This window comes from Pezoporus wallicus, unplaced genomic scaffold (assembly GCF_028554395.1).
Source record: "Pezoporus wallicus isolate ANWC-B61680 ecotype Strahan unplaced genomic scaffold, APGP_CSIRO_Pwel_v1 scaffold_2146, whole genome shotgun sequence".
In the NCBI taxonomy this organism is placed as follows: Eukaryota; Metazoa; Chordata; class Aves; order Psittaciformes; family Psittacidae; genus Pezoporus; species Pezoporus wallicus.
This window is the reverse complement of record NW_026639769.1, coordinates 3,456,937-3,601,115: the sequence shown is the minus strand read 5'-3', so window position 1 is coordinate 3,601,115 and position 144,179 is coordinate 3,456,937.

The window sequence follows — 144,179 nt, the reverse complement described above, 5'->3', positions numbered from 1 at the left end:
TGCATGATGTTATCATTTATTTTTATGTAGGAGCACCAACCTAAAGCTCAGTGCCTTTTCTCTTAAAGAGAAAAGGCATCCTGTAGACATGCAATTAGCATGTCTGTCCTTATTATTGCCTTTGAATATGGGCATTTATACTTTCACACTGATAAAAGGATCAAATACCTTTTATCAAAATATAAATATTTTAATATTATAAACATTTTATATTTATATATTACATAAATACTATAATATTTAAATGTTTAAATTATATATTCATATATTATATAAATATTTTAATTATCTATATTCAGGGTGCAATATAATTCTATTAGAAGAAAAGTAGTCTGCAAATAACTGGGGTCCTCCCTGTCACCTCAACTTACACAAGCCTGCAGCTGAAAATGTCACCGTGGCACAGAAGACAAAACTCAGAACTTCTCTCTCTGGACACTCTGGTGAATGGAAACCCAGGTGATTCATGAACTCTAGTATGGACCATGGTCATGGGAGCCATTCTAACATGTTGTTTCCCATTGTATAGCTGGAAATCAGATTATGACAGGCCATTCAGGCCATTTCTGCGTCATCCTGCAGATAAGCAGTGGTACTACACCAGTACCTGCAGTCAAAGAGTCAGCTCAGTGGGTACCCTTTGCAGATTTTCCTCTAAATGTAAATTTGTCCGCTGAGCACTCCCTCACATTTTAGCTATTGCACATCTGTTGTGGGATGTGCAGAGCAGAAACTCCATGTGCTGCTTTGGCACACAAGGTCTGCCATGGTCACGTGTGCACCAGTATGCAGCTGGGGAAGCACCGGCAGTGGTGGCAGCAAGGCTGGAGATGTGCACCATGAATCCCAGCAGCTCAGTGAGCAAGGCCCCTTTGATGTTGGGGCTCTCTTCCTGGGAATAGGATTTCACGTGCAGGAAGGGACGGCCCTGTCCCTCTTCCCTGCCTGCTAAACCACAACAGAGAAGTTGACCATTAATTTAAAAGCTTAAAATCAGACCCTTCCTTTAAAACAGATGTATCCCCCTAAAATTTCACAACTACAGTCATCTCAGAGCTTCTGAAGTTCAAAGCACTGCCGACACTGGTGGGAGGACTGGTTTCTCTGGCCTCAGTGCTGTGCTCTGCTGGGACACAGCTGGCTTCACACCACCCTGGAAACTTCCTCATCTATGCCAGTTAATGGGATAGCTTAGGAACAGTGAGGAAGCGTATCCAGTTGCTCATGCCTGTAAATGAGAAATCATGGGCACTGAATTACATTGGCCACAGCCCCTCTGCCCAGCCCTGAAAATCAGGAATGATGCGCTTGAATACAGCATGTGGTATGGTCAGAAAATTCTGACAGCAAGGGTGATTCTCCATGGTGAACTGGAGTTAGTTCCCAGGCTGGCTTTTCCCACCTTTTTTAATGGATAATGATGTTTTCTTTGTAAAAAATAAGGCAGAATTTGGCACAAGGACAGTAAAAAGAAAGAGATTTGACCAAGAATGGTGGGTAAAATTGAAATGTGCTGCTTTGTCCTCATGACATATGTCTGACAAGGCCTTCTCATGAAGATTTTGACAGAATCTAGAATGGATTTTTCTGTTGTTGCTAGATGGAGGGAGGCCTAAATAAGGAAACTGTCTCAATTCCATTTTCCAAAAAGCATTTGCAAGGACCATTTTCTACTCCTCCACAGACCAAAAAATAATTAGAAAATGTCTGAAGCTGCCCCATAAGCATATCCTAACACCTGCCCTTCTTTATTGTTTTGGTTCTGTGTTTTAATTTGCAAGAGCAAAGTATATGCATTAAGGCTGGAGTCAGTGATACTTGCCTCACATCCAGCCTCCCCACCAGCAGCCTAACTGCAGCACCAGCTCCAGCCGCCTTTGCAAGGAGTGAAGTGTCCACACAGAAGCACAGGCAACATAAAATAGGGAAGAGGAATCAGAGCTGAACCATCCTGCAGGTGGAGGAGTGGCAGTGAGGAGAAAGGCTACTTATCTATGTGAAATTCCTGGGCATCTTCCAGCAACTGAAGTTCAAAGAAAACTACATCATTTGAGAATCAATTGAAAGTTACAAAATATTGCTACTCAAATTCCAGGGCCTTTTCCCTCTTAATTGAAATGCTAAACAAGTTTCTGCCTGCCCTGGGTTTTCCACCATTTTACCTGTTAGCACAAAAACATTATCCTCCATGGAATAAACTTCAAGAAATCCACAGCCAAAGAAGAGTTCAAACTTCATGACTTATTTCATAAATATTAATGTTTACATACCTGATAGGTTCCCTCTTTCCTTTATATTCAGAACATTCCTTTATGTTCTGAAAACAGAAACATTCTGGGGTAGAAAATCTCTGCTGCTTTCTTTCCATATAATTTTGATACTGGATTTCACTGTGCACTGTGTTTTCAATGGGACTCCCACTGAAAGCTCCCAACTCCCACCAAATTCAGTTGAAACTACAGTTGCTTCTAAAAAAAGTTATAAATCAGCCAATAGGGTGGGTGCTTATTGGGGTGGGCTGGTACAGAGGAGTGTGAGGGCTGCAGCGTAATGGCTAGAAACATGCTCCCCTTCAAGATGCTGAAATGAAAGGGTCTCCTATGAAAATGCCTGTCACTCTCAGCACACCTCCTCCCCACCTGCTGTGCATCAGAGGATGAGGTTTAAGCTCTTTTGAAATGTTGTGTAGAAGGTGCTCTTGTTTTACCCATCCAGTGTTTGGGTAGCTGAATATTCACTGTGTAATAACTGGTTCATTGCTGAAGGGCAGTGCATTTCAGGGAGCATCAGAGGCCAGGGGATGCAGGGTCAGGTGTGTTCAGCTGTTCTGCAGTGGGTGCTGGCTCTCACCTGGCTGAGGGTGGGAAGAAGGTTCCTCCTGATGCCGCTGCAGCACATCTGGATGGGAGTAGTAGGATGCTGTGCTAAAGCAGATGGAGCCAGGAAAAAGGTGGGTATTTTCACTTCTCTTGCAAAATACATGTCTCTCACTGCTGGCTTCCCAGGTGTAGCCCAGGACAATGCAGAGGAAGAACAGAAACTGCAGAGTCACAAGTGTGTGCTTACAGCAAGGACCCTTTGAGAGGTTTTCTATTGGTGTTTATCCCTGCTCTCAACTGTCTCTTTAAGTAAGGTAGGATGATGTCCACAACTGCCTAATGTCCATGTCTGTTGCCCCCCAGCTTCTGTTCTTGATGGTCCCTCTGATCATAAGCTAGATTTTAAGCACAGGCTCAAATCCCAGTGAGCATAAGCCACAAGCAAGCCCGGGCTCAGCTGTGCTGCTCGGGAGCTTCACTGAAGAAGAATCTGCAGTAGGTTTCCTTGAGGAAAAGAAACTGTGCCATAATGTCTCATCTCATCTCAAGGGAAATGCAAAGCAATCAAGCCATTTAAGAATATATTTCAAGCTTTTCATAGCAGGTGTTAGACACTATTCTCCAGCTGCTGACAGGAAATGTGTGTGCAATTCTCTTAGGTACCACACTCAGAATATACTTCTTAAGGGCTTGCTGCTGAAAAAATTCTGCAAAATGTAAATGGCTCTCATAAAATCAGGTAGTAAATTGTCTTATCTGTTTGGCCTTGAAAGAGCTCAGCCAGATGGGTCTTTCCTGCAGATCAGAGCCAGCCAGCCAACACTTCACAGGCTATATTGAAACACTGGGAGAACAGGCAATTCCAGGCTAGGAGCTCATCTTAGGACAACTTTCTAAAGAGAAAGCTGAGTTCAAAGTCTTTTCAGCTAAGAAAAAAAAATTAAAAGATGAAATCAGCACTTCTATATAGGCTGTGTAGAAGCATTTCTCACACCTTCCCTTGCTATCCTGGTGATGGGACTGAGCAATCAACACAACATAAACCACCAGGCTGTGATGTATTCTCATGAGGGGCAAAAGCCTTTCCTCCACCTTGACACTGAAGCACTGCCTTCTGCTACTCATCACAGGGCAAAAAAAAATATGAAAAGAAACCCCAGCTAGAGTTAAAGAGAATTTTAGAGCCTCTTTTCCCCCCGTTCCCAAAATAAATCTAATTGCTTAACAAAAGGCTCTGCAAAGGAATGACAAGGAACGTGTGCAGGATCACAGCAGGAGGTGGGGTTTTGACTCTACACACTATCCAGTCCAGCCCTGTGCACACACCCCCTTGTCCAAAAGCTGCTGTGGTGATTGCGCCCCTTGCTGAGGACATCCCCATGAATGGGGGCTGTCAGTGCCAGTGATGGAGGCAGCACAAGCGCAAGGCGGGAGGGAGGGGTTCACTCTACAGGAGCATCTGTTGAGGCCCCGGACATATGGAGTCTTTATTCCTCCTTGTGGAGGCACGAGCGCTTTCCTCACCTTCTGCCATCCTCCTATTGTGTGAGGGGGCTGCTACCGGCTCTGAGGACAGATGCTGCCTCTAAGCTGCCTCCTTCTTTGGGGGGACCCTGTCCTTGTCCTCTAACTGAATCACCTCCTTCATCAGTCAGGAGGGTGCAGTGTGTCAGGAGGGATGATGAATACCTGGGGTCTGGTTTCTAGGGGACAGGCAAGTTGAAGCCTTTTTTTCTTTTATTTTACTATTACAAAAAAGCTAAGGAAAATATGAGGGGCTGTACATTCTGTGAAAGAGAGAACCACCTTCCCTTTGAATTTCTGTGAATTTGAAATACGGATATTTAAAGATGTGGAGGAAAAAAGTAGTCATCCAAAGCTAATTATACAGCTGTTAAAAAGCCTAGTAAATATGTTACTCAGGGATATATAATACCTTTGATGTAGTTGTAATCCGACTGAAGTTATTATAGGTTTTCACAGCTGCAAAGCAATCCAGCTTAGGAAGGCTTTTTTTTTTTTCTTTTTGTAATTTACAGAAGCAGAAAAGCAATTCTGCTGCCAAAGCAAAATGAAGATCCTCATAAACACAGTAACACAGCCTAAGAAAAATTATACTGATGAGGAGGAATATTAACCTGTCCCAAAGCTTGAAAGAGTTTACTGGGTAATAAATATCAGTGACTCCAAAAGAGCTAGATTTCGGAAAGGCTCTTCTTAAAGACAATTGAAGCTTTAAATAAAAGTGTGAATTTGCAGTTGGGAATTCTCTGTTTCCTTGAAACCAACAAGAAGTGTAAGCTGTAAATGCTCTCAAAAAATATGTACTGAGACATGAAATACAAGGAAGGCTACTAGTAAACCTCCAACATGTTCATTTAGATTGATCATGGAAGCAATAATATCAAGGGGCTTTGAAAATGGATGGGTTAAAAGCTGGAATTTTATTGCTGTTTTCATTCCCCAGGGCCCTGTGGTAAAACAAGTCTCCAAGCAAGATCTCTAGGCACTAAATTAATTATTCACTCAGTTATAGGTCATTAAATGAGGCTGAATGAGTGCCGATGTCCATTATTACATTGTGGTGTATGAAAAAACACTTATTTTGTGAAGGTTGGCATGGGCATACTCTCAGGATGCCTGGTCATTTCTGCCACAGCTGCTTCTGAACTCCTCTGGCAGAGCAGGAAGGTTGCAAAGCAGCAGTGTAACTGCACAAAATAGGATAAAAGAGGTTTGAGGTTAAAACCACAGGTAGAAGGGAGGAAACATTAAGCATGTTCAGATGCTGATTGCAGAGTTGTCTGTGCTGGTTTTTAGCTGTTATTGTCCTGCAGCTGCTTTTTTGTCACCTTTCTGCGTCTCCCACGGCACTGGGCTAGTATGTCCTCTCCAAGTCACCTGTGATTGCTGACTGCTTTCACTGCGCCTGCGTAACCCATAGTTGGGCATCATTAGTTATATCTTAGATAAATCTGTTCACAGTTTTAGTAACTTTTAGTAATCTTTTGGTGATTTCTAAACCAGAATTACTAAAATACTAAATTAAAAAGACTAAAACTTTTTCTGAGAATGAAATTTTCCCATACATCATGTCACCCTCTGTTAATAAAACTGAGGTAGCCTCTCTGCTGTGTCCAGAAGTGCTGAAATACAGTTTTACCCTTAGTCTCACTTTCTCCTTGAAAAATAAAGCTTTTTTCTAAGGTCAGGAAAAGAGTGAAGTCGCTGTTATCCAAGTAGTCCATGTTTCTGGTGAGAGACAGGATCATGGTGAGGACATGCCTTTCTCTGGGTCTGGAAAGCCAGCACATCCCATAATCTAGCACTATCTTGTATGATCAGAAGCAGATATATAAACATGTCCCTGTTTGAACACAGTCTCTAAGGGAATGATTTAGCCAAACTTTTAATTTAGAACAAGGCAAAAAAAAAAAATCAGTTAAAAATTCTGGGGCTTTTATAATAAATAAATAAATAAATAAATAAAAGCTGGATTTTTGTTGACCTAAATGTTTTGGTAGTTATCTTGATATATTCATGTTTGTTTAGTTGAGAAAAGCCCCCGACATTTTTAATTGACATTTTCTAAATGAAATATAGTGGCTTTTCTGTTGAAATGACCTTCTGCTTAGAAATTCATAAGGAAAGCATTTCACCAGTCCTCAAAAACAAACCAAAAAGGTGGTGAGTCCTAACTGCTATCCTCCCACTCTTTCAGAGATGTCAGAAAAGCAACAGGGAAGAAAACAGGGGGAAAGGATAAAAGAAAATGTTATTATCATGGCCACGTTTCTTGCTGCTTACTCAAGCAATATTCCCAGTAGCTCAAATCCCAAGGCCCCATTTCAGTTTTCAGTCAGACAAAGAGACATCCACTGAAGTTAATGAAAAAGCATCCAAGGTATGAGTGAAAGCAGAGAAAGGACTTCAGGACTTGTCTTAATGACTTAAAAAGACTGTACCCTGAGTAAGAATGTATTTGTAATGAAATGTAAGCCTGAGATGCAGCAAATGCAATTTAGCCAGCTATATTGCTTTTCTTAGTATTACTCTTTTTTTAATGTTATTTTTGAGCTCCACATACACAACCAGTCTCAAGGGGTGGGAAAAGAATAGCTGTTTTCTCATACAGTCTTTCATTTCTAAGCCCTCAGTTCAAGCCCTTCAGGACACTAATTATCCAAAGTTGTTATCTGACAGCTGTCAATGGCCCCTGCAAAATGAGCTGGTGGTGGCAGCCATGCTCCCAGTGGGCATGTGTCAGCATTGTACAAATACTACTACAGTTTGCTTGGTATTTTTGTTGTCAGCCTAAGCAATAACAGAAACAAACTTGTCTTCTCACTCCTAGCAGGAACTGCAGCTCTTCACTTCTAAAAGAAAGGGGCGGTCACTGAAGAACACGTCCCTCCAGTGATAGACCACTGAAGAGCATGTTCCTCTAGTGTTAATGCTGCATGACATCGCTAGTGAATTTCAGGGTCCAGAGGTGTCATCTGAATATGCTTCAGAGATGCTGACTCTAGGGAGGAAGATTAGTTCAGTAGTTAACACACTAACAGGCAATGGGCAGCTCTTGGTCACAGACCCATTAATGGACATGTCCACACTCCCCTGGGCCCCCGTGTAGGACTTCAAACCATTTAACCTTTTGTGAACCAATTAGCACATGGTCAGGTACACATCTCTGCTCAACCAGCAGGCAATGGACTTGTGCTTCTTCTCTACTCTGTCCTACCACTAAAACAAAGCATCTTTGTTCTGCAATGGATTGAGGGACCGCGGCCCTACAGAGACACCAGCTTCAGAAAGCATGGAGTTGTAAGCAACAGTGCTTCTTAGCCTCATTGCCAACATTTCTCTACATACAATTTGTCATACTTCACAGTTAGCAGGAACAGATTCAGGAGATTACTACATCATATCTGGACCGCTCTGCCTGTATACATATGAATGTAGATGGCTTCTGCTCTGGCTCAGCAGCAGCACAGGAACAGATAGAGCCATTCAACCTGTTCAGTGCCTAACACTCACAGGGCACTTGGCTGTCCTCTACCGGCAAACAGGCTGGTAGGTACCAGAGGCTTGTTCATCTCCCCTTCAATCACTGGGCAACTCTCGAACCATTTGACACCTTCAAGCAGGTGTATTGAGACTAAATCCTACAGGCAGCAGCCCAAAAGAGAACAGTAATAAACTGGTTTTGGAGGAGTAGAACTAACAAGACCCAATTTGCCTTGGGTTTGTGTCCTCTGCCTTCTAGCTTACACAGTGACATAAACTCATAAACTGCCTAAGAAGCAGCAATTCTAAGCTGCTGCATACTCTCTAGCCATAAGGCAGCTGCTCCCCTCCTGGTGCATGCTAGGAACTGGTACTTCCTTTCTCTATGTGGGGTTGTAATTCAGAATTCTCCTCTCCAATAGCTGTCAATTTTCACTCAACTTCTAATGTTATCTTTGATATTCCAGGTAAAAGCATGCCTTTTCCTGAATCACTGTCCCCATGTGACAATGTGAGAATGAGAGACTTACTAAAAGCAAGAGAGGACTGGCATGTAAGGTTAGTCCTGCGGCCTGATTCTTACAACATTCAGCCAGACAGGTGGGTCTTATTTCTGTTTTCTGCCATGGGCAGATACCATTTCTGGTATCAAACACTAGAGATGCATCACTCACAGGAGGTGCCCCAGCAGGCATAGTGGTGTTTAACCCCCTTTCCATAACTATGCCTATATGAAATAGCAGGAAATCAGAGTTGGGATGAACTAACGTGGTTAAAATCCTTTTCCTAATGGCCCCATCATCAGGACATGAGCCTCCCTCAGAAAGGAAGTTGTGAGGGTGAGGATGAGGATCAGTTAATGGAACATCCAGGTACTACAACAGTGCAGAGCACATAAATAACAGAAAATCAAGAAGGTTAAAATGAGTAATAATAAGTTACTGCCTCCTCTTTCTGTAACGCTTCTCCCACTTCATTAAATAGAATTTACTCCTCCGAATATGACAACTGGGCCAAAAAATCCTGGCATAACTCAGTCATCCCACTAGCTGTGATGACTAACTGAAGGAACTGTAATTTGCTTCTTTTCTAAAACTTTCACTGGAGGAGTAAATTCAAGAAAAGGGGCAAGAAAAAAAATATTGTGTAACATACCATGATTTACGTACGTCTTAGGCAGATAATTCAGGCTGAATGATGCTTAAAAGGCTATTATAGACTTGCTTCCAGCAATGAAATAGCCTCTATTACTATAAAATGTCTGCCTAGGGCACTTCAGTGAGTTTGGGATTCCCTTTCTAGATTAGCCAGGGGAAATAGCTGAAGTCTCTGGTAATGCAACCTAGTCTTTTTGATGGTGTTGGAACTGCTCTGTGTTGTTAGTATGAGGCTGTTGGAGATGACTGAAACATGTATTTTTAAACATGCAATTGTTTTAAAAGTATTAGCTCTTCTCCACGCTGAAGTATTGGTAGATCTTCCATTAGGGCAATTGGTTACCACGTACTTCTTAAACCCAGACTGCAATGGATGAAGTCTGCCTCCCAGGAACTGTTGATCTGTTCATTTATAAGGAGTAGAAACAATTTCTTCTTTCTGGCCAGAAGATGCTGATTCAAGAGAGCAAACTCTCCTAGGGGACCTATAGGGATTCTGGAGAGGGACTCTTCATTAGAGACTGTAGTGATACGACAAGGGGTAACGGGTTAAAACTTAAACAGGGGAAGTTTAGATTGGATATAAGGAGGAAATTCTTTCCTGTTAGGGTGGTGAGGCACTGGAATGGGTTGCCCAGGGAGGCTGTGAATGCTCCATCCCTGGCAGTGTTCAAGACCAGGTTGGACGAGGCCTTGGGTGATACGATTTAGCGTAAGGTGTCCCTGCCCATGGCAGGGAGGTTGGAACTAGATGATCTTAAGGTCCTTTCCAACCCTAATTATTCTATGATTCTATTTTATGATTCTAACTGTTTTGGGAAGGAATTACTGCTTGTGAGAGAGCTGTTGGGAAACCCTCTGAGATGCAGGAAAGCCACTGCTCTTGCACAGAGACCCAGAAAAAGAGGTGGGCTCATGGACAGGCACCTGCTGCTGCTGCTACAGCATCTGCCTGGCCATAGCACGCAGCAGTCACCCGTTGGAGAAGGCATTTTTCGCTTCATTTTGACCAGCTAATTCTGTGTGAAAGAGCGGACTTCACCAAAGACCAAAATTATGTTGCAGCACACCATAATTGTGTTACAAACCCAGCATGCATTTTATTTCTGCATAGGAGGAGAAAATAATGAAGACTCTCTAAGTCCCATGGCATGGGAACATCATTTTCCACTTAGGTCAGATAAAGGGTTTTTAAAAGCCAGCACTATCCTTGTCAGACATAGGCACTGAAACAAGGATAAGTTGTTCATTATTAACACCCTGAAGTCTAAAAACTCCAGAGACATGGCAGACGGGTTCTTGTCAGATATAAAAAACAGAAGAGCATGCAGTCATAGCCAAAGGAAACATCATAAATAGAAACACTGGCACATAAAATGTGTAATGCAGGTGTTATTTAGAGACACCATTTTTAAGGGCCCTGTAAAAGCTCTGGCACCAATTTTTTTACACCCAAAAGGTGGCATATCCAATTTTTTTCCTTCCAGTTTTATTACTTGGATTTTGTGTAGATAACGTTAGAATAAATAAAACTGGAAGAGAAACTGCAAGCTTGCCTTATAAAGTCCAAGGTGTGGAAGAAGACATACATAGAATTTAGCCATTTTTCCATTTTCCTGATTGATCCCACACCTTGAAAAAGAAATAACTGGAGGTTGGGGGGGAGGGGGCAGCAAGGCAAAGGGACACCTGTGTTTAACTGTTGGATTCAGTCTGCAGCTCGATTTCCTTGCACACTTTTAAAAGGGATATCTGGAATATCTGTATTGAGTCTAATGGAAAGCATCTGTCTGAAGGTGCTCACTGCTCCTATGAAAAGCATTTCCACAGACAGTGCTCAGCCCCATCTGGCTGGGTTACTCATGATGTCATTTCACATAGCATTGACCAAAGCACTGTTAAGCAGACTTTTAGTAGCTCACCCTTCACTTCAGGGAAATGCAAACTAGGAAATAGCAAACACCTGCCCTGTGCTGCGCTTGCTGTGCTACAGACAAGGGTTTGTAGATTGTAGATTTGTTTGTTTGGAAGTTTTTTTGCCCTGACCTGGGAAACTGCCATCTGTAGGTAGGTTCAGTGAGGAGTAACGACCCACAGGTCAAATACATTCAGCTTTTTTAAAGAAATTTATGGACAGATTATGTTGGGCAGAAGACTGAATTTGCACAGGCTGGTATGGGTCAAGGAAGAGGGAATAGTAAACAGCAGCAGGAAGAAGCAGGAAGATAGGACTGTAAAGATTTTAAGGGTGCTGTCAAACAGTGAGTTTTCTCATTCTGTGTCACCAATAAATAAAAAAGGTCTGTAGTCCCCTTGGTCACTTATTGCTTGGGTTCTGCCTCAGTAAGTAACTTGTAGCATAGTTGCCTTTTATGCCTCTTTCTTTCATTGCCTCTCAGAAGGCATGGGCTGCTGATAGCTGTCCAGTGCCAGCTGCATGCTGTTGCTTTCACAACGTAGTTTCCCACACTTGGCCCTTCATTTTGAAATGTGGGAGCTCCCAAGCTGACTGGAGCTGCCAGTTCCCCCCAATTGGACTAGAGCTCTGGGTACCTTGGCACAGATCAGGGACTGGATAGTGCAATATGCAGCCCTTCTTTCCCAGACTGGGTATCTAATGGCAAGTGATGGACAGTGGGCATGTCACACAATGGCTGCCCTGCAAAAGCCCTTCTTTACAAAAGTCTTATAATGCCTGCCCTAAACTTAACGTTAAGGGGACCATGGCCTGGTGCTGTTTCTTGGCACAGCACTTCCCATCACCTTGTTGTCATGCAGAATGTGGAATCAGCAAAAGCAAGTGGACGACTATCCCCAGGGAATAAGGGCAACTTAATCAAACCTAAAAAAAAAATGTGCAAAAAACTCTATATTACTGCTTGGCTCTTGAATTTCGTTCACTGGGGTGCCCAATCTGGCCAAAAGGCTTGTACAAAAGGTCATCCACAAAGTCCACCACCCATGCTGAGCCTGGATGCACTGTGCCAACCAAGCTGTGCTGAGCAAGACTGCAGGATGGAAAATGGGATGTGTATCTATCTTGAAAGGTTAACCCTTTAAGGACATTTCAAAGTAAACAGTCATGGCTCTCAAAGGCTTTCTGCCTGCTCTGGAAAAGCACATGGCAAAAGAGCCCAGGCAGGTACTGCACAGGGCAGCAAGGCCTGGCAACAACATGACAAAATGATCACAAAGCAATGCGGGCAGCCATAGGAACAGGCATGCACTGCATGGACCTATGGACAAAACAGCCCTGGTGTAAAAGGATCTTCTAGATCCTAGTAAGGCTCAAATTCTGCAAAACCATCCACAACCAAGCAATACCTCTGTGAAGGGTAATTTTTTCCCTAAGTTAATGGCCATTTTCCCCTGTAAATACCACAGTGGTATTAGTAAATTCTGCATTGGTGAAAAGATTCACCAGATTTTCAAAAAAAAAATAAAATAGGAGTTCAGTACTAGACAAGTCCACCTGAGGCTGGACATTTTGAGATTATCCTCCTACACAGATTATCACCAACCTTCTATCTTTCCTGAGTGCTGTTTGAGCTTACTTCAAGTACATTTTATACTGTCTGCTCCATTTTCTCACTGTATGTACTCTATTTTCTATCCTTTTAATGTTAAAAAAAAGTATTGTTATGAAAGGTTGTTTCAAAGACACCCTCAACTGTTTTTATAAAACATGTTAATCTCTCTACCTACCAAGTTACCTTGTTTTTAATGGAGAAATCGTTCTCCATTAATATTACATTAAAAACATGGTTTCACTACATCAAGGGCCAAACTCTGCTCTCAGAAGTGCACACATGATGCTGCTGAAAGGAATGGCTGTTCCAACAGCAACATCTGGCCCCAGATGTTTTATTTATTTGTAATTTAACGTTGCGCTATACAATATTCATAATTCTGCTGCTTTCCATTTCAATGCATTTATTTGTATGACTTTAAGAGGCTGCCTGGATGCATTTTTAGTGCTCAAATGAGGAGAAACGAGTACAACGCAGCAAATCTGCACGTATTTCTGAAGGTTCAGAAATTTTGCTGATGAACTACACTCATCTCAGCAGTGAGACATGCTGAACCACCATAATTCCAGAGGAAACCAACTGTGAAAACACCTAGAGCCTATATAAGAGCAGAGTTTCAAAACCCAAGGCAGCTCACAGTCAAAGACATGTCCATATCTTTTAGCAGAGACAACTGGTCAGAGAGCACACAGCAACCTTGTGGCACAGAGAGATGAGAGGCCAGGTCCCAGTGCAGCATCTCTTCCCACGTATTAGTCTATGTGCCTTTTAGCCCTATCACAGAGACCAGCCTAAAGATAAATGCACAGAAGTCTGATGTGGGAGCTGCGAATGATTTAGCCTTTCAGAATTGTGAGAGTTTATAAAATCATGGAAAAACCAAGTAAAGTTGCCTTCGTTACCTTATTTTGCTAATTTATTATGTTTAAGACTTTTCTTCCCCCATGTTCAGCTAAACTGAACCCCTCATACCTGTAAAGTTAATCCTTCCCATAAAGCAGAAATCATTGTTAATATTTGCAAATCTTACCACTGGAATGGAAATGGTGACCTGTGGGACTGTCCCGCTTTTCAAGCAATTGAAGGATTAAGACATAATTTATGCACTTGAGAAGAAATTTCCATATCACAAAGATTGCTTCATTCCCTGTTACGACTTATGAACAGTGTTACTAGTAAATGAATTCAGAGATCAGTATTACATAAGAACTTGTTTTGACATGTATAGTGCATCTTATCTATGGTGGTAGTTCAAATGTACTGATTTAATGCAACTGAACATTATTCCAAGGTTGTGCAGACCAAAAAATTGTTCCAATGACTTACTGTTACCAATAACTACAGCTAGTTAAGTCTTGCTGTGTATATCTGTAAAACAACACTAAGCAAAACCAGAAAAGCATGGATTCCTCTCAAATCCTCTCTTGAACATGGTATGTGCTTTGAAACCTTATCTGGCATTTACTGCAAGAGCTCTGGTTAGAATTATTACACACATACTTGCCTTTGGTACGTTTGATCCAAGTTCGTCCACAGGCAAGAGGTTCCACCACCAAACTATACACTATAGACTCGTGAGAAGGCTTACTTAATTAGAGTCCATAATATATTCCACAAAGATAGTCATAAAAATACCAGCTGGTGATCCTCTGCTTAGCCACTTTTCCTATGAATCAAAAATAAATTATTCTTTTTCTCCTTTGTGGAAGAGTGTTGCTGGAAACAAACTACTAAATTTTGCTTTTAGGGCTCTCAAAAGACTAAGCAAGATATATTAGCTGTCTGAGGACAGAGAACTTTCTATTCCTGGTGGAATTCTTGTTGGTTTAATTGGGCTTTGTAGAAAAAATAATGTTATTTTAAAGGAGCACAGATAGAGTGTGGGTGTATTTTTATACACTTAATTGCTGGCGTATTAGAAGTCTGTTGTAGAGTTAACCTTACACACTCTCATTATTTTCTGTGAAGTGTATTTGAGTATTTTAAAAATATACATGAATATTACTGCTACATGGATGTAACAATCCAGCCAGAATACCAGCATTTGCTCTGGCTGACGGAGATTACAATCTGGGCAGCTGCAGGGAAATTTTTAACCACTCCACAGCAAACTGGGCTTCAACCAAGGGCTTGACAGTTCTCTCACATTCCTGCTTCCACAGGTCTTGCTGGTTTTTACCATTCCAGGCTCCAAGCTGCAGGAAACACTAGTGACCCTGTGACTCACTGTCATGTAAACATACACACAAGAGTTTTCTGCTTGCATTGCCCCTACAAGTGTGGCATAAAGTTGGGCAGTGGCAGTTTCCACTGCCTATGGGACAGTATGAATTAAAAAATACATTCTGCTTCTGTGATTTCCAAAATATAGGGTTCTGAGGTTCTCTTGGTAAGCAGCAAGCTGGAATTTCAGTCCATATGCTTTACAACCACTGACACTGAGAATCTAGCTTGGATTTCATCCACATACACAGGATAAACACAAGGGCTTTCAAAGCAAGAGGAGCAGACTGATTCCCATTCCTCCATAACAAAATCAGTGATGCAGAATTGGAAGTGTTGACGAACTGGAATTTACAGTTCCATTCATACATACAGTGCTTTCTTTCCAATCTACTCCATGGAGTCAAGAAGGAGCTACACCATCATTAAAACTCTGTCACTTTCAAGTCCATAACTTGCCATGTGCTTTACTATAGTCTTTTCCTAAACAGCATAAACTATCTTCCACTTCATACTGAGTCAAAACCCCGTTGCTAGCAGGAACTGATCAACATAAGGTAATTAAAGGAAGCTGTTGTGAGAAAGACATTGTAAATTATACCTTTTATTCTGGCCTAATAAAACTTTCAACGGGTGTCGCAATGAGCAATGTCAGGCTCTTTTTCTGGGAGCTTGAATTAACATTCTCCAAGCCCTGCTAGTCCTGCCTTTCTCCAGAGAAAGCCTCCTCAGCTCTGGCAGGTTGTATTTTTCAAGTCACCATGTTGCTTCTGGATGGCTGTTTCGCTCATTTTAAAGGCAGATGAAAGAAAAGAACAGTCACATAGAGTTAAGAAAAGCAACCTGGCAAAGAGCTGCTGTGCCTTGTGTAACGCCTAACTGTTGTCAGCAGGCTACGGTTGAACCTGCCCAAGGAAATCAGAGCTCTGAGTCAGATTCCTTTGTCAGCATAAGCTTTTCATTCACACCTTAGTACAGCTCTTGACAGCTGTGGCTTCCTTGTCAGATTAAATGTATCAGGACTCTGTTTTCAAACTAAATAAGTAAATAAAGCTTATTAGAAAACATGCCAGTTGCAGGAAGATCAGAATAGTTGTATTGATTGTACTGTCCTAACTACATCTCATTAACCCTGAGAGCAAAGGTAGGTAGGTGGAAAATTGTGAACACAAACTGAAACAAGCAATCCTATGCACTAGAAATACAACACGTGTAGCTAATAGTTATTACTTATTTGTGGTGGTATCTAATACAACCCAAACACCCAGAGATCTTTTGCTCTGCAAGAAATGCAGACCCAAAGGGGATGAATTACATGACTGTGGGAGGATGCTAAAGACATGAGCACTCTCCTTCATAGCCTGTCATAAACTAAGGATAGCCAGGCCAGCATAGGCAGGCAATGAAATCTCTCCCAGCTTTGCCTTTCTGGCAGTGGGGCTGACTCAGAACTGTGTGGCAGAGAATCCTCTGGCTGCTCAGTATCCTGAAGGCCAACAGGCTGCCAGTCCCCCATGAGGGATACCTGCAGTTTGGCTGTTACAAGTAGTCTCTCTCCTGGTGACAGCCAAATGTCAAGGTTAAAAGTAAAGGCAGTTGCTATAATGGAGGATTTGCAGGTGTGCAGAAATAGTATCTTTAGCTACTGATGTTTCCTCTCTTTTGATCTACCTAAAAAGCTGACAGGACATTGCGCAACTCCTGTGACTGGAAACCAATCCTGAAAATCACCTGAGAGTGTCCTTAAGTATACATTTCCTCCATATTCAGACCTTCCCCCAATGTGAACTAAATGATTCACCCACTCAGTGCTTGCTGAAAATACAAGTTGTAACATAGCTTGCTGCCTCCATCTGGCAGACAGGACACGAATGTCATATAGGGCAAATAAAAATTCTTCTTCCTTGTATCTAACCTGAACTTGGATGGCACCTAAAGATCATCCAATTCCAACTTCTCTGCCACAGGCAGAGACACCTTCCACTAAATGAAGTTGCTGAAAGCCCCATCCAACCTGGCATTGAACACTGCCAGGGATGAAGCATTTCCCACTTCTTTGGGCAACCTGTTCCATTGTCTCACCATCCTCACAGTAACAAACTTCTTCCCAATATCTAATCTAAATCTACCCTCTTTTAGTTTGAATCTGGCATCCAGGAATGACAAGACTTGTCCATAGCAGAAATAACTTTCACAGCCACATTAAAAATACAGAAGACTTTCCTGCGTTGAATTCCAGTTAAGTGAGCAATGTGTGGAGGGTCTCACTGTCATGCTGCTCCTGTGCAAGGGCAGGTACAGAGCTCTGCAGAAGAGAAGGCCAGATCTTTTTTGAAGGGTAGGAGGAAGCCTAAGAGAAACTAAACCTTCAGCAGTGAAAGTTTCTGTAAAAGAAGCTCAGAGCAAGCCTGCTGACAAGAAGAGGATCAAATATTTTCATCCCTCGATAAAGAAGTTTCAAAATCTCATGAAATATTATCTGTCACAGCCTATAGACTGCTCTTACTAGTGGTATTTCTGGCAAGGACTGCTCTCAGTGATCTCTCACTTGAGAAATACATACAGCCTGTATTATCCTGTTAATTTCTCTCTGACTCAGAGCAGGATGCAGGTGGAATCCATAATGATTTCATTGCAGCCATTCTGTCTTGGACTCTAATCTCAGTATATCCGAGAGATAAGCAAAAACAAGGCAAAACCCTAACCAAAAATTCTCCAAGGAAAACCCAAAGGTTAAAGAGAGAATCAGGATGACTCAAGACTCTTTCCCAGGGGCTGTTTCTGAATCTGTTCTTTTAAGGAGGTTGCAGAGGGCACTGAAAAGTAGAATATAGTTTCAGATCAAGCAAGTTTCAGATCTAGCCATTTATAATCATTAACAAGATTGTATTGCAGGACAGGACCTATGAGTTACTGTCATGGCTAAAGGATGTTGAATTAGGCACTGAACAAACTCAGAACCGAAGACAATCTGTGGGTCAAAAAAGGTTACAGATGATATTCTGAAGAAAAAAAAAGGAGCATCAGGAAAATCCATCTCCTTCACAGTCCCTTCTCTTACATCCAAACAGGTCCATTTTTTTGTCCCAATTGGAGCCTGTTTAATGGCATCATTTTTTCAACCGCGAGGCCACTTTGCCTCTGCTTGCAAAGAAATGGTTTTTGGCAAATGAATGGCAAACCTTACTTTTGGATCTCTGGCTGGAGAGCACTTCATAAAAATATTAGCATAATCTGGTGCTGTCATTTCTAAAGCATCTTTTTAATGAGGGGAGTTGTTTACCGGTGACTGAGGCAGGCATTGCTATCTCAGAGATCATTTATATTTCACAACACTGTCAAATCCTGACAAGCAGCAGATTGTAACAGGATGGCTTCTGCTTTTTGATGCAATGTTTAGTACTCTCTGCTCACATGTGAACGGGCTTTCTGTTTGTACCTTGTCAAACGAGGGGAGAGCAGCTCTGGGGAGGGGGTAGGTGTTTCAACTCAGCCTGACACATTCAATTTATATCAGTTATGCTTGCAATGGGATAAACATTTTCTAACAGAGGGTGTTGGTAATAGCAGTGGTTGTCTCAGAACCTTATTGATATTCTTTTGCCGTTCTCATCAGATGGGGACATGTGTGCTCCCCCACCAGCCAGTAGTCGCTCACATCAGACAGCAGGGCATATTTTGCTGACGGCATGCCCTCTTCTTAGTGACCACTACCGCCAGAGAGAACACTTCTCTCTGTCCCTAATGGAGGCAGTACTTCACAGCATAAGAGCCCTAAGGCAGGTGCTTTACGGAAGCTAAAACTGCACCAGCCAGACTGTCCCTGTTTAGGCAACCTGGAGGATTCAAGTAACCACTTGAGAACTCTGAAGCAGCCCAACTTCTCAGGGTTGACAGGCTATAGAGCTCTGCTGAAGGCAGTGGAGAGACACTGACCAAAACTAGCTGGCATTTTGGCCCTTTAGGCCATATTCTCAGATTTGCTATGAGCAAATGGGCTCATTTGAAAGAAGTTTTCATGAAGACCAGTGCGAAAATGCTCACCTCTGGGCTACCACCTGCAGAGTCTGGTATGTATGAGTCATGTATGCTCAGCTCCATGAGCTGAGAGGCAAGCTCATAGCAAATGAGCTATCTCCCAAACAAGCAGGTTTTAAAACTGAACTGAAGAGAAGGTAAAATAGAGTTTGCAGAACGAAATGGCCCAGCTGCAGAAATAGCTGGAGAGACTATTTCAATGTATTAATCATACCTCCCTCCTGACCCACCCTCCTCATTCTCATCAGGACGGCTGTGCTGGGCAAGCAGATTTTCTGCTCTCCTACTGACACGGACTTTGTGAAGCTCCAGCCTGGCTCAACAGCACTCCAGCAATGCAAAGGCAGCTGAGGTAATCGAGGAGTACAGATTTTACAGTATTGTCTGCAGTTCAGCAGTTAGATGGTACATAAAGGCTCTGCTTTCATTTGTAGCCAGTGCTGGCAGAAGGCCTGTATTATGCCCTTTCATTTAAGACAAAGGCTCTCACACTGCAGTCTCCGGTGTGGAGAAATCTTTTGTACAGGCAGAGCCAGTGGGAGAAGGAGCCTTCTGGTTTCTGTGCTCCTTTTGCGAGGAGATTATAAAGAAAACCTCTTCCTTCTGCACATGGGCCAGATGAAGAACTGAAGCAATAATGCCTTTTCATCACACTAATTACAGTGCCCATTGTTTTAATGACAGCGTTGTTGGGAAACAGGAATAGACTGCAGTCATAAGGAGCTGTTCCAGAGTACACAAATAAACGATTTATTATATTGTTGTCAGATTAGATGGACCACTCAGCCTTACTTATACTACCATTTTCCCCCACAATTCTTTGTGAGTGTGTGTATTCATTTTTTTAACCAGATTATGCGAACTACCCAGTCTGGGAGGAGACAAAAGGCCAGTTTCTCTGGAGAATTTTGTTCAGGGCAGGCTGAGATGGGTAAGGGAAAACTCGTCCAACCACAGCAAGGCTTGCTTAGTATAGTTATTTACAGGGGAACAATACCCTGTTCATAGAAAATGTGTTGGGAATCACTATTTTCTGTTATTTCTTAAAACAGACATCTCCAGAACACTCAAAACCACTTCCGTCTAGGTGCCTGTGGGTGTGCTACCAGACAGAAACCTATACAGAAGACTCTAAAGGATGAGAAGCCCTGGGTTTAAGCAAAACAGGTTTATAAAAGAAATACAGACATAAAGAAAAGTGGTGAGGAAGCAAAATCTAACTTTAGATGAACTAAAATCAGTGCTGGAAGCTGTTAACTATCTGTGGCTAGTGCTACACATAGCTTGCAAGACATGGTAAGTCATGTAAGAATGTATCTGAGAAAGAAATCTCCACAAAAGGGTTGCGATCCAGTGACTCAGTCACAGGGTGGGAATCACAAATCCCCTGGGTGCAGCCCACAGGATGCAGAGCACAGGGCCAAGGCATAACCTACCTCTCACACATAAAAAACTCAACAAGCAACCACATACTCTGAGTCAACTGGACTTTTTTCTTTCATCAGAAGGGACAGATAGGCATCTGCAAAGGCCTCTGCTCCCCTCGGATGGCAGGAACCACCTCTGGCAATGTTTCCTGCTCTCCACTGACTTTGGAGAGAGCCTGTCTGACAAGCTTTGGCTAGATGTTAGCTTTCAGATAGCTGAAACTAATCATAGAGACCCCATGTGAAGTGGTTTATATGTGAAGACTTAATTTCCCCAAACTTGTCTACAAGCCAAGGTAATGCAAATCACAGCTTTCAAATAAAATCTGAGGAGCAACTTTCTGAGCCACTGACCTCAATTTACAACAGTTCCCGGAAAATTAGAGAAGTCACAAAGCCTGGGAGATGCTGTTGTATGAGGCTAAAAAGAGGCCAGTGATAAAACCTTGCATAACTATCAGTTGGTTCATCTGGAATTGACTGCATGCAAAATCTGATATGGGGAGAAAATCAGGAAATAACTAACAGCAGCATAATTAATGCAATCAAGATGAGCTTATGGAAAATAAGTCTGGTCATGAAGAAAGTGGATGCTGTCTTCCTCTAGGACATGTATGTTTGACAAAGTTAATTTTGTCAGTATCAAACACATCTCTGCATAGTCCAGTTTTCTATGAGCAGTTTGACATCTGCACTGCAAAAGGAACAAGAGGAAGTTCAAGAAGGCTTGGTCACAGTGAGAGATGGATTTGTCTCTTCCTGTCGAGGAGAAGATTTATATGATCAGGAGCACACACAGTACCCTGATCCAAATATGGAACTGAAACTAAAGATCTGGTCAGAGGAAGAGGATGTACTTGTAAAATGGCAGGTAGCTATGTATGAGAGCACTTTGGCCATGTGTGTGATAATTTATCTATCTTGTAGAAAAGTATTTCAAAAGTTTCAAAAGCTCTGAGGTCATTTGTCTTTAGCTAGGCCCCAGATGCACTCATCTCCCTATACTCCTTCGGAAGCCACAGCCATGAGTTACAGCTCCACAGTGCTGACAGGATCAAGGGAAAGCTGGTTTTCCATACCCCTCTAAACCTGGGTATCACTGGGCAGAGCTCATCTTCTGATCAAATCCATCAGTGCTCGAAAGATGTGACCCTGATTTACAAAAAAACCCCACCAGTATTGCACTTGTGCTGCTTTCACCACAGGTCCTCGGCTCCTTAATTGCTTTTGACCTTACCCACAAATGTAAAGGGTAGAAGCCTTCAGGTAGTAATGGAGAGTAATTGATATCACTCCAAGCTCACAATAATTTCTGTCCCTGGGATCAAATATTTGCTAATTTCAGGGGAATTCAGTTCACAGATTGTTGAGAGGGATATTAGTTTTGTTATGGTTTGTCCGTTTTTTTTAATTGCCACCCTAAAAATAATAATCACAAAGTGATTTGGGCCAACCTGTCTTATGAAATTTTTAGACTAAGCACAAGGAACTGTGTTTCTTTTGCCATTTTCAGAGGCTAGTGATGGTAACACACAGAAAAGCCACAGTTTTTCCTGTGTAACATTCACAAATTTTAAAAGCACAAATCCTTTAGCCTTCCAAAGTTTCATTTTTGTTCATTCCAGAACAAACACTTCAGGAACTCTACATGACTCCATCCAGTAGAAACTTTAAAAAGGTGATAGTTGAAAAGTATTTACAGCTGGATTTTTCTGTGTTTAAACACTCCCACTTATTTTTAATTTGAAGTAGCTTACCATGAACTCACAGGCACCAGATATTCCTTCTCAGGAGGCTTTCTTAGCATTAAGGAGTAAGAATCCCAAAAAACAAATTTTTGCAAAGTTAAAAAAATCACCAAGACAGCAAATCATCATCCATAACTTTGAAGAAGATGTTCTGTTGTACAGTAATAAATCTTAAATGGCTAATGGTCAAGGGACCAATCAACCCAACTCAGCATGGAAACATGACATTCAGTGTTTTAGAAGGAGCTCAGCAACATTGCTTGTGCTTTCGGCATACAGCTTGCAGGCAACTGACAGAACAAGGTGCCTACCTTGATTTGCAAGTGGCTGGTTTCAGTAATTGGTGCTGAGCTTTCCCTCAGATAACCATACAAACAGTCAATTAATGTCAGAATGGTTTTTTAATAAAAGAAGGATGGCTGTCAAGTGCAGACTAAGGTGTTTCGTCTCTCGGAGCACCTCTACCAGCTCTCAGCAATACAGACCTTTGCTTGCAGTTACAGAGAGGAAAACACATTTGGTTAAAGAAATAAGAGCAAGTCCAACTAACCAAAGCGTTGTGACTCCTATTGCAGCCAAGAAACCCCTATTGCTGCCTAAGGAGAGCTGGCCAAGGTGGTAAGGAATGAGCCCAATACACACACACATCCCCTCAACCCCCTAGACAACAGTCAAGCTCCATACAGTGCTGCACCCTGCCAGCAATGTGCTAATAAAGGCTGTCCTTACCTGGTATGTCTCCTTGCAGGAGACAGGAAAAATATGTCTTCCCCTGTATGCTAAGGGAGAATTAAATAAAATGGTTAAACAGAAAATTAGGTATTCCAAATTAGAATACAAAGTTTGGGGGTTGTTTTGTTGGTTTTTTTTAAATAAACCTACAACCCTCCTTCTGTTGCACCCTTCTGGATCATGTAGGAAAATAGTGTGACAAGATGAAAACCATCCTTTAAAGCACCTCCCCCATGCACTTGCCAAGGCAGGAAAGAGTTACTCTTGATGGATCTGATTTTAATTTAACAGTACTCTTCACCTTCACAGCAAATAATTTCACATTCATGCTCTAACTAGTGATGGGGAAACCTCAGCAGGTTTTGAGTCTGGCTTTAGTTTAAAAAAAAATCAAAAACTGGGATGTTTTATCTAAACCTCATGATGATAAAAACATAGTAAATTGGAAATCAAGAGATGTCTTCTTATGAAGACATAAGAGCAAGGTTTCTTGTAAGACTGTTTGCTTGTTGCAGTTTTAGTCTGAGATGGAAAACAGAAATGACAGATCTTCCCTGGACATTTCTGAGCCATTATACAGAGACAGTTTTAAAAGAGAGTCCTTAAAATAGAACTGAATACAGATTTTGATTACTTTTAATTTTCCCTGATTCCTGGCCTAGACAAACCTCTTCTTGACCTTATGTATTTAAAATACTGCTGCAGAAATTATTTTCTTGACTTCACGTTTACCACTAGGACCACAAACTTTTCCATGAGGATGGCGCTCTATGCAAAAAATATTCTTATGGAAGAAAACTAAAATCTCTGATGAAGAAAATCACTGTTGTAGATAATTCCTATTTTCTGTTTGGGAAAAATACCCCAAAAACAAAACAAAAGAACCCCCCCAAACTTTCAAGGAAGTTGACTGTGAGAATGAAGACCTTAGGCCCACTGTAGGAGACAATCTGGTTTGAGACCATCTTAAGAACTTGAACACGCACAAGTCCATGGGACCTGATGAAATCCATTTGCGGGTGCTGAAGGAGCTGGCGAATGAAGTTGCTAAGCCACTGCCGATCATATTTGAAAAATCATGGCAGTCAGGTGTTCCCTATGACTGGAAAAAGGTTGGGCAGAGAAGAGATTCAGAGCAGCCCTGCAGAGAAGGACTTAGGGGTGTTGGTCAATGAGAAATTTAACATGAGCCGGCTGCAGCGTGCGCTTGCAGCCCAGAAAGCCAACCGTATCCTGGGCTGCATCAAAAGGAGGGTGATCAGCAGGTCCAAGGATGTGATCCTGCCCTTCTACTCTGCTCTCGGGAGACCTCACTTGGAGTATTGTGTGCACTTCTGGTGTCCTCAACATAAAAAGGACATGGAACTGTTGGAACAAGTCCAGAGGAGGGCCACGAGGATGATCAGGGGACTGGAGCACCTCTCGTGTGAAAATAGGCTGAGGAAGTTGGGGCTGTTCAGCCTGGAGAAGAGAAGGCTGCGTGGAGACCTCACAGCAGCCTTCCAGTATCTGAAGGGGGCCTATAGGGATGCTGGGGAGGGACTCTTCATTAGGGACTGTAGTGATACGACAAGGGGTAACGGGTTAAAGCTTAAACAGGGGAAGTTTAGATTAGATATAAGGAGGGAGTTCTTTACTGTAAGGGTGGTGGGGCACTGGAATGGGTTGCCCAGGGAAGTTGTGAATGCTCCCTCCCTGACATTGTTCAAAGCCAGGTTGGACAAGGTCTTGGGTGACATGGTTCAGTGTAAGGTATCCCTGCCCATGGCGGCGTGGTGGGAAATCGATGATCTTAAGGTCCTTTCCAACCCTAACTATTCTATGATTCTATAAATTTCGATATTGTTCTCTAGCAGGAGGGAAGATAGCAGAGAATGGAAGGCTTTGCAGCCAAGTTCAGGATACAGTTCAGAAGAAATTTTGCACAACAGCACAGATCTCTGCAAATCTTAAGGTCCTTTCCAACCCTAACTATTCTATGATTCTATGATTCTAAATCCTGGTTTCAGGGAAGCAGTGGTAGATATCTGGATCTCAGGAAGTGAAGATGGGGAAGAAAGAGGATGGACACTGGTGCTCGCATAACTCCATGCCTTTTGCCAACAGGGTTGGATAGGAAAGGATGCTGCCAGGGTATCTTACTTCCTGCTGGCAGGATGTAAAATTAACATGAACAACCCATTATCACCAGCTTCCTCCCCTCCATAAAGCTCCTCGGCCTGTCTAACACCACATGGCTGGAACTAACCATGGGGTTCAGGCCAGTCTTCCCATCCCTTCCTGCTCCTTTGTGCTGGTGGTGTCCAAACACTCTGCCTGTTGCCTCCTGCCCAGACTCAAAGCACTCAGGGAAGAGTAAACCTCATTTTTACTACCTTTTACACTTACTGTGGTGAAATCCCGATTTCTGGCTGGGGCCAGTAGGTGCTGCTATGTTCAAACAATAAATAATAACTATTCCTAACCACAGTCATTTAAAAATAATCATGTTTTGAGTCCTGAAAAACTCAGTTGCTTTTACATGTGGATGCTCTCAATGTAACCCATGTAGGTTTTGCAGCAGCATTTGTTGTTTTGACTGGTTAAAAACATTTCTTCTGAGCAGGGGGATGCCAATCAATGCAGCTACACCACTAAATAAATGACTCCCTGCTCTGATCCATATTCTGAAGAGTTATTTCTGTATCCACTTACAGAGGAAAGTTGTTTTAAAGAAATATCACAAATAGCAAACACAGGAGTCTTTTCCAATGTTATAGTTTTCACACATGGATAAGTTTGGGTGATCGTTCTTGGGCCATGACACTGGAACAAAACACTCAGCAAGTGAATTTATGTAGCATTTTCCCTTTATTACATTGGTACATGGAAAGTGTGATCATCCACACAGCCATATCCTTATCACAGACTTTGCTCTCTGGCTTCCCTTCACAGTTTATCCATGCTGCTAACCAAGGAGAAGGTAGTGAGGAAGCTCCTTAGAAACAAAAACAGGTGAAAAACTCCATCGGTTTGAAGAGGGAATTGAGGGACAGCTCTATCTTGTGACCTCTGTATGTCCTGAGGCCATGAGGGGCTGCTGGTTTTAGCTCCAGGTCTGCTAGGGTTCTACCTTGAGACTCAAAGCAGGGGTCCATATGTCTGTCACCACCTCTGTTTTCTTGCTTTTGTCTGTTTAGGTGGGAGAAGAGGCACAGGCACCTTCAGCCCCATTGCTTCATATAGCTTATCATCACCATGACATTTTTCAGCTCCTTCTAGATCAACCTCTACTGTACTTTGATGGCCAGATAGCCAAAAGTGCTTCAATAGCTCTTTAGCCACCATGAAAGAGAGCTTCCCCATCTCAGATGTGCACTATGGTACTGGGAGAAGAGATACATCCCTACAAGTTACACAGCACAGGTCTCTGGACCCCTGCACACCAGGGACTGGCCCCTGCTGGCACCAGCCCCAGGGAGTTGGCAGGACAGGCACTTTTTTCAAAGCACCTCAGAAAACACTCAACTGCATAACTGTGCTTTTTGCCTTGGAAAGAATGGAAAGCAGAGGTCTCAGATTTCACCGCAAGCCTTGTGTTATTAAATGCTCTAACCACACCACTCCACTTGCTAATTGAGGATTAGGTGGCTGATTTTCTCTCATACCAAAAATGTTTAAGAGATGATAGCATCCTTCCCTTTGAAATGGTATCATTTCATCAAGCGGCTAGTCCAAGGTGGAGCTGAGAGAGGTGCAGAAATTGTGCTGTCAGTCAGACATGGCAGGACTTGGATCTACCTCCCATACCATCAGAAAACTGAGTCATCCTCCTGCTAAAATGGAGCATTTATATTATTTAGTAAAATTATAACAAGGTCTTCTCTTCCAATGACTTCCTGAAGAAACCTTCTCTCTCTGCTGCTTATCTTGGGGAGCTTTGGACAATCACACATGCAACTCAGATGCTGATATTTTGGTGCTGGGGTGGATTGCCCACGGAAAACAGGAAAACATTGGACCCTGTCTAGGGGAGCTGGTTAGGATGGGCATGTCCCAAATCCTACTCCCAGCTCAAAATTACAGAGAAGTAGCCTAGCCAGCAGGTTTTGACTTATCTTAAGTGTGGGTGTGCACTGAAAACCTTAGCATCTTTCACGCGCCGAAGTAGTTTTCTGATCCAGCCCAATTTCTAACCTTTGACATTGCAGGGAAAAAAAATCCCTGAATACAATTGCCAAGTGTCATCTCAAAACTCAGAGAACAGAAGTCAAATGACCCTGACAATTTACTTTGTCATAACTTCCAAGACAACCACAGGATTTTATGTAACCCATCTGAGTTTTGGGGCACAGCAGTACTGAGAAAGTGATCTGTGACAGCCACATGGGTGACAGGGGAGAGGGTGCCTTTGGGCTTGACTTCAGTATTTAGCAGATGCAACTTTGCTCCTAATAGAGTCAATAACTGCGTCATCCCAGGGGCTCTATCTGCTTTTGGTAGCTCACCAACTGATGCATCCCACATCTAAGTCACTAATAAACGTTCATAGGCATTAGTGGGATGAGTCAGACTAAACTAAATAAAGAATAACTGGTGAAGAAGAAAAAGAAGATAGATCTAATGTAAGTGGAAATACTGTACTCTCCTTCTCCTTTCCACAGGGAACTGAGAGGCTGGTAGGGTACAGGCAGACCTGGCTTCTTTCATCAGCCACCATGGTGGGCGTCGGTTGTTCACATCTGCCTAAGGAGCCCTGCTGCGAGCAGGCACTGATTCCACAGAAAAACTATGCTGTTATTTTAATTAAACTGCTTCATGCCAACAGCAACAAGTTATACTAATGAGAGCAGATGTATCCAGTAAACAGTGGCATGTTTTTAGTTTAATCTACTGAAACCTGGATATAGACTAATTCCCCAGTAAATGCCTTAGTGGCCAGCAAAATGAGAAACAGATGATAAAAGAAGTTTGCTTGTGACGCTTGAGACATGGGCATAATGTGTGGCTTGGCATCATTAATCTTATGGTCAGAAGAGTAGAGCTTCAGCATGTTTAATGTAAGAGCGAGCAGCGCACAGCAAAGTTTCCTCTCTACAGTGCCCTGTGCAAACAGTAATTTCCACATTTTTCTTTCTTCCCTGTAATTAGCTTCCCTTTGGCCTGACACACTCTGAAGGCATTGCCAGCTGAAGAGACCCATCCATCTCCTCTCTTGAATAAAAGCATGAGCTAATTGAGTGGAAGGTATTTAAGCACAGTGAACTGCATAAGGTATGGCATGTCTCAAGATAACGGATTCTTACAGAACAACACCTTAAATAAATCCTTTTGAAATGCTCTCTCATGCTGATGGGTAAAAAATGAATTGCTCCCCAGTGTGTCAATAAAAATCAATCCTTTGACATGAAGTTAAATGAATGGGAATTTTGTCACCAAATTCAGTGGGGTCAGTAATTCACTGTGTGTTACACAGGGCTAGACACAAGGCTCCGCCTCCATCTGACAAACTTTTGATGTCAGTATTCAACTGAAAAAAAAAGCTATGTGAAAAACATAGGTGACTGTTGGTCCTCCTTCCTTGGTAGCCAATGGGAAGCAGCTTTTGATACTTACTGAACTGATCAAAACAGCTCCTGAGTCATTGGCAGACTGATCCTGGTTCCTGGAAATGTCATTCTTAAGCAGGCTGTGACTAGTGATTAGTATCACACAATATTTTCTCATCATCTGGCTGTTTTCAAGCTGTAACATTTAGGTATTCAGTATACAGATTTTGTAATTGGTGACTTCTCACTAGATGTAGTCCCCTGATTGGATGATAGGCATTTTAAAACAAAGCCTTATGAAATAATAAAGCAAAACTTCCATCCCATTTACAACACTGATGGAAAATTAAGGACACACAAGTATCATGACAAATAACCAAAGCTACTTGCATAGGGAAGAGTAGCCAGCTTATACTCTCAACTCTACCAAGCTGAAAGTAGTGCTTTCAATAAAAAACTCATCATTTTGGTATTTGATATCATTGTAGTATTTGAATGCTTTTTTTGTCATTCACCCTATGCAGAAATATCCCCATGCAATCATACTCTATCCATGGATTTCTACTGAGGGTCCAGCAGGACCCAAAATCTCACTAGGGCTTTGCCACAGAGCACACAGTGTCTTCTCTTATATATGCAGAATGACTCACTTAATGGTCATTTACATCATGCTAACACTGAAAGGAGCCTGACAATGCCACAAGTGGTTAATGTCATATCAGGAAGGAAAAATAATAAAGCAGTTGAAGTCTGACTGTAGTTAATTTCATTAAACCATTTCTTATCTCCTGGGCATACATATGAGGTGACTAAGAACCAAGCAAGCAGGGTTGTCTATTTGTTGGTAGATTTGCATAGTAGCTGCAATACAGTGCTTTGGGACTGGCCATTTATTGGTTCACCAAAGGTTTGTGACAAGCCAGGACTTACTCTGTGACTGATCCATTCCCTTGCTGTTGTAACTTGCCATGTAGTGATGCTTCTCAGTAATGCTAAAAGGTGAATTCGTGTAAAGCTGCTTACTTAAACAAAACCTTTTTTTTTTCATTCACCATAATGGAGAACTGCTTGAGATTCTTTTCCAGATTTCAAATGGACAGGTAAAGACCTTAAATCATTCCTTGTGAGAGTTATCTTCTCTATGCCCACCAGGTTTGGACTCAGGAAGGAATTAAACATAACAAACAGAAATCCTTGGAGAAAAAGGGTGATAAATATTTGAAACGGTCTTTGGAAGTTATGCACACAGAACTGATTAACAGATCATAGGAACTGTGCTTGCAAACCTCTAAAAATTCTCCACTCACTAGGCTGGCACATTAACAAATAATGTGATTTGTACCACTTTCTGAGCCTGTTCTGCAGAACTGAAAGAAAGAACGCAGGGAGGCAGGGAAACAACTGCAAGTAAAAACAATCATCTTCCCCACAGTGCTTTCATAAAAAGGCTTCCTCCTTTCTAATATTATGGTAAAGTACCTTGTTAATCCTCATGAACACTTTTTTACCTCTTCTTCATGGATTTTTTTTTTTTTTAATATACACATTATAGCCACAAAAGCCACTGTCGGATCTGGTGTTGTTTCTGCTCACTCCTGCTTGCTGGCCAGCTGTAACCAAACGCCATCAAGCTGCACCATGAAAGTTGCTGGTTTTAAGCAGCCTCCCCCTGACATCGCACAACAAAATTACCACTGCATCAACACGGGTGCATTAATTTGTCTGCCCTATAAATCTGGCCTGTAGGATGACTTATAAAAATAAAGTGAATGATTTTGTACTTCTAAGGACTTGATAGGGGTCAGTAATTTACTGAACACTAGTAGAATTTCTTGGCGCAGAATGGATACACCAGGAGGGCTTAATTCAAAGTGTTAGATTATCTAGGCATGATGGCTAAATACATGGGAGGAAGGCATAATACAGGGAATCAGTACTCAAACATGTGTATTTATGAAATTATTATAGGGCGAAAGGAGTTCAGTTGTCTGTAACTAAAGACCTTTGGTTTGAGGAAGAAAGACAGTGTATCCACTAGTAGGAGCGCTGGGCTGAACCCTGTAACTGAGGATTTTTTGTTAGCCATTCCATGACCTTAGTGTGCTCCTTTTGGAAAAGGTGTCTAGCTCATTTCTGTCGTCTGCCCGGTAGATGAGAGATGCCAGTGGCATCTTCGTTAGGTTAATTTGGAGAGGTGCTGGGCTCTCAGGGAGCACTAGCTCCTTATTGAATGAGAGACTCTGGGAATCCTTTAATTTTCACAGCTTTGTGCTGTGCAAACTTTTATTTGAACAGGTTTTGCTGGGATTATGTGAGGCTTTGTCAATACCTCTTTTGTGACCAAAAGATAAGGCTTCCTCTTTTTCATGACTGGAGGTGCACAGAGGCAAGTATTAAAAGGCTTTGTTTTCTTTCCAGTTCAACAAACCCATGAGCCTCATTTTCTGCTGCCTTCCTTCAGCTGTCTCACTGTAAAAGGCAAATTTTTGTAAGCACCCATTTTCATCTGGTGCTGTGAGGAAGAAAGGAAAGGACTGTGTTGTCTGTGTGGACACCATCTTGGTGTCCATCTTAGCACCTTCATGCTAAGCTCTTCAGGGACATCTCTCCTCCAAAGCACTGCACAGTGTGTAGCAGCACCAATTAGCTGTGAGGAGAAAACAATCCTCCAACCGATTCCCACACACTCCACCCTTGTCTTCAACATAAGCCATCATTGTGAGGATATGAACAGGAAAAGCCAAGCCCAGGCTGAACAAAAACAATCCTTGGCAATATAAACCCTTTTGGAACAACTTTATACAACACTGCCAACAGAAACATGTACCTTCTCTTATGATCTGTTTCATCCACCATTAGGGCCTCCATATCAGCCTCAGGTTTGAACAGTCTCCTTGGAGTATTTAGAGGCAGGGTGTTCTTCCCAGATGACCTTATTTTCAGATAATCTCTTGCCTGTCAACTGTTTCAGCTGAGATAAATTCAGAAACGAATTTGCTGCAGCAGAGATGAAGGACACCAGTAAGGGCTCTGCCCAAGTCAGCAGAATGGCTGTGTCTGAGCAACATCAGTCAAGCACTCAGTAATTCTGAATAAGTCATATGAAGCACCTGCTTATCACCAGTGTTAACATTTTCTGCTCATGACTGACCTCTGACAAGTTTTCTTTTATCCCTGCCTTTTCAGTAATACCATTTCTCAAAAACTGTAAGACCCAAAATGATATATTACTGATTGCAAATCACCCATCACAGCAAAGCACAGAGCGGGATCACAGGAGCTTAAAGCAGCCATTATGTTCCTTTGAATGCTGTAAAGAATTTACCTCAAACGTGCTGTTTTGGTTTTGGTTTGGGTTTTTTTTCCCATGTTTTAACAATATTTGTAGAAAAGCAAATCTATCTCAAAGACATTTCAAACAAACATTCCAGGACACGTTTGCAAAGTTACAAAATTCGTATTTACAACTGAGATCACTCAGAAAAGAAATTCAAACTCCAGGAGTTACACTCATCTAACTAGGGAACAAATCCTACCAGGGAACTGACACACCTCATAAAAATAGCTCAAGTTGCAAACTTTGAATATGAAATGCTCCCAGCAAATTGCTCTCCAAGAAGCTGCTAGTGAAGAATTATTTCCAGAAGTGATTCAGCAGACAGCTCAAGAAAATTACACTCTCTTCATGGACAATTCACAAATGGAAGATACAGCTTGTTGAATGATATTCATTATAAATGATTCTTCCACCTATGTTTATCCCTATGAAAACAGTCAGGGCTCTCAGGTGGACCCTCCAATATTTCCAAAGCCTATAATGCGCAGTATCTGGAACTAGGCAATTTTTTGCAGAACTTCTGCACAAAGTAATCAGAAATTATGCTACATATCTAAAACAAGAAATGGTAAAATATTTTCCTTTTTTCTCCCATTTTTCCTTTTCATATCATGTAGCAATTATGGCACAACAGGCAGTAATAGGAACTTAGATAGTATAATGCCAACCTGAAGGACTGCATTTTTCAAGAAGTGCTTTTTTGGAGGGTGGGGAGTTTTGCTTCTGTATGAGAATACTGACATAAACTGGATAATTGGGTCATTCCTGTATGATTTTGCTCACGGGATACGCAGCTTTAATGGTTTCTACCAGAAAACTCTAACTTTATACAGTATAGCTTGAACACCAAAGTAGGCAGAAATTGCTTTTCACAGAAAGCATCCTCAATTCCCAAGGGCTAGATTCACTTTCAAAGTAATAAGTTGGGCCATGAGATCAGAGGGATTTCTTCAGAGCCTCCCCCTCATGTGTCCTGCACTGGCCTTACAAAACGATGATGGGACACCAGAGAAGGAAGCAGGGAAATACAACAGCTGCCATTTCCTTAGATGATGCAGCATCGTTCCCTGGTGCATGCTTCTGCCCCATTTACAAAATAAAATGACAGATTAGATGAAAGGATTGTTATTATTATTACTGTTACTGTTATTATTTACTGACTGTTCTATGAAAACTTAGTTTATTGTTTCCCTCTTGAGGGAATGTTAGCACTGAAGGATGCTATTCTTGAAGTGTGTTTATATCAAGAGGAGGCAAACATCTGCCATTCTCCTGATTTGTCTGTTGTTCGCTCACTGCTAAATCCCCTTGGGGAGCAAACAGAAGTTTCAGGTACTACTGCAAGGCCAGTCAGGGCTTCAGTGCTCAGCTGTATTTGCTTACTGAGTCATGGCTTGGATGTGATGGGGCTGCGGAGACCTCTCCCTGCTCCTGCTCAGACTTGCCTCCTTGGAACATGCACTACGTGAGCTCCTGAGCTATAACAAGTGCTGTTTGCCAGGTGCTGGCGACAGCAGTGCTGCTCAGTGTTTGCTATGATCCTGTTTTAATTTCCTGGGGCATGGAAGCCCATGTGTGCATGCGTTCATAAATCTTCCCCTCCCAGTTCACAACCTCTGAGGTGGCCTGAGCACCCCTGTATTCACTGGAGAGAGGCTGGCAGCTTCACAGAGTGATTCATTACACCAGGAGGAAGACACTGAGACAGCAAGAGTCTTACATTAAAGAGGGAACTAGAAGAGTTGTTGATTCTACAAAGAGAAACTGGGCTTGTTAAATCAGGTTTAACAAGGGCTGAGGTACTCCCATGCTGTCTAAACAGAGATACCACTCCAGTTGCCTTAGCAGCTCAGATGTCCCTGACACAAAGGTTCTTCAGCACAACTCCTGCAGATAACAGAAAGTCAATTATATTTTTTTCTTGCTATGGGGAGAGTGTTATGTGCATTTTTTTAATATATTTTTTAAATTAAAATGCAGATGGTGTACCTAAAATATTTCTGGATATTTTATACGATTTTGTAAATAATCGTAGACTCATATTGCAGGTTGACACAGAGCACAGTCAAATAGCAAGTTTTCTTCTCTCTTTTATTTTTTGCATATTTGACAGAAGAATTAGTTAGGGTTAGGAATAAACAGGGAGGAATAGACAATATCACCCAAAAATGTGTTTCAAAAGAAGTTGCAGAGAGCAGTTGCATTAGGCAGCTTGGGTGCCTGTTCCAATAGACTGCAATGAGTTGGTTAGGGGCAGTAAGTGGAGGAAAGCCACCGATAGTTGTCACTGCAGAAAATCACTGAAACCATCATGAGACTTCATCTAGAATGCAGCTCTGTGGCTAAGCAGAGCTTGTCACTCCTCCAGAATCACAGCAATACTGCTTGGAAGGGACTTCAGAGATCTCTAACACAACCTTCCAATTGAAACAAAACATATTGCCAACATAAGATGACAGACAAATTCCTGCCAGAAGACTGGCAGGAAAAGGTACGAAAAAAAGAAGGGTTAGGGGGAGGGAAGCCCTAGGAGGTAAAGAGTCAGAAAGTGAGAGAATTTGGGATGAAGGAAAGCACATGAACAACCTGATCCAATTGAAGGTGTCCCTGCTCATGGCAGTGGGATTGGACGAGATGACCTTAAACGTCCATTCCTACTCAAATTACTTTACAATTCTGCAATTCTATGATTCTATGATTCTATATTATGTATTGCATAGACTTGAAGGCTGTCCTCCCTAGAATGGTCTGATGTCAACTTCTGGACTCTATAAGCACTGAGACTTAACATCCCACTATGTCCCAGATGGTCTCCTGTTTCCGTGAGTTTCACCTATCATGTCATATCAATCTTCTCCGTCATATCTTAGATTTTAGGTGTACTTCCCTTGGGCCTTATATTAGTATACCTCCTAGAACAATGAGAAGTTGGTCTTGAACCCGTATTATCTGATGTAACAACACAACAAGTGAGGGTACTCAGGTTGATTTGAAGTTAATGAAATTACTCTCTCTACAATCAAGAGCCTCCCTCTCCCATGGACTTTTGAAACTTGGCAGCTCAGTTTTGCTTTGCTTGTTATTGGGAGTGATTGTCCTGGCAGGGATCCTGAACCAGCACACCACATGCAGTGGGACATTCTCTGTGTCTCATTCAAAGCCTTAGGGAGCCAGGTTTCCACAAAAGAAATTGGGTTTGGAAATTCTTTACCCTACAGTAGAGCGAATGTATGAATATTTCTGTTCCTGACCTGATTTTCCATCAGTTCCAGGGGGTATTTCAATTCTTTATTTCTCTTGATTAGATGAAGAGAGACTGCTTTGCTTTGCTGTTTCTTTTCCAACTTCACTGGCTAGCTGTTTCTGAATGTCCTGGGTGTTTCCCTGTCCCCTCCCCACTAACACTTTCAGGAAGTTTTCCAGTTATTATTTTGATCCATTTTAAAAGGCTGCTTACTCCCAGCTGGTTTCTCTACCACTCCCTTCTGAGATCAGCCCACCAGAGCTGAGAGGGGGTGGAAATCACTTAATTCAGCTCTCAGATGCTATTCCAAGAAAGAAGGAAGCTCACCAGTCACAGACAGTGGTGCTTTGTGCTCACACAATGTATCCACTCAGTCATAGCCTTTTCCTGACTCAGCTAATGACCTCACCTTTTCTTTCCTCAAAACATGTCCCTAAATCATTAGGAAGATGGCAAGGATATGGCTGAGATACACTTTGTGCTCTGTGCCTGTCCTCATGTGTCTGTTGTGAGATGTCTCTAATGCCATGTTCATAGAAGTTCTGAAAGTAGTAGGTTGAGTTAAAGCATCATCCTCATCCTCAGGGACAGATTTCCTGCCCTTCATCACCCTTCATGCCTCCCCTGACATCACAACAGCTGCGGACCATCCTCAGCTATCCCTAATGGACAAAGCAAGCTCTGGTTTGCTCCAGCTCACGTGCAGCTTTCACCTGTGTGAGGGTTCAGTATGACTGGTTTGGATGTGCTCAGACAGGGGAACTCCTCTGCTTAGTGACAGAGCTTTGAGAGGAGGTGAGTAGGTTGAGGAGTATCAGGGAATGCGAGGGAGAGACAGACTACTGGAATCACACCCTAGCTTCCCTGAGACAGGCCCAACAGGCAGACAGGATGTATGACGCAGAGAATTCTTTATCCTCTCTCCGCCTGGCTGAAATAATGACTTTAAAGGGTAAGGGGCAATGGTGACAAGTTCCTGCCCGGCATAGCAGACATGTCTCCTCTGTGACTACGCCACCTACCCAGGTGCCCTTGTGTAATAGGTAGGAGGCTCACGTGGAACCAAACAATAAGGAGAATGATGTTTCATTTAGCACAAAGATAATACCAAGGTTAAGCCAGCTTACGCCATGCTGTGAAACTGCCTTCATAAGGAAAAATAGACAGCCACAGGAGACTCTCAGAAGGCCCAATATGCAGGCTGGACCCACTTCCTAGGGAAGTCTGCTGCCTCCCTGGGGCCTGGGTTAAAGATGTGAGGAGAAAGCTTCCTATCTCAGTATGGCCCTCAGATTATTATTGTTTTTTTCCTGTAGGCAGTGATTAAGTTGCAACAAGAAGTCCGAAGGCAATCATGAGAGACTTCAGGGCCTTGGGACCACTGGTTGAAGGATCAGAAGAACAAGTGTCCTCTGTCCTTCCAGTTGCAAGGAATGATGAGGGAAGAAATAGAAAGATCCCTGGCTCCAACCCTGCTGTCAACAGCAAAATTTGTGGGGGTTCTGATCATGGTTTGGTCTACACCAAGGCTGATGGCAACAGACAGGGTACACCTGTCTTAGAGAGAAGAAAAGGACCTTTGCACAGGAGTAAGAGGGCTTATTGAAAGAGCTTTAAACTATATTTGAAGGAGGAAATACATTCAGGCTCATAGAGACAAGCCTGAGGGTAGCACACCAGTGTTTGTGGGACAGTGCACTAGCAAGGTCCTTTGGTGTGCTGTCTTGGTGGAGTTAGAGCGTGGAGATCTATGCACAGCAAAACCACAAGGGTTATTGGTGTGTTAGAAAACACAACTTGTGGTTTCTAACCCAGGAAGTGCCTGAGAATGGTCATGTAGGAATTAGGGCCTGTTCCCACAAAAACCTAGCAGGATAAATAGCCCAACTGGAAGTGCATCTACACCAATTAATGCAGCATGAACAAGGAAAGGGATGAGCTGGAAGCCTTTGCACAGCAGGAAAACTATGACCTAGTTGCAGTCATGGAAACATGGTGGGATGACTTGCACAACTGGTGTGCTGCAATGGATAGCTATAAACTCAGAAGGGATAGGCAAAGAAGACAGTGGGGTAGCCCTGTATGTTAGGGACTGTTTTGACTCTCTAGAGCTTGATGGTGGTAACAATAAGTTTGAGTGTTTCTGAGTAAGAATCAGGGGGAAGGCCAACAAGGCAGATATAATGGTGGGAACCTGTTACAGACCACCCAAACAGGATGAAAAAGCAGAAGTCTCACAATCACTTGCCCTTGTTCTCGTGGGGGATTTCAACTTACCAGATGTCTGCTGGAAGTACAATACAGCAGAGAGGAAACAGTCCAAGAGGTTCCTGGAGTATGTGGAAGATAATTTCCTGACACAGCTATGAGGGAGCCAACAAGGGAGGGGGCCCCACTGGACCTGTTGATTGTGATCAGAGAATAACTTGTGGGTGATGGGATGGTTGGAGACCATCCTGGGCACAGCAATCACAGAATTAGAGAGTTTTCAATTTTTGGCAAAGGGAGGGTGTGGAGGTTATCACAATTGATAAATTTGACTTCTGGAGTGCAGTTTAGGAGCCTGTTTGCCAGAGTCCCTTGGAGGCAGTCCTGAAAAGCAAAGGAGTCAATCTTCAAGAAGGCAATCTTAAAGGAGCAAGAGCAGGCTGTCCCATGTTCCAGAAGACAAGATGGCAGGAAAGAAGACTGGCCTGGCTGTACAGAGAGCTTTGGCTGGAAATGGCAGGCAACTCAGGAGGATGACAAGAATTTTGTGAGGTTCTGCAGGGAGAAAATTAGGAGAGCCAAAGCCCAACAAGAACTTAATGTGGCTACTGCCATATAAGACAGTCAAGAATGTTTCTATAAATACATTACTAACAGAAGGAGGGCTAAGGAGAACCTTCATCCTCTATTGGATGCAGGGGGGGAAATAGTGACAAAGGATGAGGACAAGACAGAGGCAATTAATGCTTCCTTTGCCTCAGATTTTAATAGTAAGACCAGTTGCTCTTTAGGTACACGGTCCCCTGAGCTGGAAATCAGGGACAGGGAGCAGACTGAAGCCCACAGAATCCAAAGGGAAATGGTCAGCAACCTGCTACACCACTTCGACACACACGTCTAAGGGGACAGATGGGATCCACCCAAGGGTACTGAGGGAGCTGATGGAAGTGCTCACTGAGTCACTTTCAATCATTTATCAGCAGTCCTGGCTGACCAGGAAGGTCCCAGTTGACCAGAAATGAGCAAATGTGATGCCCATCTACAGGAAGTGCCAGAATGAGGATCTGAGGGACCACAGGCTGTCAGCCTGACCTCGGTGCCAGGGAAGGTTGTGGAGCAGATCACCTTGATTGCCATCATGCAGCATGTACAGGTGATCAGGCTCAATCAGCATGGGTTTATGAAAGGCAGGTCCTGCTTGACTAACTTGATCTCCTTCTATGACAAGATGACCTGCTTTGTGGGAAAGCCTGTGGATGTCGCCTACCTATACTTAATTCTACTCTATGATTCTGTGCTGAGCGAACATTGGCTTAGACCCACATACAAAGTGGTGCATACTCAATGCCCAGGATGACTTCTGAGCCCAGCATGCAAAATCCACCCAGCATGATGGGAGCAGAGAAGCCACAAGCTGCGGCTGCACTGCCTCTCCTCTAGGCTGGGAGTAATTTCACTCCAGTTGTGCAATGCCTTCCAGAGACAAAGTGAGGAATGTTTCCAGGAGTTTTGCTTCTTTGGCAACCGGCAGCTGGCATTCAAGTTCCATCCGTGCAGCAACGTTGTCACGAGTCTTCTCAGACCTATCTTCCATGTAAACGCAAGCTGAGTAATAGCTGTGTAGCAGCAGGGTTTTCTTAGTCAATTCATCTGTCCCTCAGAAGCCTGACTGCCCTTGGGCAGCATGTACCACAAGCACATCGTTTACCAGTAATTCCAGAAAAAAGGAGTAAATAACTTTTTGATTCATATCCCTACTGATTGTTAAAAACATCTACCCCAGTGCATTTAATTCCAAAATAAATTTTTGCTTTGCTTGGTCAGTCTATCCTGACAATAGAACCTTGTGCATCAGTGATGTGATAAGTGGAATCAGGCTCTCCATGTTCTTCTCTTTTCTTTTCCTTCCCTTAATGTATAACTTGTTCCTAGCAATCAATCTGAAAATGCCAGCTAGTGTGAAGGAAAACACTGCCAATTCAACAAAGAAATAAAGGCTCTTCTCTCAGATCTGTGATTTTCACAAAAATTATGGTTATAAGAAACTGCTTTTTACAATCCTATCCAAAAGATCAGATTATCCAGGTCATGAATAAATAAGAATTAAAACTCACTACTGCATGCTTGAAAAAGAAGTTATTTATCTTTATTAGTGTCCACCATTTGGTGAAATCCATATCTGCAGATTAAAATACTATGTGATAGTTGGTATTTTATCAATACAAACTGATTTAACAATTACCTATTACATTTCCATTACGTGGCACACACAGTGAGGTATAAAAATTTTGACCTTTTATTCGTGCCGTTACAGCCCTGCTGGGAACATGAAGTCCCTGGGAATGGACCTCTAACAGTCACTCGGTCTGTCATCCTGCTCTGACATAGGATCAGCTTGACCCACACCATCCCTGCAGGTCATTCTTAAGGAAAGGACCCCAACAGCAGACCCCCTGCCCCCACCCCCAGCAATCCCAATTTAATTAAGAACTTCCTCAGCCAAAGGATTAGCTGCCTGTTCCTGCTAAAGAGCTACAGGTGCTGAGGCAGCCTCACACAGGTCCTCTGCCAGATGGGCGCATTCCCCTGTGGGTTATGCGGGTATCTCTTTAGCTGAAATTTCAGGAAATCTCACTAAGTATCTGACAGAAAAGGGTTTGACTCAAAAAGTGTCTACAAAGGAGAGATCTGTGCAGATGAATGCGGAGCTATCCATCTCCTATTCAGGAGAGTATTTAGATGTGACCCTTGAAATTCTGCTTGCCTGTGTGCTCGGTGTTAGATGAATGCTAAAGTACTTCACTGGATTGAGCTCAAACATCCATGTTTGTCTTCCTTAACTAGCTGAAGCCACACTAGTTAAAGGCTTTAGACAGCACAGGAAACCTTTAATTGGCTGGCAATCAGTAACGGTGGAGTTAATCCCTGTGCTTGATTTCCAACATCTATATGAGGGTAAGTGCAAATACAGCATTACTATAAGTGAGTCCTATGTCATCTCAGCACCACTCCAAAAAGATGGCATCTTTTTAACATGAGGCATATGGCTATCTCTGTCATTTCAGATTCAGATTGTACATTAAGCCTCACTTTTCAGCCTTGGGGCATTATTTTACAAGGAGATTCATCACTAAATAAAATATACAGTTTTAAGTTAAAAAAGAAATCATGGTAGAATTATCAAGAATGCCATGGAGCAGCATCAGAAAACTTCCCAGAACAGGAGTGCTCTGCTTTGATCTGAGAAATGTGAGGGATGCAAGATCATGGGAGATGCAGCCACTTTGCAATGGTAATAAAATGTTACTAGGTATCACGCAATGATTGCGAGTTCTTGACAGCCTGGTCATTGTAGTCTGGGTTAGGGTAAACTCGACTGTTCTGGTTCTGTAAATATCTGCAATAAACCTTCACTGAAGAATAACACATGGGAAATGTATGCAATCCCAACAGTGACACACAGTTGAATTTTACTTGTTGCAGGAGAAATTAACTCTCTTACTGCTATCTAGCTGAGCAGGAACCTGAAAGTAGTCAGGTCTTCTTACAGCTGCCTTAATGTTTGCTACCTCCAAAGCTCTGGTGCTCAGAAACCAGACATCTGCAAAAGCAAATCCAATTAATTCCACATAACTTTCAGATAATTTGCTGGGTTATGCAGTGTTCCAGATAGCTAAATTTGTCTCAATATTTCATGCATTTACATCAGCAAGCAGCCTTCCTTATGAACCCCTGTCGACAATTCTTACTAGCCTTTTTATGTACCCTTCATTAATCAAATATATATATATCTGTCTTCAGAGACCATGCATTGCTTTTCACTATTCTTCTGCTTCTCAGTCAAATACCAGCCAAAATCAGTCCATCAGTGAAAAACAGACCAGACTGATGCAGCATGAATCATGGTGGAAAACTGAGTTCACCATAATGCCTTCCAGGCTGCTGTACCTTGAGCAATGGTTTGGCTGGGTTTACCCCCACATTTCAATTGGGAGCAAAGTGATTACACCCAAAATAGCTCAGAAAGAGAGCTACTGAAAGGGAGGATCTGCTTTTCAGCAAGATGCAGTTACTGTCTGTAAATTCCTTCGATAAGACTGGAGTGGTTGCCAGTTGTGACTCCCCTAATTAAAAGCAAAACAATTTTTATTACTGCTGCTTTGCTTCACACAACAGCAATGTCCTGAAGCAGTCACCTTTTTAGCCTTACTGTCTGTCCAGTCTGCAAATGTTGTCTGCTCAGGCAATGCAAATATCCTCTTTATAATTTTAAAAGAGAAGTGTAATTCCACATGAGCAAGCAGCAAACACTCCTGCTCAGTGTGCACCAGCCAGGTCTCCATCCTTTCCTTGTAACATTCTCCCACCTGTGGAGAACTGAGATTTCAGTTACCAACTCTGAAACTGTAGGCTGCATCAAAGTCAGACCATACTCTTTTGGCCCTGAACATCACAACCCCCTCTACTGACTTAGGTGGGGCAGCCAGTCGGTAGTGAAGTGCTGTTTGTGTCTTGTCCGTACATCTTGGGGTATAGTTTCTGGAACCAGCACTTAATAATTGCACAAAAGCTGGCACAGATTTTCACTTCCATCTTCTACTGCTTTGTCACTTCTGCAGCCCTAAAGGATTAAAGGAAAGAAAGAGTTTATCTCTAAAAGAAGCTGGAAATGGCTGATTGACCGCAGAGAACAAATCTTGGGGAAAAAAGCACAGAGGATTCAAAGCAGAAAGCTGGCAGCATGTGTGCACGCTCAGTGTGTGGGTGCCAGGGAATGCAGTATCTCACTTCCAGAGCAACATCAGCTTATGTTCAAAGCATGACATGACCACATCCCTCACTGAGGGCTAGCTCCTTTGCCTGCCATGGAGAAATTACCATGACTCTAAAGCTGACATGATGGCTTGTGCAGCAAAATGCTGCTCGCAGGCAGTAGGCATAACTAGTCAGCATCTGTTGGCTCAGGAACAAGCAGAAACCCTTAGCCTCATGCCATAGAGTAATGAACTTGTGCTGGGAGGTACCAACCATGTTCACTAGACTCCAGTTCACAGCGTTCATTAAGGATGCTCACTGAAACAATTTGATCTGCACAGCTGCCACAAGGACGGGTTCTGCCTTCCCCTCCACCTCCAGCTGTACATTCCTGCCTTCTCCCCTGCCCCCAGCTGGCTCACAGACCTGACCCATCTGAAAAGCAACCGCACCATTGTGTCAGTAGGGTTAGTCAGGTGGTGTGAGCATGTGGCTCAGAGGGAGATGAGCATGAAGGGATGGGATGGGATTACCCTTTCAGCAGCTGTGCAGATTTAGATCAACTCTGACCTGTCAGGAGGGATCTCACCCATACCAGATCTTGGTGCTCACTGGAGACTCAGCAGGGAGCATGCACAGGACCCTGTGAGTTTATGGGTAAGTGCAGCTGATTTTACAAGGTCCTGAGCAGTGCTCAGCAAGTGTCAGCTTTCAGTCTGGGGACGATTCCTGCTCAAAGGTCCCAATCCAGCCCTCCATTCAATCTAATGCACCTTGAGTTACAAGATACTAAAAGCAGTAAGATGAAAAGGATTTGGTCTTACATCCCAGCAGCCAGAAAATGCAAGAGGTAAGATTTCAGCTGTGAAGTTAGCTTAGCCGTTCTGTCAATAGAAAACATTTTCCACACTTGCTGTTTCCACTAATCTTTGTAGCAGCACCATACTGATTGCTCCATCAAATACAGTTCAGAAGAGCAGCCAGGTCACTACAGCAGCATAGGTGATGTTTTCCATCAATCCTTCCATTTCTCACTGTGAATGAATTCAAGCACAGAGTCTCATGTTGCAGTCACAAGTGCTTGGACTTCTCACTTTGTCAAGGAAAGTCTATTCTGCTAGTTAGGTTGGAGAAAGCCTGATGTTGATGCTGCCAGAGAGAGAGGATCACAAGCTCACATGCTTGATCAGATTCAGGCTAGGTGGTTGCAACATGTTCACTGCACAGATCCTGCAGTTTCCTCTGGGGGTCTGAGCTGAACAGAAGTGAAGGTTTGAGCCCTCATCAAAACAAAGGGTTAAATGTATCCCTGTGAAACAGCTCACCCCCCTTAATGATGCAGACTACAGTGCCTTAGCTCAGATTTGCTAAGTGATTATACCCTTCTTTCCACGAAGTAAAGTTACCAGCTGGGATATAAAACCTCAAAGATGCACTTCACATCTTTGCTCCCATTTGTTATTTAAGACACTGGACTCCTCGTGCTACATCGACCATATACAACAAATTGTTTTAAAGGATGATTTAATAGCTGTTCCACAAATTTGCATAGGCATCCTCTCTGAAACTTTGTTAAAGCAAATAAATAGATGCACTTAAGGAAGAAGTGCGTGCTGTAACAGCATTTGGCTTTTTGACCAGGGTATCAATACTTCCTCTGTGCACAAGAAAAGGGTATATTTATTTAATTGTGCGTCCTTCTCCTGGGCTCCACAGTTTGTGCTGTTCCCAGTCATGCTCCATGGAGTCTGGAGGACGTCAGCTCCGCCACTAACACCCTGGGAGCTGAACCTTGTTAAGATCAGCCACGGATTTCATCAGCACAAGGTCAGTGCAGGCACCTTCCTTCCTGTGGGAAACTGTCTCCCGGGCCTGGTGCTCTGCAGCATGGAGAGCACTTTCTGGAAACTGTTGATGCCTTTTAAAGTCTGTGTAGGGCTATCAGAGATCAAATCACAGCCATTTAAGCATAATGCAGAGAGCATCACACACCATTGAACCACTAGAAGTGCAAAGTTGTGCCTACACACATGCTCACCGGGCTGAGATCTGCAATGTGCCTCAGCAGTGGCTGTGTGTGAAAGAATCAGAGCAGAGGCAGGCAAAACAATTGAAGGGGAAAAATTACTCCTGGCAGTCATCTTCAGGAGGTGCATACATACAGGAACTGATATGCATGCACAAATGTGTCTGTACACACAGGTGCACTGAGCAGGCAGACCAGCACGCAAAGATGCAGCATTAGGCCAGAGAGCATCGTGCAATTACTGACCCATTTTTCCATGCTATGCTGTGGTTTCTTTGAAAGTTATTAGTGTTCAGCCTGGCAAGAAGAGAGAAAGCACTTTCAGCAGTGAAGCCTGAGAAGTGTGTTTTGCAGCATGCTGTTTACATCCTGGGGTTCTTGCCTACCCCAAAATCCTGCCTGACATAAGTCAGCAAGAGCAGCTCAGGATCACAAAAAGAACAAAGTCTTTTGGGTCTCCAAGGCGTTATGTTAAACAAACAAAAAGAAAAAAGAACCCCACCAAAACCCTTGCCTGTGAAAAATAACACTTTTTTACTCAACACAGCTGTTTCTTAAGCTTACTTTTTGTTTCATGTATACTGCAGTTTCATGTATACTCTGCAGTAACACTGTGTGAGGCACACAAGAGGATTCCACTTCTGAGTTTAATAGGAGCACATAAGGTTGTAGATGTCCCATTCCTGGAAACATTCGGGACTTTGAGCAATCTGATATAGTGGAAGATGTCCCTCCTTACGGCAGGGGGGTTGGTCTAAGTGACCTTTAAATGTTCCTCCCAACCCAAACCATTCAATGATTCAATGATTCTATAAGCTCAGAATTGGGATTTATGTGTACACCATCTACACAGCATGTGTCCAGTTTACAGTCTCCAGTATGTGTTTACTCCTCTCAGCTCTGCAGTGACAGAGCAAGAGCCATTCTGCTCAACTCATGCCACTTCAATAGCACTGTCATGGTGGCAGATTTCTTCATTGGTTGCACCAGAAAGAGAGAGCATAGCCCAGTCTTCCAAGCCCAGGCTGATTTTCTGAGAGTTGCATTTCAGGGAAATAAAATAAAATAAAATAATCCACTCCAAGTACTCCATTTGGTGCCCAGGACGATTTGTCTCAGGCATTATTCTACAGAAAAAAGGATATACAAGAACACAAGTTTCAAAGAGTGGCTTAAAAGGACCAAACCAGGCCTTTAAATAAATGGTCACGGTTTTTAGAAGAATGCAAAGTATTCAAATCAGAATATATTCCTTCCTAAAAACAAATAATAGGAGTAAAACTTCCTAGCTACCTTCCTTCATTATAAAAGGAAAACTTCCTACCTTCCTACCTTCCTTCATTATAATGAATCAGGAATTAGAAAAATGAAGCAACATGAAAGGCACTGAAAGCAAGGTTGCAGATGGCTGTATTGGGGGATCTTTTCCTGGACCTAAAAGGCTGTACCCCAGAAAACATGCTCAGCAAAACCACCCTAACAAAGATGAATAGGTCAAGGAATTCACAAAGAGGGGATTTCTGAGAGATAGGGTTATCCTGGCTTCTATCTGTCCCTTTAAAATAGGAGTCAATATATAGAATCATAGAATAGTTAGGGCTGGAAACCTTAAGATCAGTTAGTTTCAACCTTCCTGCCATGGGTAGGGACACCTCACACTAAAACATGTCACCCAAGGCTCTGTCCAACCTGGACTTGAGCACCGTCAGGGATGGAGCATTCACAACTTCCCTGGGTAACCCATTCCAGTGCCTCACCACCCTAACAGAAAAGAATTTCCTCCTTATATCCAATCTAAACTTCCCCTGTTTAAGTTTTAACCCGTTACCCCTTGTCCTATCACTACAGTCCCTAATGAAGAGTCCCTCTCCAGCATCCCTATAGGCCCCCTTCAGATACTGGAAGGCTGCTATGAGGTCTCCACGCAGCCTTCTCTTCTCCAGGCTGAACAGCCCCAACTTCCTCAGCCTGTCTTCATACAGGAGGTGCTCCAGTCCCCTGATCATCCTCGTGGCCCTCCTCTGGACTTGTTCCAACAGTTCCATGTCCTTTTTATGTTGAGGACACCAGAACTGTACACAGTGCTCCAAGTGGGATCTCACGAGATAGGCAATTGCTTAGCTTAAATGATATGAATCTGTTGAGCCTGTTGTTCAGTTTTGAAGGTTATGTCTTAATTTCTGCCATGTCTGAAACAGAAGCTTTCTTTTATGTAATTGCTGAAATCACTTAGCCATACAGGTTTGATCCACGCTGACACTTCTAGCAATTTGACAGGGATTTTTTTTTAATTTCTGATATTAAAAAAAACACTACCAAAATGTTTAAAAATGGGTTGAAACATTTTTTATTTTTTTTTTTAGTGCTTGAAGAGAAGAAACAACATTTCTACATTTCCTATGCTACACTCATGCACTGCACTAAAATTAACAAATAGTTTAGAAATGTCAACCTCTATATCCAAAAGGATGATAAAATGAGGAGAATATTTAGCTAACAATCACCCATTAATTGTGCCTAACTAACGAGGCGGTGAAATCTTTCTCACATGTGCATTATCAATAATAGCTGCATTACACATGTGCCACTGGTAATAGTCTTGCTTTTCTGGGCATTTCTTTTTCAGAGCCCCTTAGAAGAAGGTCCTAGATGCCCTGGTGTTCGCAGGTCACACAGAAAAATCCCACATCTCTTGAACACATCACCACACTCTCTTTTTCGACTTTTTGTGGCATCTTGGTCTTGTGAGCATCACTGGATTTCTTGAGTTCCCCCAGGTCTGACAGGCCAGCTCCTCCCCAGGCAGCTCCTAGAGCTGTCAGAGATGTCAGATCAGGCCAAGGACTCTGTCAGGAAGACCTGCCACTCAGGTGCTCATGGCATCATATCTGATAATAGACTATCTGACTCACTTATGTCTCTCTGCCCCCACCTAGCAGCTAGTTTGCAGTAAAGACAGGCCACACATGCACCAACATGCAGGTAAGGTGGCTGATACTAGACCAGGATGGAAGTGTGCAATCAAGATAACTCCAGCGTGATCAAAAAGTCATCCACTTGCAATCTACCAAGTAAGCCAGTGATTTTTACGTTAATCAATTTAATGCATTTGAAGCTGTATTTAGATTTTTCTGATTTGGGGTCTGCTTGGACTCTATTTTTGCAACCTGAAATGTTTATTAAGAAGAGGCAGTACCCAAGGTACACTGAGTTCTTATTGCAGATTGAAAACACTGTGGCCCAGATGCACGCTGTCTAGACTTTGCTAGTTTCTGTGATTAAAATTTTCCATTGCTGATTTGAAGCCTTTGCTTGTGCCCAGCCATTATGAAACACAAGGCACAGGGACAGACATTGAAGAATACAGATCTAGCTTCAGTTCTCACCCTGAAGATTATATCATAATAGATTCACCCATAAAAAGAGCTGAAGAGGTAGGACAAATACCTTTGGAACACACCAGACCAATGCAGAAATAAAAATTTAAGCTGTAATTTTCCTCTGTTAAAAGACTGACCCTTGGGTAGAGAACAAGCATAGGAATCCCCAGCCCAAATGGTCTACACAAAATATATGACGAATCAAAAACAGAGAGAAGGAGGGGGAGATTACATGGGTTGATGGAAGGCTTGCTACAGATATTGCTGTTATTCCCATGGTGATACACTAGAAGGTAGCTTCAAAAAATGCTTTTTTCTCTTAAAACAAAATGCAATTTACATGAAGCATGGTTGTTCTATTGGGTGAGTGTCATGGTTTAAGCCCAGCCAGCAACCCAGAACCACACAGCCACTCGCTCACTCCCCCTGCCTTCCTTCCCCCACTCCCAGAGGGATGGGGAGAAGAACTGAAAGAATGTAACTCCCATGGATTGGGATAAGCCCAGTCCAGTAACTAAGGTATAACACAAACCACTACTGCTACCACCAATAATAATAATGATAAGGGAAATAACAAGGGAAGAGAACACAACCGCTCACCACCCACCAACCAATACCCAGCCAGATCCGAGCAGTGATCTAGCCCTTCCCTGTAACTGTCCCCAGTTTATATAGTGGGCATGATGTGCTGTGATATGGAATACCTCTTTGTTTAGTTTGGGTCATGTGTCCTGTCTCTGCTTCCTCCCAGCTTCCCCTCCTCTCTGGCGGAGAATGAGACTCAGAAAGCCCTTGGTCAGAGCAAACATTACTTAGCAACAACTAAAACATTGGTGTTATCAGCGCTGTTCCCAGGCTGAAAGTCAAAAACACAGCACTGCACCAGCTACTAAGAAGAAGAAAAATGACTGCTACTGCTGAACACAGGACAGCGAGGTATCTGCAGACTATTGAATAGGGGAGTCTGCAACTGTTAGAGATATTCAGAGGCATAGCATTTGCCATCCCTTATCACATGCATCTATATCTCTTCTTTAAAACAGAGTTATTAGAGCTTTTAAATCAAAGGTGTTCAACTCTCCACCATTTTAGAGCCTGACTTTTGTTCTAGTACACCTGTACTAGGTAAGTCCCATGATAGATAGGTAAACAGATAGCTAGATAGACAGATGCCAGAAGACAGAGAATGAATGCATAATTAAGCAAGCAGTGAACCTAATAGAAAAGCCTGGATACCTTGCTCAGTATATACTTATACATGCACTTTCAAAGTGTATGTGCACTTATGTGTATGTAAGTATATGCACAAAAAGACACCCATTCTAAGATCAGATGCAGTCAAATATTAATTGCATCAAATCCTTTCAAATGCTTCTACCCCAAACTGTATGAATACAGCATGTTGGGCAGTAAAGATAGCAAAACACTATTTTTGTCTCTCTTTGCAACTTCTTAAGTTACTGAAATGTCTAACTTATGTGGAAAATCAGATGGGTTTGGAAATTTGCCCAAACCAGTTGCCAGCTCAGTATATCTCTAGTACTTGGAATCCTCTAAATATAGGCCTTTTATTCTGGAAGAATCAAGGGCTGAGGATGCTATTCTGCTACTTAGAGCAGTGGTTTCGTTTTCCCTTCTGAGATTCACAGTCAAACTGAGTGAAGAAACAAAGGAACTGCTGTTCTCCCTATTCTAATTAATTTATTTAATAAACAATTCAATAATTTCTTCTTTGTTACAGGGAAATTTTTGGGGGTCTTTATTTTGGAAAGATAGTTTCTCCAGAGGAATTGCCAGGGGCCCATCTTGTCCAGTATCCTGTCTCTGACAGTAGCTGATGCCATGGACAGTTATGGAATAACCTATTTATAAGGGAAGTTTCTTCGCCCTGAGGAGTTTGAGGTTGCCTGTGCCTGGAAGCATGCAAATTTATAATGCTTATTTTTACCCATTCATATATAACCACAGAAGCTCCCACCAGCCCTATCCATTTCTAATCCTTCCTGCTGGACTCTGACTCCGTGGTGCCTAATGACAGCCATTTCCCACAGGTTTCTTGTGCACTGCATCACTGTGGGGCTGAGTGGATATATTTGCCACGTATTGCCTTTCACAGTTACTGGAAGCTGCTGTCTGAGGAGGAGAAGAAGCAGCAAAGCTTGATTTATATTCTCTGCACCATTTGATGGAGGGTGGAGGTGCTTTTTGGAGGTTTTTTTTCCTCCGTTTTTTACTTTTGTGGAAGGTGCGTTGCCTTCCATTTCTCCCTCCCAGATGTCACAGTCTCTTTTCAAAGGAAGCTTGCTTTGTCCTAGCATTTCCCTTATAGCCTCTGTAACTCTTCTTCTTTTCTCTAGTATCTTTTTCAGACATGTAGGATTAGAAGCACTCAGGAGACTATTCAAAATCCATCAACCTCCATCTTAAAATTAGTCTGCAGCTTTCCTCCTCTCACTACTGCAGACGCTTACAGCTCTGATGGGTGGAAACCCCCAACTGCTAACATAGCAATCATTCACTGTGGGCCAGCTTACACCTTGGTGTCCTTGTGATCATCCAAGAGATTTTCCTCCTGCATGTGGCTGATGTGTAGAGGGTACTCGGCATCCTTCACATGGTCTACTTGAACTGCAGAAAGAGCCTCTCTTCCTGAAAGAAGACTATGAAATGGTGAAACACTGAGAAGCTTGTATCCTAAGGACTTTCTGTCCTATTATTTATATAACCTTGAGTTTTATTAGCTCTCCTAACCAACCCTGCCCAGTGTGCAGGGAATATCACACAGCCTCCAAGTCTCTCCGTGGGCTTTGAGAGCTGACCATGCACCAAGCAGAGAAAGCAGATCTTCTGTACACAAACTTATCAGCCATCTTCACATACAGATCCAGCAGGGAGAGGCAAGTTGGGATTGACGTCTCAACTTGTATCACAACACAGGTGGTACCTTCACCTCCTTGGGTTTCAAGCAACACGATGCTGCTGCTGGTGCTGGTCAAAACCTGCCTATGGAGCTGTCTCTTCCTAGGAGCAAGATGTCACCATGGATGTTTTCAGGCACATGCAGTAAGACTTCACTTCTCCTCTTGAAAGACTGGTTCTTTCAGAGTGGCTTCAGCTCACTGATACCCTGATTTGTAATGCCCTAGTGGCCCTCTTGGTCAGTCAGCTAGCAGACAGGAGAGAGAGGTAGACAACCCTCATGCTCTCTATAAGGGAGGTTAGCAGTTTAGAGACCTTCATAAGGATAAAAGGCTGACTGGAGATACAGCCTCACAGTCTGAGGCAAGGATGGAAAAGTTAGAGTCCCCAGAGGGAACTCAGCAGTAGAGTTAGCTACAGTGCTCCCTTGGTGTCTCCCAGGTCCCATGGGATGTGCAACCCTCTATTGCACAGGCTGACAGGGAGGAGAGGAACGAGTTTGCCATGGACAGAGCAGCACAGCGAGCACCAGCTGTGGAAGGTGGTAGCTGCATGAAGGTAGAGCACCTGGCCAGAGCAAAACCTAGACTGAAGTCACACGGAGGAGAGGTGAGAGAAGGGAGAAGGGGAACTGCATATACAGATGCTCTGCTGGGGAAGACAAGGGTGGAAACAGGCAGGGACAGCTCTGCCAGAGGAGACACAGAGGGTACACTTGCTACAGCTCACATCATGAGAAGAGTGAAAGAAAGTCAGCCATAAAGGTGGACTTTCATCTTGGTGCTGTGTTCTTTGCTTTTCATTAGGACGAAGCTCCCGTTTGTGAGATTGTAGCTTCAGGAAGACTCCAAGATCCCAGCCTTGTTAATGCCTCTTCCAAACACCAAACATCCAGAAAGCCCGAACACTTAAACAGCTTCCAGCTAGAGGACTAAAGTCCAGTCATTATCTAATACCTTGATTAGCAAACATGTGCATCTGAAAACAGCTACATGATGTGTTTAGGGTGGAGGCTGTCTTACAGCTGGAGATGGAGTGGAAAGGAGCAGGGAACAACATCAAAATCAAAGGAGGGTTTCATGGATGGAGGGACAAATTTTGCACAGCAGGGGAAAGCAATGAGCTTTCTTATCTGTGCCACGGTGAAAGAGAATATATCAAAGAACAGCAGGACAGAAATGAATAAAGCAAATAATTAGGCAAATTAAATGTTTGTCTTCTTTGCACTCCAATATGCTGAGGCAGTCAGTAATAGAGGGTGCTGCTAAAGGCCAGCCTGTTCAAGGAAAGCAGTCAACTCCTCTTTGCACTGAGCCAGAAAAACAGCAGCCTGAAGCAGTTCCACCTGAAGCATCCCTAACAGATGTGCATATAACTGGGGTTAAAATCCCAGGGCTGGGAAGTCCACCCTCTCCCCAGACAATCCATTTTAGCATTCAACACATCATTTCCAGGAGGCTTTTTTCTAACATTTAACCTATGTCTTTCCTTACTGTAATTCCAGAGCATTTCCTCTTATCCCATCCCCTGCAAACACAGGGAACAGATGACTCTGGCTGTCTTTGCAGGCACCTTTTACACATTTAGAGTCAGTTACTGCATCCGCACTTTTATCACGCTCCCCATCCAAGGCTCCTGAAAGGACCCTGTTACCACAGAATTTGACAGTCTCACATCTCTAGTGGTGTCGTCCTATAAAAGATAGCCTCTGAGCAAGGCCAGGCCACCATGCTCAGTTTATGGTCTAACTCTTGAAAAGGCTCTGTGACTTTCCCAAGGTCAGATGATAACCCTTGGAGAGAAACAAGCTGCATCTCCAGCTCTCCCCCTCTTCAAGCCCACCTGCTAGGCTCTCCCCATCCTATTCCAATCAGGAGGGTGAGAACTGAGTGCCGCAGGCTCTGTTCCCCAAAATGACTCACTTTCTCAGTGTTTTCATAATGTGGAGAAGAAGTGACTCAGAAACTGCTCCTCAATAAATAAATCATGGGCTGTTCACAAGGGGTAAGCTACAGAAGGACAGTGAGTCTTTTCAGCACTGTGCAAGCAGCTTGCGTTATACCTCCCGACCACTTCATGGCTGGAGCCTCTCCAACATATGCCAGACTATTTAAAATAATCTGCCTGGTTTATCTTGTGATTGGTGTTATGAGATTGTCTGGGGGCCTTGTCCAAAAGGAAAGCCCCCAGTTTATAAGCACATAATAATGAATGGCCTCTCCTCAGCTCTCTCGAGAGGCAGCAGGTCCAAGAGGTGTGATTTTGCAGACAGGGAGTGAGGCCCAGGGAGATTTGGTGACCTGCCAAGAATCACACAGGAAAGCCATGTCAGCTTGAGGAATTAAACCACATTCTGCTGAGCCCCAGTCTGACCGTGCGCGTGAGCCCAGCTCCTGGCTGTTACTGCAGCACTGGTTCGTGCTGGGCGTGCATAGCTCAAAAGCTGTCTGTGGATCTTTACCAGAAAGGGGATCAAGTTAAAATATTTGAAACTGGCTCTCCACCACACTAAACTCCTGGTTACCTGAGTTTGGGTTTTAACCCTTTCATATAAAAAGAGGGTTCCTTCCATACAAAGATAATTTATTTTCAGTGACCAGAACTCTCCCACAAAAGCTCAGGGTGCTACAAACCTGGGTGTCTGCACTTACTGCCTTGCTTTCTATTTTTATAACTTTCAATAGGGTTTAAGTCAGACAGTCTGACTGCTCTGAGAGCCACCCCATGCACCAGACTAGCTTGACAGCTATGCAAAACAGAAGTAGTAAGAGGGAACCCCATCTCCCTCCCTGCCTCCAAATAGATGAGCTCCGTGGGGCTGCTTTGTACTCCTCACAGCCCTGCAGGAGCTGAGGCATTGTTAGGGTGACTCGGTATATTAAAATTAATTAGTTTATTTTCTAAATTCTTCAGGGAACCTTTCAAGGTAGAATATTTTGTAATGGAAGATTTAAGTGACCACAGTCCTGGCCAGGATAACCGTGACTTTGGAAAAGAAGAGGAAAACAAGTGTTAGCTTGTTGTCAAGGGGCAGCATTTCACCAGTCACAGGGAAGCCAGACGTAAAACATCTTCAGCCTTACAGCACTTTGACCATTTTCTCTGCTTGGCCATTTGCCTTCTGGCCTTTCCCAGTCTCCCATTTGGTTCATTGGGCTGCAGGTCATGGGGAGCCTGGAAGTCCCTAAGCTCTCAAACTCTGGGGCAGTCCAAGAAACTTAAGCTGTTTGTAGAGTGGGTGAGATATGAAAACTTCTCTGTACAAACACCCAGCTCCTCAACCTGTCCAGAAGAGCAGCTTGGGCGCGTATGGCCATCCTTACCAGATGCTTGTTTCCATGGAAGGAAAATCCAGACCTGCGGCCAAGACACACACCTGATCTAGATTATTAGAAAACCGGGACTGAGGGATGCTTTTAGCTCAGAATATATATAAGCCTAAAAAAAATAAAACGCTTCAAAAGATGAAAATCTAAAGTTTTCTAGATTTTCACACTGCCTAGTCCCTCTCTCATTTATATTTTGCTTCCACTCTGTGGGAAACCTTGAAATGTAACTTGGTCATATTTTTACATGTTTTTCCTTCCAAAATTTCAATTTCTAGTGAGCTCTGCTCATCAGCCCATTATTACCATACTGATAAGCAAAGCATGTTCAAACAGTACTAGTGCCATGCTATATGATCATATACCAGTGTCCCTGGTGAAAGGAAGAGCTTTGCAGGCATAAAGCTCCATTTGCAGTGACCAGAAAAGCAGATCTCAATCCAGTTTGGAAGGTATTTGGTGTGTTTTATGTAATGCCAAATTGTAGTATTTGTGTACCTTCTTTATCTGCTCAGAGATCGGTAAACAACTGCTACATATTTGGAATAAAATATTGATGTCATTTTCCAGGTGAGAAGTTTAATAGTCAATATACTTGATTCAAGAACTGACAGCTGCAGGTTAGAGCTGGAAAGATTTGATTTAATAAGAGATATATCCAGTGAAGTAGGCAATTTGGTTAATGTAGGAAGGAATTTGGTTTGTGACTGATACCTTTCCTTAGCAAAAGGGTGAATGAGCTTCAGGCGGCAGCACCTGTGTTTCAGCTCCCTAGAACCAATTTCTCCCTGTGCTCCATTTCAGCATATGAAATATGCATTTCCCAATTAATAGACATCTCATACTGCTCACTTGACTCCTTTGGTGTGTCAAGTATCTGCAGCATTTCTGAATGCAAAGTAGAGTCCTCCAGCACCTCACATGTTCATGGCAGAGTGACCAACTTGCCCAATGCAAATGCCTTGTAATCCATGCAGGAAAAGAACAGGACCAAGACTGGTAAGGGAGGGGTGGTCTCTTAAATCCCACACATCTGAAAATAAGAAAGCAAAAGGAGAGGCAGGACCATTTGGACATGAAAAAAATGACAAAAGAAAGGAAAATGGATGTTCAGGACAGATTTTCTTCCTCCTGAAGGAAAAAAATGGAATCCATGGAAGGAAGGGTGCAGACCTATTTTAAGTTTGAGCTCAAGGCCCTACATTTGAGACATTTTGGGCTGCAGAAAGAACTGCCTGGATTTATACTGGGGAGGAGAATAAACCCAACTTGCTAATTTTGTTAACCTTTGCTAAAGTGGGTACATTCATTGTTGCTGCCTTTTGCTAAAACCAGTAATTTCTGGTGCAAAATGCTCCTCCCAAAATGCCTGAGTTATATCCCTTAAGCCCTATGGCTATGCCACCAGTGTATACTTTACACCTTTTTTTTTTTTTTTTGAAGCTTTAACCAATTTGTCAAATAATGTGTTTTCTTTGCTTACCCTGAGTGAGACATCTATCAGACACCTTTGAAGTTGACTTTTCCAAGTGAGATTATAAGCCTAACAAACATACTTGCTGTTTCTTCACAGTCTCTGTGCTCGTGTTCATGAGTTTCAGTCTGCAGTAATTCCACCAATTTCACTGTGCATGGACATCCCCCGCCCTGGGCAGGGCCGTATCAGTAGCTGATGCAAATCAAATGAACTAAGCTGAAGTCAGTGGGCTGTGAACTTACACCAGCAGATCACACAGACTGCTATTTCTATGTCAGTGCAAGGGGAATATAAAGACACGTAGAGGACCAGTGCAGAGCCCCTGGCTGCAGTGCAGGGCTGCCATCGGATGACCTGAACATCACCATCTGGGGGTGGTCAGACAAGGACCCATGATGGCTGAATAGTAGTCCCCACTCCAGGGTAGAGGAGATAGGAGGGTAGGCTTTCTTCCCTGAATGTCTGCAAAAGAACAGAGAACTGATTGGTACCAAATACTACAGCGAAGAAAATTTCTATTGTTCTTACTCACTTTCCCCAAAACCATCAGAAAGGATCTTCTGAGGAATTTCTGTTTCCTTTTTTCTTCCTTCTTTCCAGTGAAAAATCTGTTGTTTCTGAAAAGGATGGACATTTTCATTTTCCTGGACAAAATAAACACATACGTTTCTTTCTGTTTAAATAAAAAGCATTTGTTTTCCTAGTTGCCTTTATTCTCAGCCCTCTTCCCCCCTCCTTCTCCTTCAGGAAATGACACCACATCTTCTGAGAAGCATAAAAAGGGAATGTTTATTTTATTTTTTAAGTGCAAGTATAGAAAAGATGACTATATATTTATCTTTTCCTTCTCTTCCTCTGGTAAGGAAACACAATGTGACCTTAAAAACACCCAGTGGTGAAAAGCCTTGCAGAGGAAAGTCCAGCAGTGAGCAATATCTGAAAGCAAGAGGCTCATGGGGTCCTGCATGAGCTGACACTCTGCAGAGAAGATGGAGGAATGCCCATCTCAGGTGAAGGGGTGGCAGGTCAGAAAGGAGTCCTGATGTGACAGGTCCTAGAAAAAATGAAACTTTGCAGCATGAGCAAAGGTTGCCTTTGGCCATCGTGACAAGTGCTGCTACTGCAAGACTGTGGATTGATTCGGTTCCTTGTGTGTGCCCTAGCTCTCTGCCTCCCTGTGTAATTTATTCAGGATGAAAAATCCAGCCTCTTGCCTTCAGCAGTTCCCTGGCTTATGCTCACATGATCTGATTAACTTCAGTAAATCTGCAGAGGGTAAGGGGTTAACCTCTTCATTTGGAATTTGGTTCCACTGCTGATGCACTAGCAAGAATTGAGTCCACTGATACTTGCTCTCTCTCCAAATCGTATTAGTGCCCCAGGCTCCACAGGGAGAAATGAAAAAAAGAAAGAAAAAAAAAAAAAAAGATGGAAAATCCCCACAGCCTGGTCAAACAGCGCTTACAATCTAGTTAGAATGGTTTAAAATCTTACCATCCCCTCAGCGGTGAGCCAATACTTGGATTTACTCGATCGCAGAGGCTCATCTGCTATGTCCTCACAATAGACACCAGTCCTGCAATTAACTGTGCACCAGCTGACTACTCTCCCTCCTGGAAACCTGTGACCCTCCAGAACATGCCAGGAGCTTAGCAGCTCCCCTGTGACCCACTGAACACTGGATCAGGGCTCTCACTGGGGAGCCGAGCAGTCACAGCCCCAGACACAGACAGGTCACCAAGCTATTCAGCAATTCAGGGTTTCATTACCATGCCTTAAATGCAGTCGCCTTTAAAAACATAAGCACACTTTTTAATTAAGCCTTTGGTGTCTCTTTTCACCATCAGATATCTTAGTGCTGCTGTCTTTCTTTTTTAATCTAATTTGATTGGAAGTGTATTTGGACATATCATTTGTATTACAAAAGGCATTTTTTTCCCATTGCTTCAAATTATTTTTTTCAATCATGTTCTATATACTGTGCACAGGAGTGAATTATAAGGAGTTAGGCAACATACATGGTGTTAATTAGATAGGGGACATAGAAGGTAATTTTTCCATGACTCCAGGGAAACCCTTATGTTATGGTTATAAAGCAAATGGAAATGGCCAACGCAATACAAAGTGCTTCTTAAAAATCAAGTTACACACTGAAATAAAATACTAAGAGCAAAATTAGTTTCTCCAATTTAATTCAGTAAAACTTTAATAACATCTGACTGCTCTCTGCAGAAGTCATTAAAAAATTATGAGGAATTCACAAATGACTGATAATGTAGAAACATGGGGGCTCGGATTCTGTTTCTAACAAAGGTCCTGATGCAGCAAAGCACTGGAGCCTACACCTAATTCTGCGCTCCAGGAATGTGCTCGCGGACCAAATTTAACAGCCAAAGTAGCACCGACTTCAGCAGGAGGCTGATCTGGCGTGGGAGGATGTGGGAGCTTTGATCTAGAGGGAAAAGTTCAGAGAACATTCAAAGACTGAACTGAGCCTTATGCACACACCAGTAATTGCATGTGCTAGTCAGGTAAACACTTCTGAAAAACAGGACAAGCTTGAGCAGGAGAGAGGCAGGCGCAGTGAATTAGGCAAGCCAATGGGTCTCTTTAATCTCTGACGCTGCAGTAACCAGTGGAGGATGTTGGAATTTTCACTGCATGCACAGAAAAACACAACTGGAAATTTTCCTAAATGTCATTCACTAACTACAGACAATAGATGGTTCGTACAAAAACTGAACTGTTAGTAGCAGGAATATCAGAGGAAACAGAGCTGCCACTCATGCCTTTGCTGTGGTGGCTCAGAAGAGAACTGTTGTATGAAAAAAGTGACTTTTCCAGTAGGGATTTGCAGATTTTTTTTTTATGCTAAATGAAGGTCATAGCACACAACCAGTCATATAGGGAACTTTTCCACTAAAGATTTTTCTATCATCTTTGTGATAATTAACACTCTTTCATTAACATGCTGCGTCCCCCCTGGCCAGAATGAAACTATGCATGCCTTATGTCCTACTCTTAATAAAGTTTTTAAGGTCACAAATGTTATCAATTAATATTTTGGAGTGATTCATACCAATTCTAATATACAGTCGCTGGGCAGAATCTTACGGATAAAAATACTTTCTGAACAGATTCATAATAATTGCTTTTTTAAATTGCTGATGGGGATTCTGCCACTCAAGCAGTTAAGCCTGAAAATGTGCTTAAGAGATTAAACAAGGAAAACTGAGCTGGTCTGGTAGCTGGCCCCTTTCCATACATTGAAGAGTTGTCACTACTCCAAATGCAACAAGATGACTTTGGATTTGCCTTGGTTCATCCTGCACACAAGATGAACAAGGTGCAGAAGTTCCCATGTTCATCCAGGCTTTGCACAGCCACCAAGGCACTAAGGGATTCAGCCAAGGAAAGTATGTGTGCCAGGGAATGATACAGTACTTTGAATCGGAAAACTGCTGCTGGTGGATCCAAACAGGCAGTGTGCAGTTTCTGCAGTATTCCCAACAAGGTTTGCAGGCAGATCACTGCAGCCCAAAAGGGCCAGAGCCGTGTTTAGCCACTGGGCATCCAGCAGGAGGGGACCTTTCCTGTCCTTCTTGCATGGAAAGTTTCTCAAATTGTTAAAAGATGTAATTTCTTAACACAATGATACTTTCTGAGGGACCGTGCCTTGTGGTGAGGGTTGAAACGTAGTGCTTGTTTACTATACAATAGATAGATTTGGATCCACCACCCAACTGTGATTGAATGTATGCATGTGTATATATGTACACACACACATACCTCCGTTGTTCAACATTGTGTATTTGTACATTTGCATATATGTTTTTATACATTCATTTCTAAAAATAAACAGTGAGGAAGTCTTTGATGTTCCTCTGCATGCAGAACAAAAAGCAGATGGAAAAATTCTTTTTTATATATATATATAAATATTGTTTAATCACAGCATATTTAACACTTTTTTCCTCTAAAAGCAAAGTGTGATGCTGTGCTTCCCTATGCACTTGTGGAGCCAAACTCTCAGGCAATTAGAGGTTTTGGCTGCTCCTATGTTTGGTGCCTAAAGACATGTCAAAGCTGTTTAATTTCCATACACTCTATCTGATCTCTTATTCCCTCTAAAGCATTTTTAGGCACTGCAGTATTAAGACACCTGAACTCACTAGTCAGTCTTTAGCATCTGTTTAAATGACCTGATTTCACAAACCTGAAACTCTCAAGCAGCCAGGGAATCTGCAGAGCACTGGAAAGGAGCTGATCACTTAAACTTTTCTTTTTTTCACTCTTACTCTCAAAATCCAGTCTTTTCTAGTCTCACATTTGCAAGGATGTCTTCCAGAGCTCTCTGCCTCATCTCCAGGGATGTCTGCATTACCTTCTGATGGAAGAGTCAAGGGAGCAGGGAGCGAGCAAGTTAATTTAGTGTAAGCCATATCACAAGCCTGTTCGTTCCACTGCAAAGCTGGAGGCATGTACATGAAAAGCTGTAGGTGAAAGCTGAGGGACCTGCAGGACAAGGAAGTCCACTTGGGCAGGCCCTGACAGGTCAAGAAGGAAGGCAAAGAAGACATGGTCAGGAGACTCCAGAGACTGAAAACCTAACAATAATTAACTCACAGGCTCTCCTTGGAGGCTCACAACTTCATATCCACAAGATTGTCCTACTTTCTGCTCTCAGTTGATTTTCACTTTGCAGCACAACTTCATTACATGGCTTTTACCAAGGGGACTCCAGCCCTCCCAGGTGCTGACTTCAGGAGGCAGCCGTTCTTGCTCTTACCCAAGCTAGAGAGGTGACACCAAATCCTTTATAGGTAACTTTGTCCATTCAAAATACAGGAAAAAGAAATCAAACATTTCTGAGGATAATGCCAGGTTAGAAGAAATAATGTACCATGCAAAGGGAAAAGGTGAACAAGACAATTGGAGGGATAATCTAATGGCTGTGCTAAGAGCAGAGGGTTTGTTCTTCTGAAATTAAGCCTTGAAATTTATTCTCCATTAATAATGCAAAATTTGACTGATAAATAAAACATGATTAGTAGTGTGGAACAGAGATAATAACAGAAGAATAAACAGTAATAACTATGCCTTGCTCTTAAAAAGCTGGCCTCTGAAATGCTTTGCAAAAGGAGAAATGCTACCTGTGATAATGGTAATGTGTTGAGCTTTGTGAATAGTTATTATTTTTTCTGATCTTGCTGCATCCAATAGCATCCTCAAATTGTACATAGCACATGTTTCTCCCCTGAACACCAGACAAAAAAAAAAGAAAACAGATCATAAAGATGACACTATGGTAACAAAATGTACATGCTTCAGTCTTTGAGACAATTCAACATAAACTGGTCTGTTATGCTAGATAAATCTGAGGGTTTAGGAAAATACATTCTGTAACAAAAATATCAACTTTTATCTTATAAACATTGGATAATACTTAAAACAGATCCTCTCTGTCTGGATAGCAATTTTTTCTAATAATACCATTCATCAAAAAAAGATCATATGACCTTTTGTCCCAAAGACCTGTGCACTGCACTGAATAAAATCCAAACCCCACTAATTCTAGCATGGTTATTGATTATTTTAAATTAGGTCAGAGATTAAGACATCCTTATGAAATTCTGTTTAAAAAGAAGACAATCCAGCAAATGTTTCACTGAAAGTAATGGATAATTTTACCATAAGTGACTGTTAGGGAAGATACCATGTTGTTCTCCTCAGTTGACATTTTTTTTTCTGTTATACGGCATCCAAAGCATTCTGGACACAAAGTGAGACTCAAGAGTGGTTTAAGACTCAGGAGTACTTTAGAGTGATTAAAATCACAGGGCATATTCATTGAAAAATAAGTAAGTGCAAATTATTGGCTTATATAGGCATAGCGCTACCCTGTTGCTTGTCTCCAGTTCTGTCTCTGGCTCCTGAATTGACTTCGGGTCCATGTTGTAGCCTCGTGTCCAGCTCCAACTCTGGCCCTTGGATCCATTTGCTCCTGACTGTACTCCTTGTGTGGATCCTGGATCTGTTCACCCCTTGCCTGGTCTGCAAATGTTGGTGGACTCGCTGAGCTCTGCCCACCATGTTCAGACCCTGCAGCACTGCACCCCATTACTGTCCCAGCTGGGGTAACCCTCATCTTCCAGCTTGCTCTCCCTTAGGGAGCAGCTGTCTCTTGCTGCCCCTGGACAACCTGCAGTTCTGTCACTTCAGTGTAGCCAGTTCCCTCCTTTCAGTATCTCTAGGAACATGTTATCAATTATCCCTATTGCTTCTACCACTCCTGTTCTTCTGCCTACATTGGCTTCCATGACAGTTGCATGCTTGAATACCCTTTTGGTGTGCTGGGTCATGCTTTTCATGTTCCTGATATTGGATCTAGAGTGAAAGAGGGAAAATCAGTAATCTTCCTTCAGAGAAACTATCTTTTCAGAATTCCATGTGTAGTATATTCTGCTGCTGAGTCCTGACAGAGAAATAAATATTCAGAAAATTTAGGTTTGTGCCTTCAAAGCACAAAGACATCCTCTAAAAAAGGAAACACTAAATCTGGAAGACAGGTAATTAAAAATCAAAGGGGAATTCCACTTGATTAGATAGGGCTGCCTGGCTGAGGGTATGCAAGGTGAAGTGTTCTGCTGCAGAACTAAGGCCTTTCCTATACAACAGCACTATCGCTTAGATAGAGCAGTTCACAAGTTCCTTCTGAGCCCTCATAGTCCCTCACTCAAGAAGCCTTTGCACAGGGAGGTGAAGCCTTCAGTACTCCAAGATATTCAGCAATGACAGTCACTGAGTGTCCAGTGTGCCAGAATTTCCTGGTGCTCCTATGGAATACCAACTGTCCCAAGTAGAGGTAAAAAAGTGCAGGCAAATGTACCTATTGAAGCCTTTCAGCAGAGCACAGAAGAAAGCGTGTTTCCCAGAAGCACCAACAGAAGCAAAGCTCACACAATGAAGCTGGGAAGGTTAAGTACAGCATTAGAGTGCTGCAGGAAAGCCAGAAAATACTACGGCTTCTTTTCTCTTGCTCTGTTTAAGTATTAGACAGAGGTGTTGCGGCTACCATAGTCACTTAGGACATGAATTGATCCAATAGCAACCAGAGTGAACTCCCAACTGCACTCTTCCCCCACCAGTCACAGCCTTATGCTAACTCCAATGCCCATCAGTTCACCTTATGATATGACTTAACTCACTAAAATGGAAGAAAACATTCAGAATAAAGCTCTAGCTTGCAGAAGAGCTCCCACACTGGCAGCATTGCTTAGCTGTGGAACACTGTGAGGAAGAGAAAGAGGAGAGAAACACAGAGTCACCCCTGTCACCACACCTTTTGTCATCAGCTGTATGGCACCTGGCCATACACATCTCCTGGGCTGTGAAGCCAGCATATACTGCTGGAAAAGCTGTGTCATGAAAGTGCTCATTAAGCTCCAGCAAAAGGTGGGTGCATAAATCAGGCTATCAGTGCACTTTCCTTGTGAAGTTGGAATAAGTCTGGTCTGAGCCAAAATCCATAGAAATCCAAGATCTCCTCCAGCTATTACCCTCAGCTTGTATTGGAAAGGTTTAAATCCTTCCTGAGTGCGGAAGAGAGGAGAGTGAGCTGAAATGTGGTCCAGCTGAGGACACTTGGCTTCCAGCACAAGGCCTCCATTTCCCTAGTGTAAAGCCTCTCTGAACCAGTTCTGCTCAACTCTGTTTACCTTTCTTGTCCTCTCCACAGAGCCTCTTCCCACACATTGCAGGAGCAGAAAGGAAATGGGAGGGATTCTGCCGAAGTTGCAAAGGCTAGAGAAGTTCTCAGTTTGAAGAAAACAAAGTATCTCTCAGAAGCAAATTGCAACTTTGCAGTGCTTGCACAGGCAACTTGGGAAAGGTGTGAAGGGCAGCAAAATGTGACGGCATTAGGTCTAATGAAAAGCTTTACATGCCAGTTTGAATCTGTTTTTGATTACAGACTCTGTGTTTTAGCTGCCATTTTCCCCGTCTTTCAGAGAGGCTGACAATGCTTTGATAAGCATTCTTCCATGAACCTGCTGAGCCACTGAAGTGATGTGCCAAGACAAGATCAAAGGTCTGAGATTTGGGTGCTCTCTGCACTGTGCTGAGCCCTGTGGCCTGCCTTTCCCTTTGATTTCTCTGCCTTATTTGTCTCCAGTTAAGGTCTCAGATTGGAAATCTCTTCTTGTCTATTCAAGCATTTATGTATTGGTCCCCCAGCACTCAGATCTGCCAACACAACTGCTGCTTTTACAGCCATCCTCTGTCTTGATAGTCACTGGCTTTCCCCTCCAAAAATCTTTATCTCTGAGCTGAAATGAGAAATCTGTCCATAAAAAGGCAAGTCTCTCAGCTCAACTCCCATCTCTGCTGGAGCTGAAGGGAAATTTGCCAACGACTTGAACAACACCATGAGATAACACACTTCTTTTATCTATGCATTAATAGTCTTCTGCTACTAATCTCCTCATCAAGACAGTCTTGCCGGTTCCCACACAGTACACAAAGACACTGTTACGCCTCTAACACAGGATAGGCCCATCAGAGCTTTTTCTTTTCTTTGGATGGACTTACTGTGTGCTAATGCACATATCATTTGAACATCTGTTTTGGTTTCACACAAAGGCAATAGGATTTTGTTTGGGGGTAAAAAGGGAGAACGGTAGGAAGCAAACATCCTTGTACTAGATAGAATGACCAAGGATCACCTCCACCCCAAGCTAAAGTGTGCAGTCGGGCACATGGCCTGTATTGCGGGAGCACAACCAGACATGGCACTGAGGAACCCAACTCTAATCTCCCACACAGCTATCGTTGCACTGCGAGAAGACAAACTCCCAGGGGGGCAGTTTGGAAAAAGAAAACAAAGGGAACTGTGAACAAAATGGCATAGAGAACACTGTGGCCATTCCCGTATTTCAGTCATCCTTGCTCATGCTATACATAAGGAGGTAGTTACATGTAGCATGAGATTATGAACATATTAGTGCCTGCAGGGCCAAATCTGAAATCTTACTCCAAGACAAATTCCAGATAACACTGACTGACTGAAAAGCTGTTTTAAAGACTCTTCTTCATTGTTAGTACAGACAACCAGTGATCCAATCTACAAATATATATATTTGAAAAAAGTAAACAGGTGGATTACAGGCATCAGTTGGCTATTATTTCAGGATTTAAAGACAAGTAAAAGCTTCAGGAAATATACAGGGTTATTTCAGAAATTATATTAGAATTAAGTAACAGAGTAATTATTCATTGTTTTTACTACTGGCTGTATATAACACTCCAAAAGCCGCGGAAACAGCAATAATCTACCTATCTTCTTTAATTATATCAGTATGTAGTGATGTTAGACTTCGGCAATTTATAAATACACACACATACATGCAGGCACCAGGTGCGTTACACACCTGGATAGGTATGTGCTGTTTATCTCAAACCCTTTCAGAATATAAAAACAAGAGGTGGGAACATCAGAGTCACTGGTTATGGAGGATTTCCACATCACATTTACTCCTGGGTCAGAGCAAAGTCCCAGGTTTGCAGTGCTTTGCCATGCAGGCAGCAGACCAGCACACTGTCTTGCACAATCTCACACTAACCCATCATTCCCAAACCTATTCCAAAACCTTAGGACCTTCCTTTTGATACAACATCACTTGGGTGCTCCTGTAAATACAGGTAAATACAATTTGTCAAAGCAGTTACGCCAGCACCAACACCACCCCCCCACCCCCACCCCCAGTCTGCATGTATACCCATACTTATGTGTGGCAGATTTATGTGTTACCACTTACTACTAAAATGCTTTACACTACCTACACACAGTAAGACCCTGATCTGATCTCAGCTGCTACAGATTTTGCTAAATGTTAACTAAAAGAGCTAAAATTTCCCATGTGTGTGTTCTTTATTTGCTGAATTTTGCTCTCCTCACTGCAAGGAGGGGGGAAGCAGGAAAAACTATGTTTTTTCACACACATTTAAAAATCCCTAGGAAATCCTTGCTTAAAAGCTTATATTTAGGGGCAGGAACTTGGCAGTTGTGGCAGGAGTTTAACCAAGGACTTGCTTCCCACACCCCCACTAGATTAAAAGACCCTGCCAATACTTAGCCAAGTTTATGCTTGAAAGACAACTGTTTCCAGAGGCTCACGCTCAGCATTCAGAGCCTGCTGTCCTCACATGGGCCAAACCAACCCCTGCAGCTGCTGCGTGAGTCTATACCTAAGCTGAAAGCAAGGACATTGCCTCTCCCATTCTCTCAGCTGCATTTTTACAAGTAAATTAAACACCACTGAGGCCTGTAGTGCAGTCTATAGTGCTTAATTATTAGCATGCTCCCTGGCACAGTTTTGGCTTGTGCTAGGGAGTACTCTCAGAGTCTGTGTCTGGGCAGGGTTCAGAAAGTAGCACTTGCCAAGGGCTGTTCCCAATAGGCAGAAAGGATAAAACCATCCTGTTATGGGAGGAAGAGTGTTTAGCTGTATGGATGTGAGCCAAGCTATGCCACTTGCTGTTGGTGCCAGAGAATGGGCTCTGGCCCAGTTTAATTACAATGAAGACGTATAATCAGTGACTCCTTCTCTGTCAGGCGTTGGCACAGAGAAAGAAAAAAAAATCAGACAGTGGAGAGGGAAGAGCTGAAGCCACTGGAGGGGAAGGGATGGCAGCAGGAAGGGGTAATCTTAGAGTCTGAGTCTGGGGTAGGAAAAAAAGGGGATGGGAGCTAGTGCAAGTGCGTAGGTAGCAATGGATGGGAAAGGATGAACAAGTCAGGAAGGATTTGGATATGGATAGGAATTGCATTACTTTGAGAAAGAGGTCAGTAAATGGAGCAAAATAAGGCTGTTGTTCAAAAATGAAGAATGAGATGGGGGGAGGAAAGATGAGGAATAGATGAGAAGGTAGAAACTGCAAAAATTAGTTCAGGAGAATGGAAAAAAAATCAGGCATGCCTTTGGGCAAGCAGAGGCTACAAAGCCCTCTGAGAGAACAAGGAGAACATCTATTCTCCAGTGTGCATGGCTCACCTGGTACTAGAAAAGAGCTCAGGCTTTATCAGGAGTCTTCATATGTCGCTTACACATTTCTGCATCTTTATCTTTGGCTTTCACCTGTGTCACTTCTCATTCTTACAGGAGCAATTTAATCTTCCCATCTCAGGAACCTCATGGTCAGATAGAAGAAATGTCAGAAACAGTTAAGATAACCCACCCTGTGCGTATCCCTGAGAGAAAGCGTGAAGCAGCAATTTCCATCACTAACTCCATGTGGAGATTTGGAAAGGCTCCATGTTCCCTTAAAGGTATCCTTGAAGAATCATTTTAATTAACCGTTTACCTGCTGTATGTTGCCTGAGGCTTTCAGCAGCTAACATTGCAGTCAGTTTAGCATCAGCTTGTCACTCACCATACAAGCAGTCTAGGCAGGATGAACTTGCAAGTCTTCAATTTCTGTCAAGAGAAGTACAAGCCACACTGGGGTAAAACTCCATACTGGGAAACATCTGACCCACCTGAAAATTGGGACAAAAAGGAAGACCTCAGACTTCCTTCTCGCTGCTACTGCAACATAAATATTTCTTTTTTTCTTAATTTCTTATTTTAACTTTAGAACTGAATATTTTAGTGATGCCCCCCCCCCCCCCCCCCCCCCAAAAAAAAAAAAAACAACCAAACAATCCTCTTACCATGATCGGTAAGGAACAAAAAAGCAAAAAGCTCCTACTGCTATTGTGCTTAGAATATAATAGTCAAGGTTAGCACATAATAGCTAAACAATATGCATTTGAAAGCCGTCAAGAGAATAGTGCTTTGTTCTAATGAAAAGAATTGAAATGTTTTCTACTGTCTGCCTTGACACTTCATGTTACAGTACTTGGAATTACTTCAGTCAGGGAAGCTGTCACATCACTCATAAAGCACCTATAGAGCAGCAACACTGCAGTGGCAGCACCAAGCCAGCGCAGCGCACCCACAAAGAGGGGATCATTTTTATCTTCCTTCTTTGCCAGAACCACATTTGCTTAGGAAGCACCAGAGGAAAGTGGGTTTCTGGTAGGTTCAGTTCCTTGATGTTTTTTCTTTTTCAATTGGCACTCTACCGTCGTATCCTGTGGACTAAGACACAGCACTCAGTGACTTCAGCAGGAGCTCTGGAACAAGTGTGTGCTCAGTGGGTTTTCATGCACAGCCCTATGCATTTTGAGACTGCCTGCATGGATTTTGCCAGTCACATTTATTCCAAGATGTGAGACCTCACTTAGAGCATTGTGTAAAATTCCAGCGTCCTCAACATAAGAAGACATGGAACTGTTGGAATAAGTCCAGAGGAGGGCCACGAGGACGATCAGGGGACTGGAGCACCTCCCGTATGAAGACAGGCTGAGGAAGTTGGAGCTGTTCAGCCTGGAGAAGAGAAGGCTGCGTGGAGACCTCATAGCAGCCTTCCAGTATCTGAAGGGGGGCTATAGGGATGCTGGGGAGGGACTCTTCATTAGGGACTGTAGTGGTAGGACAAGGGGTAACGGGTTAAAACTTAAACAGGGGAAGTTCAGATTGCATATAGGGAAGAAGTTCTTTACTGTAAGGGTGGTGAGGCACTGGAATGGGTTGCCCAAGGAAGTTGTGAATGCTCCATCCCTGGCGGTGTTCAAGGCCAGGTTGGACAGAGCCTTGTGTGACAAGGTTTAGTGTGAGGTGTCCCTACTCATGGCAGGGAGGTTGAAACTAACTGATCTTAAGGTCCTTTCCAACCCTAACTATTCTATGATTCTATGTAAATTCTGGTCTTGACTGTATCAGGCATGCAGAGGACAAGCAATTCCACCTAGAAGCCATGCCTGGGTTATCATCAGGGAGGTGTCTTAAGGTATGGCTAAATAAGAAACTTTCCTAACAGGGCAAAGCTCAGTTTTGTAAAGGGAGGAGGTGTACGATGAAGCTGCATGAAATGTTGTTTTGGAAATACACAAGTATAGAATCAGAAAGCATTTACCCTTTCAGGTGTAAACCAGAAAAAAAGGAGATTATGGCTTGTGGAAACAGCTCTGAGCAAAAACCCACTGGGTTTGAAGAGTAATTAATGAGATCCGTAATTAAAGGAGTACTGAAGTCATCCCTCCTGCCCTCCTCCCCATCAGTAAAGGACAGCCACAGCTATTCTCATAAGATTAATTCATCCACAGTAGTGGCATAAAACTGTGTACTTGAAAAGCATAAAAGCAAAACTCTATGAACCGAACAGTAAAAGAAAAAAAGCAAGTGATGACCAAAAAAAATAAAAAACCAAACCAAACCAAAACCAACACCAACAAACCAAACATACAGTTGACTGGTTCTTCTGGGGTGACAATCAGTTTCAACTTTGCTAGTGTTTCATTAATCCACAGGTAGAGCTGCAGCCTAGCATTTAGCATCACCAAGGAACCTGAAGTGCATCCTTCTTATCACTAAAACTTCCCAGTTCCTTTGACAGGAATAGCATTGGTAATCACAGTCTTCTTCAGTCATCTGCAACAAGCACAGACAGCTGTTCCTCATTCGTGAAAAGAACTAGCTCAGGCACAGAAGCAGGAAGGAGTTAGAACTTTGTTGCCTAAGCTCAGAGTTGCAGTCCTCAAAATACCCTTCCCAGTGCTGCCTCTTCTTGGATGTAACCAAGAGCCTTTGCCTTTTCTCAGGTAGCTGAAACAGTCACCCACTCACATCAGGAGGGGCTTTGAGTGGTGCTCTGGTCACTGATCACAATCAGGCACGGAAGTCCTGATACAGGTATTTAGATAGATACCGAACCCAGACACTCTCACGGTTAGGCAGCAGCTGATTCACATTACAGTTTGAGCCTGCAGGACCTGAATTTACCACTGTCCCTCTCTGGGTACCCAAATCCTCATCTGGAACAAGCTTCAGCCTAAACAGTCACTTCCCAGGAGCAGACCATCTGTCTTATTTTCATTTCTACCTGGGAACTATCCACCCTCTCTCCCTATCTAGCCTGGAACTAATCAGCCCCACGTCTTTATTATGCAGTAGTAATTACCCTTAACCTCAAGGCAGGGTTTTCACATCTGAGCCAAGTATAAGTCAATAGAAAAATCTTTACATCTACTAGCAACAGGTATGTTCACTACCGGCTAGTGGCAATTGCTCCAGGGAAATCCTGGTAGCCAAAAGAGAAACACAGTTACACGGTCATTAAAGGGATCCTTTAAACGGTTTCTTACTCTGCTTTTGCTCAACTCTTTCATGTGTTTCCATCTGACCCACTGGATATCCCCCAACCATCTGAATGCTATTTCCAGTACCTCCCTATGTTGACTTTAGATGTTTTCCCACCAAACAACCTAGCTCCGGTATCCTGAACAGTTGACAGGAAGGACTGTCAGGGGGCAATCACTTAACTTCCTTCTCCTAAATGGAACAGCTTTCAGGACTCTGCAGCATGTGACAACAGGGGGGGAAAAAATGAATCCAGGATGTGCTGTGTTTCAAGCAGCTCTCAAAAATGCAAAGAGTTAAGACCCAAGAAAATTGCCTTCAATTGCCCAAGAAAATAAAAACTTACACCTCAGCTCAAGGAAAGGACAAAATAGATTTTACTTTCTTGATGCAGAGGATAAAGCTGGTATTAATAACAAAAATATGTTAATGGTGATATTCTAAATGAACTTTCTTTAATTTAGAGGAATTAAGATAGTTAATTAAGGGGTAATGTTCATAGTGCCAGAGTCTATCAGGCAAAAATGTTTTTTGCAGGCAATTAAGAACAATCTGATAATTACACAAGTGTAATGCAAGCATATATTCCAATGCAGTGAATAGCATTCCTATTTTTTACTAAGATATGATGATGAATGGAGGCACAATCTTTAAAAAATAATACAAAGTAGATTGCTCTTAATCCTTCACCAGAAGAAGGTTTGTCCTGTGACAAATGCTGACATATTCCAATTTCTTTTCATTCAAAACCAGAACAAGGAGTTCACTTGCAAATGTTTCTGAGAACAGGAATTCTGGAACATTCAGACTCAGGAATCTCAGAATATTTTGCTGTCCAAAATAACTATTAAATTACCTACTAAATACAGTAACAACATCAAATAACAATGAAAATTGTGGAAAAAAAAAGAAAAACAGTTCTGACATGAGGAAATTATTTCTAAATAAAGTGAGATATTTACTTTAAAAAAAAAGTAAACAAGTTTTTTTGAACATTGCCACTCTTTTTGAGGTGTCAGAGTTCACAGGCAACAGCTGGATTTTAATGATGTTGCCATTTTCTTGGCCACATAGTATTTCAGAGGACACTGCTCACAAGGTCAGAGGCTCTGGGTTTAGTTCCCATCTCTGCTCTCCTATGGACTGCTTATATCAACTCAGGCAAATCATTTAGCATTTCTAAGCCTTGCTTTTCATCCCAGTAGTCAGGGTAATATTTATTTTCTCCTGTCCTTGCCTTGTTTGGTTAGCTTGCATGCTCTTTGAAGAAAGACCTGCCTTCTCCTCATTTAAATAGCACCTCCCAAGAGGGCAAAGAGGAATAGCTTCGTGTTGGTTGTACATACAAATAACAAATGACATTCTTCAGAATGTGCTTGCAGTCACCTTCGGTTCTTTGCTGATGCGATCTTGTACTGTGGAAGTAACTTCCTTGTTTGTGAAGCTGTGCACCTCACTCCACCAACCCAATATTTTCCCTGCTTCAATAAAGCAGTTTTGACAAATGGGTTCTCAGTAGCAAAACTAGCAGTAGCAAAATGAAAAATAATGAGGCTGGGCAGAAGCAAAAAGCACAGGATCTACACTCAGAATGGAGGCACAGTGCTGTACTCCAAGGGCAGACGGAACTCATGGCCCTGCATGTTATCCTTAAGATGCCAGCATTGCTGAGTAGCCATTAAGCAACATGAGCAAGGACCTAAAGCTGGTCTGTAGGGGTGGACAGATGCACAGACTGTGCTCCTGCTTCTAAGTATGTGTCGTGGTTTAAACCCAGTCAGGTAATTCGTTCGCTCACTTCCCCCCTTCTTTCCCTCCCCCTGCTCCCGGAGGGACAGAGAGGAGAATCAAAAAGAATGCAACTCCCACAGGTTGAGATAAAAACAGTTTAGTAACTAAGGTATAACACAAATCACTACTGCTGCTACCAATAATAACAATGATAAAGGAAATAACAAGGGAAGAGAATACAACACCTCACCACCAACCAACCGATAACTCGGCCCCCCAGCCCCCAACCAAGCTCCGACCCATACCTCCTCCAACCCTGCAGTCTCCCAGCCCTTCCGGCTAACTCCCAGCTACATCCTGGGCATGACGTGCTGTGGTACGGAATACCTCTTTGGTCAGTCTGGGTCAGGTGTCCTGTCTCTGCTTCTTCCTGGCTTCCCCTCCTTCCTGGCAGAGCATGAGGCTCACAAAGTCCTTGGCCAAACCAAAACATCCTTGTTATCAGCTCTGTTCCCGAGCTGAAAGTCAAAACACTGCACTGCACCAGCTACCAAGAAGGAGAAACATGACTGCTACTGCTGAACCCAGGACAGTATGACAGCAAAGGCAAAAGTGGGAGACCAGTTCATCATACCTTCTTCCAGGGCAAATAGAGACAACTGAAATTCTTAATAACCCTCCTGTAGTCTTTGGATTGAGCATGTGGAAGGATGGTGAGGCTCTCACCAAAGCAGCCAACAGCTGTAACCACTATAGGCTTCAAAAGAGTTGCATCTCAGTGGCTCAGTTTTCAATCTTAGTTCCTTCCTTTAACAGAAAGATTAGTTAAACTTGGCTTCTTGGTTTCAGTGGAGCAGCAAGATAGAAAAATATCTCCACCGTGCCTCAGAGTCACAGCAGGGCAACAGAGAAAGTCATGAGCTGTCCTTCACCAGCTCTCCCTCCAAAAGTATGGTATTTTTGGAGAGAAAATGCTGTAGCTCAAGCAGAAGAATTCATCACCATTTATCTCCCCAAACCATGAAAATCACTGTTTCAGTAGAGAGCCAAGTCTCCGAGCCAGGGTTGGATGAGTAAGTGCATATTACAAAGTCAAAGACAGTGGGATGCAGCATGCTCCTTCCCATGAATGCAGGGGTTTCTGAAGATCCTGGGTCTTCCCTACATCTATCTTCACAGACCAAACTGTTTATCTCAAAACATCCTCCTGAGCCGGAGCAGGCTGAAATGGCATCCAAATCCGCAGCATGTTGAAGGACTTAAAGGTATCCCCCAGAGGACTCATCTGATCAAGGGCAAAACCAGCCATTGTGGCAGGAGCTTTCTTCACTGTGGCTGACCAAAGAGGACATTTCCATTTCAAGTGGTGTCCAAGTGCTGCAGTGAGACATTTTCTGATCACAGGTTGAAGGAAGCAGAGACACTAAGTGAGGGTGAGCCTTCAGTGTCCAGACCAGGACTATACTTAAAAACTGAGTCAAGTGTTATTCAAAATTAAGGTAAAGACTTAAACTCTCAAAAACTTCTTGACCTGTTGAGTTCTAGGGGAAAAAAAAAAAAAATCCTAAGGTATTGGACATTGCAGGTAGCAGACCTAGGCTGTGGCTAGGACACTGATCCAGACCTTTTCAAGACTCAGAGGAGTTTACATTTGCTATTGGACAACAACTTGACATCTGCTCTCAGGATTTAATGATCTGGATGCTGCCATAAACACACAAGGTTTATGGAGCAACATAGCACTTTGGCAAGGCAAAAGTTAGGGAACTGGAATCTCTCCACCCAAAATGACTGACTACCCAGACATTGACCCACACAACTCTCAGTGCAGGCAGCAACTTTCTGCTAGTTATCAGTGAACCAGCCTTCTCACCAGACAGCCCAGTAGTTACTGAGACAACTCAGAAAAGTATAAGCTTGCTTGCCAATGGAAATTGGTTTCATCAGAAAAAAATCTTGCTACTTCATGAAGTACTGCCAACAAATGTCATTGGACTGTTAGACTGCTAGAAGACCAAAGGAACTGCCATATGGGGTCAGTCAAAGGCCCATCCCAGCTGGCACCCTGTTTTGGGCAGTGAGCAGCGGAGGAAGTAAAAAGGCGCTGTGAGCGTGCAGAGGGTGACCATCAGGTTTAACAATTGTCAATGGGACAATCAAAAATCACTTTAGCTTTGAAGCGTAACAAATTGTCCAACCGTTATGGAGTCTACTCCGCACCCCGCCACACCCCATTTTAACATGAAACCGGTGTAAAATCATACACTCTAACAGAGGTGCTTTTGTGTTGGGTTTTAAGCTGGCATGGCTTAATTCACCAGCCCCTCAATCAACATTCCTTGAAACTTGTCCCTTCCCCTCAACCTCCTTCACCCTCCCATAGACTACATCAGAGATTTTCTAACAAGCCCTTCCTACAAGCTGCCCATCAAACTTGTCCTGCTCCTTTTCTCCATACAGCTCAACTTTGCATTCCTGTTGATATGTGCACACTAGCTTCAAGCATAGATGGCAGCTCAGAAGAATAATGTAAAGGCAAAGGAAGCCAAAAAAAAGTGTTTTGTTGTGAGGTGGTTTTGATCATTCAAATGCTTATGAATTGTCAGAAAAGTGGACAGGTAATACCTTTTCTAAACAGAGTCTTTAATTTGGAAAAAATACTAAAAGCTCAGCATTTCACACCTCCACTGAGATATGCCTCTGGCTATCCTTTTATTTTTCATGACGTGTTTTCTGAAATGTTACATTCAAGAGAATATATTGCCTTCAAATCGTGTACATATGCATGTTTATGAAATCATTACCATAGCCTTAAGTCCCTAAAATCAGTGTGGACTGCAATACCACATGTGCATCCAGCAATTAGATGAATAAATTAACCCTGGAAAAATTCTGCTTGGGGTGGAAGGGAACAAGCTGTATTGTGAAAATTGAAATAACACTCAAGAATAGAGAAATCTTTTCGTGTTTGAAAGAACTGAGCACTGGCTAGTGCTCAGAAAAACATTAAAAAAAATAAAAAACACCTAATCATGCTGATGATTACCAATAGCTTTAAATTTCTGAAGTAAATGGAAGAAAAAAGTAGCAGAAAATAAGGATCTGGCAGAGCATGCAGTTCCAAAGTGCATTACTCTGTCAGTGTCATTTTCTATGCGGCACTGTTCTTTCAATTATTTCTTTCCCTCTCTTCCTCTCTGCAAAGAAAATTGGCAGAAAAAGTTGCCTGCAGGACCAGAGAGGGGTATTTTTATCAGTCTACAACTAGATTAAAAATCCTTTATCTGAAATGCAGCAAAGGACTGGCCTAAATTAAATCCCCTCTCCCTTTGCTTCTAGGCTGTGAAGGAGTATGACACAAAGGGCATTTTGATTAATTTGTATTTTTAATTTCTGTTGGGTTTAGTTTACACAAGTTACCCATGCAAAAAGCGGACAAGAGAAGAGCAGAGAGCTACATAGTAAATGTGCAAAAGGGGAAGCCAGAGGAAGGATGTTAGCTGACACATCTGGTCAGTCCATCACCTGAGGACACAGGAGCAGGTCAAGCCGAAAGCTCTGAAGGGCAACTTTTAGCCAGTGCACCATCAGCCTGGACATCAGTTTTCTCCTCTTGCTATAGTGCCCTTTTTATCTCCACAGAGACTATTCACATGGCAGTGCATTTGCAGAACCTGGGCTTGCATGAATTTTTAATAGTGTTACTTATCACTGTTTGCAGTGTTGCACTACAGTGTGACTACCAGAGAGCCTTTCAGTAACTGGGTCACCAGAAATGGTATCTCTTACCATGCCCATTGCATTGCTGACAAAATCACCAGGTGTTAACAGACTCACACAAGTGCACTCACTTAATTATGCCAATTTCATGCAAGCCTCTTTTATCTGCACAGCTTTAAAGCCAGGTTGATATTGGAACACAGATGCAGCTGGATAAAAATGGGGAAGAGGACAGCAAACGAAGTTGGGAAACAGGCAGGATAAAACACAGCCTGAGTAGGTGACAACATAGTCTAACTTGTTACTATGAGCAAACCACTTCTCTTATACAGGAGGGGTTATAAACATATGGGTCCCTTCCCTTTTAACTCCATAAAGAGCACCACAAGAAATAAGATTGGGTGAAGAATTAACAGATATTCTGGCCAGAATATTTTTGGGTAGTTGTTCCAATTTCTGCACTGCTGGCTCCTGTGGCTCCGTTTCATGTCAGAGTATACTGGAGCAAACAGCTATTAGCTCAGCAGCGATTGCTGTGCACAGTGGCCTGGGCAGAGATTTTTCATTTCATTTTCATACATCATTTACAGCTTGCTGCAGCCATTCCAGAAAGTCAGCACCAATCTCCTTAAGTTAACATGAAACAAATAGGAAAGGAGATAGAATTTTTCTGTTGTTGTTTAAAAGTCTTGTCATGTCTGGGCACATTCAGTGCTACCACTGATTTCATTTTCAATATACTTCACTGATATAACGAAGTCATTTCCTTGAGAATACACAGGGGAGGCCTGGGCAGCATTAATGTAGAAAAAAATAAACATAACCAATTTGCTTGTAACAAACCTATTTTCTGTATTGCCCTTTGCTTGTTGTTGGGTATTTTTTCGTCACATTTTGTATTAATATGATGGGCTAGAGTCTGATTTTCAGCATTGCTGTAAATCCCCAAGGGGCAAACAGAATTTCTCCAGATTTGTAAGTGTAACACAGATGAGGATAAGGCCCTGAAGCTTGTCTCAAAATAGCATATACAACTCCTCCTATTTATTTCTCAGTTGGGACTGTTAAATACGTGAAAAGTGCTCCAAAAATGTCCAAGAGCCCTTCTGCACCCAAGTTCAGACAATCATTATGTCCATGTCCTTCAATCATTTACCCTCTCTGCTTCAGTTACACCCTCTGTGAAGAGAAGAATAATAACTCCTTTACAGCCTCCAATGGCTATAAGGAGGATTAATTAGTTAATGTTTGCACAGTACAGAGTCTAGGCTCTGTGCTGATTTATGCTCTATGCATGTCAGCTGGGGTGGGTTAAGGTGGAAGCCAACACAGATTTGATCCTCTTGCAAAGAACACACCAATTTATCTTTTGTCTAATTTTTTTCTCTCTTTATGATGGCTTCACAGAGCTGACAAGGCTTCATACCTATCTAGGGAGCTCTGCCTCTCTGCAGATGAGTGTGGGGACCCAGCCTGATAGTGGCTTTTAGGGAACATTGCTTTAAAACAAAGGCAGGCAGCAGAGAAACAGTTATTTAAGGAAGAAATTGTTTTCTTGGCTCGTCTGGATCTCTGCTTTGCAACCAGTACCTCTAGGTACTTTAGTGACATTGGTGAAGAAGTGATTGTGTATACTCTTAAAGTTAGGCAAAATGAGAAAAAGTAAGTCCAATTTGGCTTTTCAGTTTGAAAAGTCTTTTAGGCATTTCACTGCATAAGATCATGTGGCGCTATTACTTGATCCTCTTACCAAGGGCAACATTAATGACTTTCTCTTAACCAGACAGTATACACTGCTGAATGGTTAAAAGGATGTTCCAGTAAACAAAATGCTCAACAGCCAGAGTCTGTACTGTTATCCTTCTCCCCTTTGCCCTTTGAATCCATGCCAGGAACATCTCGTGTATCATATGAAAGGATCGCCATAGTGAGAGCACAGTGACAGTCACACTGATACCAGCTGCAGCAGTGAGCACTGGTGTTCAGAGCAGATTTGCTGCTGAGCTTGATTTAGTGCCTGCTCATTCTGGGAATCAAAAAAAAAAAAAAAAGGCATACAGTACTATTCCCGAATGCAAACTCAGCCCCTGTGTAATTTTTAAAGGAAGTACATCCCATAGTTTTCCCACAATACTCCAAGAACAGTATTTGGATGAGCTTTCATGTGAAACAGGCCAGATTAATTCCTGTGACTGAACAGGGAGCCTTGATGCCTAATTCAGTCATCTATGTTAGATGCCTAATTCAGCTATCTATGTTAGATGCCCAAAACCAGAAAGCGTAAATAGCCCTTTTCGAATGATCCTTCTGCTGAAATCAAACTGATTTACAGTACCAAATAATACTCCTGATTAAGAAAGATGAAAGTGTCAGGTCCAAAAATCCTGGCAGTTTCTAAACTTCAGAATCTGGTAAAACAAAGATACATCAAAGAAAAGAGATGAATAGAGAAGGGAAACCCTTTGTATTTAAGACTACCACAGCTTACACAGCACCTTTTGTCAGAATTAGCTCTCAGGATATCTGCTCATGTGAGAATATTGCAATGGAGATGGGGAGGGAGGATTCTTTGCCTTGTTGAAGTTAATAGCTAACTGAATTCAGAGAGCTAAATTCCCTCTCCCTCTGTGTTTAGTGGAATGCCACATATATTCAGTCCCTTGTACTTGGTCCTACTGCCCTCTGCTACATGAAATACTACTGCATTCCCAGGTAGAATTTTCTCATTTTGTTGCCTCAGTCACGGACATATAAAAACTGTTTCAATAGATAGAATTGCTAATTGCAGGAATAGGGAAATAGATCTGCCATCAATGTTAATATTCTTTGATAGTAGCTGTCTAGAAATCACTTCAAAGTAACGGAGAGAAACTGAAGTAATTTCCATCAAGAACAGTACTTGATAGACAGACATATGAGCAGGTAAATATAACCCTAAGTTAGCAGGATGCACATACATATTTATATATAAGTTCATGCTGATGCAAAAGGGCTCTTTCAACTGATACAGAGTGATGCAAAATATTTTGGTGAGTCTCTCTATTAACCAGGCTCACGAGCCACTATATGAGACAGGAACTGATAGGCTACATGAGGATAGTAAGCTCCTGGTGACCCTCTCACAGAAAAAGACTGAGGGAGTATTTCCTGAGATTCCAAGTACAAATGGAAGGACAGAGCAGCTTTGAGAAAGAGGGAGAACAAGGGTAAAACAGCCCCAAGAAGGTCGTTTGAAATGCTGAAGAACACGTGAAGGATTTGAGTCCTAGCTTTGAGGAGACACTGAAGCAGTCAGTCATAGACTGGTATACAGTGAAGATGAAGCAGATTAAAAGGTTTTAAAAGATAATGTGCTAATAAAAAAACAGGAACTCTGAGTGGTGAAGGAGTAGGAAGGAATTTTAAAGTATTTATTAAATGTATCTGTGAATTTAAAAAATATTCAAATTTTGATAAGCTTTAATTTAAGATGCTCCAAAAGCAGACTAATGTAGGCGTAATGATCAAAGATTTTTAGGGACAAAAACTCTAAAAACATCCTCAGGACGAAGGAAGCTTAGAAAATATCCAAAGGAGATTATCTCATGAGAGACATAGTGGGAACACTGCTTCTTTATATTCCTTTTCATAGTAAACTCTTAGCAAACTGGTGTTTTTCAAAGCAACCACAAAAAACTGATCGTCAGAGCATGTGCATATGACCAGTCTGGAAACATCCAAGTGGGAGTTCTCCAGTGTGATCCATGTAGTTTTAAAAAAGAGTCATTCATCGCGGCATTACAGTAGTGTCTAGGGGCCAAGCTATGATCTCTTTGTTCTAGGCTCTGAACAAACAGTACAGAGAATTTGCCTGGGGAACTAATGACCTTAACAGACAAGACAAAAGGTTGGAGAAGGAAACAATCCGGGAAAGACAGACTACTCTCCCTGTATGCATCACACAGATCTATGTCTTTGTATGAGCTAGGGCAAATTACCAAAAAGAGGATCCCAGGCCATACCTATTGCTTAAGCAATTCCAAAGTACCTATGACAACTGCACACTGCCAATTACCTTCAGTTTGGGGGGGTCATAAGTCAAACCTCAGACCTCCTAGCAAGACGCAGGATTTAAAAAAACTTGTGCTCTTTACAGTAAGAAGGCTGAATGCAGCATATGTGAAAGATTAAAGGAACATTAGGCAGCTGTTAGAGGTTTACATGTTATGAACTCAGCTTTGGCAGCACCTCTGTGATCAGAAAGGTAGAGAGAGCAGGATAAACATTGATAGCAGAGTCCAGTGGTCGCAGTGGACTCGCAGGGTTTCTGCTGCCTGAGAACAACATGGCACAGCTATGCCATACAGGAGGACATTAACTTGGTCATATTTATTAGCTAATCAAATTTTCTTAATTGTTTGACCTTACCTACCTTTATTCCTTAGATGGTCCCAAGCAGAAGCCTGTGCTTCCTTGGCATTGCACTCTGTGATGTGCTGCTTATTGGAGGATAGAGAAAGCACTGACACCATTTCCGACCAAAAAACATGCCTGAAAATTAGGCAGAGATAGCAAGCACATACCTTGCCAGGCCTGTACAAATATCTGTAGAGAAGAAAATCAAATATAAATTTCTATTAATTATTTTGAATCTATTCTACTTTATAATCACTTGAATACATTATACTGCCTGTATTGTGAGGCAGGGACACCTCACACTAAACCATGTCACCCAAGGCTCTGTCCAACCTGGCCTTGAGCGCTTCCAGGGATAGAGCATTCACAATTTTCTTGGAAGCCTGTTCCAGCGCCTCACCACCCTCATGGTAAAGAACTTCCTCCTTATATCCAACCTGAGCTTCACCTATTTTAGTTTAAACCCATTCCCATATTGCTAGAGTCCTATTATCTGTAATTATTTGCTATTATCCTATTGCTACAGTTCCTGATGAAGAGCCACTCTTTAGCATCCTTGTAGGCCCCCTTCAGATACTGGAAGGCTGCTATGAGGTCTCCACGCAGCCTTCTCTTCTCCAGGCTGAACAGCCCCATCTTTCTCAGCCTATTTTCATATGGGAGGCGCTCCAACCCCCTGATCATCCTCGTGGGCCTCCTCTGGACTTGTTCCAACAGTTCCATGTCCTTTTTATGTTGAGGACACCAGAACTGTACACAGTGCTCCAAGCGGGGTCTCACAAGAGCAAAGTAGAGAGGCAGGATCACCTCCTTGGACCTGCTGGTCACACTCCTTTTGATGCAGCCCAGGATATGGCTGTCTTTCTGGGCTGTGAGCATACACCGTAGCTGGTTCATGTAAGGACAAAGGGTTACCGGGTAAAACTTAAACAGGGGAAGTTCAGATTAGATATAAGGAAGAAGTTTTTTACTGTGAGTGTGGTGAGGCACTGGAACAGGATGCCTAAGGAAATTGTGAATGCTCCATCCCTGGCAGTGCTCAAGGCCAGGCTGGAAAGAACCTTGGGTGACATGGTTTATTCAGTGTGAGGTGTCCCTGCCCATGGCAGGGGGTTTGGAACATGATGCTCTTAAGGTCCTATCCAACCCTAACTATTTTATGATTCTATGTTCATTTTCTCATCAGCCAACAACCCCAAGCCCTTCTCTGCAGGGCTGCTCTGAATCTCTTCTCTGCCCAACCTGTAGCTGTGCCTGGCATTTCTCTGACCCAGGTGTAGGACCTTGCACTTGGCATGGTTAAACCTCATGAGGTTGGCATCAGCCCACCTCACAAGCATGTCAAGGTCCCTCTGGATGGCATTCCTTCCCTCCAGCGTATCAACCGAACCACACAGCTTGGTGTCATTAGCAAACTTGCTGAGGGCGCACTCAATCCCACTGTCCATGTCAGCGACAAAGATGTTGAACAAGACCGGTCCCAACACCGATCCCTGAGGGACACCACTCGTTACTGGTCTCCAGCTGGACATTGAGCCATTGACCACAACTCTTTGTGTGCAGCCATCCAGCCAGTTCTTTATCCACCGAGTGGTCCATCCATCACGTTGATGTCTCTCCAATTTAGAGACAAGGATGTCGTGTGGGACAGTGTCGAACGCTTTACACAAGTCCAGGTGGATGACATCAGCTGCTCTACCCCTGTCCATCGGTTCTGTAGCCCCATCATAGAAGGCCACCAAATTGGTCAGGCAGGATTTCCCCTTAGTGAAGCCATGCTGGCTGTCACCAAGCACCTTGTTGATTTTCATGTGCCTTAGCATGCCTTCCAGGAGAATCTGCTCCAAGATTTTCCCAGGTACAGAGGGGAGACTGACGGGTCTGTAATTCCCCATGTCATCCATTTTCCCCTTCTTGAAAATGGGGGTTATATTTCCCTTTTTCCAGTCATTGGCGACTTCACCTGACTGCCATGATTTTTCAAATATGATGGGCAGTGGCTTAGCAACTTCATTCACCAGCTCCTTCAGGACCCGCAGATGGATTTCATCAGGTCCCATGGACCTGTGCACGTTCATGTTCTTAAGATGGTCTCATACCTGGTCCTCTCCTGCAGTGGACCTAGGGTCTTCATTCTCACAGTCCCTGCATCTGCCTTCCAAGACTTGGGTGGTGTGGTCAGAGAATTTGCCAGTGAAGACCAAGGCAAAGAAGAACCTCAGCTTTCTCTAAATCCAGGGTAGCCAGTTCTCCTGATAGCTTCCAGAGGGGGCCTACTTTGTCCCTAGTCTGTCTTTTGTTCCCTACGTACCTGTAGAATCCCTTCCTGTTATCTTTAACATCCCTATCCAAGTTTAATGCTAACTGGACTTTGCTTTCCTAACCTGGTCCCCAGATTCTCGGACAACATCCCTGTATTCTTCCCAAGCCGCCTGTCCTTGCTTCCACCTTTTATAAGCCTCTTTTTTCCTTCTAATTTTCCTCAGCAGCTCCTTATCCATCCAAGGAGGTCTCCTGGCCCTCCTGCTGCACTTCCTTGGATGTGATTCCTTGGGATGCGACACTCCTGAGCTTGCAGTAGGTGATCCTTGAGTATCAGAAAACATTCTTGGGCCCCCCTGCCCTCTAGGGCTATATCCCATGGAACCTTCCTAAGCAGGTTCCTGAAGAGGCCAAAGTCTGCTCTCTTGAAGCCCAGGGCAGTGAGCTTGCTGCACGCTCTTCGCACCGTCCTGAGGATCTCGAATTCGACCACCTCATGATCGCTGCAATCAAGGTGTGGAGCTGTTGCAGACCCCTCCTGAAGCAGGCAGCCCTGGACACACGCTGCTGGCACCACATCTTGTGCTGCCCTCGCAGCCTTCGCTGCGCATGGGGTGCAGGTTCTCGCACGGGCTCACCCGTGATGGGCACGGCTGGAGGACGTGGCTGGGCAGGGCTGAATCCCAGCCCCATGGACACATCCCGACTGCAGCACATGAGCACTGCTCAGGTCGCTCACTGACTGCTTGTGCGACAGGGAGGGAGCACAGGAGATGGCCCTGGCACATCTGGAGTTGGCCAGCGCAGCATTCAAACATTTTATTGATTATTTAAGCACCAAAGTGTGTCTCTGTCGTCTCAGGGGGTCACGTAACGATTGCCCAATGTCCCCCGTGAAGCTGCAGCCCCTTCAGGGCTTGTCCCCATCCCCTGCTCACAGCAGTCCTGGAATTCTGGGGTGATGTCACAGCCCACGTCACAGCGGCAACTGCCCGTGTCCAGACAACAGCACAAACCTTCACCCCTGACCCCACACTTTTCCCCTGCGCCCACCTGCGCGCTCCATCCCTTCTGCCCTGTTCCTGCTCTGCCCTTCTGCCCTACTCCCAGCCCTTTTCATTTGTTCCCATCCCTACTGCCCTGTTCCCTGCCCCTCGGGCACTGTATCTGAGCCAGCAAATGCAGACCCAAGTGGGGCTGGGCGAGGAGGCAATGGATGTGGACATGAAGGGGAGGAACCAATGGATGTGGACATGAAGGTGGAGGAGGACAAACTGATGGAGGTGGACGAACTGATGGAGGTGGATGTGGAGGGGATGGATACCAGCTGACGAGTGGCAAGGCAGCACGTGCCCCCCATCCACTGCTGGCAGTCAGGGTGGGCTGGCTGCTGCCGCGCTGGGGCTGGGGCTGTGTGTGACGTCCCCGCCGCAGGGACACGGTGCCCGGTGGCCTCATCCTGGCGGCACAAGCGCCACCACTGCGCTGCCCTGCGCTGCCTTCGGGACACTGGAGCCGAGTGTGATCACGTAGGGGCTGGCTCCCAGCCCCCCGCGGCAGAGTCCCGCTCTCCCCAGCGCGTGGCAAACACAATGACCATCAGTAGCCTCACTGAAATGACCTTGTGCTGCTTGTTTCCAGGGCTGGCTGACAGGGGAGTTTTCATGCTGTTTGAAGTTTTCCTTCAAAGAGTTCCTGTTTTCCTTGAAGATTGCTGTTTTTTAAGAAGATTGTTCGTTTTCCATTAGGAGTTGTAGGTTTAGGTAGAATAGGTGTAGTTTTAGGAATAAGAGTTGTTCTTTTAGGTAGAATAGTTGTAGTTTTAGGTAGAAGAGTTGTATTTTTGAGAAGAACGGTTGTTCTTTGTTGTTTATTTTGTTTATTCTTTGTTGTTTTGTAAATACATTTCTTGACGTTCTCCTGACCCAGTCTCTCTTTGTATTCACTGCGATCACACGTGGCTTTGACAGACAAGTGGTTTCCACTTGCTCTGAGCTCCCAGAGCTGAAGGGGCCATGGGGGCTGGCACTGGGGGCTGGAGCACCCCAAGTGTCCTCATGTGGGCTCCCTGCCCTGGAAGAGCGGCTCTTTCAGGCTCCCTGCAGCTGTGGGCAGGGGTGGGCACCGGCAAGGGACCAAAGGTCTGGGCGCTCACCCCAACCCCTCAGTGGCTGCAGGGCTCCTGGTCTGGTGCTGCCATCGGGCACAGCCTACGCCAGTGCTGACCAAAGCTTCTCGGGCTGCTCCTCAAGCTGGGGGAAACACGGCCACGTACAAGGAATCACTCATGGAATCACAGAATCACAGCGTTTCCAGGATTGCGTCACTGTGGGGAGGAGCCTGCACCCAGCATCCTGTTGGGTGCTGCAGCCCAAACCGAGCCTTCTACCCCCTCCATCCCTTCCTCCCACTGAGTCCCTTGGTCCCCGTCCCGCAGGGTGGGAAGAGGGCCTGGGGATGGAGCTGGTTTGGGATACCAGCTGTTGGCGGCTGCAGCTGGAGCCATGGTCACCTGCTGGTGCTGTCATGTGGGACCCTGCAAACGGGCAAGGAGGGGGAGCTGCCAGCAGGAGAATGGCAGTGGGGTGCAGGGGGAGCTGCTGCGTGCATGAGGGGTGTCTGCAAATGCAGACGGGGACACACGAGTTAGAATCATAGAATAGAACCCTAGAATAGTTAGGGTTGGAAAGGACCTTACTGCCATGCAGTTCCAACCCCCCTGCCATGGGCAGGGACACCTCACACTACACCTTGCTATCCAAGGCTCTGTCCAACCTGGCCTTGAACACCACCAGGGATGGAGCATTCACAGCTTCCCTGGGCAACCCATTCCAGTACCTCACCACCCTAACAAGAAAGAACTTTTTCCTTATATCCAATCTAAACTTCCCCTGTTTAAGTTTTAACCCGTTACCCCTTGTCCTATCACTACAGTCCTTAATGAAGAGTCCCTCTCCAGCATCCTTGTAGGCCCGCTTCAGATACTGGAAGGCTGCTATGAGGTCTCCACGCAGCCTTCTCTTCTCAAGGCTGAACAGCTCCAACTTTCTCCAGTCCCCTGATCATCCTCGTGGCCCTTCTCTGGACTTGTTCCAACAGTTCCATGTCCTTTTTATGTTGAGGAACCAGAACTGCACACAATACTCCAGGTGAGGTCTCACAAGAGCAAAGTAGAGAGGCAGGAACACCTCCTTCGACCTGCTGGTCACACTCCTTTTGATGCAGCCCAGGATACGGTTGGCTTTCTGGGCTGCAAGCACACACTGCAGCCGGCTCATGTTCATTTTCTCATCCACCAGCACCCCCAAGTCCTTCTCCGCAGGGCTGCTCTGAATCTTTTCTCTGCCCAAGCTGTAGCTGTGCCTGGCATTGCTCCAACCCAGGTGTAGAACCTTGCACTTGGCATGGTTAAACTTCATGAGGTTGGCATCAGCCCACCTCACAAGCGTGTCAAGGTCCCTCTGGATGGCATCCCTTCCCTCCAGCGTATCAACCAAAGCACACAGCTTGGTGTCATGAATGAAAGGTAATGGGTAAACCACCTCAACAAAGGTTAATAGCAACCAACACAGGGACAACAAAGAATGTTAAAAAGATGACTCAGCAAAGAGAACAGTACTTTAGAGTCCAGGAAGCTTGAGACTAAGAAGAGAAATGCCAAAGTGCAGAGTGAAACCTTGAAAAAGATACAAAAGTAAATAGAATTGAGGTCTTCAGCCCTAGAAATGAAATAAACAGCAGGGAAAGGAGTGGAGCAGATAGGCAAGAACTTAAGACTTGAAGGTGCCATCCCCAGACTCAGACCAGTCGTGGTTTAAACCAAACCAGACAACTCATTCACTCACTTCCAGTGAGTGGTGCCGGGCTGAGAGCAATCGAGGGTCCCCCCCTTCTTGCCCTCCCTCTGCTCCCGGAGGGACAGAGAGGAGAGTCAAAAAGAATGCAACTCCCACGGGGTGAGATAAGAACAGTTTAGTAACTAAGGTATAACACAAATCACTGCTGCTACCACCAATAATAACAATGATAAAGGAAATAACAAGGGAAGAGAATACAACATCTCACCACCAGCCAACTGATAACTCGCCCCCCCCCCCCCAAGCCCGAACAAGCTCTGACCCATACCTCCTCCAACCCCCCAGTCTCCCAGCCCTTCCGGCTAACTCCCAGTTCCAGTTACCTCCTGGGCATGACGTGCTGTGGTATGGAATACCTCTTTGGTCAGTTTGGGTCAGGTGTCCTGTCTCTGCTTCCTCCCGGCTTCCCCTCCTCCCTGGCAGAGCATGAGGCTCACAAAGTCCTTGGCCAAACCAAAACATCCTTGTTATCAGCTCTGTTCCTGAGCTGAAAGTCAAAACACTGCACTGCACCAGCTACTAAGAAGGAGAAAAATGACTGCTACTGCTGAACCCAGGACAATACTTTATACTGATTTTCCAGCAAAAATAATAGTGATAAATAATGGTTGGATGGCTAACGATAACAAAAGGATGGCAAGTACCACATCTGAAATTGAAGCTGAGCTTAAAAAGCCTAACGCTTTCAAAAGCATCTCCATCTTCTTGGCATGGTAGTTACCATTGTGAGCCAATACGTTAAAGCAGAGAGTTGGTAGGCAGGAGAGTCCAGGGAAAGGAGGAGGAAAAGAGGGAATGGGAGATGAGAGGATTGAGGTGAGCTAAGACAGATGGTTAAGGTGACCTTGCATGTGAAGTGCTGTTGAATTGTCCCAAGGCACCTGCTCCAGAAAGTCCAGAAGCAGACCCCAGTGTGATGATGGGCATTTTAACCCCCAATACTTCTGTTTTTCTCCTCCAAGAACAGGTTGTCTGCTCTAAAAGCTATCTTCTCTTCTTTTCTTGATATGGGAGAGCTGTAAATCTGAAAAATCTTCAAAATACTCTTCAGAGGCAGCAGGAGTGTTTTCCTGTATAAATATTTGCTATAGGTTAATCTCCAGAAAGGCTTGGAACAAATGGGCTGACCTTTTCATTTGGGAGAGCTTAAAATATGAGTTGCCCCACAGGGAAAATTCAACAGAAAAGCCTTTGGGCAATTTCTCACTGATGAAAGTTTATGCTAATACCATTCTAAATTACAGCAAAATTAAGTAAATTTTGTTCTGCACAGGGAGGGCACATCAGGTGGGGAATCTACTCTAACAGAGCTACTATGTGAGACAATAACTCACTTAAAGAATTATTTAGTGATCAGCTGGGAAACACATCACTCTTATTTGGCAGGACATGCATGGCTTACAAGGCATTAATCAGGTATCCACTGGAGAAGAAAATAGTGATACTTTTACAGTGGTCTGTAATTTCAAGGGTGGCTAATAGGTGAATAAATAAAAGTAATCAATACAAGTAAGTGCATTTTTTGTACCTGTAGAACTCCATTGAAAGAGTCACACAGCCCTTTCACCACAATGAATTTATGTTAAAATATCTTCCTGACCCCAGCTGCACTCTGTAGCCTTCCACATTGTGCCATAGCCTTCAAATAGCCTCCCAGTGAAGAGCTTCCTTGCCTTTCTTTGCTGTACTCAGAATCTGCACGTGCAACATCTGTCCTACCAAGTGACTCAGTAATGGAGCCCAAGCCCTGCTCTGCATCTGCTCCGGAAGATCCGCTGTAATCATCAGCAGCTGAAAGTCCAAAGCCCTTTAAAAATTCGGATCTCAGTCACATTGCACACTATCGGCCATAGGGTTGCCTTATTTCTGTTCCAGGTTTTCAGGAAGCATCAGACATGCTATGCCTGATGAAGGTGCTTGGAAACACATGGCAATTACTGTGTGTATACAGACCATGTGTCCAGCATACACACCAAAGGGCTGTGGCTCCTGGGAATGCTGGACACACCACACACGCCCTATAGCTTATCTGGACACATGCAAAAAATATATCTGAAATGTCTACTCTGCCTTAGCAGTCAGGGGCTCTGAAATCCTGGACAGAGGCATTGTGTTGCTTAACTTAAAATTCTGTAGGGGAAGAAAGTGGTATCTACAGTGTACAATAGCTCAAAACTTGTACTTTCCCAGGGTAATATGGATGTTACCAACACTGCCTGCTCTGTTTTGAGCAGAGCAGCGGTTAACATATCCCAGTGAAAGGAAACCAGGACCTCTCCACCACTCAAGAAAGGGCCTGAACTCTCTAATGAAACAGTCAGCAGAAGATATCTGTCTCAACAGCCAGAAATGCTGCAGGAGGTTGTGAAAAACTGATTTCATGGGAACAACTTGGCAGCTCCACAAAAGTGCCTTGAGATTTCAGAAACTCAATCCTGTTCCTTCCCAGCCATACTCACTCCCATGGAAGACAACTCAGGTGGCTGTCACACATGTCCCAAGGTTGATCTTCTCTGCATAAAGGGGTACAGTTTCCCCTGTGATCAAAGTCCTCAGTCACCTTTTCCCACCTCTCTTCCACAAATATATTGCAAAGCACATGCTGGGTGAAGGATGCATGGTCAGAGCATGGTGTCTGCTGACCAGTCAGCCTCCAAAAAGCTGTTAAAATTCTCTGGGGTCACTCTAAGACAGTGCAGCCCAATATTTAGGGAGGATGTCAAATCCCCAAAAGAATTTCTAGCAGCAATGCTGTAATTTATACAGAAATGTCTTTTTTTCCTTTTTGTCTAGGTAATCTCAAATGCATGAATACCACTCCAAGACAAAAGGCATTGCTGGACCTATTGTGAAAGCAAAAAGCTGGAATCTGCTCTGACACTGGGGAGTTGCACAAACCTCTCAAGAGTAACAGATATGCATGCAAATTGCTGCTCCAAGTGGGCCACCCACACATTATTAAGGTAAGTCCCCTAATAGAAAGGAAGTTATATAGAGATGATAGTATATTTGATACCTGGATATTTTAGGCAGTCCTGCCCTGAGGGTCTTCTCTGAATCATCTGATCACGTATCACCTCAGCTGTAGCTCAGTGGGTGGAGAGGAAGAGTGATGATAGCATATGTCTTCTCCAAAGGTTACACCTGCCAGATGGAAAGGCCTGCTGAAGATGCAGTAGCAGCTAGAGGTTACTTAGCTGCTCACCACTTCTCACTTTCTCTTCTCCACATAAAGGGCAGCCGAGCAATTACTGAAGGAAAGAAATGAGCAGCCTACGCCTGCACACGTGATGCTCCTGTTACAGGAGCATAAATCCTGAGTCCACGGCATTAAAATGCAGCCTGAAAAACACCAGCTTTGATAAAGCTTGCTTTATTAGCACTGTTGAATCACAGAACGGCACCTGGGTGCTGACCAGACTGCGAATATCTGTGTGCTGTGACCATTAAGTCACACTTTGGACCTGCAGTCAGAGACACTCCCATGATCCTGGTGTGCCCAACTTGAGACACCCACATGCACCCTCAGGTGACACCCTGTCACCCTCCTCAGACACCCTGCTCAGCATGTCACCTTCAAGGCAGAGAGGAGGTGGAAAACAGCCCTGTATGGAGGATGCTGGAGTGAGGACTTGTGTTGCAAAGTGTGCAACAGGACATCTTAACAGCCACCATGGGGGAAGGCACCGAGGGAAAGTGTGTCATGTCCCAGTGTCTGTGCTCACTCATACCAGCCAAGCAAGGGGTCAAAAATCATAGGGAAAGAGGATTCAGTTCAACCCACCCAGGAGCTCTGCAGTGAGGCATCAAGCGTAGCCTGCAGTCACAGCCAGCATCATCCTGAGGAGGTGGAAAGGGAGGGTGGCACCATCGCCTGCTCACTGTCTGAGAGGGAGAGAAAAGCTGCAAAGGTGAGACTGAGAGAGGGAGCATGACTCAGTGGCTTGAAGCATCAGATAAATGGGAAGCATAAATAACAACGTACACCCAGATGCTCAGAGCTGGGCAGCCACAGGAGATCGCCAGATTGGAAAAGCTAAATAAATGTGTGTAGGAGTGGATATGAGATCAGAGTAGCAGGGTCAGGCAAGTTCAAAAACAAGCTCTGAAAGTCCTTAGCATACTATTGAGCTAAATCAGGAGGAAAGGAAGCCTTTGAAAGTGGTGAAGGGACAGGGTGATATAATACCACAGCCTGCGTGCAGAGAATAGCACAGCTTTGGCATAATGAAAATCTCAATGCACTATTCTTCTCTCACTTAGCCTCGTTTAAGTCATGAATAATGACATGGAAAACTACAACAGGTTAAAGCCAGTGGGAGGGAGAGAAGAATCACATCCCTTTTGTTTAGGGAGAGGCCTACAGAAAGAAAAATAAAGTGCAGCAGGAGGAGATTTGCGGCAGTCAAGAGGGAAATGATCACGGATGGCATGAACAGGAGTTACACAGGCAGAGCTGTGACAGGATAAGTTCTGAAGGAGGAAGCAGAAGAGACTGCAGGTATGGAAAGGAGAAGGCTAAGCAAAAATTTTGGGCAAACAAAACTGAGTGTAGTTTCAGTTAGAGAGACAGCTTTGCCATGTGCCCCAGATCACGAAACTTCCTTTTCTAAGTAGAAATGTGAACCCAGGACTGCTTGTGCTAGCACACATGGGTTCATATGGGTCTCTTCAGAGGACTTGGGAAGGGTGCCCGTGCTTTCGCCACCTCCTTCTCTAGTGGCTGAACTATATTAAAAGGACAGCTAAAAATATACATAGAACCACCCGTTACTTTGCCATAAAATCAGCTGTTCTGGTCACCACACAACAGTGATGCAGCCGTGGACAGCACAGAGGAGGCTAAGAGAGAGATATGGGGACCCTATTGATCGCTTTAAAATGTTGTCCCCACACAAGAAAAGAATTACACATCAAGAGCTCATGGTTCGAATATGATTTGCTTCCAAGTCACTAGAGCTAGACACCCACCCTGTTTTGCAACCACAGTATTACCAGAGAGCTCCAAACACTCTGGTGCCCATGGCAGTGTATGTTAAACTAAACACAGGCTGCAATCCAGTTTATCAAGAAAGGTCTCTAGAGATGTTGTCATTTTAGACGGAGTTTGCAGGGCAGGAGGTTACATGAGATGCCTTTTAAGACAGCTAACAATTGCTTCGTTTGTCACAAGGAAAAAAAAAATTAGTTTGAGACCCCATAAAAGAATAGGTTAGGGGTTATAATTTTGTATTGACTATCTACTGAAGTAAAACCAGGATTTCTAATGAAGAAGGAACGTCAAAATCCATGGGGATTGTAAATGAATCTCAGTACTTCAAACTGGCCATGGTGCATTGTCTTCCTGTGTGTTATATATATCCTGCTAACAGCATCCTATCAAACTGAAATGACAAACACTGACTAGCCATGCTATTTCTGTAAGACAGGAAGGCTTCTGTTTATTTCTCATCTGGGAAAAAATTACATTTATATCAAGCAAGAGATTAGCTTGTGTTCCTGGATAGGAAGAATAACAGCGGTGGAAAATATCCCCTATTCCCAAATGATAGGGATGAATATATCTAATTAAAAAATAATCTTTCATTGTCTGCCAACTCAATCTAAGTTTCAGTATACAAACCAGCAATTACAGGAAGTAGATAATCAGTTATGCATTTGAAAGACTTTGTGCTGAATTACATGTCCTTTAATTACATATACATTTTTAAAACAAAAATTGGATTTCTTGGAAGTAAAGGAGAAGGAGTAGTCAGACTAGGAATGGATTTACTATATCCATGGCCAACAGAAACAATTTCATGTAACAAAAGGTAATCATCCTGTTTTAAAACATGTCACAAATACCTCTAAGAGCTAACTCTCATTGCCCTAAGGCACCTTATGTATTCATGTTATCCTTCCAGTTTTTGAAGTATGAACATCACTGAATTTGAAGCACCAAAAACATATACTGAAAGCTTTGAAGATGTTGCTGGCATGTGTGTATATGTAAGAGAGGTATTAGTTGGATACATATTTTTCTGTCATATATGCATGCTTACTACACAACACCTGTCGCAGAGATTTCTGTGCAGTGGTGTGTCTTTTTTTAAGTATATTGATGATGCCAAACCTGCAGTAAAACACAGGGTGTGAATGTCAGGCTTAAAATATTCAAGGATATAAGTGGATGCAGACATCCCTTTTACCATAAACAATCTCAGAAGTGAGTGTCACTTTGGCAGCACATGTTTCTGCCATTATCATCACTCCTGTTTTCATTACAGCTCACTCTAGAGCTCATCACAGGGGACAGTGGACTGTGTGCTGGCTCTCAACCACACCAGACTTCCAGAGTGCAAAGGGGCAAGGGGAAAAAAGTGATGGGAGGGCCTACAAATTAGACACTTCGCTGATTACCTGCTGCTGATACCTGTTGCTGATACGTGTTGCTGTTTCTGTCTTTAAAGATGCACTAAGTGTTGCTAGATCACCCATATCTTCTCTGTGCTGTATGCCCTATCACACAATTCCTTACAGAAAAGCTTGTGGCCCCTTCCTATAAATCAGATCCTTTAACAGATGCCAAAAAAAACCCTCAAAACCAGTTCTTTTTAATGACAGGGTAAGGGACTACCACCTTCCATGGAAATATCACGCTTACAAGCAGATTTATATTCATCCCAGACTGCTGGAGGAAAAATTGTCATCAGCGTCTCACTGCAGTTATGTCTATCCCGCTCAAATGTGAGATACCAGTTTGATACCAGCCCACTTATCCTGCCTAATTGGGTAAAATTATTTTCTTCCTGCAATTTAATGTTTTATTGGGATTTTGTTTTGCAGAGGGACTTGGATTTGCCAGATTGTAGCTAGTGGTGCTGTTACGCTCTAGTTTTCTTGGACAGCTCTTAGATGGCAATGTACTTGTCACTCTTTGTGCAGCTTTTTCTGTGAAGTTGCAGAAATTCAAAGGACCTGTTTGCAAAGGGCTCTATATTCAGCTGCTGTTGGCGCATCTTACTTGCATGAGTTCCTTGTTTAATAGAAAGGAGCATTAGTGTTTGGCTGTTATTTATCATGCATCAAAATATTGTGCATTAAAATTATCACTCAGATGTGTTTTAATATACATAAATCTCATTCTCTGAGGCCAATATCTATCCTTTGATGGACAGTCCTCCTCTTAGCATTTCAGAAGATATTGACTATCACACCATTTCCTTTTGAAGTCAAGCTATCTATCTTATTTCAAATATAGCTCTAACACTTATTTCAAGATGCCAAACAGCGCCTTAAGCCTTAAATTGTCAGGATGATGGCACTGTCACCTTATGCTGAGCTTCTGCTTGTTCCCAGTCTCTATAGGGGCAAATCATTGATGACAAGGAATATTTCCTTCCATTCTGTCCCCTATGATGTTCTCTGTGGAATGATGCAGCATCACCTACATGAGTCGTACTGGCTACTTAAAGCTGCTTTAAGTTTCCATCCCATGCTAGAACTCTCCTACAACTGCCAATATGTTGGGAAAGGATTACCCTTTTTCTCTAAATCCTTAATATAACCCTGGTTGGAGTGATGTATATCTGCATCATTCACCCAAGCTCCTTAAAGTCTTGCAAGTACCAATTACAGTTCCCTCTTGTTTCTGTCAAGGTTATGGTTTCTCTCAGTCCAATGTCCCCTCATCCCTGTCCCTCATCTTTGGCCAGTTCAGAAGTGAATACAGGTTCTTTAGAACAAGGTGGGAAGTTTGCCTGTCCAAGGTTACTAGTTCACCCTCCTCCCAACCCTGCACTGACTCACCAAATCTGCTGCAATTACATGCTCACCCTGTACTTAGCTTTGGTTCAGTTTACACTGCGAAGTCTTTGGAGCAGAAGCCACATGACCCCGTCTGGGAAGGATTTTAATCCTTCTGCCTGTAGACATTAGCCAAGAAACTCACATGAAATCAAGGGGAAATAATTTATCCTGCATACGTTTACCCTAAGGCTCTATCACCATCATCTATGGTATTGTTTTTAGAGACAGGCCACTGGTCTAATAGGCCTGTGACAAACCAGTCTTGCAATTCTGAGTTTTCTTAAAGCACACTCTTCATTTATGGTGGCTGCTAAATCATGAATAATTTACCACTTTATGTCAGAGCGCTTGGGTCTGTGCACCATAATTGCAGATGATGTCATCTCTGGGATTTGTCCTAAGAGGCTAAAAGCCATTGTAGAGCACTGTTGTCTCTTGTGGTGTTTTTTTTAGCTCCCAAAGCAACAAGTAATGCAGAAGTATAGGTCTGAAAAAGACAACCTATAATTAATATCCCACATGTAGTTAAAATGCTGTGGAAAGGGATGGAGAACAGCTGATTTACAGTCATGGAAGCCTGATCTCAGCAACAAATAAGATTAGCTGTAGCAAGTAAATGGTTTTACTTCTGATGACAAAGGCACCTGGTATGAGTGACAAGAAGCACAAGAATGACAGGACTGTTTGTTTGTCATTAACCTACCACCAAGTAGCTCACCATTCCTGATTTGGAAATCTGCTTGTGTTGGACAAGAACAGTTGGGTGCAGGGTCCTATCCAAAGCAAGGGGCAGTACAGACCCCTGACACTCTTTTCTGCAAGGACCCACACCTAGAAATGCTGGCAGCCAGAATATGCATACAGTGCTTTGTAATACTCAAGAAGGAAGGAGGCAGATTTCTTGTATTTCTTTCCCTTTCTTTTCTGAGTTCTGGTGTCAGAGTGTCATGCTAATACCAGAGCTAAAGAGTGGAAAGAGGAGGAACTGGGGGGACAGGAGGCAAATACAACTGGACTCAAGATAGGGATACCTACAGGCTTTCTGGTTGATGAAGGCTTACAGCTAGGAAAACGTTCATGAATCTAAAATGAAATTACCTTTATTTTCTCCTTTATTTGGTTTATTTAATTAATTCTTTATTTAGTTGTTTGACTTTAAGTTGTACTTGTATATAGCAGAACAGTATGAAGCTCAGTTAAAGCCTTTGACTTGCCCTTCTTTTTATTTTCCCAGAGGAATTATAAGGATGTCACCACTCTGCAGGTTCTGACATGACCAATCTTCCCCAGAACTGCAATGAAGAACAACAGACTGAGTCATGCCTGAGAGTGCTGGGCTGGCTGTTTTCAACACCCCCCCCCCCCCCCCAAGCACTGTGATGGTAAAGAGCAGCCTGTTGTGTGCTAATTTTTCAAATAGCTCTTGCGGAGCCAAGCACAGCCCACCTATGCCATAAAGCACAATGGTTTAACCTTGCTCAGAATGGGAGGCTCACCTCAGGTTTGTCATTAACCTGCAATTTGTTTTCAGTGGGTGAGGATTCCGTTCACCACAATTAACCATACATTTGCCTGTTGCCTCAAGCATCTTTTGGAGGAATTAGACAAAAAGGCTAATGTTACAGCTGGGAAAGGAGAAAGTTTTGGAAGAGCCAAATGCTCTTCCAAAGCTCTTGGTTGGGACCCAAGTCAGCACAGGGCTCTTGGACCTAAACTGTCAGATCAGCAGGGATTTTAGTCTAACACCACTTGTCTTCCCTATGAAACGTCTCTGAGCACAGATAGCTGGTTTCCAGATAGCTTTACATTTCCTGGTGATCGTATAGCAGACCCTGCTAATTAGTTGTTCCCGTACAAAGGAAATGTCAGTATAAAGGTTTCACTTATGGTCTAGCTGCTACATTAACATTGCAAGGCTTTATTGCAATGCAAACCTGAGGACTGGCACTCTAGCCCTCCACATAGTTCCTACATGACAGCTGTAAAAGTCTTGGAAATAGCCAAGAGAAATTCAAGCATGGGACAAGGGGAAAGACATTTCTTGCATAGTTTTGAACCATTTTATTTTTCTTGACATGGAAGATGGGGGTGGCTCAGGATGTTATGTGGTGCAGTTATTCTGGACTATCAGCAGTGCAGGAAAAGAAGCCCTTTAAGCCAGAGTTTCAATGCACTTTGCAATCATTTGAACAAAAAGAACAAGGTAGATTGACGTCTCAGGGAAAGCAAAGAGTTGAGGCTAAGGCTAATTAATGCGAAAGAAATGTAGCCATGAATGAAGGCCGAGGAGCAAGCCTCCTTTGGGTACCTGGGCCTTAGGCTCCTGACAGACCAGAGGAGCTGCAAGAAATAAGGGACAGAATTACCATGAAGAAGGCATCATCTGACTCTTCTGGCAGAACAATTCAGGAAGATCTGATAATGGAACATACTGGAAGGTGTCCCTGCCCATGGCAGAGGGATTGGAACTAGATGTTCTATAAGGTCCCTTCAAACCCAAACCATTCTATGATTCTACGATAATACCCTGACCAACCGAACTCCACAGAAATTTCCCTTTCACAGAGGTCTGAAATGGAATAGTCATTCAGGAAAGTCCTTTGCCCTGTCCTTCCCCACAGTAAGCGGGATCATGAACCAGAGGTCATTCCCATTGCCACTGTTCAGTCACCACTTTGGAATGCGTGGTCTCATGGAGGTGTTAATGCTATTGCAGCTCCTACCTACATCCTAGCACTTCATTCTGCACGAGGCATCATAAGAACACTTTCAAGTTTAGGCATTCCCTGGGTGTAGTTGGAATGAGAGTCAGCAAAGGGGCTAGAAAGGGTTGGATGTTCCCTTGTTTTCATTGAATTTGAATTTTCTGTGGAACATTCTCTTTTCTAATATGAAAAATTACTCTTCTCAATGCAGAACATTGCTTTCTGTCAGAAAAAGAAACCCTCCAAATTAACCACAAAAAAAGCACTTTTTGACCAAAAAAGAGTAACTTTTGATATATTCTGACATTTCAAAGTTAAATATTTCATAGTTCAGAAACATGAATAGTCCATCTCAAGCCACTGCTATGCCCATGGGAATTGTAGTGTGAGCTCCTCAGTTCTTCAAAGCTGTCTGTAAACCAGGCTGTACTATATTCTCCTGGAGGCCCTGTAGCCTCCTATCAAGGCAATGCAATGAGTCACCATAAAAAAAAACAGAAGAGCAGAGAATACGGCATGGCCTGGGAGACAAAGCTGTAACTCCATAAGCAGCCATGCAAGCAGGCACTCTCCACTGAGTTGCTAAAATACAACATTCTCACTTAGGCTGGCTCAACTCCAAATGAAGTATTTTGATCTTGTTTTCTCATGGGATACTGATTTTCAGGAAAAAAAAAAATCTTCAGGTTTTCAATAGTCAATAGTATCCCATGGCAGCCTTTAAAGAAAAAACTATATTTTCATACTAATTTATATTTTCATCATCATAAATAAACAAATACATAGATAGCATACACTGGCAACCTCTCTTCACATATGTCATGGTTTAAACCCAGTCAGGTAACTTGTTCACTCACTCCCCCCCTTCTTTCCCTCCCCCTACTCCCGGAGGGACGGAGAGGAGAATCGAAGAGAATGCAACTCCCACGGGTTGAGATAAGAACAGTTTAGTAACTAAGGTATAACACAAATCACTACTGCTACCACCGATGATAACAATGATAAAGGAAATAACAAGGGAAGAGAATACAACACCTCAGCACCAGCTGACCGGTAACTCGGCCCCCAAGCCCGACCAAGCTCCGACCGATACCTCCTCCAACCCTCCAGTATCCCAGCCCTTCCGGCTAACTCCCAGTTACATCCTGGGCATGACGTGCTGTGGTATGGAATACCTCTTTGGTCCGTTTGGGTCAGGTGTCCTGTCTCTCCTTCCTCCCAGCTTCCCCTCCTCCCGGGCAGAGCATGAAGCTCACAAAGTCCTTGGCCAAACCAAAACATCACTATCACCTCTGTTCCCAGGCTGAAAGTCAAAACACTGCACTGCACCAGCCACCAAGAAGGAGAAACATGACTGCTACTGCTGAACCCAGGACAACATACCTCTCAAGTGAATGGACCTCAAGGCGAGGACTGGGGGAGCCAAGCTTTTCACACTGTAAACTAAGACCAGGTTCATGACCACCTAAGGAACCTGAACATATGTAAGTCTACAGGAACTGATGAGATGAATCTCAAAGGCCTGGGTGATGCAGTCACTATGTCACTCTCTGTGATATTTGAAAAGTAATGGAAGTCAGGTGAAGTCCCTGGTGACCGGAAAAAGGGAAATATTTCACACGTTTTTAAAAAGGATAGAAAGTAGAGCCCTGGGAACTACTAACCTGTCAGCCTCACCTCTCTGCCCAGGAAGATCATGAAACAGATTCTCCTAGAAGACATACTAAAGCATATTGAGGACAGGGAGATTATTCAACACATGGCTTCACCAAGAACAAGTCTTGCCCAACCGAGTGGTCTCCTGTGATAGAGTAACTACATTAGTGGACAAAAGCTACAGATGTAATCTATCTCGACTTCCATAAGGCCTTTGACGTGGTCCCCTACAACATCCTTCTCTCTAAATTAGGGAGGTGGAGCTAACGAATAAACTGTTTCGTGGATGAGGACTTGGTTGGCTGGTCACACCCAGAGAGTAGTGGTCAGTAGCTCAACGTCCAGATGGAGATCATGATGAATGGAGTCCCTGAGGGACTGGAATCAATACTGCTTAATATCTTCACCAGTGATTTACACAGTGAGATCAAGTGCACTCTCAGCAAATTTGCAGATGACACCAAGCTGTGTGGTACAGTTGACATGTCTGAGGGACAGGGTGCCATCCAGTGGGAGCTGGACAATTGAGCTGAATTGGGCCCATATGAACTTCGATGTGCCTGCACAGCTGACCCAATCTCACCCAGTACTTAACTACCTTTACATCAGGAAGTTTTTCCTTAACACCCTAATGAGATTTTCTTTTCTATACTTCAAGCCCATTACTTCTTTTTATATCTATTACAGAGAACAGAATGCCTGTCCTGCTCTGCAGCAGCTTGCTACACATCTTAAGATCACTAAATCAAGTACCAGTCTGTTCTCTGCACTAAACATCCCCCTAAACTTTTTTCAGATCTATGTCTCCAGTTTTCTGAACTACCTTCATTCTGTTGACCCACATTTTTCACAAAGTGCAGTGTCCAAAAGCAGACACAATATCCCTGGTGAGGCTTAAACAGGGCTACGTAATGCAGATGGATGCCTTCACGTGTCTCACCCCTGTTAGTTTTCAAGTAAATTCTGTTTCAGTCCCTACCATTAGCCAAGATTATGATATTGCCATTATTTTTTCATTTTCATATCACAGAGAAATTCCAGAATTTCAGGTAGTGTGACCCTAATCAATGAAATTGCACCTTGTCTTTTTAGCAGAATAGCACAAGGTAGTTGAAACCTCTTAATATTCAAGACTTGACAGCCTATTTATGTTCTACAATTGCAATACTTTCCTTTGACAATAAGAAGAGCGAATTTACATCTCATGATACTGTGAGGAGACTGGAAACCCTTCAACACTTTCAAACGTCAAAATTTACTCTTAGAAGTACAGTGGTTTTTTTAAACTATCTAAATATATCTTCTTAATTATTAGTTTAACTGTTAATGCCTCAGAATGTAAAGGCTTAAATCCTCATGTCTAAATAAGGCCATGTATGGAGAGAAAGCCAGCAGATTAGGAGAGAGCAGTCTATCTTTGCAACAACTAGCAGGTTGCCATTTCATTCATTTTGAAGCAAATGAAGTAGCCTTTTAAAGATGAAGTAGAGGACAACAAGCGCAATATGTTCCAGTCTTACTACTCAGTGGTGAAACTAATTACAGAAGAAAGCAAAACCAGGCAAATAATACAGCACTACATTTGCAATCAAGAGAAATTAGTGAGAAACATTTACTGTGATCAAACCAATAACTTAAAGTGCACATTACAAATATTTCTTATTCATCTCTAATTCTGGAAGCGCTTCTTTCCTCCTGTTGTGCTAATTGTCTTATATCCCAGGCCTCTGGCCCCCTGACAGATACTTGTTGTTCTCTGAAAGGCTTCTCTATTCTAGAAGACAAATGCCAGCCCAGCATGAAAATCATTTAGCAGCCAAAGAACTGATGGGTTCTAGTTTTGATTCACTCTACTTGAGGAACATTGTAGCTCTAAATACTGTCTGCCATTTTAGTAATAGGTGTTGGGTTTTTTTAACACCACTGATGTTTAGTGGCAGTTGCAATAGAAGGAAATATCGAAAGAATTTTAAGTAGAATATTCAGACATGGAAAATTGGGGTGTTTTGGTACTTCAAAAATAACCACCACTTTCTGATCAAAGTTTCCAAACCACGGCTTGGTTGAAAGATTAAAATAAATGAACCCTGACTAAATAAATTAGCTATTGGGATTTTTAGAATGTCATCAGCAAAACTCAGTACAGCACAGTCCTGACTGCAAACCTTGTAACTTTAAGCATGTTATATATCCAATGTTTAGCTGAAGTAATTCAGAAAGCAACATGTTCCTGCCCCTTCTCCCTGGTCATATAGATGGAAATTATCTTTCTGGATTTTTGCCTAGTCCAGGACAAGAGCACAGTCAGAATCTGAAACTGTTCTTCGAAAAGTGGTAGAGGAAGAACCAAGGTGGACACCTTGCTTACCTTCTCTCTTGAGCTCTGAGTCACAAGCTGGTTTCATTCCAGGATCTCTTTCCCAAGGTTCATCTCCCTCCTTGGTTCAACCACTTCTCTCATGGGAACATGCACAAGGCACCTGGGACACATCAAGTCACCCAGAGAAGGCATCCTTTCCAACAAAGTACCAGCTGGTCCCGTGGAGGCTGCAAGCTTCCATCTCAATACTGACTGATACAAGGGACTTTAGAACAAAACTTTTTCAGGGGAATTTGAAGGTTTGGGAAATTAAAATTCCTTTCTTCAGTGCAGCATAAACTGGACTTCATACTGATAGAAGTATTCAGGAAAAAAATAATAATAATAACGATGAATGTTCTTTTCGTCACACACACAACTCCAACTCAGGGAATGAGCTGAGCTCAAGCTGTAAACATCTGTCCATGTATGTATTCCTGAGCTTCCTTATCTTATTATTTGAGTGTCTATCCTCTACTGAGTGATAATGAACTCCCACTCATTGACTGTATGCCAATGAGGACATCTTCACATCTCCCAGCAAACAGGCAATTGTGCAGCATCAGCATTACAAGTCATTGTGATGCAGCTACAGTACTTCAGACCTTTCCTGTACTTTGATCAGCAATGATTAATTACCCTCAACTGAATTATTAGCAGTGATTAAACCTAACAGAAAATAAATGGGACCACAATTTTACTGGGTTATAATTTTACCGATGTGGTCATTTGCAAGCAATTTCCTTATGCACAGATTTTTCTTAATCATTATTCTCTGAGAGTTTTTTAATCATGTATTAATTAGGCAGAGACAGCTAGTACACAATGCTGTATTGTACATTACATGACATATGCTAATCATGTGCAAAGCCCACACAGAACTTAATGTATAAAGCTCAAACTGACTTGGGAAAAACTTTAATTGAAATCTAGGGAGGTTTGCTTTTGGTAGAGTGTGATCTTTGTACATGCAGCTGTACATGAGCTTTGCATATGATTTGTATATGTCGTGTCATCTTGGCCCAAGATTTGATCAATTGGTTTACAGGGTCAATTTCCATTAAAACTACAGAGTGATTTCCTATGAAATCTGAATGTAATAAATATTAAATGAGGAACTTAGTGCAATCACATTACAGCTAGGCAGGAACATCAGATACCTCTTCCTTGGAGAGTTCATATGTCCTATACTCACAACTCTCTCCCACATTATTCTATTCACATATTGCATGGGCAGAGGTTGCAGAGGCAGATTAATGAATGTAATCAGGGATATGTGCACCCTGGGCTGTCCTTTGAGAGTGCTGACAGAGCTTCCAGCTTACTTTCCTCTGAAAGTAGCTCAGCGCTCAGAGCATCATGAAATACAAGCCCCTACCTTTCTCTTTTGCTCTTCTGTAGAGCCAGGTATCCTCACAGGTTTTGTTACCAGATCATCTCCATACTTCCTATTTCTATAAGGTATCTAGGACTTACCCACCATTGTAAGGGACAGCACTTTATCATTCATTACATTCTTTTTTTTTTTTGCCTCCAACATATCAATTCTCCAGCAGGAAAACAAATGAAAACAAAACCCACAACTTTTTTGCAACACTTTCTTTCACCACCCATATCAGGCCAAGAAGGAAACAAATTTTTCACCTCAGGCTTTTCATTCCCCAGGCAGTAGTTCCTGGAAAGAGAAGGAATTGCTGGAACAAGTATTTTTTCATATAATGACAGTCCACAATCTTGCAGTTTGTGCAAGTCTTGGTCTTGGCTTGCGCCATAAGGTCACACATTAATTAGTCCAAGCCCTCCTCTTCAGTCAGAGTTTGTCTTGTTCACGACAACTGGTTGTTCAAATGCTTTTGCTGCCCTATTCTCCAGCAGTTCTGATGGCAGGCTGTAAATACAGTGGTGAGTACCATGGTTTTAAACTACTCTAACATAACTCAAGCCTGAAAGTGCCTGCTTCATCTCGCAGAATACCACTTAATGGTCTCCCGCAGGCCATACCATTACCCGAGAGGCCTCTGAGCTCCTGCAGTGGGGTTGGCTCCAGAGGTAGAAATAACCAGCAAAGATTTTTTTCTCTGAGCAGAAAATCTCTGCTCTAAACCAGAAAACAACTTTCTTTTTACAAGAGTGTAATAAGGTCAATAAGAGAACTTCCAAGCCAATGCTCTTGTCTCCCACAGTGACCAGTAGCAAACATGCAGAGAAGAGAGGAGCTTGGGGTTTTTTCTTTAAAATGCTTCACTGGCAGGAAAAGTAATTCTCCTCAGTACCTGAACTGACACAAACTTTTTCTTCATATGTCTGGATCTGGATGTGTAACATGCAGTCAGTCAGTAGGAATTACTTGATTTGTTTGACTTCCAGACCTCTACCCCTATGACTTCATTAAGTCTTTTGCTTTTCCATCATTGAGCTCCTTCATCTCCTGAACCAGCTCTTGTTTCTGGATAGGCATCATGTACAAAATGCATCCGGTCACCCCAGAGCTTGGTGTGAGCTGCTAACCACTACAGTCCAGACGAAAAGTTTTGCCATATAATTTCAATATTTGGGAAACCAGCCCCAGGACTGGCTTTTCTGGCAGTAAAATCTGCACAACAACCTTATAATTTCACAGTACCACAAGAAAGAACATGTTCTGTGAAACTACAGGTGCCAAAAGGGAACTCTTCCATTTGATGCTAGAGTGTGTAAATCATCCCTGTATTTATTTAAATGCTCAGATAAGCCATTTGTAACTCTGCCAGAGTGATAGATCTGAGATTATACATATGCATATGCACAGACACGCACACAGACAAGTGCACACTGCAGATCAAAAAGGCATCTGGCTGTCGAACATGAAAAAGAAAACAAAAGGTGTAATTGTCAGCTGTATCCCTTGGACACCTGGAGCCACAGCTAATGTGATCATCGGAAAGCCACCTCCTGGCATCTGCCATAGCTGTGGCTTTTATGTCAGGCAGAAACTTCCTCCAAAGGCAGCTAAAAGCCCACCAATTTTGTTTTGATTTCTTCCCCTCTCCTGAGCCTCTGGCAAAAAGATCTGGGCAGTGCAGACTGGTTTTCCCACTTCTGGGGTTGTTTCTTTTTCTGCAGCTCAGATGATTTTCAAATTAGTTTGGCCACTGTTCCCCATTTGTTTTACGCATTAGGTGTGCACATCTGTACTTGACAGAGATACGATTTTGTGCAAGAGCCTCTTTTTTCCTTAGCAATCCTCCTGAAATAAGAAAAACAAATACATGCTTGTCTTTCTGCATCCCTGGCTCTGAGAATCAATCCTTGTCCTTGCTTCCTCCTCTGAATCAGCCCCTCAGCAGGTGGTGCTTTGCCTGTGTGGACTGGCATGTGCGCAGCCCAAGGCTTGCCCTTCCTAGACCATGTCCCTCTGGATCCCTCTGCCTTTCCTCAGCAGCTCTCTGTGGGGAACAGCTGCCATCACTGCACCTTGCTGGGTGTCGGAGAAATAAAACAAGCAGCTGTTTCAGAGGCACTGCCAGCGTCAATGGAGGAAGATGCCAGCAGGCAGCAATGAAGCTACAATGCACATTGTATACTGCTGCTGAGAGCTCGGACATGCCTCTGCTAGTATGTTGTGCTCTTCCCTTGACCTAGTCCTAAGATCAGGAGCTCTCTGAGCCCACTGATCCTTCTAGATTATGCAGCAAATCCCCCTGCTCTTCTGCAGGGCCAGCCAAGAAAAAGCTGTATTATGCTTCGCCTACTTTTTCTCCCTCTTAAACGGGTGGCATCTCCCTGTCTGCAGCTGGCAGGAAGAGTGAACAGCCTGTGAACGTGCAGCAGATCAGTAACAGCATGCAATGGCAGCCACACCATCCCAGCACTCACCCCTCCCAGGGGATGCAGCTCCTTGACCCCACAGTGCACGTGTAATTGCTATTCTCATACTGCTGGAGGGCTGGCAAACTGGTCACCTCTTCCAACCAAGGAGGGCTCAGCAGCCAGAACTCAGTGCTGAAACACGCTCATAGCTCTCCCTGTAAGGGTAGGGTTTTCATCCAGGGGACATTCTTCATCTTGTGAGAAAGCCTTAAAAACCTGCAATGTCCAGACATGTTGCTGCAATGTCCTTTCACTGTTAAAATCAACCTTTCTCCTTTAACCTCAGGTATTAAATCAGGTGCTAGTAAAGAGGTTTCGTGAAGACAATGTAAATTGGTTACACCAGAAATGGGCTATATTCTAGCAAGAAAAAACAAATCAGGTTATTTATTTTCAGCATCATTACCCTGAATTCAGAGTTCTGTATCCAAAACTGTCTTTTTGTGTGTTGCATGCTCAGCTTGATTATACTGGCATAGCTCCTTTGAACTGATGGAGCTATGCACAAGCACAGCATATAGGAACCTGGGTCTGAAAGAGAATATAACAGAGCAAAACCCTACCTGGCCCTTAAGTGATTGGAAGGAGAAAGCAAGAGCAGGTGCCAAGCGAAATCTCTGAGTGTTATTGCCTCCCAGGCAGAGGGAGCAGAGTGATTTCAAACAGATCTAGAAGCTCCAGTTGGTTTATTTTGCAGGGAGATCCCCATCCCATCTGCAGTGCCAGAACACATACTGGGAACATTTTAACTGGAACTGGCACATAGGCCTTGAAGAAGGTGCTAATTCCCACTAGACATAAGAAGCTACAGGCTCTCTATGCCAGGGTGATAAGAAAGAAAAGACAACCTCATTCCCTAGGGGGTGTTATTATCCCCCAATATTATTATTCCTCAAATTCCATAATATTCAAGATATTATTGTTCCTCCAAAGCCTTGTCAGCATGAAGCTGCTTGTAATCCAATCCCAGCAGCCAAAGATAGAGACACTCTGTGAGGCATTTGGCTTTTCTCTAGAGAGCAGAGGCCCCAGCAGCTGCAGGCTCACATCGAACTGCTGCTCACCCATGGACCAGCACTGGGGTACAACATAGACACCCAGCATTCTGGACCAGCTCAAGCCTTAATATGTCCAAAACATCCAAGGTTTTAAACCTCCTCTGCTTTCCCCCAGCACCACCCCAAAGGCACACCACTGCCTGGAACAGAGTCAGAGTGGTGGAGATGCACCTGACTCCTTGCATGAAAGCTCTGAGTCCCGGTGTTGAGCAGGCAGGGTTAAGCCTGCCTGTTCTGTGGGAATGGGAAAGCCCAGGACTGCCTATTCCAGTCACTTTTAGCCTTTGATCATCAAGCTGATGAAGACTGTATAAAAAGGCAACAGTCCTTGCAGGCGCTTTTCCCCCCTCCTTGACTCCTGAGCCAGGCTACCCTCACCAAGGAAAGAAGATGGAGGACCTGAGGGTAGATTTGCCTCTCTTACACATCCGGAGTGATTGCACTGACATCTGTGGAGTTATTTCAGGTTTGGACTTGTGTAAAAGAGATCAGCTTCTCATTGGAAGATTCTTGCTTTGGACAATTAGTTTTGCTCTCCAAGTGCTTGCATCAGGAACCCCAGATCATTCACACCATTCTTAGCAAGCTTGAGCCAGGATGGCACTGTTTGACTGTATATCTTAGGTAGCTGTTCAGCAGCAGAAAGTGCGACTGGGATGTGACAGGGAAAATCAAGACTACTTCTGAAGCTGCTCTAACCAAAGCAGAAAAAATCTCAAGCCCACAACCAAGAGCAGCGAGGCAAAAAAAGATTTTGGTGTTCACATCCCAAATAAACACAGTGTCTGTCTTTCACTGATTCATGACAAGAATAGAAATTACTTTAATGCCAAAGCTAAAAATCCTCATATTTAAATAACACCCTTTCTTAGAAATATAGGCTCTTGCTTATTCAAACTCAACCTGTATTCATTCACTAGTATCCTACTAGAAAAGAAGAAAAACAGTATTTTTCTTCCACTTTATTTTCTTCAGATTCAGTCCAGTGGAAATTTAGCAGCCCACATTTACTCAGGCGTTTTGAAGTCAGGCTGTGGTTCCTGCTACCTGATCCCACTCATCTGGCATCTGGCACAGTCCTGCTTTTGTTTTCTACAACTTAAACATCAGGCTTTACTGATGTGTGGCCATATTTTGCTCAGCCCTGTGGGTCAAGTGAATTCCATGTCTGTATTGGCTCCCAAGGGGCCAAGAAGGCGGTTGGGTATAAGCTCTCACATAACCTCTTCTTCTCCAGCCAACTTTCCAAACAGCTCTTACTGCTCTTCATGTTCACTGAGGGGCTTTTATTTAACTTGGCAACTGCTGTCACTTTTCATGTCCATTTCCGCTTTCTCCTTTTGATGTGTAAATTATCCCTGGATATTGGCAAACAGGACAATTTGGGTATTGCTGAGAGCCCCTAGCCTGACTTCCCCCACCTCCTGCAATCATACAGGCTTCATTGACTACAGTTCCTCCACCCCCCACTTTTAATTTGTTCAAGTAGCCTGAACATACACAGTCAGTAATTTGACCACGTATAATCAGACACTGTAGCTTTCTGTATCCTGAGTCTCTACCCTGGTTCCTTTCTGATTTGATGTACGTACAAATTGGTCATGGTGCCTGAGAGGTCCTGATTCAGTGAAGTGCTTCAACACAAGCCTGTAAGGAAGAAGCAGTGCTCTGTGCTGAGGAGGGACCAGGCTCCCCAAACCACACTGTAGAGCTAGGAGAAAGCTTAGGCACAATACTTTTCATGGTCCATGGGCTTTGCAGCAGCAGCACTCCAGGTTCAGTCCATCCAGTGTTTAGAAGAAGCCAAGTTTAAGATGTGGATGAGTCCATACCCCACTCATATGAACAATGCCTAATTCGGCTAAACCACATGGGCAGGAGTTGGGCCCTCTCTGAGATACCAATCCCACAGCTTCCTCCACACAAAAAGATGTGTTTACAAGAAAAATAATGGGCAAGTCTGGTCCTGAAGCAGCCTCTGACTTATGCTTGCCTGAGAGAATGCAGCTGAGCTGCTGCTGCCTTTTCTTCAGGATGTTTCCCACCTCAAGTGCCATGATGCTGTAATCTTGGGACTGACACATTGTATGTTAGAACACCTGAGCAAGAGTACCCTGTGATCTGAGATCTCAACTGTAAGTCTTGACAGCACAGGTCCTGCCAGCACTACCATACCCAACTTTTCAACCCATATACACAGTACAGCTGCAAAAGCTGGATCTCTGTTGATAACCTAGCACAGTGCCACACAGTATCCCCTTTCTATCCACTGCCCCTCCACTGCTCTACTGGAAACTTTAGGAAGAAACCACACAAAGCTGCACCTGAATAACCCTGTACCCTATAAAATAGACAAGGTGGAGCCCAGTCCTTACTTGCCTCTCCAAACAAACTGAGATAAAGTGCAGAGAAACTGGTCAAGGCACCAGTTCCAGTAAACTGATGGGATTATGTTTTGTTTGGGCTGTTTTATACCATACATGTGAAGCTCAGAACTCCACACCCAGGTTTTCCCAGACAAAAAACTGTTTAGTTTGCCCTACCACAGGCACAGAGTAATTGTACACAGTTTGAAAAATAGGAGGGGCAGGACTTGGGTGTGAAAGGAGGAATCTGCAGATACGACTGCATGAATTCAGTGTCCTAACATGTCACCAATGTCCTTATGAACCTTTGTCAAAGTAACCTCTGTACCCTATACTACAGTTCATTATCTTCGAATTAGGGATAGCACAGAAGTGGTGTAAGAAGAACACAGCAACTGTGAGCCCAGGCCTGGATGTATGTAAGTAATATTCTTGTTCAAGAAATGGCTACCAAATGAAAGCTTGAATTACTTTTGAAAGGTCGAATCCCTTCTGAAGGGTTTCTCACAGAGAACAAAGTTACCCTGTTCAGGGTACTTAGCAGTTAGAAGCGAGAAGAGGATGCTAAGGGTGGTTAGCCATGAGAGAGAGGGTCTTACTTCCTCTTTGTTGTGCTTGACTGGTTTTCAGGGAAGGGGAATGGCTGTCAGCTGGTTATAGTGGCACATGTTTTTTCTGTGTTTGCATTTCAACTCAAGGGCATTGAGAGCAGCTGGAAAGCAGATATTTTGTCCTATTTAAATAAATAATGTGTGTGTGGCAGGTTCTTTCTCACTGTATTCAGCCATTGCTGTAATACCAGCTGTGGGAGATGCTTATGGCCTCAGACTTGCAAAAATCAGAGGGTTCAGACTGATTCTCTGAACGCTGACAAACAGGTCCAAAGAAACCTCTTTATGCACAGACTGGTGTAGTTAGAAGCTTTTCAAAGCAAGGGTATGATCAGCTGCAGGAGTCAGCTCAGCTACAGGGATAAGCTCAACCCTCATGAACAGAGCTGTTCTTATTGTCAGGAGATGACCCTCGTTTCCTATAACCCAGACAAATGAGCCTCACTAAAAATTGTCTCATGGACTTCAGTGTGCCATCCATCCCACCAAAATACCTGTGGGTGTAGGAGATAAGACAGTTCCTTTAAATAGAACATCCCAGAAAAGTGGGGAAACAAAGTGAATGCAAGGGACCATCATTTTAATAGATTTGCACAAAACACACACACTCAAGCCCTTTAATTTTTCTAGGCTAAAGCAAGGGCACTGATTTTGTTTTCCTGGGACTGTTAACTCCTGAAAAACTAGGAGTTCATCTCAATGACTTTGAAGCAGTAAAACCTTGAAGATATAATGTGGCTTAAACACATGGAAATTCCTTCAGGCCTTAATTAATTTAGTATTCTTCCACAGAAAGGCTGTTGGCATTGTAAATTATTCATAAGATATTATAGACTCACTGATCTCAAATTTCATACAAAATTACAGCAAAGCTTTCAAAATGTGAAGAAAAAAACCCCAGCTCTCAAATTAACCCTTTGCATAATGTGTTTCTAAGATTACATAGATTACATCCATAGAGGCTTTTTTTTTTATGATTCTATCATTATTGCTAATATACAGAATTGCCTTTTGTTTAATGAGATACTCTACCAATTCCATATGAAAAACAACAGCCTCTACCAGTAAAACCCAGGATCTCATTTTATGGAAAGCAGACATATTCATCACTAGTGCATTAGCTGTTTCACCCCAGGTTTAAACAAACTACATGGACAGAGCATGTCAAATAGCATTGCTGTTCAATCTGTCTCATACTCTCCATTTTATTCTGCTTACAGATGCCTTTTGATCAAAACACATCATGCCACAAAGCAGATAAATAAACAGAGCATAATGGTAGCATTTTCCAAACCAAAATGGTGCCCACAGTGGTTCTCACTTTCAGTAAATCCTTGCAAACATTCTTTTCCTGAAGCAGTAAGAACAGCAGCAAAACATCAAATCATTTCTTTGAATTGTTGCAAAGGGCTTGAAAACCTGGCAAGTTCATTCCATAACACAATATGAAATATTTACTGCAGAACTTGCTGAAATGTAGAAATTTTCTCAGGTATAGGAGTATGCTGGGTAATGGGAATTTCTAATAAGAGTTTTCTTACAAACAATAAATCTGATTTTCTGAAAGGGATGGTTCATATGCATGCAGTGACAGTAAGAACAGTTTGAAGTTTTATTAATGCAGCTAAGCAAATCACTTTTTGTTAAAAATGCTCTGTGAATTTGTTTATTTAATAAGATACACACTTGTGCAAAAGATGACACGCTTGTGAGGTGGGCTGATGCCAACCTCATGAAGTTTAACCATGCCAAGTGCAAGGTCCTACACGTGGGTCGGAGCAATCCCAGGCACAGCTACAGGTTGGGCAGAGAAGAGATTCAGAGCAGCCCTGCGGAGAAGGACTTGGGGGTGTTGGTTGATGAGAAATTTAACATGAGCCGGCTGCAGCGTGCGCTTGCAGCCCAGAAAGCCAACCGTATCCTGGGCTGCATCAAATGGAGCGTGACCAGCAGGTCCAAGGAGGTGATCCTGCCCCTCTACTCTGCTCTTGTGAGACCTCACCTGGAGTATTGTGTGCAGTTCTGGTGTCCTCAACATAAAAAGGACATGGAACTGTTGGAACAAGTCCAGAGGAGGGCCACGAGGATGATCAGGGGACTGGAGCAGCTCCCGTATGAAGACAGGCTGAGAAAGCTGGAGCTGTTCAGCCTGGAGAAGAGAAGGCTGCGTGGAGACCTCATAGCAGCCTTCCAGTATCTGAAGGGGGCCTATAGGGATGCTAGGGAGGGACTCTTCATTAGGGACTGTAGTGACAGGACAAGGGGTAATGGGTTAAAACTTAAACAGGGGAAGTTTAGATTGGATATAAGGAGGGAGTTCTTTACTGTGAGGGTGATGGGGCACTGGAATGGGTTGCCCAAGGAAGTTGTGAATGCTCCCTCCCTGGCATTGTTCAAGGCCAGGCTGGACGGAGTCTTGGGTTAGATGGTTTAGTGTGAGGTGTCCCTGCCCATGGAGGGGTGGTGGGAAATGGATGATCTTAAGGTCCTAAGGTCCTTTCCAACCCTAACTATTCTATGATTCTATGTTAGAAAGTACTGTATACAACCAATGCCACAACATCATTTAACAGAAAAATCAAGACACTAAATACATTCAGTCTGGACTAAGATGAGAGAGATCATCAAACACTCAATAAACAGTTGTCTCATTGTCACCCAGCAAGTAACTGGAATACAAAACAGAAACAGAATTGTAAATGCATCTCACCTTCCTCTCTGTTTCCTAGTCTAAGGCTAGTTCCTTAATGATCTTGAGCAAAATATCCTTTGGAGTTGGCTTTAACATCCCCATTTCAGGCACACTCCTGAAGTAAGCCCACCTTCTTCTATGTCCTTTCATCACATGGACTGCATCATCCCAGTCTCCCCCATGTTTTCTAACCCCCTCCTCTTCCTACATTCCAGGACTTCCCACATCCACTCTGGATACACAACATCTCCAGGTCCCCCAGAGTCACAGTCCAGCTGTGACAATTAACGTGGAACTAGGTCCAAGTTAACCTGCTGACTGATTAGGTGGCTGCTACTCGCCAGGATGGACAGCAGGCAGCCCTGTCATTCCCTTGGAGGGATTTCTAATTATTTTTCTCCTTGACCTAGGTGTTGGTTTGCACATGTGTAGGAATGTACTATCTGAGAAGTGGCTATGATGTGTCAAAGGTGGCTGAAACTCACCAACGGATTCAAAAGTTATTAAAAGACTGACTGACAGGCAAAGAGAATAAGATGATGTCTCATTCCCTTAGGAAACCAGAATAAAAGGGATTGGAGGTTCAGTGGGGTTTTTTCACTTTAACCCAGCCACGCTGAGAACAAAAGACTTCTACAATTCAGGTGTGGGGTCCTCAGAGTCAGGAGATGACAGGGAAAAAAAAAAAAAAAACATAGTAAGTGAAGCTATCTTTTAGATTTTTTTATTCCACCGTACATTAAGTATTTTGCAATTTTTTTTTTAATATACGAAAATATTCTTTTTTAAAAAAACTAGGGTTAAACTGTGGCCTCGTTGGGTATGGTCAGAAGTTATATAGTACAGAAATATATACCACGTAGCAGTCAGGAAGTCATGAGAGACTGAAACACCAAACTAGATTAAGTTTGGTATAACTGAATGTTAAGACTCAATTTTAACACAGTCAGAGAAAGCTATTGAGTGCCTATATACAAATGTATATTTTGTTCTTCCATAAGAATTTTTCTGTCTTTAGGAAAGTGAGGATCTGCCAGAAGCGTACATAAATCTCACATATGCATTTCAAAAATTAGATAAATGGAATCTTTGTGTAATTTTTCTTGCCATAAAGAGTCTTAAGGAAAGAAAACAGTCATGCCAAATGTCTGCTGTGTGTGGCTCAGACTCTGCAAGCAAAGATTCTTGGGCATTTTTGGCTGAGACAAGGTCATCAAAAACGGTTTGCTGAGCTGAAAAATCTAGTTTTAAAAGAATGTCTTGATGAATGTTGACCTAATCCACAGAAGACTCTTGAGTGAACCCTGGATTCCTTATAGTTCTGCTGTCTTGGCTAGCAAGGTGTGCTAGTCCCAGAGCAGATGTACTTGGCAGATGTCCTCCAAGATTTGAAGTAAAGGCTTTTTCACCCCTCTGCTGCTCATGAAATTAGCAATCCTGCCAGCTTTGAACTCAAATAAGAAAAGTATTCAGCAAACTGGAAATCATTCTTTTTCAGCCAACTTCGCTGTGTGTGTTTTTGTAAACTAGAACTCCACAGAACACCTCTGGCTTTAAGCTTCCTGTCCACATGCAAACCTGCCATTTTCTAGATGGAATTCTCTCAGAAAATGGCACAGCAAATCCTATTTGAGCCTAGTCCCTTGGAAGAGAGGCCATCTCTCCCAGGCAGCCATATAAAAATTGGGCACTTGTCATAGGTCTGCTGCACAACCTTCTGGACAGCAAAGCAGGCATGTGGTTTACAGAGGTGTTCAGCCCTTCTGCAATGCCTCTGGGAATCCTGTTGGGCTGCTAGTTACCTCTTCAGACAAGCACAGGTCAGATGCATGTCCTGTGTAACGGCTGCCACCCCTTACTGGATGTCTTGGATACCCTGACACATCTTAAATGGCCTCAAATTGCATCATGCTTGAAGAATGGGATCCCACCTGGCAGGTCTATATGATCTTGTGCAGACAGACACGCATCCACATTGTCCACACACCAAAATAACTGGACACAATCTAGCTTTAATCCAAAAGCCACGTCATCACATTAGCACAACACTGAATTTAAACTATTCAATCCAGACTCACAGCTCACATCTGTTTGCAAAAGACCATGTAAACATAACCCTTTCCAGAAAAGATCCAACAGAGTCTCTTGAAATTCTGGTTTCCAGACATAACAATCATTTCATCATTCTTTTCCTAGTGCTGGCTCCACTGAGGCAAATATGCTTTATTTTACTAGCCCAAAGCATTCCTAGAGCTGGTGATAAGTGAAGTTACCTTTTATAACATCAGCTATGTGGGCAATACTCTCCCTCCCTGTGTTAGCCCTTACATACACTAAGAAGGAAAGTGTAGCACTGGCAGCAGAAAGGATGGCAGCTTGGTCCCAGCAGCTGATCTCATCATTCTGGTGACTCCTTGCAGATGAGGAGAGGTTCAGTGAAAAATGAGTGCAATGCAATTTCTTCAACATGACTCATTTGAGAGAGGTCAGGATTCCTGACCCAGTAGCTATTCCCTAGATTGCTGAGGACCACTCCCTTGAAAGATCACAAACTGTTCCAAGAAGCAAAGAAGGAAAGGAGTAGGAGTATGATACTGCAGTCAGTTGTAGCCCTAGTGGTGTTGCACACAAGCTTCAGAGTTTTTCTCATCAGTGTACAGAACATCATTTCTCTATTGGACTGGTCTACTATAGTTCAACATAAGATGTACAGGTGGGTCAATTATTTATTTATAAGATCTTGTGACACTGAAATGTAGCAACAACTAAGTGACTCACAGCTTCCTACACCATGGCATACCACTCCTCTCTTTGTACATAAGTTGCACGATTCTCCCAGTGTGAGCTATCATCAGCTTGAGAGTTTCACAGAAGATAAAAGATGCAGGGGGAGTAAGTAGAAGTTTTTAGGGAGCCAGAGGGAGGAAGAGCAATGACAACAGAAGTATCCATCCACCTGAGACACATACACACAAATCTGGGAAACATCCGCATGTTGCATGCGACAGGTTGCATCACTTAACAATATTTTTCTTCATAACTGCTCATTTCAAGCTCTTCCACAAAAGAAATCAATTACTAATGACATACAGCCCTACTTTTCCTCCTGAATCCATAATTGCTTCCAATTTTAAGCTAAAATTAGCCATTCATGCTATCCAAATGAGCATAGTTTAGTGCTGATGTACGTAAGCGATGCTTTAGACTGTTGAACATAGCTGATCTTTGACAGCTTCTTCTTATAAATAACAGTTTCCTTTTTACACTGAGAACTTTTCAGAGGCGACAGATGTTTGAAAGATGGGACTGAATGAGATGAATAGCCTGTAAAACCCACCAACCTGAGATTTGCAAGCATGAAAGCTCAGAATTCTTACAAAGGCAGCTTGCAAGAAGCATAAATCACATCTGCGTAAATGTCTCTTTTTCAGCCTACACCCTTTGCTCATCACATTGTCAGCATTTAACACATAATAAATAATAAACAACTTTAATGAATTAAAGTGCTGACACAGATAAGCTGTGTTGCACAGAGGAAGACCCTAGGAATCTCTTAAATGAAGTAAAAAGGAACAGCAAGAGAAATAATAATAATAGTAATACCACAACTTTTTGTTTGTTCAACAACTTAGAAAACATACTGCAGGAAAGCAGAGCTGTGTCAGACACAAACCTGTCCTGAATCAGGAGTCTGTGGTCCTGTGCTGAGCAAGGGATACTGGGGAGGCAAGGACTCGTTACTTCATAAATTAAAATTTAAAGTCATCCCTGTGGAAAAGCATGAAGTTGACATTTTATTATCATTTTTACATCTTTTCTACCCTGCTCCTTGTTGAAGGAAACAAGAATGTTCCAGCAGTACTTCAAGTGACATGACTTGTAGCTGTCAAGCAGATACTCTGTTCTTTCAGCAGGCAGAGCAGAAAGTCTCCTAGCGATAAGCATTTTGTTTTTATTTACACATAAACACATGAAAATACCTGTGTATGTATGAGGAAGCAAAACCAAAGAAACATCTTTGGCACACGGGAAGTAAAGATGATTTTCAGAGTGGTCCCTCTCTTTTGGGGGAAAGGAGAGGGATTCAAACCACAACCTCACAGCAGCTGCCACATCTTATCTGTTCCCTACTGTTGTAGCATGAACTGTGGTTGGGATCACAATCTTTCCCATCTAATGGGCCACCCAGCAAGTTTCCACCTGTTAAGCTCCTTCAGAGTCCGTACAATACCCAGTACACATCATACTTCAGGCACTGTAGAGAGAGAATTTCACCCACAGACAGATTTCTTCTCAGAATCCTATTTTCAAAATTACTTATATCAGTAAATAAAGCAGTTCCAACCACATTATTATTCCATTAACTTTACTCCTTGATCAGCCATTCTCTTTGGAAAACTCATGTACAAGTCCCAGACCAAATGTACATTGTCTGTTCAAGCCACATTCTGCACTTTGTGTTTCTTAGAGAAAATAGCTTCAGATTATTAAAAATTGCAATGACTGTTTGGTTATGCATTCTTATCAGCAGCCCAGCATACACTTTACAAAAGTCTCCCACAAGAAATAAGACAAATATCACCATACCACTGCTTCCTAAGGTAGAAGGCAGAAACAAATTACCCAGCTAACATACAAAGCGTACAGAACATATTACAAAAAAAAAAAGCATGCACTATTAGCTCTAAATTTATACACCAATTAAGTTGTCTATCTCTTTGAAATTAGACATATTACCTTACTACAGGGTTGTGAATAGCATTTGTAAACATTAAAAGGCAGGGGTACTAGGAAAGTTCTCATTTTTCACACTGTCTTTATAGGAGCTAGGTTTTAGGGAAAAAACAGTTCACAGGCTTCACATGACTAGTGCAAGTCCAGCCACACACCAGCATCAATCACCACTTATGTACAAGTATTAGCCTTTTCCCAGTTCATGGTCCCTCAAGTTAAAAAGCAAAGTATCAAACGAAGGCACTGAATAGGGTGACCAGAGGAACAGTTCAGTAACCAAATCAAAGGAGGAGGCCTTTAATAACTGCTTCTAATTCACTCTATTCTTCTTGCAGGACCTCATTTGTGAGCCTACACCTTCACCATGCCAAAACATCTCTTAATAGACCTTTCCTGTTCTGATGTTCTTTATGAATTTTGTTGATTTAAACAGAAAAATATTTCTGTTTGTTCCTTTTTCGTGTCTCAGCTAACAGGCTGTGTTTCTTCAAGCAGAAATTGCTCCTTCTTTCACAACTAGCAAGGACAAAGGACTTTGTTCCCACTAAGAAATAGTAATTCAATGCAAATAAGGCAAAAACAGTAATCACAGAAATTGTATGATGCTTCTCTTGACCAACTCCCTCCATATTATTACAGCAGTGAAGAATTTGCAGAAGTAGGAGAGCAACCTTTCAAATCCAAGAAGCCCAGTGGAGTACAGAAAATAAAATACTATAAGCGTTGACTTGGAAAAATAAGTCAACAACAGACAGGCAAAAAAAAACATCGGTGGAAAAAGTCCTCCCACGTACCCTGGGACACATCATGTTCCTGAAGATTTTACTGGTTGTATTCATTATGTCAGAGAATTGAACATTTGGGGATTCCTGGTGCAATAAAAGCTAATGGCAGATTTCAAGGACACATAACAAGGAATCAGAAGGTAGACCATTACCTTACCTTGAAGGTGCCCCACTACCCTACCCTGTATCACAGCATTCATTTCACAAAATGAAATAAATTACAACTGTCTTTTTCAGGTCATTCTATAATCCCTTCTTTTTTTTCCTTTATTTTTTTTTTCCAGAGATTTTATAGTTGCTAATCTACCTAGAGACTCAAATGGAAAGGCAGTATGTGGTAATGCAATTAAAGATTATATCAGCATGCAGATGTCCAGAAGTCAATCTAGCAGGCCATTCATTCTGTAAATGAACACACAAGTTTCCATATGATGTGCAGGAGTTCAGTTTATCACCTCCTGATAAACTGAAGAGACCACCAGATTCTTGGGACAGAATGCCAGAACTCAAGTCCAAAAGAACACATCCAGTATAACCCCTTAAGACACATCAGTCAAACCCCTACTACATGTGCAATCAGCATCTGGGCATCTATCTGCACGATCTGGGTTTACCTGCAGAGCAGGATTTAGCACTTCAAGCCTACTTAAATAATTACAAAAATCAAAGATGTCTTCTCAGAAAGGAAATAAAGCAAGAAAAAAATAACTCCTTACCCCCAAGCATCTCACTTATTTCCAGGTTTCTGCAGTCATACAGAGAAGCATTAAGCACTAGGGGACAAGGCTGCAGCTCTCATTCTGTGCAAGACTGTACTGTTCACATGCCCTAAAATGGACATATGTAATGGAAAACAAAACAGAAACACAGATCAACATACTTAGTGTTCTACAGTTTCATACCGGTGCTAATGCACAGCCTCACTTAGTTTACCATGGCAGAAAAAGAAACAGAGCAATACAAAAAATGCACCCTTATAAAATAGATCCTCCTCCTCATTTACAGATTAGCAAATTCTCTCTGCTTAGCCACTAGTTTCATGTCTTGCAGAATTAACCTATTTCATTGAAAGGAACACTTTTCTTATAGAAATAGGAACCTAGGTGCTGTAAGTTACAAAAAATTTGCTAAGAAAATCCTATTTTTAAATACTGCTCAGGCACATTTCCTAAACTAAAACTGGTATTACCCATTGAAACAAAATGACAAGGTAGGAAGAGGAGTGAAAAATGCTGAGAACAAAGGACATCACAAAATGAATAATGTTTAATCTATCTTGATGCTACCAGGAAAATTAAGTTTAAGCCGCACACTTAATTAGTTTGCTAATGCTGCTTGATGAGTCTCCTCGTAATGCCAAGACCACTGGGATCTTCTGTGTGTCCCCAAGAAACCTGAGATTTTTCATTATGTCTGCATCTATAGCAGAGATACAATTTTGTCATCCTTTCTCTTGGGGTTCAAGCCTATCAGTGTTTACACATAATTTGTGTCCCTTTTACGTATGCATTCACAAGAAAATGGTTCATGCTGCTCACACAGAGTTTTCATACTATTACAGCTGTGCATGTGAAAATCTCACCTACTGACGGGGCTAGTCGAGTACCTGTAGGCTCCAAATGGCTGAATGTGTTTGTCAGGTCTAGCAGTACCTACTTGCAGAATTGTTTATTGCTGTAGTCTTAAAAATAATGTCTGGGAGAACGAAATCCTAGCAAGATGCATGAAACACAGCTCAGAGGGTTATCAGTCTTTATGTTAATAATAAGAGAAAATAATTCCCGTTATAGCACGGGATTGAAACCACTAAAGAATATGTAGATGTAAAGATCTCAAAGTTATTCTGTTTCATAGATTAGCGTATAGAATTTGTTTGTTAGGGATTTGACAAGGTTATGAAGTCCAAAGCTCCTTAAAACTCTATTTGGTTAATGGATTTTGAACAGCATCACAACATTTTAATCTTTCATGGCAGAGCTGGAGGCCAAAAGAAACTCCATAGCACTATTTATTAAGGAACAGATTTACTCATACCATCAGGATCCACTAACCAGCAGGTCAAATGCCATACTTGTGACTTAAAAGAAAACACTTAAATGAATATACAGTACCAGTCTGATCCTTCTGGGCTCACTGGACATTAGCTCCAGGGACATGAACGTCCTATAAGGAAATGCAGGGGTATTCAGCCAGGCCTGGTTGCAGTATCATAACTTTTTCAAAAGCAGAAGAGCAGAGAGTAACAGGTTCATGTTCCATAAGCGTGGCATCACTTGGTCCATGCCGGCATTTCAAGCTGATTCCAAGGAAGGCAGTTGGGGGTTATATACACATTGAGCCAAGTTAGTCTGATTATTCCCTCTCCTGAATTTTTGAATGAGAACTATGACTTCTGAATTTCAGATTAATGGCAATTTTTTTTTTTTTTTCCAATAGAAGGATACTTAAGGAGAGATACCGGATATAAAGAGTGTTTGCTATTACATTATGAGAAAAAAATATTACACATGCATGCACTAAAGTCATATGTAAAAATAAATACATGTCTGAGACCAGGCTCATCAAGATGGACAAGATTATTTTAATCAACTGCCCTATACACCATGAGTATTTCAATCTGTGATCTGCAACAATTGCAGCACCTTTTGCTCTTTGATACATCACGTAAATACTCTCTGCATCCAGCAGTGGAAAATATTTCACTATGATGTGTGTTCTTGATTTATAAGCTTAATTAGAAACTTTTATGTTTTATTCTGAAATATCCTGAGAACACTTTGAGTTTTCTGAGAATAAACAACCAAATCATCTTCCCTTCAGGGAAGTTGTCCATGATTTCTTACACAACCCTCAAAGAGACTATTGCAAGGCACCCAACAAAAAATTGGCATTGCATCCACTGTTCTTACCTTCCAATTCAAAAAGGTGTTTCAGCACTTGCCAGACACTACGCAAAGGAAGAAAGCAACAGGAGAAGTGTGTAAAAATTGGGCTAGGGCAGGACATTACCACAGCTTCTGTGGGCTTTCACAGATGGCACTGCCTTGAAATCCACAAATGTAATGTATAAACATGCAAATAACCCTTCAATTTTATCAGTGACAAGTAACAAGCATAGGTCTTGGCCAAGAAAATAAGAGCAAAATAGCACTTCTGGAATGATGCAGAACTGAGATGGCAGCATGACCTTTATCTTACAGTTAGAGAAACCAAGGCACAAAGTTTGAGTGATCTTCATCAGCAACAGGAAAGCCAGGGATACAATCAACATTTTTGTGACTGTTCAACACTCATGTCCACTGCAGTATCATAGGTCCACAAAAATATCAAAGCCCAACTAAGTTTAAAGGCATAAAGGAGGAACAAAATGATTCTGTGTTTAAAACTCTGGAATTAGGGCTTAGAGCAGCAAAATCGAGATCCTAGCTCTGCCACAGAAGTACTAAAAGATACTGAATGGTCCTTTTAGTCCGTTCATACTTGAGGTCATCTACTGTAAAACAAGGTTAACTACATTTTGTTTCTTGCAAATGAAGAGTATCTTTCTGATTCTTCAGTAGGTTTTACACATACCTACTCAGTTTGGCAAAAATACTTTTTATTTAAAAAAGGGATGATCAAAAATGTTCATCCAGCCCTAAATAGGGAAGGAACATTCCAATTATTTGGGTTTGTCAAAATCTGAGAGGGTTTTAGTTTTTTACTGAGGGGTCTGCACAATACTGTTGTACAAATAAATTGTAATCCCAGTAGAGCACAGAATAATCTCATTCAGATCATCAGTGGAATGGAATAGGCTCATTACCTTAAGACAAAAATTATTATTTCTAAATACTGTCCCCCATTTAGACACAGTAATGAGTCAGAAATGGCAGTGGCCAGAAATTAAAAAGAAAGTAAATCGCACAAATTACTTTGCAATTTGAGCTGGATTTGATGATCAAGTGTTTGCAGAAAAGGCTTTAGTTAGTCACAGGAATAAGAACAGCGCTCCAGAACTCCTTGAACTATGGCAATAGGATTTCCAAATGCTTTATTTCACCAACCATCTCGATAACAATCGCACCACTGAGTATTTCTGCCTTGAGAAGGGACATCACCTCCCTTAACAACAAAGGCTTTTTAAGCATTTTTGAAGGACTGGAGACTTTGGTAGACAGGCAAAGATGGGGAAGATGGCAAAATATAAAATTACTTGATAACGTTGCTACATTCACCTTGTAAACCTTCTGCCCCCTTTTAATGTAGAGAAACCTAACATAAAAGGAACTTAGCACAAAGATTTCCTGAACAGCTCTGTGTCTGCCTCCTGTCATGCTCTGACACAGCAGCTCTTCCCAGAGCCTCTGCAACAATGCTGTAGCTGAAGAGAATCCCTTTGCCTGTGAAAGAGAACAAAGGGCATCAACTGTGGCAGCATGTCAGCAGCAAAGAGAGTTGGGGAAGAGGAAAAACCAAATCTGAACTCTCCTCAAAGAAACAGGACTCCGAGACCAGCATAATCCATGGTTTTACCTGATAGCTTTGATAAGGTAGTTAATTATTGCCTGAGTAACCCCTTGCTATCCCTAAAATCAGTTACATCTCCTTCCCTATTGAGTAAAACAACACATTGCTACTTTCTCATGATCGTGGTTGTCAGCAAGTCCTGCTAGATGCTCTTACTATAAGAAAACTACTCTCCTTTGGCTTTTGCAAGTGCAACTCCTATGCAGAGGATCAGACAGCAGGAAGTTTTATTTTGGTTTTCTTTCTCCTCCCCACATCCTTCACTCACTGAAGTTATTGACACACTTGTACATGTAGCAATTAAGTAACCTGAAAGCCATAATGTAGGATTTTCTCACAGAAAAGGTGCACCTTGATGTGTTACACCCTTTATTTATATATCAATGAATCAATTACTGAGCCAATAATCCTTGCTTCATAAGCAGTAACCAGGGAGTGCACATGGAAACAAAAGCATACAGCAACTTTTTACTCCTCTAAAGTACTCCCCTGATAAAGCCTCTGGGGTCTTGTGTTTTGTTATTCTGTTTATAAAGCTTTCACCAGTTGACACAATTTGGATAGGTAGTGTTTAGACTACCTGTAGCTCTGTAACTGAATTATAATAGGCAGTTGCATCTTTACTGTCTGGGTCAAATTCTAGTCTAAGAAAGAGCTGCAACAAGGATTCTGACTTACACAAACTGCCTACTATCACCATCTAATATTTTATTGTCCTCATGCCTGGGGCCACCTTGTAACTACTGTTGTCCCATAAAACCAGCCTCTGTGCAAGAGTAACAGGAATCCTAAAGAACCTGCAATCAAAATAGACAGGACAGACTCAGGCTGCAAGAAAAAGAGTGTTACTCTGCCCAATTTTCTAAATATGGAGTTTAAGGCAGAAAAAGTGGTTGAGATCATCTTTGACTTGCAACATTTCAGCGTGATCCCTTGCATTTCTTTCTAAAGTCTCAGTTCCTAGATACTCTGACCTTGATGAACAGCAGATGAGACAAAGCTCTGAAGATCAGATGCCACCACAGCTCAGGTGTAGCATGTGCAACGTAAGGCTGTGCTCCAGTAACACTTCCGGAACATACACCTCCCAGAGCATGGATTAGGAGCATGAGGTATTTTTTCCCCCAGGTCTTCTGAACCTTGCCTTTATTTTGCACTGGTTCCAACAAGACTATATTAGAATGCTGATTAAACATCTTCTTCCAGAAGTTTTTGAGGTGAAAAACATTTTGACCTCACAAAGGAATTCTTTGTGAACACAGAAATGTAGGATGTTTCAATGAAAAGTCAACAGCATAAAAATTTAACATCTTTTCTGTACCAGTTCTCAGGAAAAAAAATCTCCCACCAAAAAAAAAAAGCCACAAGCAACACTAACGCTTTCTATGCTACATTTTAGCAGGACGGGAAAAAGGACCTTTCCAAGGATGAGGTTCAGGAATACATGAAAAGGCAGTAGTGCTTGTGACACAAACATACCAACTGTTGCATGCGTTATGAAATGCAGGCAATATTTTGGAAACATCCCACCCCTGCTTACCCCTACCAACTCTCAAAGCACTGGAATGAAGAAAGTAGGAGGGAAGGAGAGGCATAAGAAAAAGAAATAACTTGCTGTAGTCTAATCAAGAAAAGACACTGTCAGAACCAGGAATAAGCTCTCCCCCAGGCTCTACCATATGAACTCTGACCCCCACAGACACATGGACCTTCTGTAAGTCAGGCTTTGCAAGTAAAGCCAGTCCTAGCCATGAATCTGATGAGGGAAGATTTTGAAAGGAAAAAGAAAAATCAGAAACAAGTTCGAAGAATAATACTACCCCCGAAGTCCATCCTGTTAATTCACTTTCAGTCATAATCATCAGAAACTCATAGAAATGTCCCTTCACAGTGGTAGATGTCGTAGAGCTTGAGCTGAGGAGCATGTTGATGCAAACAAATTGCAGAGAAACAGGCATATGTCTGGATTGCTTTTATTTCGTGGGTTTATGTCAAATGCTGAATTGTACTCCAATGCTCTTGCATATTTAATTTCCCTTGTTCTTTCAAACACTAGTAAATGTGACTGCTTGCACTGCCAACACACTGTAAATTAAAACAATATATATAGTCAAAATTTGATACTGAGCAATTGCTAGAGCATATCCCTCCTTATACAAGACACACTAGCAAGCATGTTCCTTTCACAGTGCAGTCCCTTCTCATGATATATTATGAATTATTCCAACATGATAGTCTTACAATATAAAGTCCACTGAAATCACAGTACAGTCCAAATTTCCTATTCATTGCAATGGGAGTTTGTCTAGTAAAAATGATTACACCTGCAGAGAACTGTTCCAGAGTCTTGCCAACACCAGTGAACAAAACCCTCAAAGCTTACCAGTTTTAGCTCAGAAGTTCACTGATGTTCTCCCAGTAGGATTGCTCTTCATCATGAAAACTGAATGTACCACTGATATTTTGTGTGATGAAGACCAAGGCCTAATGAAAGGCATTTAAATCTATGCCAGCAAAGAGAAAATGCAGACTTCAGAAAAGCTAAGAGATGTCAGAGCAGCTAGAAACACTCAGTATGATCTTCTAACTGAATACAACTGTGCTGGCAGAGAAGAAGTCAGGAAGAGAGCAGGGCTTGCTTTTACAGACCATCCCATTGACTACTCTCTTAACGGCTTACCTCTGCCAAGAAAAGTAGGAGAGGAGACAGAAGGGAGAGATCAAGATCACCACATGAGAGAAACCAGCCCAAAGCAAAGAGTCTGTGTTAGCCATAGTCCAACACAAATGAAATACAGCAGTATTGCTACAGCAGGACATAGGGCTGGTCTCCTTCACAAATCTTTCTAATGATGGAACTGGATTATTTAGCTATCTTCTGCATACAGAAATATCAAGAACAAGTATATATGAGGACAATGATAATGCTTAGACAATGGATCCATAAGAGTAAATGCACTTCGGTCAGGAAGATGATATAGCCACTAGGGGCCAGAAAGATTTCTGGGTTTATGTCTGTGTGAGTTCAGCTGACTTCAAACTGGGTAAGAGACAAAGATCAGTCACAATGAAAAAACAGTTTTACAAGAGTAAACCAAATGGCCTCAGCTTGTTTAGACTAGGAAAATAGCTGGTGAAAGAGGGGAGACTGCTCTCTACAAATCTATCCTGAAGATAAACACCAAAAGACAAAAGAACAATTTGAGTTAATGGTCAATATGGCACAAGAACAAATTAATATAAATTGGCCATGAATACATTTAGGTTGAAATTTGAAAGAGGGCTCCCAACCATTACAGCAGTCAGGGTCTGAAACACCCTACCAATGGGAATACCATAACAAAATCCAACTGCTTTTAAGATAGAAGCGAACACTGTCATGAAGAGAGTGGTGCCTGGGACTTAGGAGATAGCAGCCTTACGGATGATAATACTTCTCAAAGCAGAGCACACTGGTCTGTGGCTACTCATGGTCATAATAATGGATACCTTACATCCAACCTGCCTACAGGCCTTGAGCTTATTCTTTTATTCTGCAGAAGATCCCTGGCAGCTGCCTTGATTGATTTTTATGGCACCAGAATCCCACCAACTGAAGTAAGAAGGATGCAGCCTAAATACTTTTGCAAGCCTGGCACTTGTACAAGTAAGGGGGATTTTACCCAAAGTCCTTATCCATATATTTCAGTTCATAGAGTTGCATTAAAAATCCAGTCATTATCATCCATCACGACCTCTGAGCTTCCCCCTGGAGCATGACAAACTGCCAAAGGCCAGAGAGAGACCAGACTGACTTCATAAGGTGTAGTGTATTGCCTATCTTGCAGCTCTCAGTTTCTAATGCCAGAAAAACAGCAGGTTATAGATAGTACTTCATCAAATACAAGGGGAAAATATCCCTACATCTGATGGTAGCTTTGCACTGGCTGCAGCAAGACTGAGATAGAACTTGGCTGTTTCATGCTGGGTTGTACAGCCCAGAAACAGAAGTGACAGGTGGTAATTTGATTAAGGGCAGTGGTATGAGCTGAACAGAAGCTAGCATAACCAGAACAGAACTAACAGGAGGAAGCAGCTGGTGGCTACTGATCCTCCTTGAAGAGTATTCTGTCAAGTCAAAGACTACTCTGGGACCAGGACAGACAACCAGTTATCCTCCAGCAAACGTACCCAGGATTAGACAATGGATTACAAATCCGTGAGTATCCAGCCACAAAGCAAGAGATTTGTGTACAGGAATCAGCAGGAGAAGTTCAGCACACAGAAGTTAAAATATAAAATCATGTGACTGACTGGACCTTCTGTTCCATGAAACAAAACATTTGCCCACATTGGTTTTTGTTTTTTTTTTTTAAAGTTTCTTTTCATTTTAAATGGCTTTAAAACTAAATACATATATCCTAATGGAAAGCCATTTAAATATCTCTTCTCCAGTGATATGCAGAACAATTACCACAGCAAATGCATCTGTAGATTTTCTTATTATTGGTGGTTGAATGGATTTGTATTGTTTACTTGGAATTTTAAATGTTGTTTTTCAGTATTCTATTGGAGACCACAGATTGCAGGTTAACCTGCCTTGTTTAAAATAAATCGAAAATCTGAATCTTACCCAATCAATCCTTAATTAGTTAAGTGAGACAGATGGGTCAACCCAGCCATTCTTGCCAAAACAGTGGCGGGGTATCATTAACTGTGGGAGAAGGAAACCACATGAAACATGAAGCATATCTCAACCAATATCATGGAGGGGAAAATTCTTCCATCTGAGGATTCCAAGATCCTTCTGGCCAAGCCAGTCAGGTCCATTACTACCCTTTCTACATCAGCAAGTCTTGAACAGAGAGTTCTCAGAGACCAGAAGCCTAAGCTTCAGCTATCAGATAATGTCAGAGTGGCTTTCCGCAAGCTTACTCTTGACAGTGAAGCCAGATTCAAATGTCACTACTCTTCACCTACATATGAGGTAAGGTTGAGAAAGCCAAGACTGCATAGCCCAGACAAGAAAAGACTCAGGTGAATCTTGTCCGTGTATATAAAAATCTGACAGGGAGGAATGAAGATGACAGAGCCAAATAAATCTCAGTGGTGCCCAGCAAAGGGGCAACAGGCACAAAATTGCATACAAGAAACTCACCAAAATACAAGAAAGATATTACTTGTGAGTGAAGTTAAATGCTGGAACTGTTTGCCCAGAGAAGTTGTGGAGTCTCCATTCTTGAAGGCAGTCAAACCTGACTGGACATGTCAACTGAGAAAACTGCTGTAGTTGATTCTTCTTTGAGCAAGGGGCTTGAACCTGACAATCTCCAGTCTCAGTGATCCTATGATTTTCTTCCAGAAACCACTCCCTTCCGGCCATAGCATACAGTTCTTGATGGTTGATTTTGACACATACTAGTTCCCTTTTGCACTGTTGTCACAGAGGACAATTTTGACTGAGGTCTATAAAACCTGTGTGATAAAAGCAGAAGGCAGATACAAGCAGCCAGCAATAAGGCTGGGCAAACAATGAAAACCTTTTAACGCAGTTTTGTCAGTCTCTTGAGAAGAATACCATTAGAGCTACATCTTCCAGGATGAGGTGCTATAATCATCTCACTGCAACGTCAGAAGTACACAAAAAGGTTTGATACTCCACTTCCACTTGATTTCAGCATGGAAACAACTGAATCTTAATGCTTCACATAATGAGGGCATTTCTAAGACACTCATTAGGCAATTACCACCCTCCAAGAGCAGTTAGAAGCTTTCCTTCATCTCTACTTTAGTTGTTTTCCTGTAGAATGTGTACCATTGTATTGCCTGCCACAGCAGCTTTTAAGATGAGCCTACGCTTTACAATATGCACTAACCAGAATGGATATAACATCAAAGAACCGTTAAATGTAAGTATACATTTTTTTTTCTCCTTCCTTCTTCCTGAGCAAAAGAAGATCTGACTGACTTCACTGGCTGATGACTCAGAATAAGTTTGTTCATGACTGTAGAAAGAACTTGCCAATGTTTCCTATTAAAAGAAACCCATGAGACCTGAATAATTAATAACCTACCAGTGAAAAATTGGCCCTAATTACCAAAGCAATCCCAAAAATAAAATGCTAATTGCTTGGCCTATGTTCCTCCCTCAATGAAATTACTATATTGATAAAAACTCATGCAGCAAGAGAAATCTGGTGACCACAGGATACACTTGTTACAAATTGATCAATGGCAATTATGAAGTTTTCTTGCATTTCTGAAACTGCTTCAGGCTTCAATCTATCTTAATACAATAATATGCATTCTTAGCAAGGTGGAAGTTCTCCTTCCTTTTGTATCAGCTGAAGATGATCCATGTTTTACAGGGAACAAGATAAATACAATGAAAACTTTTAAATGGTTTTAAGAAACCGAGTCATTATCGAGCATTTGTAAAAACATTCAGTTAAATTGCACTCATAGTTGAAATTCATTTTCTGAAGCAAATTCTGAAAGGGGTAGAAGCCAATAATCAATAATCTCTTAATGAGGTGCAAGAAAAACATGTGTAGACATGACATGTTTTGATGGCTAATGAGCTTCAGAGGAAGAACATTGTTCAGAGGAAAACTCTGAAAGCACAGAAAATTGATTAATTGCCAGCCCAAAATATTGCAGCAAAGCATTTGGAAATTCAGCAGTCTTCAGACATCATATCATTTACACCTCCAACGCAACGTGTTAACTTTAGGAAACATTATAGCTGAAGGGTGTTGTATTTTCCTGACCTCTCTCTCTCCCCCTAGTTTCTAACTCACGATCAATCTGCTTGCTGTGATTTGTTGCCTCAGAAACAAAGATATCTGGTAAAACTTTCCCATATTTTTTACTGGAATGAATACCTGAATGCAAAAGACAGTATGTGGGGGGGTCCTGTGTATCTTTTCTGTTAATAGCTGCTTTTCTGGATGTGAGACATAACTAGGCTAACAGACATTTTGGTCTTCTGTCACACTCACAAGTGTCAGCAATGCAACGTAAAAGAGTTCTCATTTACTGAAAATAAAAAGATCAAAAGATCATGACCTATTTTCCTCCAGTTAAACACCTTCCTTTAAGATGCAGAACTGACCTCCATTCTATTTCTTGTCAGCAGCAAAGACACAGAGCTCATATAGCTGGGAACAGGGGATCCCAGCCTGGGAAACTTGATGCTGTCTTTGCTTGGGTCTTTACTGTAAAGGACCCCTCGATTCCCAAGGCCAGTAGGAAAATCTGGAGCAAGGTAGATTTACCTTTTGCAGAGGATCATCAATTTAGGTAACATTTAAACAAACTGGACAAAAATAGTCCATGGGACCTGTCCAGCCATGAGAGATGAACAAGCCCTATAAAATAGCAAATCCTCCTGTCCAGTTTTGTTTTCCTAACCTGAGATGTGACAATCTCAGCCAGAATCAGGAGACAAGGAAATGAACTATTTGTCTTTCCATGTGTATATTATAATATATTTCTGCACAGAATTTACAAGAAATATCTTTCTACAATAAATAAACATATCTCATCAAGGATCAAAACACCCTGAGGCTCCACTAATTATATGGGTAAAAGAGGGAAACAAGAATATAGATGAAAGAAAGAAGAAAGGAATGCACAGAAGACAATTCATGAGCCAAGAGTCAGCTGTAATAACCTGCAAAGTCTTTGTCCGAATATTTACTGGATTTGGAGCTCATCAGGGATCCCACTATCCTAGATGATGAGCTTGTCTTATTTCCAGCTCTTCTTCTTATAAATGGTCTGTGCCTCAAGGTCTTTAATAAGGGACAGGTTGCTATTTTTACAGACTTGTCCTCTCATACATAAGGTAGATACCAGAAGATAAATTAATACTTACTAACACTGCAAGACATAAGAAACAGCTGAGCAGAAAAAAAAATCCTGTTTTGATGGCCACTCAAATACTGATAATTCCTCTACAGTTGCTATATGACTAACAAGCTATAAATGGGTTAAATTGACCTGAGACCCTCATTTGATCCCAGAGACAAACAACAGTAACCAGGACATCTAGAAGTTGGTCCAGATGTAAAATAGAGCTTAAGGATCACGGGCAAAAGCACAAGGCAGAGGCTCCAAGAATCCCATCTCCACTGATAAATGTGACACACTGATTACTTCCCCTCACTCCCTGTACTTGTTCTTTCTTCATTTGCCTACAGTCATCTCTTCAGAGCAGGGATTTCCTCTCACTGCCAACACAACTAGATCTTGTTCTTGTTTAAAGCCTCCAACTGTCATTTTTCTTAAATAAAAAAAAAAAAAAAGGAGAGAGAGAGAGAAAGACTTTTTATTTTTGCTGATAAAGATAGCTTAACTTTAGCAGCATCATGCTAGCACTTTCAGGCATTAATACAGCTGGCCAAGTCTATGTTGTTGAGCAGAGTGACACCATTTCATTTGCCCGATTACAATTCACAAACCAGATGTTTCCCAGACTAACTTGCACCTATACAGCTCAATACCCCTCCAGCTGTGTATCTCAGCCAGAGAAGAATAGATTGGTGGCACAACATAATATATCAGAAGAGGACTTGAAAACTCACAGAACAAAACCAGATAGTCCTACATGCATGAGCAAGAACACCAAAAAAATGGGGCAAATATAAAACCCATTAGGCAACAGAGGAAAAAAATAACTTGTAATTATGACATGTTTTTTAATTTCAGGAAAGAATTATTCAATTAATAAAAAATTTGAGAAGTAAAGCAAAGGGCAGACCTGTATCAGGTCCTGGCTAAAACATGGAGGTCCATTCTCTCCAGCTTTAATTTCTAGCCTAGTGATAAGTATGTTTGGCTGGAATGTGGGAAGACAAGATTTGACTTCCCCTTCTTTACCAGAGGCTGGGCTTCTTCTAGAGTCTCTTATCAAAGCTCCTTTACAGAAATACAGCAACACAGCTTGTAACTCCTATCTTCTTCATCTAAATGTGCAGACATGCAGCAGGGCCATCTGTCCATGGACCAGCTCAAATAACAGGGGAAAGAATAAAGTCTCTTTGACCCAGCTAGAAGGATGGAAATGTCACATGCCCTTGCTTGGTCCCTCAAGTAGGACAACGACAGAATAGAGGGGGCAAAGCTGTAATTCAGCCAAAGCCAGGAGCTCCTGACTTGCATAAAGATACTGATAACCAGTTTATCAAGGAATGTACAAAAGAGGTTATAGTCCTATGAGTACCCCAGCCACAAGTCTCTGTGTAACTCTGTGACAGTGTCAGTGTCATTATTCCTATGCAAAAGAAAAGAGTTATGAGAGAAGGAGGCCAATACTTCCTGCCTTAGAAGAATCTCAAAACTTTGTAGTTCAAGTGGGAAATGAGGATCCCCAGATAGAGGGATGATTTAAATCATATGCAGGACCTAAGACTGATAAATGGGGGGAGACAGGGAATACGTAAAGTAGGGAATGGCACATATGATGACTACTTTGTGAGAACAGCAGCTGACCCTTCCCAAACTCTAGGAGAGAGTCATGACAGTGACCCCCAGCTGAGGAGACGTTACTGAAACTTAGGTACCACTGCACTGAGTCCTTCTGTTCACCAAGCCTTCAGAGTTTGATTCAAGACTTACCAAGTCAATATAGAATCACAGCGTTTTAAGTAAGCTAATTAAATCTTGAGTACTCATAAGCTTTTCTGTCACTTAATCCCCATTAGAGCTGTAATTGTAATTGTAATCAATTATAGATTGATTTGTCATTTGATACTGAAATTAGTTAGACTCCAAGCAATAAACCATTTCTGACAAGGCTTTTGAAGGCAGGGGGCTGTGGGGTTTTTTCCTAACAAAAATGTTGATTCATAAAATTAAACTTTTACAAGAACATACAATTATACTGAAAATTTTTGTGAAGATCATTTCAGTGGCATTTTGACTCTCAAAATATTTGTCGGAATGAAAGTTCAGCATTTTTGCATATACATAAAAAAAACACTGTGAAGTTAAAGTAAAAATTAAGATAGCTTGATGTATGTACCCATGAAGGACATCGCTCATGCTTGTCTAGTTTGTCATCCCTTCCACCAAAAAGTTACATCATCTCAGAAATAGAAATTCCAGCCCCTGGCAACTCTGCTCCCAAGAGCTGGTGTAGGTGTAACCCACTGCAATGTCTGTGCTGCATGTTCACTTCCAAGCCTGGCTGACAGAGGAGGAAAGTTTGCTGATGTTGCCAAAAGAAGCAGTTGCCAGGAGTTCCACCTCCTCAAAAGTTGTTCCATAAGCAGTGGAACTGTTAAAACCTGTTTTCCTATGATTTGGTGCCTTTCAGCCAGATATTCCTATGCCTAACAAGGTGCTAGAGCTTTCTTCCCAAGGTTTTCCTACAGATGGGGTGTTATTCTAGTCTCTAACCTTGTGAATTCCTTCGTGCCTAACAAGGGACAGAATCAAACTACTTCCCTTCCCCAGCCACTCTCAGGAAACTTGTCAGGAGGCAAACCACCACCTCTCTCTCAAACATGGCTAGAAGACACCAGTAGATTCAGAAGTCATAAGGACAATGTACAAGCAGAGGCATGTGTATACACACACAAGCATAACCCCCATGCTCATAAGCCTGGCTTCCTAAGGAAACCAGACTAAAAATAACTGTGCTTGGGTTATGAACAGCTATAGCTGCAATATGAGTTGTGCCTCCGCTCCCTGTCAGCATGCCTTTGAATACTTTTTCGTTTCACATTTTCATGGCCCGTCTCAAAAGAAGATCTATTATTTCTCCTGTGATCTTTCCCTAGCTTCTTTATATTTTTACCACTGTGTACTCACATCGTTTTCCTTGTCAGAACAGCCCTAGGAAGACTGCAATATATATCTTGACATTCTGTATGAAACTTCTTTGCAAAGAGTATTTTATTAAGAAAGAATTTTAATAATTGTTAGAATGATGCATTTTGTCTCTAACCTGCAGCATAGCCCACTTCATATGCAATTCAGGCAGAAAGCTATAAAAGGTAATTCAGCTGTTAACTGGCACAGTCAATATATGCCAGCAAAAATGCACAGTCACTAAAAAATACTATATTTAGTAAGCTGTAACATAAGGAGTTAACCGAGGTCTTTTTTTCCCCTTCAAGAGAAACTATTTCTGTAGATTCAGTCTGGTGTATGCAAAGTAACACATGCTAAAGACTTCTGTGCAAGTACCTCTGGTCTTTTAAAAAAGAAATGTATGTTCATATAGCAGTATTTGAGATCTGCTATATGTTCTTCCATTGAAAGCCATGCTCTAAATTTTGTATATGTTCTTTCTCCACTGTCTGTTTTTCACTGTCAACCATACCCTCCTCTCCAGTATTGTCTTATTTGTGTTTCTCTGACACCATGAGCCTCAATAAAATGTCCTTTTTTGTCTTTCCTTACAGTAATAGTGCTTCATCTTCTCAGAATCTCCAGAAATTCATCATAAGCTACCTATTTTCAATACATTCTATAACACAGAACCTTTGCTCATAAGACAGACCTCTGGAAAAATAATAATCCTGTATAATACATCTAAATACCTCCTGATCAGTAGTATGTTCCCAAATAATTTCTTCAATTCAGCCAAGTTTCCACTCAGAGGCACAAAATTTGGAGGAGGAAAATTGAGCCGTCCAGGTGGCACAGAGACTATTTCACATCATTCCAGCAGCTCAGGAGCTCCTGTTTCTCTCTACTGTCTTGAGTTCAGGGGAGGGACAGAAACAGATGCAGAACTGCAGTGTTTGCTGAGCATCAGAATCTTACAACAGACTAGAACCTCAAATATTTAATGCATCACAGGAAAAGGCTCAAATACAGAGCACCAAGATAGAAAATGGTGCAGTTAGCACCAAAGTGCACTGTTTTTATGTTTGCCAGAGCTTTCAACTGTTTATCTGAATGGCAACAGATGGCACAAGGCAAATGCATGCATTTTTTCACAGTTTCCTACAAAATGAACAGATGTCTCCATTACATGCTACATGACCGCGTTTAACAAAATGTGACAAGAAGCAGAGGTAGAGAAAAATGGCATATCCCTTTCCTAACCTGAATTGCCTCTTGGCACAGATTTTAGTTGTGACTGAGCATGGGATTGAACGCACAAGAAGGATCTGGGAGCATTTTTCATCTGTATCTAATCCACCATATCCCACAGGCATGGAAAACAGAAGCAGAGACTTTGGGGCGGTTTCATCCCTAGAGAAACATGGCACCTCTCTGGACCTGCCAAGATGGAGAAAGCAGATTTTTTCTCTCTCTCTTCATAGGAGTGTTTTCAGGGGATGAAAATGCTTATCTGGGTGAGGAGAGCCTCGCCAGTAGAGCCTGTCTGATCATCGACATCTCTGGGCTCTGCTAAAGAGGACATGTTAGTCACATCCACTGCTGCTGGAGCGATGGCCAGACTTTGTATCAGCCAGGCTCTCCCAGAGCCTGAGCAAGAAGATATGATGGATAATGGCTTCCCAACTTCATCCACCAGTTCCCTCAGGACCCACAGATGCATCACGTCAGGTCTCTGGACTTGTGCACCTTCAGGTTTTTTCCTAACCCGATCCCTGGCTGCTCAGACAATTTCTCTGTTTCCTTCCCAGACTACCTCTCCTTGTTTCGACCCTCTGGAGGCCTCCTTTTGTGCTGGAGTTTGATCCACACAGGCCTTCTGGCATTTTGCCCTGACTTCCTTTTTGTTGGGATGCATCACTCCTGAGAAATAAATCTGGTCTGAAAACAATGCCCATGTCAGGTTAAATACTGCCTTTCTCTGCTCATCTGAGAAGCTCAGCAATGCAAGGAAACCTGTGTCAGCCACATGAGGCTGGATGAGAGCATGGAGGCCTGGTTCATACTAGAGATTAAGGTTTTCAACCTTTATTTTTGTTAACAGCTGCTCCAGAAATCCAACAGACTTACCTTTTATTTTCAAATCAACTAAAGAAGAAATGGAGAGAAATATTTGGGTTTGGTGGGTAATGGGCACTTGACGTCCACACATTTAAGTGGTGTGTGGACATCAAGTGTGGATCAGAGAAGCTCAGAGCAAACTCACAGTTGATGTGAAAACTTTACAATAGAGCAATAGACATTCATATATTTTATTTTGTTTCTACTGAAAGGAACAAAGCTAACCATTTCAGACAGCTTTCCCAGTTAGACACAGTCATAACTTGCTTATCCATATGCATTTGTGGACTGTAAGGGCAGGAACGGAGCCAGAAAGGGCTGTAGCAAAGCCTTGGACATATTTCTTCCAGCTGGGAGCTTTGAATTGTTTCAATAGAGAACCATTCTCAAGCCTTTCAAAGAAAACTTCAGACTCTTCATATGAAGCCAGAATCTGTCTCCAAGCCAGGCTGTCACAACACAGTAGGAGACAAACCCATGCAAAACAGAACAGGCACTTCTCTTTTGCCCATGATATATACAGTTATGAAGGAAGAGAGATTTAATGCTGCCCCTATTCCCAGAACTTCTCCAAATACGCCAAGACTGGAGAAAGTTTCATGTTATATCATGTTAGATCTGCTAGCCTGGAGTTTTGTCAGGCACCAGCTGTGTCAGTGACAAAAAGTCTCTTTTCAAAGTATCAGCCTCTCCTAGTCCAGCAGGATTAAAACCTCAGAACTCAGAAGCTCATCAGGCAAACCTCAGAACTGTCTCTCTCCCTGCAGACTTTAGGGGCTTTATATAGTTATGGATATGAACATAGAAAATGTAGGCAGACGCCCTTATTGGGAGGTATTACCCATCAGCCCAAGAGACAGAGGCCCAGGACCTTCTCCAGATGGTGGCAGCTCATCTCAAAGCTCCTGAGCTATCTGCAGGTTTTCCCTTATAGACACATGTTGCTGGTCTGCAGCACTGTGTAGCAGGCTTCATAAAGTCATAATCCAACACAAACCAGAGGAGAAGACTCTAGAGTTAAATACACTGCTAAAACTAATGATCAGCTGAATATTATTTAACAACACCTGTTTGCATCAGGGAGTTGTCTGTCAGGCTGATTAGCACTGCCCCACACACTGACATGAGGCATCCCTGAGCTGTGGTGTGTTATCCTTGCTCATCCACAGACAAGGTTGGTATATGCACTGTGCCATGTCCTGTGACAGATGTACCCTAACAGCTTCTAAGTGCCTTCAGTCCATAGAGCAGCCATCTGCTTAGTGCTCCTCATTTTATTGTGTCAAATGCAAAACTGACTGTAAATCTCAGTGGGACTACTACTTCGTTGTAGTCTCTTTCTTCATGCCAGCTTCTTCAAAGAGGGACAAAGGTGGATGCAGTCATTGCAATTCACATGTATTTCAAGCAAAAGCCTATTGATTAAAATATTCAGTACAAAAGACAGCATCTAGGTTTAACATTCTCTACAGCCTAAAATTACATGTTCAATTTCTCTCTTTACCCTAAATGAGTCTCTTTTTCATTAGCCTAGTGTCTCATCCTGGTGGAGCTAGCTACATCTTACATATTTTGCCGGGGCTCACAAGAATAACAAACAGGACCGATCGAAAGCCAGACAACTCAGAGCTGTGAAAGAGGGGCCCTGCCATTCCTAACATCGTACATATGATCTACAAGAGAGCGTCTGATACCCAGATTATACCTGTGCAACATTAGAATATGGCTTTGTTATTGTTTTAAAGCAAATAATTTGTACAACTCCACGTGCTCTAATGGCTCCATTGAAGAAAATAAATGTGATCTGGTTTTTGCTTCATCTGCTGGTAGCAGCATTTTGCCCAGAAAACAGGAGGGAAAGGTTTTCTGACATAGAAACATTCCCTTAGAAGGGAGACCACTATGAGTATCCTCAAAGCAAAATTTCCAGAAATGCTATCCTAAACTTCAATTCTGCTTCCCCCTAAATATAGTGTCCTATGAATTGTCATCAGCTATATACAATGAGAAGAGAGTATTCACTATATTTGCTACAGCTTTTGCTCAAAGATCACTGAATAATTAAGAGAGAGACCAAATCAGACAGCAGGTCTTCCACAGACTGAACATTTGCTTACACACCAGAAAAGGAACTCATAAGACCATGTTTAACACCATCTGGGGATCCTTCCATACAGTATTACCACCAATAAAAACAGAAGCCTAGCTACAGATTGTTGTACTCTGTGACAGCTAAATATATCAGACCTAATTAGATAACACAGGCCAAAAAGCAAAAATCTGCAAACACAAGGGAATGCTACCACAAGGGCTAGGAAAATGAAACAAAAAAAAAAAGACAAAAAAAACAAAACTGCAAATTAAGTGTGGGGATGGACCTGGATTGAAATCACCCGTCTCAACACCATAACTGAAATTTAGGAAAGGTCAGCTCTAAATAAAAAGTCTAGTTTCAAATGCACAGCTGGGGTCTCTTTGTGACTCAAACCAGAGCACAGGCTCCAAACACCCGTAAGAGCTAGAAAGAATGCACTGGGGAATTTACCTCAGCTGGTATATATCAGCTTAGCTCCACTGACTTCAATTAGTATGATGTTAAATCTTCAGTGTTGACTTCAATGGGATTACAGTGATTTACATCAGCTGAGGAGCTAACATTTCACTTTTAGGTAGACTCTTCTCTAGCATCTTCATTAGTGGAAATTCTATGTAAAGAAAAAAAACAAGTTATACTCTTCTCCTCAGCTACCTACAGTAATGGGTATGCCATAAATGCAAGAGATAGACTGGCATCCAACTATAATTAGCTCCATTTTGCTGCAGTTCAATCTGTGGTTACAATTACCCTTTCTTTGTTATAAACATCCAGCTAAGAATTCCTGGAGCCACTCCTTCCACTTCCTGCCTCTCCCCCTTACTTAACATCTCTAAAAGTAGGTTTTCATAAAGGCACAAGGTTCTTGCCCTTTCCTGCACATGCAAAGCTGGCAATTACAGCTAGCAGCCAGCCTCCCCACTTCCCAGCTCTCTCTTCCTGTCTGCTTTCCCTAAATCTGTAAATGCAAGAATAACTATAATTTCACTGGATATTACACATGTATCCCAGGTTTGAATGCTCCAAGATACTTAAATTCAATAACTGTGAAATGCACAACGGGACACTGCAGTCCTCCCACAGGTTGCATTGCCAGATGTTGCTGGAAAACAACAGGCTGGTTCCTCCCAGGTTCTAGCTGAGCCTCCTAGACATTAAAATATTAACTGAAATGCCCCAAAATGGTCTTTTGAGGAATCCAAGGAAGACATCCATAACTCCTAGGTACCCAATTTGAAGTGCCTTGTTTAGGCTGCTTTACAGTCAGCAGAGACTTCAGAGATTATTTAAGAGCTAAATGAGGAGTTTACCTCTCCCCATAGAATGTATGACCTGTCTAGGCTCAGACACTAGGTACCTTCATTAGAAACCTAAAGATGATATGAATATTCTCAAAACACCTCTATGTTCCATTTTCCTCCTGAACCCTTTTTTATCAACTGACAACATGAATCAGAGAAAGAGTTAGCTTGGTGCAGGTTTCTCCTAAAATGTTAAGACTGTACAGCTGTTGATCATCAGGTCTTGCTGCCCAGTACCAAAGCTATGTTTTGGGAGGAATTATGTAAATGTCTGACTGGCCAAATTGCAGTAGTTTCAGACTGACCTAAAATTAAGGTTATTTAAAATATTTCAGCCTGAAACAAATGATTTTTTTCCCAATGTTGATTTAAATTTAAGTTCTGCTACAATTTTACACAAGATACCACTGTGAATTACACTGTAAAAAAGTTTAAATTAAAAATGAAACATTTTAATTTAAAATAACTCTCCTCTTATTCCTTTTTAATCTGAAAGTGTAAGAGGCCAAATCCAGCTATGACTCTCAAATACTTCAAGTTTCCTTGAAAATTAATTTCTCCATAAATAAATGGGATGTTTAACTGAAAAACATCCTGTTCCAGTTTGGGTATCAGTGAAAATGGATTGAGAGCAGCCCTGAGGAGAAAGACTTGGGGGTGTTGGTTAAGGAAAACCTCAACATGACCCAGTAGTGTGCACAAGCAGTCCAGAAAGACAACCTTATGCTGTGCTGCATCAAAAGGAGCATGACCAGGATGTTGAGGGAAGTGATTGTCCCCCTCTGCTCTGCCCTCAGGAGACCTACCAGGAGTACTGTATTCAGCTCTGGGGCACCAAATATGGACCTGTTGGATTAAGTCTAGAGGAGGCCACAAAGATGATCAAAGGGTTGGAGCACTTCTCTTAGGAAGACCAGCTTAGAGAGTTGGGGCTGTTGAGCCTGGAGAAGAGAAGGCTTCAGGGATACTTTAGAGCAGCTTCCAGTGCCTAAAGGGGGCCTACAGTAGATCTGGAGAAGGACTTACTTTTTACACGGGCATGTAGTAACAAGAAATAGGAAAACAGTTTTAAACTGAAGATGGTAGATTTAGATCACATTCTGGGAAGAAATTCTTTACTGTGAGGGTGGTGAGACACTGGCAGAGCCACTGCCCAGAGAAGTTGTGGATGCCCCATCCCTGGCAGTACCCAAGGCCAGGCTGAATGGGGCTTTGAGCAACCTGAACTAGTGGAAGGTATCCCTGCCCATGGCAGGGGGGCTGGAACTAGGGAACTAGATGATCTTTCAGGTACCTTCTAACCCTAACTTTTCTATAACTCTATCAAAAGCACACACATATCTGTCCCAAAACACTGTCCTTAAGCTGGGGATAAACATGGCAAATTTCCTACCAACACCTAGCCCTCTAAGGACTGTGTTGGAGTATAAAGCTTCTCTAGGGCTCAGACAGATGCCCTTCAGAAGAAGGACTGGTTTAACACAGAGGATGCCAAAAATCCTGTTCCATGACCATTTCATAACCTTTTTTATTCTTGACTGATCTAAGTACAGAGCAGAAAATCACATGTAAGCTGAAGAATAAAAATACCTATTTTACTGGTACTGGCTGTGACTTGGCTACAGGAAAGATGCAAAAATCTCTCTTTGCACACACACTTTACAAGCTAGGATGCTTCAGATTCTCCTCTTTCCTTGTTTCCTCTTCTATCTTCCTACCCTCAAGGGCCTAATACCCAGCCACTCTTTCTTGGCAAATAACAAGACTCATTCTCTCCATGGATACAAAGCTCTCCTTTTGGGTAATAAACAATATTGTCAACTTAATGAAATGTCAAGGATGGATTAAAACTGACTGTGGAAGGAAATGAAAGTGCACACACTGTTTAAAAGTTTTGAAAAACATACCTCTACAGGAAAAGTTTCACATTTCTTTGGATGAAGGTTATTCCTTCCAATATTGTACAGCACTTGTCATCTCACAATAGTGCAGTTAAGATTCTCACTCCCCAGTCTTTGGTCATCATCTCCTATAGAGTTATTAGGCCCAAGAAAATGCCCTTTGATGTCAAGAATAACCTTTGTGCAAAATGTTTCCTAAGTAGTTTGTGGATGGATGAACTTACTGTTCTTAGGAAAATGTCACTGAAATCTCAAACACGCAGTGCCCGCTTTTGTTTTTAATGTTTCATTGTTACTATATATTTATGGATTTCCTCTGTAATCTTTACCAGCATTCATGACTTTTCCCTCTCCACTCCTCCCACAGACCTCTCAGATTTTTCCTCTGGTGTTCATGCCACTTTCCAACCATGATTTGCAGAACACATTCCAACCCTGCCATGTTTCTAAGATTCAAACCAAAGGGAAACAAAATTCAATTTTAACTATACAACTGAATTTAACTCTTCTGACAGTGTCAAGTTTAAGTCAAAATAAGACTCTTCGGCCTTTTTGCTAAAGACAGCCAGCTGCAAATGACATCAAATACTAACATTCAGTAGCTACCTTAAGAGAAAAGCATATGGAATTATCAATAAGATTGTCAGAGAGAGGTGAGAGGAGGTATGGATGATCATTGCCAAATAGATCTCAATTTGCTAAAAATCACAGGAGAGGATGGGGAAAGTTCTGAGTAGCTGCTCTGAAATGAAATAGTGACCTACAGGAGCAGCTTAAAAATCATGCAAATTTTATTAAGTGACACTCTTCTAGTTCCTCTTACTTGTCCTTCGAGCAGCTGAATACTAATCACATTTCCAGGTTTTCAGAGAGAGAAACCATACTCTCAGAAGATCACATGACTCCAGGGAGTTGAAATTCAAGAAAAAAGGGGGTACTGACTCACTGAAAGTGCAGCTTCACACAGCCCTGAAAGAGCTGCACTATAATAGCAATGAAGCAGAGAATTGTTATACTCTCCATATTTTCTAAACAGAAAGTAGTGGAGGGAGCCCCAGAGTTTAAATTCTCCCCTTTAAAATGCCCAGATTATACTGATTTATTCTTTAAGGTCTTCTCTTTTTCTCTGTCTTCTATCTCCCCTTTTTTGACTCGCTCTTTCTTAAGTTTCTTCATCTTTCTCAGTGATCTCTCTCCAAATTCTAAGGTGATGCTTTTCCTGCACCCACCCTCTTTGCTCCTGCTGCCATCACCAGACCATTCTCACTACATGTCTACACCCATACCCTCCCTCCCAGTATAATAAACCTTAGTTACCTACTGTGTTTACTTGTACAGAGGAATAAAAGGTCCTCATCGTTAAGTATATTTTTTTCAAATATCAGCTTCATTTTTGCCACCCTATGGAGTTTTGTCTTCACTTGGCAGGCCTGTAATGGCACAGGAATTAAGACAAAATCTGGTTTTAAGGCTACATATTGAATACTTACCTAGAAGCTGGAGAACAGTTATCTAATAAGTTGCATTAAAGTAGAAACAACAGTAAGATTTTGTAAACATGTCAGATACCTCTTCCTGCCAAGTCAAATGTTTTTAAAATCTTGATCATAAAGATTTTTTAAAAATGCATCCATTCAAAAGTTATTTTCTCTTACTTTAATCTTTGCCTCTGTGTTTCCTACTCAGCATTTTTAAAGGCCATTTTTCTAGTACCGCATTCACCTCAAGTGACATTAAGCTGATGTAATAGAAACATTTTAATCAGTAACAATCAATTTTATTACTATGAAAACCTTAGGGACAGAACGTTAAATACATACTATGTAATTAGTTTTGATAAAACAAGCCTTCATCTTAGCAAATCAAATATAATGAAAAGGAAATTTAACAGCTATAAAAATCTGTGGCATAAAGTAAGTGTGAATATGCATGCTGTACATGCAACAGTATATAATCATGTTTTATTTCATCTACACACATAATCCATGTGAGAGAAAAGAAGAGTTCTGAAAAGCCTTTGGAAATGTAGGAATGCCCCAAATGTTTTTTTATGGAGAAAGATCTACTTTATGTCATTATTTTATAAGCTACATTAGTAGCTGAATCTTAGAAGAGAATTCAGCTTGCGAGGAGACAGCAAAACCATGTAAGGAATGCACTTATTGCTGCAATGAAACCAAGATGAAAAGCAGTATTGAAGAAAACAAAGTAAATATCCACTACCTATCTAGTGATAAAAGTAGAGTTTGTATCTCTCTATTCACGGTGTCAGTATTCTATTTATTCACAATCTGACATGATTCTGCATCCTCTGTGTTACTGAAGCTGGAAGTGTTTACAAACAACCATTAGTACTGTGTCAGAAGAGCAGCTGGGCACATAACAATATTTCTCCAACTGAGAATTCCAACTGAGGCCACTTGCAGCATGTAGGCACTTTATTCTGTTTCTTGAAAGGACCATGTCTTTGCACAGATCATGGTATTACTTGAGCAGAAAAACTTAACAGGACTGAGGGGATTTGGTGATGATTTTTTTTTTCATTAGCCAAGGGTTGTTTTGTTTGAAATAATTTGGAAAATACAAATAATTTTCCACATTTGGTAATCATCCACTGGGGGCATATTTAAGTTGCAATTCATCAGCATGGAGTTTTACCACACAGGGTGTAACAACAAGCTATAAAAAGAATCTGTGAGACACCATCTTCTCAGCCAGCAATCAACAGCCTCCTGCTCCAGCCTTCTCTCATTGATTTCTTGGCCAAGTGACCTGGTCCTGGCGTAATTCTCAGTTCAATTTTCAGACAGCCTTTAAGACTACTTTGTTCTATTCCGCTACAGGGGAACTGAAGAGCTGCACCAAAACCTTGAACAATTGACAAAATTTTTCACCAGAAAATTGGCTTTTCTATTAAGCTTATAATCTCTTCAAGAAAAGTAGATTATTTCAGAAAGTCTCCTGATTTTAAATCAGTTTCCCCAAAGCAGATTTTAATTCACCATTTTCGTGGGGTTCTCAAAAACAAAAATTAAAAAAAAAGTTTTCACTATCTCCCGGGAAAAAAAATCTTCAAAATTAAAATGCCTATTAAAATTAAAAGTATTTATTACTTTCCTCAAATTTTGCAACCAGAAAACAAAGCATTTCCCAGCTAGTTCTACTGAAGCATTTTCAGGCCATCACAAGGTCTTGCTTGGTCTCACTCCTCACCACTTAAATCAGAAGCCACATCATAGACAAGAGGTTGTAATTACATCTGGTGGAGCCCTTCACATTTTATCAAATATATCTTTGCATCAATGACCCATTGCAGAAACCAAGGAACCTCATGCTATGAAAACCCTGTGGCCCCAGAACAGAGGAAATTCACCCAAGTTTGGGGGGGGCTGTAGCCAGAGTGCACTTCAGCTTTAGGAATGACTCATGAGATCAGTTGTGTCAGGGTCAAGGAGATGGGGTTTCTGGAAGCTCCAGCTCTGGGGCATGGCATCAAGCACATCACTCAAGGACAAAAGAGCCTTGATCTCCAAGACATGGCTGTGGGATGGGACTTGGGGCCTTTGGTGTCAGAGGTTTCAAATGGCCCAGCCCTGGGCTATATCTCTCCTGTAGCTTGCCCCTAAGCTGATGGTCCTGGGACACCAGAGCCAACAGCTGCAGGTCAGATCAACAGCCCAAGTGGACTAAGGGAAAGCTGTAACTGTGAAAGCCAGAGCAGTGCTGACTCCTGCCCAGCTACAAATCTGAGACACAAGCAGCTGCTACCAGCAGCAGAAATGACAAGAACATCAATTTCTCTGAGAAGCTGCAGCATCTGGGGAGCATATTTCATTGCGGAAACACTGTGTATTGATGTGTCTGAAACAGACTTCTCTTAGGTTTTCTGGTTCACATGAAGTAAAGAGGAAGGCTTGTGTTAGGCTGAGAGAACTGGAAAAAAAACAGCCCCCCCCCCCCAAAAAAAAAAAACTAGGAAAAAAAAATACACAACAGCTTTCTGCAACCTGGGATCCCTGGGCGTTTAGCCATCTCTATTTGCAACAATCTACCTCTGATGCAGGAAAAGAATTGGGCCTAGAATCCGCAGGATCAGCCTGACCCTTTCCCTCACTGTATTATATTATCCTTTTAGCTGGGGTTGCTCAGAGCTAGGTCAGCTCCATCAAGTGAGATGTATAGGCACATACTCAGCCTTACATTTCTCTGAAATAATGGTAATTCATGCACAGGAACAGAATTTTCCCAAGTCATTGCAAGTCTCACAGGCCAAAGATATGTGTTTGAAAGAAACATTTACCACTCAAAACTGAATCCTCAGTTCAAGGTGACCTTGCATTTTTTATTAATGCTTTGATCACCTCCATATCTATGAAATTACATGATTCGATTACCATGTGTTACATCCTCACATTTACTCATACCTCAGAGGGCCTAATTTGTGCCTCTGATGTGTTTCTGAAGTAATTTCTATGGGAAGATATTTTTTAAATTCTTTTAAATGTACAAATTGTATTATTAATTCAGCATACTGCTTTTGCTCCATTGTTCTTTGGGTGGGGTTTTTTTGTTGTGTTTTTTTTTTCCTGCTGTTAGAATTCGTGAGAGGAAATTTAAGCTGATGAGCCATTAGGAATGCATCACCATTATATATCACTGGAAGAAATATTTTGTTCCCAATCTGGACTATGTAAAGACAGGTGCTCGAATTCCTTCAGTTTGATACTTCAGGATGAAAATCCTGATTTTGCCAAACTCAGTAGCAAAATTCCTACTGATTTAAATCCATTTGCTGAGGTGAGTAGCTTGAAGAGAGGCCGCCTTCAACACCAGAGCGGGGGGAGATCAGCGTCCAGGAGCCTCAACTCAGAGCGACAAGAGCCACCGAGGGAGCCTCGAGTCCTCGACAGGGCCTGCCCGGGAGCCGGCAGCTCAGCTGACGTGAGAGAGCAGCTGACTCACAGGGGGCGGAGCCAGGAGGGGCGGCACCAGCCCTGATTGGTTAAAAACCTGCCCAGGGGGCGCGAGCGACCAGGGCGTGGAGCGGCAGCTCGGGCGGGCAGGGGAGCCGGATGGGGAGCACTCAGCTTGTGAGTAGCGCCCGGTCCGGGAGCTCTGCCCTGGCCGCCCCTGCGGTGGCAGCGTAGGCGCCCAGAGAGAGGAGATGAGAGGGGAGGCTGCAGTGCAGAGCTCGGGGTGTAGAGAGTGCCTGCACTGGTCTGGTGAGGGGAGGGTGCACAATGGGCAGGGCTGCACTCGGTGCTCCCTGGTGGTGGTCCTGCAGCAGGGGCTGAGCTGCGGGATGCTGTCAATAGGCTGCGAGATGTCAGGGAAGCTGAGAGGAAGCAGGAATGCTTGCTCCACGCCCAAACTGTGCAGGGACCTCAAGCGTCCCCTGTAGCTCATGGAGGAAAGAAGGAGGCCGTTAACCCAGGAAGCTGGGAATTAGTGACAAATAAAACCAACAAAAAAAAAAAGGAGGAAAAGGACAATTAAAAGCAAGGGGCTTCCCCTAAATCCCCTGTCCCCACACAGAACCGCTTTGCTGTCCTGCAGGGGGCTAATGAGGAAACTCACTTGCACCAGAAACAGCCGGCTGATGCACTGCTAAAGAAGATCTCTCCTGGTGCTGCCAGGAAAAAGCAGCGGGTTGTAGTAGTAGGGGACTCTACTTTGAAAAGGACAGAAGCACTCCTCTGTTGGCCTGACCCATTCTCAACGGAGGTTTGTTGCCTACCAGGGACATGGATCAGGGATGTTGCAGAGAGGCTGCCTGCTCTA